Source organism: Oreochromis niloticus, unplaced genomic scaffold, assembly GCF_001858045.2.
Source record: "Oreochromis niloticus isolate F11D_XX unplaced genomic scaffold, O_niloticus_UMD_NMBU tig00001905_pilon, whole genome shotgun sequence".
NCBI classification, from domain to species: Eukaryota; Metazoa; Chordata; class Actinopteri; order Cichliformes; family Cichlidae; genus Oreochromis; species Oreochromis niloticus.
In genome coordinates, this window is record NW_020327502.1 from 1 (window position 1) to 144,179 (window position 144,179).

Genomic DNA, 144,179 nt, shown 5'->3' on the forward strand with positions numbered 1-144,179 from the left:
AGCCTCAGATACAGGAGGAACAATGCGTTTTCGTCCTGGTCGCGGAACACTGGACCAGCTCTAAATCCTCTGAAGGATACTTGAGGGCGCACGGGAGTTTGTCCAACCAGTCTACGTGTGTTTTGTCGACTTGGAGAAGGCATTCGACCGTGTCCCTCGGGGTGTCCTGTGGGAGGTGATACGGGAGTATGGGGTGTCTGGCCCATTGCTACAGGCCATTCGATCCCTATACAACCGTCGCAAGAGCTTGGTTTGCATTGCCGGCAATAAGTCGGACTCGTTCCCGGCGGGTGATGGGCTCCGCCAGGGCTGCCCTTTGTCACCGAATCTGGTCATAATTTTTATGGACAGGATTTCTAGGTGCAGCCAAATGGCAGAGGGCTTTCACATGGGTGGCCTCAGAATCTCATCTCTGCTTTTCGCGGATGCTGTGGTTCTGTTGGCTTCATCGGGTGATGGCCTCCAGCTCGCACTGGAACGGTTCACAGCCGAGTGTGAAGCAGCGGGAATGAGGATCAGCACCTCCAAATCTAAGGCCATGGTTCTCAGCCAGAAAAGGGTGGAGTGCCCACTTCGGGTCGGGGATGATTTCCTGCCCCAAGTGGAGGAGTTTAAGTATCTCGGGTCTTGTGACGTGAAGTGACGTGAGAAGGGAGCTGGAAATCGACAGACGGATTGGTGCTCTGGCCGCAGTGATGCAGATGCTGCACCGGTCCGTCATGGTGAAGAGAGAGCTGAGCGTAAAAGCGACGCTCTCAATTTACCAGTCGATCTATGTTCCTACCCTCACCTATGGCCACGAGCTGTGGGTAGTGACCGAAAGAACGAGATCACGGATACAAGCGGCGGAAATGAGCTTCCTCCGAAGCGTGCTGGCCTCTCCCTTAGAGATAGGGTGAGGATTCAGCCATCCGGGAGGGGCTCAGAGTAGAACCGCTGCTCCTCCACATCAAAAGGAGCCAGTTGAGGTGGTTCGGGCATCTGAGGTGGTTCAGGATCTGGCGCCTCCTGGGTGAGGTGTTCCAGGCATGTCCCACCGGGAGGAGGCCCCGGGGCAGACCCAGGACACGCTGGAGAGATTATATGTCTCGGCTAGCCTGGGAACGCCTTGGTGTTCCCCCAGATAAGCTAGAGGAGGCTTCTCTGCTTGTGCTGCTGCCCCCGCGACCTGGCCCCAGATAAAGCGGAAGAAGATGGATGGATGGATGGATGGATGGATGGATGGATGGAAATTATGTTAAGAGTTACATTTTAAGCCTTTGTTAATGGGTTAAATTAGATAAAACAAGCGGAATAACCGATTGGGGGAAAAGCACTGCAAATCCCAAAGATGTTGTGGTCAAAGCTCTTTGAAATAGTTTGTACGGCATAAAGAAAAAAAAAGGTATATTTCAGTATATTGTTACTGAGCCCAAACCGCCGTAGTCACTGGTAGTGTTACTGAAGGAGGAATTCTCCCTTAAAAAATAAAAAAAGTAAAGTGTTGTTCAACAGTTCGACATTGATAGAGTTACAGGTGTTTAATGGGTTTGTTTGTGTGTTTGAGAGTTCAGACCGAAAGGGATCGCACAATCGTGTGTGAGTGAGCTTGGTGTGTGGTGTGTGTGGTGGTGTGTGTGTGTGTGACTGCAGCTGTTCTTTGTGTTTTTGGTGATCGTTGCCTCAGGGGGAAAAGTTGTGTCTGGGTTCAACAGGTAGACTAACAGAGACTGAAGCTGTCAGGAGCCACACACACTATATTCTTTAAGTCAAAATCACATGTAAACATTTTTAATGACAGCTCAGCTTTAGCATCCTATTCATTCTGTGATTGCAGCCATTCCCCAACTCTCTGTTTATCTTTAAACCAAATCATCAGAACATGGAAATATAATCATCACATCAAAATGATGTGACTGGAAGAATGCAACAGTCTGTGCTCCACCTGCTCCTTTCTCCTCCACACCTCCAGGTGGAGAACATGGATGTATGAATCTCTACAGAGTTCTTTGAATATTATCTATCTTATTCGTTTTCAGTGAACAAAAATCCTCACAGAGCCAAAATAACCAGTTTGTATCCAACATAACTCAGCTGGACTCCGAATGCTCCGTATAACACCCACACATGATTCACTCAAAGCATTTAACAAACTTTATTGTGAAATGAAGCTTTTGGACATTTATTCTCTTATATTTGCTCTTCAGCTTGAGTCTCCAACAGTGGGAACATTTCCTGATTTAACTTTTCTTCTGTTTGCATCAAACTCAATGAGAATCAAAGTGTGAATCAGAGTCCTGATAATCAGATTCTATAGAAACATGGAGACTGTAGAGGATTTACACTCAATATGTTCATTTGTTCCCTTCAATCAGAATCAGAATAGAAATCAAGTGGTTCTTCCAATGAAATCAGGGATAGATTAATGTTACTGACAGGACAGATGATCAGAGGTGCAGAGTTTTTACCACCATCATTCAGACTGGGACTGAAGTATGGGTGGAGTTTGTGAGTGAAGGAGCAGCCAGTAAAGGAGTAGATCAGAGCTGCAGCACCTACATCATAAAAGGAGACCAGACCCTCCTCATAATCCACAAACACCCCCACCTTTTCAGGACCAGGATGAAGACAGAGATGGACTGAAGGACCAGCAAGAGCTTTGTACTCATTTCCTTTTCTCAGCCACACAGTCCAGAAACCATCCTGAGGTCTCAATCTGATTATTCCCTTCCTGTTGATTGACTCTGTAGCCACTCCTAAAGCCCACTCAGTCTTTCCTTTAACCTGAACCTCAAAGTAAAATCTGCCTGAAGAGAAACTCTGCTCTCCTAAAACCATAACACAGTCAGAAAATCTCTCTGGGTTGTTTGGAAGATTCTTCCTCACATCACTATGATACACTTGTTTTCCATCATCAGACAGGATGAGTTCAGGATGAGCTGTATCAGGATCCAGAGTCACATCCACCTCATACTGCTGGACCCTCTGCAGCTCAGCCTCAAACAGCTTCTTCTTCATGAGTTTCCAGACTGTCTCCTCCAGCTGAGCTACAGCTCTCACCACAGTCCCTCATATGATGGTGGACGGACTCTGACCTCTGTCCAGTCCTTGGTGGGTGGAGCAGCTTTCAGGGAGGAGAAGCTTTGGAGGAGGTGGAGGTGGTCTTCAGAGTGTGAGAGCTGCTCCACCTCAGAGCTTCTCTCCATCAGCTCAGAGATTTCCTGTTCCAGATCTTTGATGAGACCTTCAGCCTGTTTCTCTGTAGCTTCCTGTTTGTCTTCGATCTCCTTATGAGCTCCTTCAGGCGTCTCTCAACAGACTCCTTCAGAGCAGTGAAGACCTGAACACCTTCTGCTTTCTGTCTGTCTGCAGCATCTTTACTCATCTTCACCGACTCTTTGACCTCCTGAATCTTCAGTCGTCTCTTCTGGATCATCTGCTGAATCTCAGCCTCTGTCTTCTCCAGCTCTGCCTTCTTTCCTTCATATTCTTCTCTCAGAGGAACAAACTCGTGGTTCTTGTGCTCTAAAACAGAGCAGAGCATGCAGACACATGTCTGGTCGGTCTTACAGAACAGCTCCAGAAGTTTATCGTGCTTCGTACACATCCTGCCTTCCAGGTTCTCCACAGCATCAATCAGTTGATGTCTTTTCAGACGTTTCACTGTCAGATGAGGCTCCAGGTGAGTCTGACAGTAGGAGGTCTGACACACCAGGCAGGACTTCAGGGCCTTCAGTTTGGTTCCAGTGCAGAAGTCACAGGGAACTTCTCCTGGTTTGGCAGCTTGTTGCTCTGAGCTGCTGCTGCTGGCTTTCTGCTGAGCTTCACGTCTGAACTGAGCAACCACCTCAGAGATGAAGGTGTTGACCCTCAGCTGAGGTCTAGTGTTGAAAGTCTCTTTACACATGGGACACTGACACATCTGATTCATGTCCCAGTGCTGACTGATGCAGGTTTTGCAGAAGTTGTGTCCACATGATGTAGTGACTGGATCAGTGAACACATCCAGACAGATGCAGCACAGAAACTGATCTTCAGATCGCAGATTGCTGGCAGCAGACATGTCTGCACTCTGAGGGAGAAAGAAAAGAAACATTTTATTCAAAATTCACTTTAAATTTCATTTTAAAAAGAGAAGCAAGCATCAGTAGTCTGAGGAGCTTGGAAAGAAAAGTGTCAGGACTTCTTTAAGTTTCTTGAAGACGTTTCATCAGAGAAGCTTCTTCAGTTCTAAGAGTAACTGGTGGAGACCCAGCAACACACTCAGACACAAACTGGTTCATCCCAAACACAAACTGAACAACGTAGTGTCTGCTGTACAGTGCAGCGTCCAGATGAACAGAATCAACTTTTGGGGATGAACATAAATACAGTCGTTAAAATTGTCGTTGAAATTGTGTCTCGACTGTTTTACAGAAGGTCCAAGATTCATCCAGGTCATTTCTATATTTGAATAAATTGGTTTGTTGGATATATTCCATGAATTATTGTGAAGTAAACGTCCTCGACCTTCTTAGTGACTAAATACTTCTTATTGTAAGTCCATATCAAGGAGCCATTAATATTATAAAGTGACTGTTCCAATAGAACTGACATTGAGGAGTTGCAGGACAATGAATCATATACCTCAGAAATGTGTTATTAAATGTTTGATCCAGTATATTAATGGCATTTATGAGAACATGTTTATTCAGTGGTGTCTGTATATTTGGTCCATTTGTGCCATCATTAAAAACTGTCCTGTTTTCTCTCAGAGATACTGGAACATCACAGCTCCTCACAAACTCAGGATATGGAAGAAGATGACCTTTTCCAGTCACTCGCTGGATACATCATTCAATTATTCTGGATCCATTTCTCAGAAAAATTTATTTATTTTGTATTTCATATATTTGTTTGTCCAAATCGAAGATTTATGTTTGTAGAGAAGAAGCCAACATGATAAAGCCTGTGTGTGAAAATGAGATAAGTGAATTTTATTGAGATCAAAATCACATTTAAGGAGGAATTCTGTCCTCCAGTTTGTTTAAATAAGCTTTGGGATTAAACACCATCATCTATGTTTGTGTCTGATGACATGTTTGATCCAGTTCAGCTTGAATATTACAGCTGATGTATAGAACTCTAACATATTTAAACACTTGATTATCACGATGATTTAGTCCACATCTGTTTAAATAATGAGATTTATGTTTCCACACAAAGTTAGAACGTGAAGCATCGACTGTTTTCCGAATGATTTAGGAACATCTGTGACTCTTACAGGATACACAAAGGCTACGTTCACACTGCAGGTCTGAATGGCCAATTCCGATTTTTTGATTTTGATTTTTATGTCTGCTTGTTCACACGACAAATAAAATGTGACAGCAAATGTACTCTAGTGTGAACGCTCAAAGCGGCACGCATGAGCAAAAGCAGACATCACACACAACGCGCTCTGTTTAGACCCAGAGCAAACAGTATTGTTTGACTGTTTCAGACTTTACGTTTCCCAATTTTGCTTTAAGTTATAAAGTTATTTTGTTATTTACATATGGCCTAATAATTATCGTTATTGCTGTTTTAGAGAAGAGCGGTGCTTCAAAGGATAGTTGCAGATTTGTGTCAAAACCTGCAGATTATACAGTACAAATAAAATGTTCAAGTGAGATAATCCCTCCTTGTAAAATGTTTGAATGACTTTTTTAAGTACTGACCAAAATAAGATAAGATAAGATGAGATAAGATGAGATGAGATGAGATGAGATACCTTTATTAGTCCCACAAGTGGGAAATTTCATGTTAAGGCTGCTATTGCATGCAATGGCGGCGCCATCTTTCCCTCCGACCATACATACATTACACAAAAACATCACATGGGGAAGACACGTCAGAGAGGTATAACAATGGAAAAAGCACCACATGAGGAAAGATAAGGAGAAAAAAAATAACTCCCCCCAGACTGAGCTCCAATAGGGAGATCAGTTCATCAGGGATCAGGGAGATCACTGCTATTTAGGGCGATCGTGGCTCAAGAGTTGGCAGCTCGCCTTGTGATCGGTTGCCGGTTCGAGCCCCGGCTCAGACACTCTCGGTCGTTGTGTCCTTGGTCAAGACTCTTCACCTACTGGCAGCAGGCCTCTGTCAGTCTGTCCCAGGGCATGCAACCCATTATTATTTAAACAAACTGTTAACTGTATATTTCTGTACATTTACGTATTATTATTCATATTGCCACATTCATTGACCTTGTTTATAGGTAATTTCATTGTTTAATCACGATAAAATGTTCCTAATTTAATGTCTAAAAGCGTTTGGAAAAGGCAGAATCCCATGTAAAATTAGCGCAACAAACTCTATTTTCATTACTGAAAATAACTGTATTTTTATGAGAAAGTTATTTTCTGTTATTTTATGGTAGTATTTTGGCGCCCCAGCTGCCGGAATATTACTGTTTTTTTAGGATTTTTTTTTCCTATTTATAGATAATTTCATTGTTTAATCACATTAACATGTTCTTAATTTAATGTTTAAAATCACTTGAAAAGGCAAGATCCCATGTAAAATTAGCGCAACAAACTGTATTGTCATTACTGGAAGTAACCGTATTTTTATGAGGAAGTTATTTTCTGTTATTTTACGGTAGTATTTTGGCGCCCCAGCTGCCGGAATATTACCGTTTTTTAAGATGTTTTTTTAAACAGTGTACAGTGGATCTGTGGTTACATGAGCAGATTTCTATGGAAGCAATGTGACTGTGATGAGTCAGCATGAAGTGAACAGAGTGAAGATTTGTGTAGAAACAGGAAGTGTGATCAGCTGCACTCACCACTGTTGCTGAGAGAAACCTGATGGACTCCCCTGAATTTTCTTTTAGAAACAAACAGGGCTCGACTCCAGTTCTGCTGCTGCTCTCTCACACTTTCACTTCTGGAAAATGACACTGAACTTCTCATTTTTGCTCCGCCTCTTCCTGTCTCTTCCTTTACAGGATTTAGCCAGTCTGTACTCAGTGACTTTGTGCAGCGGGTGGGAGAAGTGAGGAGTGGTGTGTGGATTAAAATAAACACCTCCCTCTGCAATTGGATCTTGGACTTCCTAACTGACAGGCCCCAGTCTGTCTTTATAGGAAATAAAACCTCCAAAGTCGTCAGACTGAGTACAGGATTGCCGCAGGGCTGTGTGCTTAGCCCAGCCCTTAGTGGTGGGTCTCATCATCAACAACAATGAGTTTGAATATAGAGGGGAGGTACAACACCTGGTGGACTGGTGTCAGAATAACAACCTGTCTCTAAATGTTCAGAAGACTAAAGAGATGGTTGTTAACTTCAGGAAGACCTCAATGGCCCACACCCCACTGCACATCAACGGATCTGCTGTTGAGATGGTCAACAGTGTGAGTTCCTCGGTGTGCACATATCAGCTGACCTCTCCTGGAACCTGAACACCACCACCATCATGAAGAAAGCCCAACAACGTCTTGATGCATTCTCAATCATCCAGGAAAGTAAATCTCCAAAAGTTGAATCTGTTCATCTGGACGTAGCGTTTTGTGGGAGAAACGTTTCGTCACTCATCCAAGTGACTTCTTCAGTCTCAGCTGACTGCAGGTTTCCCCAACAACGTCTTCACTTTCTTAGGAAACTGAAGACGGCCAGTCTCCCTCCTCCTATCCTCACATCATTTTACCGGGGAACCATTGAGAGCGTCCTCTGTTGCTACATCACTATCTGGTACGGGAATTGCACCCTCGCTGAAAAGAAGTCTTTGCAGTGGATAGTGAGGACAGCAGAGAGGATCATTGGAAGCCCTCTCACATCCATCTCCCAACTCTATGACAGACACATCATCCGACGTGCGAACAGCATAGTGAAAGACACTTTCCAACCCTCACATGCACTGTTCTCCCTCCTTCCATCTGGCAGACGGTTTTGCAGCATTACAACTGTAACGACCAGACACTGCAGACACTGCAAGAGCTTCTTCCCCTAAGCAGTCAGTGCCCTCAACTCACTACCACAAAAGGACTGACATACACATGCACCTCTACAAACACCTTTCAGTACTCATCAAAAGACTCAAAAACAACAAGAACTTTCACAAATCCGCTTCAAACTGGTCCTGGGAACAATATGCTTATTTGCACACTCAGTCACATAGTTACTGAACACACATCCAAATTATATTATATTTGCACATTTTGCACGTCTTTGTCATGTCTCGTCAATAATATCCTGATAATAACTTGAAACTGGTATTCAATGTCTTTGTTTATCTTTCTTTATCGTACAGTTAATATTGCATAGTTACCATTATAGTATTGTATAGAATTGTATAGTTAGTAATTAGTACCTTTTTATTCCTTAATTTTTATCAAAACTTAGCATTTTACTTATTTGTAATTCCTAGTTTTATATCTCTTGGAGATATATCCTTTATATATTTATAAATGCACCATGGGGGGCTCAGGGTGAAACAGCATTTCGGTACACTGTTACTACTGTACTGAAAATAAAGCTCTTGAATCTTGAATCTTGATTCACACAGTAAACTTATTGACACAGCATCTTATTGAATGCAAAACACCTGATTGTTCTGTAAATAGTTTGAAATGGTTATTTAAAAAATCAAGGTAAAAGGTAAACGATTGCAAATAACTTTGTTATTTGTTTGCAAACTTTGTTAGCAAAACTTGTGCATAGGATTTTAAAACTGACAATTTATATTTGCATTTAAAGTTATGAAATATGATTCAATAAACATGTTTGTGGTTTTTACAGTAAAAAATAGAACTTTTTCTACTCTGATTTTATGTTTTTTGTCTGATTTTAGATCAATTGCGTTAATACGGTATGTGAAAATGAAAACATAACTGTAAATTTAGACACGTGAGGTTGTGCTGAAAAGGATGAAACCAAACATCATCATTAAGTAACGCAATAGTTACTTGTCAAGTAATTAATTACTTTTAGAATATTGTAACTCAGTTACTGACTCATTTACTTCTTCAAAAAAGTAACTAGTAACTATAATTAATTAATTTTCAAATTGATGATGAAAAATCAATTTGAAAATGATCTAAACCAATCACAGTGGGTGAGACAAAAGACTGTTGTAACTGAAAAGATACAGAGAGTCTCTCTGTGTGTGTGTGTGTGTGTGTGTGTGTGTGTGTGTGATGGTATAAAAGGGACGCTGCAATGCCCCAAGGTTAGAGCACTCATGACTGTAAACTTGTCCTGCATGCAGTAATAAAATAGCTTGACTGCAGGTCAGATGTGTTGGTTTTAGATGTGTCCTTGATCCAGCACAGCTGATTTAAATGGTTAAATTACCTCCTCAACATGTCTTGAAGTTCTCCAGAGGCCTGGTAATGAACTAATCATGCGATTCAGGTGTGTTGATCCAGGGTGAGATCTAAAACCTGCAGGCCCTTGAGGCCTGGAGTTGGACACCCCTGCCTTAAGGTGACATAGCAACAACCACGTGTGTCTTTGTTGTGTAATGAACAGCACTGAAGGACTCCTTTGAAAAGACCAGTTCCTCAAGGCTCTTAATACCATATTGTTTTCTTTTTTTTACATCATTAATAGAAAGACTGTTTTCACCCCCATTTTGTGAATCAAGCTGTCACAACAACCCATCGTTTGTTCACTACAAGACACAGCCCATATTTAAATCAGGGTGGGGAAACATGATCACACTTTCACCAAACAGCCCAGAGGACCAGGGCTGTATCGTCACTGATTCAATTCAGTTTGGACTCAGACATAAATGATTAGAGTTACAATATTTCTGACTAAGTACATATCCATACTTTATATGTATAAAAACAAAGCTGATACTGTGAGACTTCATCAGAGGTGTGAGCATCACAGTGTGGAATGCCAAGACTGCCATAATGAATTAATTAAATACACCATTAAATAATTAATTAAATGTGGCAATAATTAATTAAAATTGGAAATAATTTATTAAATAAATATTTTGACATATTGAATTAATTATTTATTTATTTCCACACTTAAATTAATTATTGCCACATTTAAATAATTATTTAATGGTGTATTTAATTCATTCATTTTGGCACACTTGAGTCCTTCAGATCTCACCATGAATTTATTTTATCTGTCAACCGCACCACAGCATACCACTCGCAAGCTAATGGGATGTGCGAGCGGTTTCACCGGTCACTCAAGGCCGGGCTCCGGGCTTCCTTAACAGGTGGCGACTGGGTTGACCGTCTTTCGTGGGTGTTGCTGGGATTACGTAGAGCGCTCAAAGAAGACCTTGGGGTTTCCCCGGCTGAACTGGTCCTTGGCCAGCCCCTCCGGGTCCCCGGGAAATTCTTACCTGAGAGCCCCCCCCCCGTGTTTCGATACCTCTGTGCTGCCTTTTGCCCCCCAAGACACTCATTTCCTGTTCCTGGCCCTGTGCACCACTGCCTGCCTGACACTTTTGTTCCGAGGTCGTTGGACTCTGCTCGTTTCATTTTTGTCAGGCACGATGCCCATAGGACTCCTATGGGCGGTGGGGTGGCTGTAGCTCAGGAGGTAGAGCAGGTCACCTACTGATCGGAAGGTTGGTGGTTCGATTCCTGGCTTCCCCTAGTCAAATATCCTTGGGCGAGATACTAACCCCAAATTGCTCTCTGATGCATCCATCGGAGTATGAATGTGTGTATCTTAGAAAGATGTGCTTGTGCGAATGGGTGAATGCACAAGTTGTGTAAAGCGCTTTGAGTGCTCAGATGAGTAGAAAAGCGCTATATAAGAACCAGTCCATTTACCATTACTCCACTGCGTCCACCATATGACGGGCCATACAGGGTTCTTAAACCGGGTGAAAAACATTTCATTTTGGACTTTGGTGGTTGGCAAGAAGTTGTCTCTGTTGACAGACTTAAGCCTGCACATGTTCTGCAAGATGATCAGGTGGTCCCGGCCCAGGCCACTTGCCGCGGCCGCCCACCTGCCACCGGGCTGATGGATTCTGTTTTTTCCCCCAGGAGCGCTCCATAACCAAGTTGTCTGCAGCTTTTTCTGACCGCCAGTGCCTATAGCCTCGCTCCCGGGCTGGGTTTCCCTCTGTCAGTTCCCCACCCCCCCGGTTCAGCCGTTCCGGCCGTTTGCTTAAACCCGAGTCCTGGACTAGTTCTGCTGGGTGTTCGGGGGGGGGGGTCATGTGTGGTGGACCACTAGAGGGCTCCAGTCACACCCAGTGTTGAGGAAGTGTGTTGCTGTGTTTTGTGGCGCGATGTGTTCAGTTGATGTTGGAGAGGAATAAAGAAGGAGTGAGAACTGAGAGCTCTGTGTCGTCCATGCTTACCTCCACAAGGGTAAACAACCCTGTACGCCACGATAACGTCAGCTCTCTGAGTTGACCCAGAGTTTCCCAGCTGGGTCACATAAAAGTGTCGGCAGCATCAAACTAATCTAACGGTCATCTACGAATAATTCACGGGTCATATCAATATTATTTTACAGAAAATCATCCTTATTACTGCCAACTATTCCAGAGATGTGAAAATCTACAGCATAAAGAGCACAAAAATATAGCAGTCTAACGCAACACTGTAACAGAGATGAACGCATCAGTTTGTCACAGATCAAAGTGGAATGAAAGTGACTGGTTGAACAGGTGTTCATAATCTGTGTTTTCTGCATTTTCATCAGCGTAAGAGACTCAGCAGCAGATTAGAATAACATGTATACATTTAATAAATCACCAAATGAATCCACGCAAGAAACGATCAAACCTGTTCTGACAATTTGAGTTTGTATTCCCTCAGCTGCAGACTCCCTGCTGGTTAAATGTTTGAGAGCGAAGATTAGATATAAAGCAAACGTCAAACATAGACTCAGTCTGCGTTCACATTTGAGGCCAGCGCGTATAGTGGCTGTGTCCTGTTTTAAGATGATATATGTAAAATTGTTGTCTGACTCGTGTTGATCCAGCAGCTCACAGTCCGTGGTTACCATGGTTACTGCATAAGCAGCTGTAATTTAAACAGCTGGCACAGCCAACACATTCTCACTCCCAACTCGTCAAATGTGTGACGCATGGTCAGGCTCCCTCTGCTTCACTTATCGACGCGCAGGGTACCCCCCTCGCGTTGAGAATTGACGTGCAGGGTCCTCTCATTGAATACTATAGCGCTCCCTAAACGTCGTTTATCGACGACAAGAGATTGCCGTGGAAGAGCTTGTTGTCCGTATATTTATATATTTCCGAAATCACATTGTAGTGACGTGTACTGAACACAATATGTTATATAATGTAAGCAACTACCTGAGAAACATCAGATACAGCAGATAAATTAATTATAGGCCATTACTTTTGTATCGTTTATTGCATTTATGGAGGGAGAGGTGTAAAAAGGATGTATTGTTCCGACAACAGTTAATCCTTAATATGTTTTATGTGTGTGTTTTTGTGGTTGTGGTGGTGGTGGTGGTGGGGGGGCGCCAGAGGGAGTGTTCGCCCGGGGCGCCAAACAGGCTAGGACCGCCACTGGCTTTGAGTAACCACATTTTTTACCATATTAAAAAAATATATCAATGATGTATTTTGATGGGCTGTAACCTCCCTCATTTACTTTTAGAATTTTATGAAAAGTTTTGCACTCAGTGGTGAGTGATGTAGTTAAAATCATTTGTGCGGGATTTTGTCAGTCACAGTTTTTCGAAGCTTTTGTCTCCACGCAGTGTTTTCACTTGTGGTAATTAAGCTAAAGTGGCTCAGTCCAGCAACATAACTGGTTTTCATTTTCATGCTGTCGGAGCCCCGTGACTTTAGTGCAGGCACAGCTCACATAGAGGGATGATGCGAGTTTCCAGTTATACTTGGTTGGTGTATCAGTAAGACCCATGCTCAGTCACGATGTTTATGTTTCTGTAGAACGATCTTCAAGACAAAGGTACATTCAGGAAATAATATAGTAATATGTGTTTAATCTGACATAAGTCTTTCATAATTTGTATGTTTAACAAGATTTATAACTGCAGAAGCCTTGAGGTGGATAGTTTATGCTCAAAAAGTATTCATGTATAATAAATTAACCTCTCTGTCATTTTAGTCAGTAAAACTGTTTGGTCGCCTTAGGGCATAAATGGATAATAGTAAGAATGCTCTGTATTTAACGTCAAATTAACACCCAATGGTGTTTGGATACAGAGATGATATTGTGTAGATTAAAAGGACGTCTTTTCAAATATAGGAAGATATATACATATATGCATACATATAAATACATAAATAGTGTTATTTCATGTCATGATCTATCACCAAATCGGTACAGAAAATAGGGTCTATCCCCATTTTAATCTAATAAAGAGTTTCATGGTTTTATAAGTGAACCTCACCTTTAAAAATTTTAGTATTACTTCAAATTTGTCTTTAACAATTTGTTTGTGTAAAATTTTTACTTCGGAGAGTGTGATTGTTATTAATGTTGTGTTCTTTTCAGTTGTTGGAAGATCCCTCAGCTTAAATTCAGCTGATCAGTATGTAGACTATGCATTTTAAATAAGTTGTGATGGATGATTGTATTAATTTAAACTACTAGTTTTGAAATTGAAGCAGAAGAAAATGACTAAGTTGACCCTACTTAATATAAGTTAACTCTGCCCATTTACATTTTATTCTAGGTTGAACGAGATAGAGCTCCATGTAATCACTGATGACCAAATCGAGAAGTTGTTTCTTCCATCAGGGATCCCACCAACAGTAGAGGAGCTGCAAAGTGTTGTGAAGGATACCTTTGGGATTTCAAACGACTTCAGTCTTCAGTATTTGACACCAAAATTTCAGGACTACTTCACTATTCACAGAAGTGACCAGATAAAAGACAAAGACACTGTGAAGGTTGTTGGCATCACCCTGGTCATCCTGCCAGTTTTCGACAGCCCCTCTGATCAACTGTCAGCTGACTATGACTCATCCTCCAATCCGGTTGTATCTAATGCAGACTCTGCTGCAACCACTTCTCAGGACACCATTATTAAAAAGGCAGAACTTGTTCCCCATTCCACAGTCAGCATAGGAAACTGAAATGCAACTGGAAAGAGCCACTGAGGATTATAAAAAGAATGTAAATCTTCTGCCCACCTCCAAAGTAAAGACTGACATTCTCGAGAAGTTGGCTGAAACTATATTTTCAATTATGGCCTAGTCTTCCTATTATATTATTATTATATTATATTATTATTCCAAGCACTAGTGAAAAATTTCAGTGCATACGATCTAAATTAATCAGAAAAATGTGATATTATAAATTTTGTATACGTTTTATATTCCACAATAAAAACAATAACTGTTTGAATGTTCTCTTTGTGAAATTGATTCATTTTACTCAGAAAAGAAATTAAATTAACTTGATTTTCTCTTACTATTCAGTCATTGTTTATAAAGTTTAATTGGAAAATGCTGCAGTGATGGTGGTGGAGCAGCATTAATGATGATGCTGTAGAACAACAGGAACATGGGGATGTCAGGCTGTTAGTGGGTTTAGTCATTCCTGCTGCACTGTTTGTTCTTCTTATTGAAGTGACCTGCTGAGAGCTCACACTGTTCTCTGTAGAAATGATGTCAGTCTGACTCGTCACATGTTTGGAGGCACGTTTGATGTTTGCTCTTCTGGAAACTCTCAGTATCAAATATGGAACATGCAAAGGAGACACGCTTCAGTCTGGACCTGTTTCTGTAGCAGCCACCATCATTCTACATGTTTGTACATCAGCTTATCAAATCCTGTCTACTGTCTTCATTTATTACTCTTCACCTGCTTCACTGTCACTGTGTGGGCGGAGCTGCCTGAGCCCTGCCCACACATACACACCTCCTCTCTGGAGCTACACTTCTGCTTCATCTCTGCCTCTTTTCTTCATCCTCCATCTCTCTTTTCTCTTCTTCAGTGTTCTGCAGCCACGGAGCCTCACAGCCATTAGCACGCCCATACCTGAGCAGCTAGCATTACCCAGCATGCCGTGCAGCAGTGTCAGTTTGTAAATGTGCAATAATTCCTGCTCCAAACTGTTTCTGTTTCACAGATTGCTGTGTGCCGTGACCTTTGACCTGCTAAAGTGAGTCAGCTGTGGATTATTCATTGTTGTGTCTGATACTTAGAACTGTGAGGAAGAAGCTACACAGTTAATCAGGGTCCCCCCTCTCTGAATTAGGAAAGGTTGGCAGGCCGCGTGTGGGCCTTGGGCCATACGATGAGTATCACTGTTTGAAATGTGAACATTGTTCTGCTACAGTCAATGGACTAAACCAGAGAAGAAGAAAACAGACTTTACCATGAAGATCCTCAGTGTGGATCAGTATAATATCAGCCTGATGTCTGCAGTTTAGTGTCAGCACAACTTTCACATCATATTCATCTCAGCACAACTAAAACATGCTGACTGACCTCAGAGTTTCAAGTCCACATCCTGGACTCTCCAGAGAACCACACAGATGCTTCACTCCTGGATCCTGCAGCTTGTTCCAGCTCAGGTCCAGCTCTCTCAGATGGGAGGAGTTGCACTTCAGTGCTGCTGCCAGATAATCACAGCTGATCTCTGACAAACCACAGCCCCACAATCTGTATAAAGAATGAAAGATGTAAGTTTATTACACAAACTGCTTGAAATCATTCAGTGTTTCATCATCTGTTCAGAGCTGAAGAAGGTTCAGAATGTAGAAGTTTAGAAAATGGAAACTCCAAACAGCTGAAGCCAACAGGAAGCAGCTTCAAACAAACACAACAAGAGAAAAAAAACTCTGAATGTTTCATATTAAAGTCGTACATTTATCATAAAAACATGAAAGAGACTTGAAAAAGTCGTGTTTTTCCTTCCAGGAACCACATGGCTTCACTTTTAAAGGTGAAGTGTGAAAGAAATGGACATATTTGAAGTCCAACACCTTTTTCCAGTCACATGATTAAAGCAGACAAACTACAAGCTCATTTTCATTCCAACAAGTCATCTTCTGACCTGGACTAACAACACTGGTCTCTATGTGCAGCTGGCTGTGAGACTCAGGGAGCGTCTACAAAGTGCAACACTGAAAGAACATCACACACAAATTTGCTTCAAGCACTTTCACACAAACATCTACTGTCATTATTTTCACCAAACTCTGTGGATTCTTTGTTGGAAATTCAAATGGGATTCAAATGGGATTCAAACGGTCAGACAAAAGAGGGTTATGAGGAAATATGATGAAATGTTGTGTATTAGCAGCAAGTTATTAAATCATTTTCCTCAGAAACCAAACAAAATGATTGACAAACATGTTTTTACAAATTCAGTGTTGGACTTTGATCAGCAGGATAACCTGATGTTTAAAGGCATTTTGGTCTTGCTGTAGGAGAGTCCCGTTATTACTCAGTATTTATGCATGGTGTTCTAAATTAGGCTCAAATATGTGACAGACATTTAATCCCATTTCAGTTTGGCCTCATCTTGGGCCAGATTATCCGACACACACTCTGACCACAGGTCACTACCTCTTCAAGCCAAACACAATAAAAACATGAGCATATATTTGTTTCCTGATAAAATGATGTGACAGGTAGAATAGAGTATAGTGGTGGTGTTACAGCCTTTCTCCCCTCTGCTGCCGAGGCTGTTAGTCTCTCCCAAACTCAGCTACAGGACTTCCACATGAATGAAAGCAGCAGAAGTGGCTTTACAAATGAAAGAGGAAGAGGAGAAGAAGAGGAGAGGGAGGCCACCCTGACCATCACTTCAGCTGAAAACATCACACTTCCATTAAAGTTGGTGAGAAAATGTTGAGCAGGATGAGCTGCTGGCTAATCTGGAGGCTGTAGCAGCAATCACCGATCAGCCACCGATCAGCCCAATTGTGACCAGCAGCTCACAATCGGAGGTGGCTGTAGCTCAGGTGGTAGAGCGGGTCACCTACTCACCAGAAGGTTGAAGGTCGATCCCAGGCTCCTCCAGTCTACATGCCAAATATCGTTGGGCAAGATACTAACCCCATGTTTACATACTGGTGGTGGTCAGAGATGACTGTGAACAGAATAGATGTAACAGTAGTTGTTGTACATGTACAGACCATAAATATGGAGTCAAGCTGTGTTTGATGCTGCTGGGCAGACTGACCACTGGGAACCTCTGAGCTCTGCTGGTCCACTCTGGAGGAACCATGAAGCATTAGATCAACACAGGATAAAGATCCAGCAGTTTCTGCTCAAATAACTTCATCTGACTCAAGTTTCTCAAGTTTTAAATTCTCAGATTCTGAAAATATGGGTAAGTTTATGGACTTTCTTTCAGTGGTGATGTCAGGGATGATTTTGAAGAAGCTCATTAAACTGAACCATCAGCAGATCACTGCTCCAAAACCAGAACATGATCCGAGGTCTCCCTCCACCACCAGAACACCAGCTTTACTAACGTGGTAGATCAGTGTAGTACAGATCAATAACTGATGAGTCATTTTATAAAAATCACTGAGTGCTTCACATCTGACCCTCTGATGTTTCTGTAGACATTTTGCATATTTAATGAATGTCTGAAAGTTTTACATTCGTTCTATGAATACAGTGGAAATATTGTGTTATAGTCTCCATGTTTTTACCAGCATCATAAATTCTTTTTTAGATTAGATTCTTTTTTCACAGCTGAAAAACAACAACATTTATTCTCTATTGAAATCTGCATCGTCCACTCCAAAGGTCACAATCTGAATGTAACATCTGGTTTTGTTCCCTGTGATTAACTCTGAGCATCAGTATGGTGGGATTTATCCACTACATCCACACCACTGTGGTTCAGTGTTGTCCTGATGGAGTAACAGCAGCCAGTATGATCCAGGCTTTAGCTGCTGGGTCTCTGTGTGACCTCTCAGACTGTTTAACAGATCAGACACAAAGAGAATCAGAGCAGCTCTTTAAAGAGAAACATGAACCCACTCAGGTCACACTTTCCCCACAGATATGAGCATCACTGTCCTCTAACAGCAAATGACCAAGTCTAACATTTGGATCTTTTCTCTTTCATTGTTTTCTCTTTAATGAATCTTTGTAACAATCTGAGGATGTTTCAGGTCAGATTTATCCAGGAAACACAAACATGTAAAGGAGTCATCACAGCTCTCTGACCTTGTTGGTCCAGGTTCAGCACTGAAGAGTGGAGGTTGACCTTTGGACCAGTCACTCCTCACAGACGGACAGCTGGACCCTGCAGACTCTGCTCTGTCCTCCTCTTCCTCCATCATCATTTTCAGTCAGTCTGAGAGGTAAACCACAAACACTCAGTCAGTTCACATTAACAGGAGTAACTGAGTTACAGTAGCTGTAACTCAATTACATAACATGATATAATCTGTTAATTTACACCGATGTGTTTTATATATGCATGTGTAAAGTGAGTGTGAGAGCCCTTGTCTGACACTGTGTCGGACACACAACCTGTCCAAAGGGGAGGGGTCTGGCTGCTTCCAAATACAGCACATTTCATTCATAATGTTGTCAATCCAAGCCCCTTATATATTAATTATTTTTCCTGGGTTGTGTGAAATCCCTGGGAAAAAAAAACCCTAAACAAACTGAATCTGTGCACTAAGATGTAGGTCTGGTTGTGTTGTGGTGATTCTCGGGTTAGGGGATGGGTGTTGACACTGGAATACAAAATAACACCAATGGAAGATGGACAAGAAGAGGTCAAAGGTCATCTGGTGCTCAGTTTAGAAAAAAGAGAAAAGAAGAAAATGTAAGCAGATTTGTCTTTGGATATTAGCAGGTATTATGCAGGGCTCTAGAGTGCGACCAATTTTCTTTTCTTTTTTTAAAAAATTGAACAGTTTTTATTCATTATCAAGAAAAGCATAAAAACATAACAAAGCAGACAAACAACACTTCCTATTTAACTGAGAACATCTTAATCGCAACCACTTATCAAACATACATTATGTAGGTATTATGCAGGGCTCTAGAGTGCGACCAATTTTCAATGGTACGACAAAAAATATCCTAGATCACACGGACGAATTACAATGGCTGTTTGTTAGCCAATGCATACTATCTATCTGTGTGTGTGTGTATATGCATGTGCGCACACACACACACACACAGATAGATAGTACACACACACACATGATATAGACTTATTACATGTAAAGCAAGATATTTCAAGCCTTTATTTTTTTATAATTTTGATGATTATTGCTTGCAGCAAATGAAATCCCAGTTTCAAAATCTCTAATGTAGCTAATGTACATATGGAGGATATCCCCAGGGCACCAAACAGGCTAGGACCGCCCCTATCTATGTACATGTCCCATGTTTAGTCAGTCATTGTCAGGAGTTGCAGTGTGGATGTTGGAGTGAATTGGTAACTGTTTGTCATTTTTATGCTTACCATCCATTTCTACATTGTTTAACTGTAGGATGAAAGGAATTCCACTGTCCCCCTCCCCAGATTCTCGAGGTTCTGGGTGAGAGGCTGTAGTCTTTTATTACAGACATCCTTGTGAAGGTCCTTTTGATGTAAGCTTCCTGCGTTTACGACCCTTTGGTCAGCAGGAGGTCTCAGACACACACACACACACACACATTCCTACTTACATATAGAAGTTCACACATATACATACAAAGCCTTGTCTTAGAACTATGTGGGCATTACTTCTTGTGTGAACTGTCTCTCAATAAAAGGGAGCAGGAGGAGGCCATCGTCGGGGTCATTCGTGATGAGCTAAGATACCAACGAGGCCTCCCTTGCGCAAGTAATCAATCAAACGCTGTTGCCTTGTTTTTCTTTCATGGGAATAAGTCCTGGATACAGCGGGGTCTGAGTTTAGACTCAACAGTGGATGAGGGAAGGAGGACCCAAACGCTGGACTCACAGGTAGGTGAAGGTTGGGGTTTATTGTAGACGGAGTGAACGAACAGAACAGAAGCAGGAAATGGCTGGCTGGCTGGAAAGGCTAATGACTGACTGACTGACTGACTGACTGACTGACGTAACTGACGTAACTGAACAGCGACAACCTAACAGCGACAATGACACGACAGTGAACTGGTAAAACTGAGGAACTTAAATACACAGACTGGATGATGACAACAATTGGCAAGAGGTGAGTACAAGGCTGAAGATAATGAAACAAGAAATGGAACATGTAGGAAATAAACAGTGAAGAACAGAAAACACTGAGTCAAGGCGACGGCGTGGGAGCTGGCGGTGACGGCGGAGCGGCAGCTGCAGGGCCAGCAGGTGTGGAAACTTCTGGCTGGAGGCAGGCGGGGCCAGCAGTTGCGGGAACCCCTGGCTCAGGAGCGGCCGGGCCAGCAGGTGCGGACGCCCCTGGCTGAGGAGCGAGACAGCTCACAGCTGGCTCTAAATGCTGTGGCGGCAGGTCAGGTAGCAGAACAGGATGATAAATGAGTGACTGGGCCAGAGACTAGATAGGAGATTGGGCAATGGGTGACTGAGTTACTGGAGACTGGACTACAGACTGAACTGACTGGACTACAGAAGACTGGACGACAGACTGGGCTGACTGGACAGGAGGAGACTGGGCTGACTGGACAGGAGGAGGCTGGGCTGACTGGACAAGAGAAGACTGGAAAGGAGGAGAGTGGAGAACAGGAGACTGAGCTACAGGGGACTGGAGGACAGGAGACTGAGCTACAGGGCACAGGACTGACTGAACTGGAAGCTGAACAGCAGGTGAGTGAACTTACTGGACTGGGGAGGCTAATGGATGAGCTAAAGACTGTGCTAGTGAAGGAGAGAAAGCTGCAGCTTGGGCTACCGCATCAGGTGCCTGAGCGGGGAAGAGCTCAGCTAGCCTAACCAGAGACAGAGCTAGGACGTGAAAGGCTGGATCAGCAGGTGGGTGAAGTGGTAGACTGATGGGTGAACAGGCTAGCTCTTCCCGGCCTCGAGGGCATGAGGGCACTGGCTGGAGAGCCTCAGCTGAGCCTCTAGGATGGTCAGGTTGGATTCTGGCTGCCCTCAGCCTGGGCGCTGGGACAGGCACAGGGGGTGGCTGGACACCAGTCACCCCCACCCGAGGAACATGAACGGGTGCAGGAGTGGACTGGGTCATAGCTGCCCTTGTCCTGGGAGCTGGCACAGGTGAGGGTGTTGGCTGGCTGATAGGGGTGGAAATAATAACTGGGCGAGTGATACTGACAGGTTTAGCAGGGATTATTCTGGCACCGAGTTAATGTGATCCGTGAAATGTAGTATGTCCTGAGATTTGATTTTCACCCAGGTGTCATCCTCATATCTGAACCAATGGCTTGGTGGTGTTCCAGGGTAGGATAGCAAAGCCCTGTTTTCCACTTCTTCCATGTACAAATTGGCCACGATGGGTGAAACTGGGGAGCCCATGGCACACCCATGTTTCTGCCTGTAGAACTGACCCTTGTATGTGAAGTAGGTGGAATGAAGACACAGTTCCAAAAGCAAACACACTTGGTCGATGCTGAGAGCGGTCCTGTTGCTGAGGTTGGTGTCATCCTGTAATCTCTTACGGACTACCTCCAACGCTTCCATGACTGGGATACAAGTGAAGAGAGATGTAACGTCGTACGAGACCATGGTTTCATCTGCCTCCATAATGACATCTCTCACCTTCTCAACAAAATCCAGGGTGTTCCTGATGTGGTGTTCAGAGCTGCCCACCAGCGGGTTGAGGATCGAAGCCAGAAACTTGGAGATGTTATAGGTGACCGAGTTGATCATGCAGACAATCGGTCTGAAAGGTGCACCCTGTTTATGTATTTTCGGTAAACCATACAGACTTGGTGTAGACTCCCCTGGGTGTAGCCTGTGGTATGAGGTCTGGTCAATAGCTTTGTCTTGTTCTAACTGCTTCAGACAGTCTATCACCCTCTTCCTGTAGCCACTTCCTGGGTCTCGTTTCAGGGGCTCATAAGTATTTTCATCACTGAGGAGTGACAAAATTTTCTCATGATAGTCTTTCTGGTTTAGCAATACTGTGCACCTACCCATATCTGCCGGAAGGATCAGGGAACTGACCTCCCAGCCCATTGTTCCTCAGTGGGCTGCTTTCAGTCATTATGCAAATGTACTGTTTATAAGGTTTGGGGAAACCTGCAGTCAGCTGAGACTGAAGAAGTCACTTGGATGAGTGACGAAACGTTTTTCCCACAAAACGCTACGTCCAGATGAACAGAATCAACTTTTGGAGATTTACTTTCCTGGATGATTGAGAATGCATCAAGACTTATGCATGTGCATGTGGCGATATTAATCCCAGGAGCCACATTCAGTTAAAAGTGTAAGAGCAAATGATCCGTCAATAAAGGATAATGTTGGATCAGTGTTTCAATATTTATATCTTTTATTAGATGTGCATGTGGTTTGGTTATTTGCTTTTTGGTGAAAGTACACTGAGAGAGGACTTTTTTATTAGCGATCTTAATAATATTTTTTTTTCATATTAATGTAATTTTTTATCTAATTGAATACAATCTATTTGTGTATGATTGTCAGTCGAAAGAGGGAGAGAGGAAAGAGGGGAATGTGAGGAGAAAGTACATGTTCAGGAAGAACCCTGTTAATAAACAGACAGGGAACAGTGACAGGCACAACAGAAACTGTTTAACTGCTTGAGAGAGTTGACCACCAAAAAGTGATAGACAGATTTGCCAACCTCAAGCTGAGGCGACATAGGTTAAAATAAAAGAAAAAAATCTGCAGAGCCATATTAGTAGTATCTGCAGTAAACATCTTTTCATACATTGCACCATAGGCACAATTTTTTTTATCAATATTTTGTACATTTGTATATTTCAAGGACTCTTCTGTTTTTGGAGTGTATTTTTATACATCTGTATTGTATTATTCATACACATTAAAAGTGAATCTCTGTCCAAAAAATGCACTCAGTTTACTTCTTACTCACTATGAGCATCATTTTCACCCAGTAATTAAGGTTAGGATATGTATTTTTTTTTATCCATTCTTCGTTTACAGCATTTAAATAACCTTTATCAGATTTGATGGTTTTGTTACAGACTTTTAAAAAAAAGTGTTTTGCTTTTCTTTCACAAATGTGGGGATTAAATTGTGTTAAAATGTACAAAACAATGATGTCATGTTTTGTGACGAGGACCCAGGCACAGAGAGACTTGATGAATTTAAGAATCTTATGATTTAATAAAGAAATTTGCAGACTTGCACAGAGATGGTAAAATTATGATGACTGATAACAGAGATGAAGACAACAGACGATGAGGACAGGGAGGAACAGGGGTTTAAATTCACCAAGGAGACAGTCATAGAGAACTCAGGACAACTGGAGACATTTAAGGATGCAGTGACTGACAGAGACGGGGAAGAAGTCTCATCGTGAGGAGTACAGTTTATCTTGCCTGGCTGGGCAGCTCTCTGGGTGCTCAGCACCCCCAAAGCTCTGATCCTAGAATCGCCCCTGGTATAAATGATGAGGATCTGCAGCTGTGCAGCGCTGACATCACTGAGTTATTTGGGAGAACAGCGAGAAACTCCCTCATGCAGCTCACTTAAAGTTCACACACAGATTCATTCATCAGAATCAGCTCAGGCTGAAAATCCTGCAGCAAACACAGCAGAGCGATCAGTGCTGCGTCAGTGGATCTTTACTGTCACAGTCAGTTTCACAACTCACCTCACCGACTGCACTTCAACTGTTCAGCCAGAGTCACAAACTCTTTATCCATGTGCAGCTGTATGAGATGAAAGTCTTTAAGGTGGACTGATTGTGTGTTCAAATACAAAACTAAGACAGAGACAGAATCAGGGAGCAGACATCAGACACAGATCATCGCTGCAGTTCTTCACTTTCTCAGACTCTGATCTTCATGTTGATGCTTTGATTCTCAGTGTTTACTCTCAATGAAAGCTTCACATGGATTCATGTCACCTTTAAACTAAACCAGGTGAACTTAGAAGCAGGACAGCAGCAGTTAATGAGCAAAGACTGCATTTATACTCAGACACATGTCAGGAGGAACAAACAGCAGGATCAGGTTTGATTCGCTCCCGGAAGAAAAGATCTGACTACACAAATTAAAGAATAACTCCTGACGTGTTGTGTTTGTGGAGCAGAGCTGTGAATATTAGAGGAGTAAATATTACAGAAATTATAAATATATACATACATATATGTATATATATTAGGGAACATGTACAAATGAGAAAAACCATTTAAAATATCTTGCTGCAAACAGTCAGTGAGTCAGAGTGATGGTGAAGAATTGCATTTGTGTAACTGTCACAGATAAAGTGGAAAAATCCACTCTGGGCAGAGGTCACAGAAAGAAAACTAAAAAAGTCCGTACATGGAACAGTAGCTTAGCAACATAACAGAGTCATGACTGTGATCACAGGAATGAGCTGTGCTGATGAAACTCCTTCCTGTACAGCAGGAAGATCAGTAGGAACAGATTTCCTCTCTGCACACAGTGAAATAACAGGACACAAAAAGGAAGGAAAGAAGGAAAAAGAAAAAGGTCCATCTCTGTCCTTTCAAACAAACAAGCATCAACTGTGTGCTCCAGCCAATCACAGGACAGACTGTGCTCTGAATAAAGCTGTCTCAGTCTGTACATATGTACACATTATGAATCCAGCACACAAACAATCCTGGATCTTCAAACAGAAAAAAGGCATTAGCACTTAGAAAAAGCCAAACAAATGGAAGCTGAGAGCTTTCAAATCTTCGGGGATCTTCAGGCTGGGAATTCCAGTCATGATGTGGAGCGCAAAGGCCGGATCAGCTTTAGTGACTAAACGAGTCTTTGGGAACACTAACAAGGCCACACCAGAAGGTCTGAGGCAGCGAGCGGCTCATGGAGTCAGCGTCTCTGATACAGGCAGGAGCCTGACCATGGAGGGCTTTAAAGATGGGTCTTTATTTGGATATCAATGAAAAATCCTCATCAATACAAAGCAGCAGACATCAGCAGCATCAAATGAATGCTGCAGTGTTTGATGTCAAAGATAAGATAAGATGACCTTTATTAGTCCCACAGATAGGAAATTTGTTTCGTTACAGCAAAAGTGCAAAGTTATGTACCAGAATTTAGAAAACACTGGAATGGAATAAAATAAAATACTATATACAATAGAATACAAATGCTATATACAACTGAGTAAGAAAATACAAAAGTACAACGTTAAGTCTAATTGTTGAATGTTGTCATTGTGTTTCTTAAATTTGTAAAGTCTTGGTTCAAACTATAGGATCAAGCAAGCAAGCAATTTATTTATATAGTACTTTCAGATCAGCCCCCAGCTGAACACAAAGTGCTGTACACTTGACATGCCAGAAATGATACATTGAACATGTTTAAAAAAAAATATATAAGAAAAAAAAAAAATTATATAAAAAAAAAAATAAAAATAAGATAATTATTAAAATGACATTTAAATTAATAAAATTAGCACAAATAGCAAAAACAATAATAAAATAGTATAAAAATGATGATGAGAATTACATTTAAAACAATAAAATCAGCACATTAGATTAAAACAATAAAATCAGGGTCAGACCGTGTCATAAGCCAAGGAGTAAAAATCAAGACATTCCTTTGTCTCTGACCATCTCTCCAGCCACTCTGTGCTGGGGGAGGTTTTATTGTACATACATCCTATCTGACAGATCTGTTTCTTGTGTTGTAAGCTTCCTGCTTTTATGACCCTTTTGGTGAGCAGAAGGTCACACACATGACACACACACACACGTTCTTGCACATGCATACAGGTGCTTACACATACACACACATAGTGCCTTGTCTTTGTAACCAAGGGGGGTTTTACGGAGGGAGGTGCTTGTGTTGCAACTGTCATGTCAATAAAAAGGCTATGAGGACAGCTGCTCTTTGAAGGATTTGGGCTAGAGACCAAGAGCTGGTTCTTTTCCAAAGCTTCCCTCATTAGCGAGTTAAGAAACCGGTTGAAGATGTTCTGTTATGTCTTGTGTTCTTCATGAGGAATAAGTCTCTAAACTAGTGGGGCCTGTGGAAACACAGACACAACATACAACTTTGTCAGAAAAAGAATTGCACATATAGCAGTCTTATTGCACATGTGTGGATGTGTGTGTTTGATCAGTTTAAGTCTTTGTTGTGGAGTCTGACAGCAGTGGGGAGGAAAGACCTGCGAAATCTCTCCGTCCCACACCGTGGGTGCCGCAGTCTCCCACTGAAGGAGCTGCTCAGTGCTGTCACAGTCTCATGCATGGGGTGGGAGATGTTGTCCAACAGGGATGACAGCTTAGCCACCATTCTCCTGTCACTCACCACCTCCACTGGGTCCAGAGGGCATCCTAGAACAGAGCTGGCCATCCGGATCAGCATGTGTAGTCTCTTCCTGTCTCTGGCAGAGATGTTGCCGCCCCAGCAGATCATACCTTAAAAGATGGCTGAGGCCACCACAGAGTCATAGAAGGTCTTCAGGAGTGGGCCCTCCACTCCAAACGACCTGAGTCTCCACAGCAGGTACAGCCTGCTCTGCCCTTTCCTGTAGAGGGCGTCTGAGTTATGAGTCCAGTCCAGTTTATTTGAAGACATACCATCTGTAGCACTGCCTCAGTTCTGGATGTTTCCACAGACTCCTCTGGGCTCTGTGCACCTAAAGAAAAGGTCAAAGGTCAGTAGCACATGTAGTTGGGACAGTTCTTCATTTACAAACAACAGTCGCACAAACTACACAATTATTTTCCTCCAATGACGACTTTTCACTTGCAGAAATGGTCCTGTGTGATTTGTAGGCTGTGATATAAAAAGTAGTTCCTAATGGCAGCGATTCACTCAGTAAACATGTGTTTCCTTCACCAACCTCACACACAGATCCAATAAGATCAGGAAGTGGGCAGTATAGTACAATATGTGTTATTTTGTACTGTGCTGCCCAAACTAAAGATCTGCTGAAGTGTTGGAAATGATTCAGATGTTTATTTTGGACGATACAGCAGAAGATCAGACATGAAAGTGGAGATAACACAGAAGACCTGCAGCAAAGGGTCAGAGGTCAGACTGGGCCACGTGATTCAACAATGAGCCAATGATCATCAAGTAGTGACTAAAGCAGAGCCCTGACGTTCTGACATTTATCACACAGTTAGAACAAATGTCTGCTGATGACTTCATCTCATGAAATGACTGATAGATGTCAATTCATTGATCAGCTGACCTGCTGATCTTCATCGTGCACAGAAACATTCAGCTTGTTTCAATCAGTAAATAACTCCCACTACTCTCAGTTTGAACTGTTCCCACTCAAAATGCTGTCAGAACAATGATCATTGTAGAACTTCACAAACATCACGTGTTGTTTTCCACATGTAAGATCAGCAAACATACAGAAACTTCCTGTTGCCACACACGGCCTCTAAAATCTCTTCCACGCTTTCTGTCTGAAGTCCACTCTCTGTGTCGGATCCACAGGAAACAACAAGATCTTCCTGTTCGTGTATAGAGTCCGTAAAAAGTCCTTAAAATAAACCGTCCATAAGTCCAGGGGGATGTGTGTGAAGAAAGGGAACAGTAAGTTCAAAGTGGCGTGGTGTGTTTTTGTTTTGTTGCAACTGGCCTACCACACTCTGCTGTGCAGCACAGAACAAAGTCAATCGGTCCTTCAATTGGCTCGCCATCGATTACAGGATCCGTTGCAATGCATCAAAAGGAAGATACAAAAGGAAACACACACACAAAAAAAAAAACCTGACCTGTCAACGACAGTGTCATAGAACATATTAAGTTCAACCTTGGTTTCGAGACCAAGGCCGGTGTTGAGACATCCAACTGTAACCTACACTACAGCTCTGCTGGCCTCTGTGTTCACCCTGCAGGAGACGTGGAGACCCGCCCTCACCTTCTGCAGCACTTAGACACAGTTGCAGTGAGGGAAGGTGAGTCATCCTTTAGCAGGACATCATTCAGGCTTTATTAGCATCACTGTGACTGTTATTGTGTTTGTAGGAGGTTTCCTCTGCTGGTCTCAGGCAGCAGCAGAAACATCAGCCTCCCTGTCAGTGGAGATCAGTTCTTATGTGCTGTTGGCCAAACTCAGCGCCTCCCCGACTGCTGAGGATCTGGGATATGCCTCTGGTATTATCACGTGGCTGACTGGGCAGCAGAACTATGACGGAGGCTTCTCCTCCACTCAGGTACGACACCACCCGAACAGCATGAAGCTCATCTTTGAGTTCATCTACAGTCTTGGACCAAATCAGGAGAAATAATCCTGAAGCTTTCATGTTGTTGCTTTTCTCTCAGATATGCAGACTTGTTTTAGCAGGCAGGGATGTTTTTATTCTTTATTTACAAGATGAAATTGACTTTGGTCTACTTTGTTTCTCTGAGATCATCTCTGTTAAACAGATTTAACCTGTTTAACCTTTATTTAACCAGGAAGTGAAGGTTAGAAACTCTTTGTGAGAGTGTGTTGAAGTGACACAGGCAGTTTGAACTTCATGTCAACATGAATCCATCCTGTAGGACACAGTGGAGGCTCTTCAGGCTCTCTGCTCCACTCTGGTGTTCAGTCCTGAAGGTTGGAGCACAGGGACAGTTCAGGCTCCAGCAGTCAGCTGACATTTGATCAGGGCAACAAACTGCTCCACCAGGAGGAGGCGCTGCAGGACGTGTCAGGAAAATCCAGGCTGGAGGTGAAGCTGCATGTGCTTCAGTGCAGCTCAGTGACAGCATCATGTGACCAGGTCCTGGTTGGTGTCAAACAGGCTTTCTTTGTTTCTTTGTACTTATAAAACGCTAAAGAAGCATTTTCACATGTAATCAATGTGTTTTCATAGACAACATTAGAGCTGACAGTAATAACTGCACACAGCACAATTCTGTTTGACACTAAATTAAAAATCACTAAAGTCACTTTGTGTCTACATGAGAATCAGAGAAACTTTCTTCATCCCAGAGGGAAACTGAGCTGTCGGAGCAGCAAACACACAACAAACATCAAGCACTGATAGACAATGAGAAACACAGATATTGATGATAAATATTAAGATAAAGAGATAAATATAGAGATATAAATATAAAAGTGTCACGGTGTAGAAAAGTGACAGCAGGCTGCACTGAGCTGTGATTGGTTCTGTTTGTTTCCCAGATTTGTGCACCTACAACATCCCAACACCTGCTGATGTCCTCACTCTCAGTGTGAAAGTCCACACAGAGGTGGAGCCCACAGGTCGATCTGCCAGACTGACTGTGGAAATACATCCCTGTAAGTATGTGACAGGTTAGAGGAGAGTCTGTACCAGCGTGGAGTCACTGTGGGTGATGAAGAGCATGTGTGCACACACTGTTCAATCACAGCTACAGTGGGAGGAGAAAACTACAAACATGGTGGTCCTGGATGTTCCCCACAGTGTGAGTCATTAGACAGACTCTACCAACACGTCATGTGACCACTGTGATGATGTCATCTCCTCACAGCTCAAACGTGGCCTCCTGGTGAGTCGTGTTGAACCAAAGGAAGATCCTGTTCTGGTGTCCTTAGAGGAGGTCAGAGAAGTCCACAGTGGGGACACCAGATGATGATCTTTGGTACAAACTGTGTCTGTGATTGTTTCTGTTTCGTCCAGTTATCAAAGGACACACCATCAACCACAGAGATCATCCAGGAGCTCCCAGTGGACGACCTGAAGCCAGCCGTGGTCCAGATCTATGACAACTACCAACCAGGTCCAAGTCTAACTAAGCTTTACTCCAACAGCTCACTGACACACTTCAGAGGATCCATCAGACTGAACAGTTCATACAAGCTGATGTTTCCATCAGTGACTCAGAGAAATGACACTTTCATAAATCTGGTTTTAGTCACTTTGAGTGTAAACAGGAAACAAACTGCATCATTTGTGCTTCTTGCACCAGGATCCTCCTCGTCTCTCCCACAGCAGGAAGTTCAGCTCTGCTCTCATGAAGCAGCAGGAAGAGGCTCAGAGTGAGGACTGAGTACAGGCTGATGGCACACTCAGCCTTTTGCCACTGCATGCACAGCTGTGAGTCATGTGACACTCGTGCACTCGTGTTGATCACACCTCTCATTGTAGATAAGTGAACTCTCCCAACGATCACACACAGTGGTGTGAAAAAGTCTTTCACTCAGTCATTTCTGACTGTGTTTATCACACAAATGTTCATGTTAGACAAAGATAACACAAGTAAATAAATGATGATGTCATTGATTAAGGCACAAAGGTGATCCCAACCTACCTGAGCTGTGTGCAAAAATAACTGCCCCTCTGCTTCAATCATGAATGAACTGTGATGAAGCACATTTGTTTCTAAAGCTGAGTTTGACAAACACACTCAGCCTGATTACTAGAAGACCTGTTGGATCAACAGACTCATCAACTTCTACAGAACCCGTGTGAGAAAGTGAACAGGCTGAAAGATGTCAAACAGCAACACATGATGCCACCATCTACACAATCAGCTGACAGAGTTACAGCTGTCAGTCTGCACAGGGTTCAAAGCCATTTCTAAGGCTTTGGGACTCTGTTGAACCACGCTGAGAGCCATTAGACACAAATGCTGAAAGTGGGGAACAGTGGGAACCTTCCCAGGAGCCAGTGGCACCAACATGACTCCAAGAGCACATCGACATCCAGGAGCTCACAAAGAGCCCAGAACAACATGAACGAGCTGCAGGCCTCAGTTAAGGTCATCATTGAACAATAAGAAAGAGAATCCATGGAGGAGTCCAAGGAGAAAACCACTGCAGACCAAGAAGAACACAAAGGATGGTCTCACACTGTCCAACAACATGTTGATGATCCCGTTTGGGAAAGACTCTGTGGACTGATGAGACAAAAGCTTTCTGACAGCTTTGAGTCCTGTTACATCTGAAACTAACACAGCATCAATGAAAAGGAGCCTCATAGCAACAGTCACATATGGTGGTGGTAGTGTGATGGTCCCATGTGATGCATCATGGCAGCAACAATACAACAACAAATACACACATGTGACAAATGTACAATAACAGATCATTAAGTGTCACGGCGCCGTGCGCATTAGTATATTTGACTTAAGCTTAATAATCAGAATAATGCTCTGATCTCTTCACATAAATGAATCATACCTTTCTACTAAAACTGTTTCTGTTGGTCTCCACCTTTTCCTGAACCAGACCCTGCAGGATCCACCTGAGAGTCCCAGTCCTGGACCCTGTTTGTAACCAGGAGGATCCCAGGCCTGATTATTGCTGATGTGTTATAAATATTCTTCTTTTATTCTCATTAAATAAATATGTGTATAAATATGTGGATTCATGTTTCAGTCCTGTTGATGCTTGTTTGTTTGAAAGGACACAGATGGACCTTGTTTCCTTCTTTCCTTCCTTTTTGTGTCCTCTGTGCTTCATCTGCTGCTCTTCACTCTGTTACTTTGGACTGATTTCACTCACACTTTGTTTCCATGGTTTCTGTGCGTCACGCTGACAGCACGTGAACAACACGACATGTTTGATCTCAAAGAAGGAGCAGCATCCTCTCTCCAACCTGTTTCTCCATCTTCTACAACACCTGATTCATTCCAGTTTCTCTGCTTTGATTCATGTCAACATGAAGCCTGAGCGTCTGTGATGAACACACTATCAGCATCACTGACATGTTTCATCATTTAAAAACACTTCCTGTCACTGTGGTGGTTACAGTGACATCATGCAGTTTGTGCTTTGACCTCCAGAGGGCGACAAATCAGCACAGACAGAGAGCTCCATTCAAACTTTGCTGCCATCAGTAATAATTCTTCAAATATAATAATCAGCGTTTGAGCAGTTATGATATCAGGGACAATCTAGACATGTGTGACAATACTGAACATGTCACATGACACACCTTAAACATCATGTGATCCACTCTCAGTCTGCACTTTCATTCATGACTCCAACAGGTGAAATGAGCTTTGAACAAACATTAGTTCAGTGCTAAAATATTCAAACGCTGCAGGAAGAAGAACAACAAAGTGATGACACATGTTTGTGTTTCAAACAGGAAAACCAGCAGAAATAAATCAACCAAGGAGTTCCTTGAAGATTTGTGAATTTCCAAGTTTCACCTGATTGCAACACAGACTTTTCGATTCTTCTGAGTGTCCTCAAACGCCTCTTCGGTGTTTCCGCCTTTCGTCTTTCCTGAACTTCGTGGAGTGGAGCTTGTTGTTGTTGGTGTGTGAAGAAACTGTGAGTTTGCTTTGTTTCCTCCTTTAACAGTTTGTCTTTAGGAACTTTACTGTTTGTTCAGCTCATGTTTGATTTCTTCACACAACAAACTGTGTTTGTATTTCCAGTCTCTCCATTAAAGTCAGTGTGTAATGTTTTCTAACGAGGCCATTTTCCGTTAGTGTGTGATCAGACTCTGGGAATCAGACTAAACACACTGTATGTGTCCTGAGCTCGGCGGGAGAGCCTCTGAGCTTTATTTGTGTTTATTAGCTGTGTTTATATTCACAGAAACAGCAGGAGACGGAGAGCGGACTTTGTAAATGAAAATTCTGTATAGGTGTGTGTTAGATGCAGATTCAACATGTCGGTCTTAAAAATACTGCGCTCCACTCCAACAGGAAGAAGTGTTACAAAACTGAAAAGTTATTGTAGTTCACTAAAACTGAACTCACAACTAAAACTAGATCTGAAGTTAAAACAGAAATAGAAGCTAAACACAAAAATTAAAGCTAAAGTATTGATAATAATCAATGAAATTATTTTTGATAATTAAACAATGTTTTATAGGAAATGTCCTGTTAATTATTTTTAGTTTGGCTAAAAAAAGAATAAAAATAAAAAATCTGCCACATTATTCTTTGATAGACATTTATTTAGATGTTGGATGTTAGTCACGGCTTTCACAGAGTTATCAGCCCAGTCTCTGACACAGACCCTGAATACATAATAATAAAAACTAAAATCTAGTCTTAAAGAAGCAAACAAAATCGGATTAAACTATAATATGAAGTATAACATCAGGACTCCTTGTTGGATTTGCTGTTATGCTTTGGTTCATTGTCATGTTGCAGTGTCAAGTTGCTCTTCAGCTTTATGTTTTTAACAGATGGTTTCACATGTTCTTCAATCACCCTTTGATACTGGCCAGGTCCTGCTGCAGCAAACCATCCCCAAACTATCATACTGCCACCTCCATGCTTCACAGTTGGTATGAGGTTCTTTTCTTGGAAGGCTGCATTTGGTTTACACCAAACATGTCTACTGCTCTGGTGTCCAAATAATTCAGTTTTAGACTCACCTGTCCAAAGAACTTTATTCCAGAAGTCGTGGTCTTTGTCTACGTTCGGTCTGACAAACTTCAGTCTGGCCTTAATGTTTCTCTCAGAGAGCAAAGGTTTCCTCCTTCCACACCTCCCATGTAAGTCAAACTTGTGTATTCTCTGTCTGATAGTATTCAATTCAATTCAATTTTATTTATATAGCGCCAAATCACAACAAAAGTCGCCTCAAGGCGCTTTATATTGTACAGTAGATAGCACAATAATAAATACAGAGAAAAACCCAACAATCATATGACCCCCTGTGAGCAAGCACTTTGGCGACAGTGGGAAGGAAAAACTCCCTTTTAACAGGAAGAAACCTCCGGCAGAACCAGGCTCAGGGAGGGGCGGGGCCATCTGCTGCGACCGGTTGGGGTGAAAGAAGGAAAACAGGATAAAGACATGCTGTGGAAGAGAGACAGAGATTAATAACAGATATGATTCGATGCAGAGAGGTCTATTAACACATAGTGAGTGAGAAAGGTGACTGGAAGGGAAAAACTCAATGCATCATGGGAATCCCCGGCAGCCTACATCTATTGCAGCATAACTAAGGGAGGATTCAGGGTCACCTGGTCCAGCCCTAACTATATGCTTTAGCAAAAAGGAAAGTTTTAAGCCTAATCTTCAAAGTAGAGATAGTGTCTGTCTCCCGAATCCAAACTGGAAGCTGGTTCCACAGAAGAGGGGCCTGAAAACTGAAGGCTCTCACTCCCATTCTACTTTTAAATACTCTAGGAACAACAAGTAAGCCTGCAGAGCGAGAGCGAAGTGCTCTAATAGGGTGATATGGTACTACAAGGTCATTAAGATAAGATGGGGCCTGATTATTTAAGACCTTGTATGTGAGGAGCAGGATTTTGAATTCAATTCTGGATTTAACAGGAAGCCAATGAAGGGAAGCCAAAACAGGAGAAATATGCTCTCTCTTTCTAGTCCCTGTCAGTACCCTTGCTGCAGCATTTTGGATCAGCTGAAGGCTTTTCAGTGAGTTTTTAGGACATCCTGATAATAAAGAATTACAGTAGTCCAGCCTGGAAGTAATAAATGCATGAACTAGTTTTTCAGCATCACTCTGAGACAGGATATTTCTAATTTTAGAGATGTTGCGCAAATGGAAGAAAGCAGTCTTACATATTTGTTTAATATGTGCATTGAAGGACATGTCCTGGTCAAAAATGACTCCAAGGTTCCTCACAGCATTACTGGAGGCCAAGGTAATGCCATCCAGAGTAAGAATCTGCTTAGATACCATATTTCTAAGATTTTCAGGGCCGAGTACAATAACCTCAGTTTTATCTGAATTAAGAAGCAGAAAGTTAGCGGCCATCCAGGTCTTTATGTCTTTAAGACATTCCTGCAGTTTAACTAATTGGTGTGTTATCTGGCTTCATGGATAGATAGAGCTGCGTGTCATCTGCATAGCAGTGAAAATTTATGCTATGTCTTCTAATGATGCTGCCTAAGGGAAGCATGTATAATGTAAATAGAATTGGTCCTAGCACTGAACCCTGTGGCACACCATAATTGACCTTAGTGTGTGAAGAGGACTCTCCATTTACTTGAACAAATTGGAGTCTATTAGATAGATATGATACAAACCACTGCAGTGCAGTACCTGTAATACCTACAGCATGTTCTAATCGCTCTAATAGGATATTATGGTCAACAGTATCGAACGCAGCACTGAGGTCTAGCAGGACAAGCACAGAGATGAGTCCACTGTCAGAGGCCATAAGAAGATCATTTGTAACCTTCACTAAAGCTGTTTCTGTGCTGTGATGAGCTCTGAAACCTGACTGAAACGCTTCAAATAAGCCATTCCTCTGCAGATGATCTGTTAGCTGTTTGACAACTACTCTTTCAAGGATTTTTGATATGAAAGGAAGGTTGGAGATTGGCCTATAATTAGCTAAGACAGCTGGGTCTAGAGATGGCTTTTTAAGTAAAGGTTTAACTACAGCCACCTTGAAGGCCTGTGGTACATAGCCGATTATTAGAGATAGGTTGATCATATTTAAGATCGAAGAATTAATTAATGGCAGGACTTCTTTGAGCAGTTTTGTAGGAATGGGGTCTAAAAGACACGTTGATGGTTTGGAGGAATTAATTATTGAAGTTAACTCAGAAAGATCAATTGGAGAAAAAGAGTCTAACTTAACATCGATGGTACTAAAAGTAGCTGTAGATAATATTACATCTGTGGGATGATTATTGGTAATATTTTCTCTAATGATAAAAATTTTATTTGTGAAGAAGTTCATGAAGTCATTACTAGTTAACGTTAAAGGGATTGTTGGCTCAGTAGAGCTCTGACTTTTTGTCAGCCTGGCTACAGTGCTGAAGAGAAACCTGGGGTTGTTCTTATTTTCTTCAATCAGTGACGAATAGTAAGATGTTCTGGCTTTGCGGAGGGCTTTCTTATAAAGCAGCAAACTATTTCTCCAGGCTAAAAGATGATCCTCTAAATTTGTGACACGCCATTTCCTCTCCAGCTTACGAGTTATCTGCTTTAGGCTACGTGTTTGAGAATTATACCACGGAGTCAGGTACTTCGGATTTGAGGCCTTAGTTTTCACAGGAGCTACAGTATCCAGAGTCGTACGTAGTGAGGAGGTAAAATTATTAACAAGATAATCGACCTCTGTTGGAGTAGCGTTCAGATAGCTGCTCTGCTCTATGTTGGTACAGGGCATTGAAGATGATAACAGTGGGTGGATTATATTCTTAAACTTAGTTACAGCACTTTCAGAAAGACATCTACTTTGATAAAGTCTACTCTCCGCTGCTGTGTAATCAATTATTGTAAATGTAAATGTTATCAGGAAATGATCAGACAGCAGAGGGTTTTCAGGAAACACTGTTAAATGTTCAGTTTCTATGCCATATGTTAAAACAAGATCTAGAGTGTGATTAAAGTGGTGGGTGGGTTCTTTTACATTTTGAGAGAAGCCAATTGAGTCTAATAACAGATTAAATGCGATGTTGAGGCTGTCATTTTTAGCATCTACATGGATGTTAAAATCACCCACAATAATTATTTTATCTGAGCTGAGCACTAAATCAGATAAAAAGTCTGAGAAATCAGAGAGAAGATAGTAGAGTCATGCATGTTCACATCGACAGTAGAGAGCCTGCTGTAGTTCCTGTGATGACATTTTAGGCTTTTGATGACTTCTTTGAGCATCTTGCAGTAGCTCTGGGGGTAAATATGCTTTGATGTCCAGACCGGGGTCATGGTGGCAGTTGTTTTGAATTTTCTCCACTTATAAACAATTTTCCGGATGGTGGAAGGGCTGATGTCAAATTCTTTTGAGAAAAGGTTTTTAAATCCCTTACCAGACTCATAAGGGACCACAATCGTCTTTCTGAGGGCATCCCACAGCTCTTTAGATCTCACTATGGAGCTCACTTCAACAGTCAGGAGCACAACAGACTCAATCTGAGGTTTAAATAGGGCTCCTTTAAAATGCTGGATAACAATGTACTGATCATGTGCACCTGACATGATACACCTGTGTGTGATTTTAACCATTTTAAGTAGGATGACACGTGGGGGGGTCCTAATTTATTCCTCACCAGAAATTGCATTCTTTTAAATTACGTTTCACATAAAGTTTTGAAAAGGCTTTTCTGATTTTTTTAATTGTTTAGTTATATTATTTGGATTCCTCAGTATGATTTAAATTGATATTAAATATCTATATGTCCAAATATATTTTACAATATACAGGCTTTCATAGGGTGTCCTAGTTTCCTCATGTGACTGTACTCCAGTGAGTAATTAAGTCATGTAAATGTTGGATCTACTTCAACAGGGAGTCATTATGACCACCAGTCTATGACACAGAGGTTGTTGCTTCTGTTATTCAGACTGACGTCTTTAGACCAAACAAAATGATTATATTACTGGAAACATTAACAGATAAACAGATATCAGTTATCAGGTATGTCTACAGGTGAAGTCAGATGTTGAGACAGAAGAAAGAATAAATAAATAAATTGTCATGAACTGTGTGTGGAGCAGGACTTTAACTCAAAAACATCCAGTTTTATTGTGTGAAGGAAAAATAAGTACAAAACTGACAAAGAAACACACAGCCATGAGGGAGGTCGCGATGCAGGACAGATGGAGACATATACATAAATCTGGGCAAATGGGGACAGCAACACAGCTGAAGGTGATCTACAAAACAGGCCAACAAATCTGAACAGGACGCACACCAGACAAGAAACTACCAAAGTAAAACAGGAAACACTAAGGCACAGACTAACTCACACAAGAGGTTGCCTTTGTGTGTAAGGAACTATCAGGGAAACCAGATGGATTAGAGAGATAATGGGAGGAGACAACGAGAGCGATGTGGACACGGACTCTTCAGCTTCCGGCGCCCCCCGTGTGCGGCAGCCTGTTACAGCAGCTCTGCTCATTCTGAGTTTATTTCTTTCTTATCTTTTTTCTTCTCGTAATTTTTATAACTAACGTATTAGTAATTAGACTCTGCAACCATGTTCTACCGTTTTGTGCTAGTTCTGGTTGTTTTTCTTAGTTTTTTTCTACTTTTTTCACCCGTGTCTGGGGACCCAGAGCAGGGATCCTTTGTTTACAGTAGGGATCAGCTGTTAGTGCTGCATCCAGCAGCGGTACTGCCGGCGGACAGACTCGACATTCCCAGTGAACTGAGGAAGAAAAGACGGGGGTGTCGTGCTGGGAAGGAGCGCCGTCGCCCGAGAAGGAGACGTTATCGACCATCTCTTCCTTCTGTAATTATTAGAAACGTACGATCTCTGCTCAATAAGATGGATGAGCTAACGTCGCTAACCTGGTCACAGAGGGAGTACCGGCAATGTAGCATCATGATGCTAACGGAGTCGTGGCTAACACCGCTAACTCCGGACACGAGCGTGACACTACCGGGATTCCAGATGCTGCGAGCGGACAGGACGAGAGAGAGCGGTAAGAGGAAAGGAGGGGGACTGACAGTGTTTGTGAATGACAGATGGTGTAACCCCGGGCACATCACTGTGAAAGAACAACTCTGCAGCAGAGACATTGAGCTGTTAGCCGTTAGCATGCGTCCGTACTACCTGCCCCGGGAATTCTCGCATGTTATCGCGATAACAGCGTATGCCCCCCCCTCGGCCAACGCGGATGCAGCCTGTGACACTCTCCACTCAGTGGTCAGCAGACTGCAAACGCAATCTCCGAGAGCCCTTCTCATAATATCAGACTTCAATCATGCCTCACTGGACTCCACACTGCCCACCTTCACCCAGTATGTGACCTGCCCAACCAGAGACAATAAAACACTGGACTTACTGTATGCCAATGCAGAAGAGGCATACAGTTCATCACCTCTCCCTCCCCTGGGCAGATCTGATCACAACCTGGTGCACCTTGTCCCTGTGTATGAGCCCTTAGTGCGCAGGGAGCCACCAGCCACCCGCACAGTGCAGAGATGGTCGGAGGAGAGCGAGGAGGCTCTTAAGGATTGTTTTGAGTCCACTGTGTGGGAGGTGATCTGTGACGACCACGGAGAGGACATCGACAGCCTTACTACATGCATTACTGACTATATTAATTTCTGTGTGGATAACACCGTACCTACCAGGACTGTACGGTGTTTCTCCAACAACAAACCTTGGATTACCCCAGAAATTAAAGCCGTCCTCAAGCAGAAGAGGAGGGCCTTCAAATCCAGAGACAAAGAGGAGTTGAAAAGGGTGCAGAGAGAACTGAGGGGACTGATAAGAAATGGGAAGGACAGCTACAGGCAGAAGATGGAGAACCAGCTTCAGCAAAATAACGTTGGTGAAGTCTGGAGAGGCCTCAGAACGATCTCAGGCCACAAACATCAGAACTCTCTGCCTGGGAGGGATGTGAGGTGGGCAAATGAACTGAATCATTTCTTCAACAGATTTGATTCAGCCATGAGGCAGTCTCCAACATCGGCTGCAGACTCACCCACCCCCACTGCTGCTGTTCCACCTCTGACACCTCAGACACTTCACACCTCCTCTATTCACCCTGCTCACTCCTCCCCACCCCCAACAACAGCATCCAATGCACACTCATCACAAGGCTCCAGTCTGTCTCTCTCAACCACCCAGGTTAGGAGGGAACTGAGGAGGATTAAAGCCAAGAAGGCAGCGGGTCCAGATGGCATCAGCTCGAGGGCCATCAGGTCCTGCGCGGACCAACTGTGTGGGGTGATGGAGCACCTCTTCAACCTAAGCCTGAGGCTGGGAAGAGTCCCACAGCTCTGGAAAACTTCCTGTGTTGTTCCAGTGCCAAAGACTTCACGCCCCAAGGACCTCAACAGCTACAGGCCGGTGGCTCTGACATCCCACCTGATAAAGACCCTGGAGCGGCTGGTCCTGGCTCAGCTTCGGCGCCTTGTGAGCTCATCACTGGACCCACTTCAGTTTGCCTACCAGCCTGGCATTGGAGCGGATGATGCCGTCATTCATCTCCTACATCGTTCCCTCGCTCACCTGGAGACCGCTGGGAGCACTGTGAGAATCATGTTCTTTGATTTCTCCAGTGCCTTTAACACTATTCTTCCCTCGGTCCTGAAGGACAAGTTGGAGAACTCTGGAGTGGACCATCACCTCACTACCTGGATTTTGGACTACCTCACCGACCGACCACAGTATGTGAGGACTCAGGGCTGTGTGTCGGACAGGGTCGTCTGCAGTACGGGGGCCCCACAGGGAACGGTTCTGGCTCCGTTCCTCTTCACCATCTACACTGCAGACTTCTCCCACAACTCCACCCAGTGCTTCCTGCAGAAGTTCTCTGATGACTCTGCAATAGTCGGCCTCATCACTGATGGGGACGACAAGGAGTACAGAGGACTGACTCAGGACTTTGTGGACTGGTGCCAGCTGAACTACCTCCAGATCAATGCCAGTAAAACCAAGGAGCTGGTGGTAGACTTCCGCAGGCACAAGCATCCTCCACTGCAACCACTGAACATCCAAGGTATGGACATCAAGGCTGTGGACAGCTACAGGTACCTTGGTGTTCATCTGAACAGCAAACTGGACTGGACTCATAACTCAGACGCCCTCTACAGGAAAGGGCAGAGCAGGCTGTACCTGCTGCGGAGACTCAGGTCGTTTGGAGTGGAGGGCCCACTCCTGAAGACCTTCTATGACTCTGTGGTGGCCTCAGCCATTTTTTATGGTGTGGTCTGCTGGGGTGGCAGCATCTCTGCTGGGGACAGGAAGGGACTGAACAGGCTGATCCGAAGGGCCAGCTCTGTTCTGGGAGGCCCTCTGGACCCAGTGGAGGTTGTGAGTGACAGGAGAATGGTGGCTAAGCTGTCATCCCTGATGGACAACATCTCCCACCCCATGCATGAGACTGTGACAGCACTGAGCAGCTCCTTCAGTGGGAGACTGCGGCACCCACGGTGTGGGACGGAGAGATTTCGCAGGTCTTTCCTCCCCACTGCTGTCAGACTCCACAACAAAGACTTTTGCAGCTGATCAAACACACAAACCCACACATGTGCAATAAGACTGCTATATGTGCAATTCTTCTTCTGACGAAGTTGTGTTTTTGTATTTTCCTACTCAGTTGTATATAGTATTTGTATTTCTATTTTATTCTATTGTATATATTATTCTATTCTATTTTATTCTATTGTACATAGTATTTTATTTTATTTTATTTTATTTTATTTTATTGTATTGCATTCCAGTGTTTTCTCATTTCTGCTACATAACTTTGCACTTTTGCTGTAACAAAACAAATTTCCCACCTGTGGGACTAATAAAGGCCATCTTATCTTATCTTAATGCAGACGAGAGACAGAGAGTGAGAAGAGAATGAAGCATTAGGAGAACATGGGGACAAAAAAGGGAAAGAACTCACAAGCACACACAGAGACACAAGGGGAACCAAAGAGGAATATTAGAAACTCAAATCAGACTAACCTAAAGACCGCTAATGTACCTAAATAAAAAAGTGGTTTAAAAATAAAAATACGAATGACCTGTACTCTAATATAGTGTATTTCTATATGTTAAAACCAAGTAACACTTACTGATTTCTGTTTGTACACAGACATGATGTAAGTGAAAAGTGCAGATACCAGTCTCAGTGTTTGACCTCAGCTGTCCCTCAGCGGTTCGTCACTCACTGATACATTGTAACATACAAAATATGTGTATTCTCATACCTATAACAGACCCATTTCTGTAACATATCTATATTATAGCTAAAGCACTTCTGGGTGGATGCAAACGGCATTTCGCTGCTTTGTACTTGTGACGTGTGCAATGACAATAAAGTTGAATTCTATTCTATTCTGTTCAGTTTGGCACAAAATTCAGCCCATATTATGTCTCCATCTAGTGGACTGATAGTAGAGCAGCTGATGGCAGCTTCCTCTGCCTCACACTGCTGTCTGACTGCATTCAGCTGACACTGAGATGAAGCAGGAAAGAAGCAGCTGATATTTGGACAGCACACATGATGGAAAGGAGGATTTCAGTTGATGTGCACATGAATGATTTGTGTTTCCTCTGCAGGTGAAGGTAGAAAGTGTGTGTGAGCTGATGTGAATTGAGCAGCATGGATCAGTGTGAGGACAGAGAGGAGGGAGTCCCTCCCTCTAAAAGCACTCTGTGTGGGGAACATGAGAGCCAGACCAAAGCTCAGAGGTGAGATGACCATCTATAACTGTCCATGACTCGTCTCCATGTCACAGCTCAGCACTCACATCACTGCTCCATCATTATTCACAGGAACCAACAAGGAACTAAACGCAAACATGAACCTGAACCCAGCTGTGTGTCCCTAAGGAGTGACCAGTCCAAGGGTCACATCATTAACTTTAAAGTCCAGCCTGTGTCTGCTGCAGAGAGGTGAGCTGTTAGTAACATGAACTCTTTGATGTCACTTTGCTGTCTGATTTAAATGAACTGTTTGATGGTCCAGATTAGAGATGCAGATTAGAGACCAGTTTCCTGGTCTCTAATCTGCATCTCAAAGGAAGTAACTGAGCATGTTCTATAAAACATGTCCAACATTTAAACTCCTGCTGCTCACAGTGGGACCATCAATAGGGCTTTGGAGTTGACGTCACGCCGCAGTGCATTGTGGGATCGCTGCACCATGTCAGAAGGCAACAAATCAAAACAAACACCCTGTGTTGGAAGCAGGACTGTCAGGACCATGCTTAAAATCAGCGCAAAAGACAAAGGGCTGTATCGCGACCGATTGCGCCCAGATGCAAAAAAAATAGCGTGCATCGGTAATGTGGACCTGTATGAAAAAAGGCAGTGGAGCGGAAACCCAGACAGCCTACCGCCGTTGTCCTATCCCGATATCGTCGCGTACCTTGTCTGTGGAGTCAGCGCATACACGGCGAATCATTTTCATAATTATAAATTCCTGGAGGCGCACATCTAATTCACAAACGGTTGGGTACAAGATTTGGCCATTTTTAAGTCTCCACGTTGTGAGTACGTTGACCATATGACCAAGATACAGCCAGAGGTTGCCAGCTGTGCGTTGCCATGTAAATAGTTTGCATTTCATGTGTATGTACTTGCTAAGTACATGTGAACAGATCTTGAATTAAAAAATAAACATACTTTTCTTTTCTGTTTCATATTTCATATGCTGGTTTGCCTGCAATAATGCCAAATAATAAGCTACTCTGTCAACATGACGTGGTTCTGCAGCATCACACATTAGGATGTTTTTGTCTAATTATCTATGACCTCAGTGCATTCAAAATAACGCTAAAAGCCTATTAAGAGAGATATGAATTTATTTAAACTCAGCTGAAAGAAAATGCCGTAACCAACCCAACAAAAAATTGGGGATGGCAGAGAACTCGATATCCGCTCATCTGACCGCTGCAATCCAAGCCTGATGTCTTCGTTTAGTAATATCGGATATACGAGATCCCTCCCGTTGCCTCCAGGAGGGGAGACGATGAAAAGAGAGCCCATTTTCCAGCTTCTTGCCTTCCCTATCGTGTGATCTAACGTTGCAACCGACAACACAGCATGTACAAACCATAGCTGACACTTCCATGTGCTTTGTTTGGCCTACTGTCATGGTGACATCACGCTCCAAAGCCCTATAGTCCTGCACAGTGTAAATGACTGTGTTTACCTCTGGGTGGCGCTCTGTTCTTACACTGCTAACACTAGTTTAGATTTTCCTTCAGCTCATGCTCAGCCAGCAAACAGGGGATGATAAAGGTATTTTAAGTTTCCATCAGCTTCCATGGCTCCAAATGGAAAAACTCATTTTTCTTCTCTGACAGGATCAATGAGAGACCTGCTGGACCTGAACCTGAACCCAGCTGTGTGTCCTTAAAGAGTGACCAGTCCAATGGTCACATTGTTCATTTTAAAGTCCAGCCTCTGTCGGCTGTAGAGAGGTGAGCTGTTAGTAACATGAACTCTTTGATGTCAGTTTGGTTTCTTCCACCTGTCCTCGTCCTCCTGCTCCACACCTCCACATTAGTGGTCCTGGGTGGTTGTCACAGAGGGACTCAGAGCTGTTTCTGAATGATGGTGCCAGTGTTTTAGCAGACTGCTTATTCTCAGCACCAGGCTCCAGAGTACAGAGCTGCTAACACTGGTTTTATTGACACTTTTAATCTGTGTGTGAAATCATTCCTTTTTTTCCCCTGAACCCACAGAGTCTATCCCAACTGCTTAGGAAGCCAAATCCTAACAGCTTTCATTCGGTCTTGTCTCAGACACTATGATGCAAATATATCAGTGTCTCTGACCATAAGTGTATTTAATGTCCAAAACAACCCGCGAGGAATAAACCAAGCCTACATGCACATGTACTTTTAATAATAATAATGGATAGCATTGATATAGCGCTTTTCGAGACCCTCAAAGTGCTTTACAATTCCACTATTCATTCACTCTCACATTCACCCACTGGTGGAGGCAGCTACAGTTGTAGCCACAGCTGCCCTGGGGCAGACTGACAGAAGCGAGGCTGCCATATCACCAATCCGTTCTCACTCCCGACGCGTAAAATACTGACGATTTGTCACGTCCCTTAACTTCTCATGCTGACGCTAAAGGTACCCTTCCACGTTTTTATGTGACGCTGTGGGTTGCCAATTCATTCCAATATGAAGCCGCTCGCGGCGATCAGAGACGCTTCGAGTAGAGGCTCCAGCCATCCATTTACTCCAATAATAACCCCGTCACGGCGAAACGTGACGCCGTGAAGCACAATCTAACTGGAGAACCGGGGACCCTCTCCGCGAACGGGTTTTTCTCCCTAATTTAATGCTTTCTTTTAATGACATCGTTAACATTTCTCAACAAAAACACATGAAAGTATCACTGATAATTCAACAATAAAATCGCTTCATGTTGTGGCCATCACACAGTGTTTTCCAAAGTGATTCATGATCTGAAAGTGCGCAGATTTAACGTACATAATCCTTTGTTAGGTTTATTATTTTCATTTCACACATAAAACACATTTATAGATTCATTCACCACTCCTGTTAGTTTTGGATGCGCTCGGCTCCAACCAATCAGACCAATTTACGCTAACGGCGCACTAATCCCGTAACTGCACACTACCCATAAGCCTCAACCGCCGTTGGTATGGAAATGAAGATAACAACAGCTTGGTGCTACCCGTTATTCCTTTATTTACTCTAAACTAATAACCAGCGATAATACGAAAATAAACTGGCCCAGTGTTTAATTATGTAATTACAAATTGCAAATTTTATTTTATTTTTTTTTTATTATTTTTTTTATTTTCAGTTGTTACAGATGGGACAGACATGACTGGGGGATAGGAAAGGGAGAAAGAAAGAGAGGAAAGAAAAGAAAAACAGAAGGGAAAAGGGACAGTGAGAAAGGGCACTTACAAAGACAAAGAGAAAGGAAAAAAAAAAATCTCCTGGATCACCTGTTGAGAGAAAAAGAAGAGAAGACAAGCAAAAACAACCAAACAAAAACAAAGCAACATACTAAACAACACCATCACGTTAATCTAGCTAAGTGTGAACAGCAGTAAATACTAAATATTGAAAGTTGTTGTGCAGCACGCAGGACAGACAGCGCACAGTGTGCTTTGAAGTAGCAGCTAAGAAAGGTGTAGTTTATGTCTACGAACAGTGAACACCCGTGTGCACACCTGTGTGGATCAACGCGCTTGTATACAAAAGGTTTCCCCATGTAACGGTCTGCTAGAGGGTGTGGAGGCCCATAGCCCCGTCCCCCAGGGCATGAAGCAGGCATGGAGGAGATCCAGGCTCCAGACATCCAGAGGCCCCAGAGTGCGAGAGCCCAAGGAGTACCACCGGAGGGGCATCCGTGCCACCTTCCTGGGAAGGGCTGAGGAGATCCCCAGACGAGGGGGTCACCCAGTAGCCACGGAGCAGAAGCCAGAGGGGCTGCACTGGCGTGCCCGCCGGCTCTGCCGGCAGCCAGCTGTGCCAGAGTGAACTGAGTTGCAGGCCCCTTTGCCCTGGAAGAGGCCTGACCGAGCGACAGGCACCAGGCCCCGCCAAGTAGCCACCGGGAGTGAGCTGGTGCATACCTGAGCGCAAATTTTATTTTTTAATTTTATTTTATTTTTTACAAATTGCAATATTTATCTACAGCGTGCCTTTAGCGACACGTCAACAGATCTTAAGCAAGGCGATTGGATGGTTTTTACTGCAATGCATCTTGGGAGTCGTAGTAAATGGATCTTTCAACTTACGGTCCTGCAGGAATTTTTCTACTCGACACGAGGCAGATCCTAGCTAAGTAAGTTGTGATAAACTGTGGGTAATTTGCATGTTCAGTGAAATATTATTTTCAGTGATATTAAACTGATATTAAACTTGAAATGTTTTCACAGAGCAGTCTGTGTACCAAGAGAACTACTTCTGCAAAAGTTTATTTAATTTTTTTTGTGACGTATTGTCATGTGTAAGACACTTGCTTGGCCACCCAGCTAATGTTAGTACTGCTCTATTTTAGCAATGTACCTTTTCTGTAATCAATTCAGTTTTTTTAACCCTATTCACGTAATTAACTCAATATTAACGACTTTAATCTCGTAATTGATTTTTTTTCTAAATATGGTGTAATAATGCCTCGTAATATAAGTTATTTCTTTGGTCACAAATTATTTTTGTAACCATTTCACCAAGACAGACCTGAAATAATCCCTACATGTTCCATTTTCATTTGCAGAAATTACAAAGTCAAAAACCAAACCATGCCCTTCCTGTCAGTCTCCAAACACCTGCAACAGGAAGACATGCAGTGGATGCCTGGGCAGCCTGAACGTAAAGGAGGGATTGAAAAAAAACACAAGAACAGTTTAAAAACAGTAACTGGGCTGCCTCTGTTAAAAAAAACAGAAATGCGAGCAGGGTGGTTAATTCAGCCCAGTTGTCAGTAAGTTTAAAAGTTCTGATCTAATAAGTGGTTGGTCTGCTAGACAATTCTTTATTAATCACAGTTGTCAATGTTTTCTTGTATATCATGAAGTAAGAAACTAACAAGACATGTATATACACATAAAATATTAATTTATAAAAGAGCATAAATAAAAAAGTTATTCACATCAGAATAACATCATCACACTAAAGACATCAAACTAGAAAAAACTATTTTTATTTAAGCTACTTCTGATTTTTAATTTAATCGGCTATTAACTGAGAGACAAAACATTTCAAGGTGGATTTTATCATTAATTTACAGGTTTGGTCACCATAAATACTTTTTAACTATCTACAACAATAAAACAACAAAGATGTGAAACTTAAAGGTTTGTTATACATCAATTTGCTTACATGAAAGACTGGCTGCATGTTTTTCTTTGTTGTTCTTGCAGGTTTCAAAACTACATGCCCTGGGCTTCCAGCCAATTCTGTTTCTTGGACAGTTTGACCGAAAGGGCCGTATAGTAGGGGACGTGATCACTCAGATCGAACCAGCGGAAGGTGCTGCACGTGACATCCTTATGAAGATGAGGAAGCTTTATGAACACCTTCTGAGAAGTAAGATATGCTTTGTCCATTATCTGTAACCAGGTGTCCTTATCAGGTAGCCTATCCTAGCTGTCTTTGGGTGATACTCATGGTACACCCTAGATAAGAAGGCAGGTCACCACGGGCTACACAGAGACAAACAAGATGGTGAGGATGAGGATAGTTAACAGTCACCAGCTATTCTATTATATTCTACTCTACTCTATTTTGTTCTATTCTATTCTATTATTCAGCCAAGGTTCAGACCAGTAACCTTCTTGCTGTGAGGTGACAGCTGCTCTACATGTCCTGTTGCTAACATGAAAATAGTGTTATATATGCCTTATTACCTCCCATGTGGCGTTCACATTACCAAAGCTAGCCATACTGAACCTCTGGTGTTACCCACCTGAACAATTTTGTATGTGTGTGTGTGTGTGTATAGTATGGTCTTTCACACTCATGTATATACAAATGTAATTTTAAAAATCTTCACGAAAACCAGACCTGATAATTCTCTTCAAGACTTTCCAGTATAACAAATGTTATATAATGTTACCAATATGAACACCAAGATTCTTAAATAACTTATATACTTCTTAAGAGGTTACCTGATTACCTCCCTGAGGTTGTTAAGGTGACCATTGTACAAATACTTTACTTCTTTATAGAGCTTATAGTTAGGGCTGGTTCAGGTCAGCCCTTAGTTATGCTGTCATAGGACCAGACTGCTGGGGGTTAGTCCCCCCCCCCCCCCTCTCTCTGTCTGTCTCTTTGGTTGAAGATGCAGTCACGTCTCCTTTTACTGAAAACTCTCCCCCTCTCCCTCACCACCATCTGTAAACATACATGTCTCAGTAATGCAGTTCATGCATGTTACTAACTAAACTTCTTCCCTGTAGTTTCTGTGCTCTCTCATCCAGCAGGTTCCGATGGCTCGTGGCTGCTGCTATGGTCCTGCTTGACATCTACTACATATATTATTACTCTCTGACTTGATTTGATTAATTTAGATTACAATGAAGGTGTATAAAGCATGACGTGAATATAGAAGATATTTCATCCTAAAAAATTGTCATATGTCACAACCTAAATTATCCTATTTTGTGTGTGTTTGTGTGTGGTTGTCATTGTTGTTTGTTATGTTTTTCCCCTGACAGTGGCAAAGTGTTGGATGACACATGGGAACCTGCGCAGTTTTACACACAGTAAACCAGATCCCTGTGTGCGATCGCACAGTTCAGTTTGTAGTTCAGCATAAAAGTTCAAAATAAAATATTTACTATACATTTCAGCCAGTGTCAGTCTCTGTTTCACTCTCTAATTGTGGCTTAAGTACCTAACACATTCATGAATCTGATCAATCAATAATATCTTCCCTGCACTCGATATCTCATAGTTTTACATATCAGCCAACATTGTGTACATCCTCATAAATATAGAAGTGACTTGCTTATTATAACATATTACAAGTTAAAGTAATACTGCACTGCACGTAAAGTAAGTAACACCTACTGTGTATGGGAGCCTAAAGCAAAGTTAACTGCACCAGTAGCAGCTTCAGAACATATTGTATATTATATGTTTCTACCTTTGGCAATATGTCATGTTTAGATGCAGTGACAATTGCACATTTGGAGTTGTGGTCATACGTGGTTTTTATATACAGGGTATTAGAAAAAAATTGACATTTTTTGCTATTTTTCTTGTTTGGTTGCACATTATTATTCTGTACATATTACTGTCAAGAGATTTATTCTAAATGACACTTCTTCAGCTGAGAGTCTAAGAGTGAAGAGACACAGAGACGCTGCAGCATTTACTTGTATACAAGGACGATCACAGAACGCTCACACCAGAGTGGGGGCCCTGTGATGCGCGCTCTGTTCTTGCACTTGTCTTTATTTATATACAAAAGTAATACAACAGTGAATACGTCTATTCATAGGTAGAGGAAAGTTAGTGTGTAGGGAGTGAAGATAAGAGTGGTTTAGGTGTATGTGTGTGTGTTGTGAGATTCAGAAGGACGCAGCCTCTCTTCTTGTTAGGGAGCGTCAGATAAGAGTGTCCAGCTCTTCCTCTTCCTGGCAGGAGTGAAATAATAACAGCTTATTCAGCTGTGAGAAAGAATTTATAAAACAGTCCTGTAGTGGACAACAGTCTAAGTCATCAAAAGGTCAACATACAGTATTCTATCATATGCAAACTTATATCATTAAAAGCTTATACTGACTACTAAGTACAATTTTCCACTGACAATTACATATGTAACATTATTGTTAATATTATTATTAGATATCAAAGATACAATTTGATTAAGGGTTTTCCTCTCATAATTTCAATAAAAATGCAATTACACACGTAAACAATAGGATCAAAATAAACTTTAAAATAGAGATAAAATAATCTGAATAGTAACAGTGATCTTGGATGATGATGGAGGTTTCAGTGGATTATTCTGTTTCAATCAATAGGTTTGTATCTATGACAATAATTTGATAAGTTTAACAGGTTGGTTTAGGCCTGGCAATACAGCAAATATTCACAAACTTTTGTTTTTGAAGAATGTTTATCTTTTTGGGGATGAAGCTATCTGGCAAAATGATACAACCGTTTTAACCTCATCTTTATGTCTATCATGTGGCTATGATACTAGATTTTGGTTTGATGCATATGCAGGTTACAGCTGGGGAATGGCAGTATGTTGTGGATTGATTTGGCATGTTCAACCACTGTTACACCAAACTCTCTCACTTATAACATGATAAAGGCCTCTTACTCAATGTCATGGATTTTCTATACTTTTGGGGACACAGGGCCAAAGTCTGAGGCAGTAAGTCAGCTCAAAGAAGGCAATGATTCTAAAATGGGAGTTTACTCATGGCATTGTATGTATCCAGGAATATGTGCCTGAGGATAGTTGTCATGAAATCAATATTAAATCAAAGTATTCCTTAATTACCACAGCTGACACGAGTTCTCCATAGCTGTCTGCTGTCTCAGGATCTGTCTCCAAAAAGGACCAGGGAGCGCTAACATATTATGTTCTAAACTGATGCAGAAAATGCACATTAAACATAATATAAACTTACTGAGTGAAGTAATGTCAAGAGGATTCCTTTAGCTCCTACTGGGTTGGTTCCTTGATCAATGCAATACAGAATCATTAATCTGGTTTTATGTGATTTCCTTAAAACATGTCAAAATGAGGCTCACTAGTCTGTATGACCTCCCTACAACACCTGGGCATGCTCCTGATGAAGTGGCAGATGCTCTCCTGATGGATCTCCTCCCAGACTCCAGGACTAAAGCATCTGCCCACTCCTGGACATTTTGTGGTGCAGTTGGTGGATGAGACATGATGTCCCAGATGTCCTCAATTGGATTCAGGTCTGGGGAACAGGCAGGCCAGTCCACAGCATCAATGCCTTTGTCTTGCAGGAACTGCTGACACACTCCAGCCACATGAGGTCTAGCATTGTCTTGCATTAGGAGGAACCCGGGGCCAACCGCACCAGCATATGGTCTCACAAGGGGCCTGAGGATCTCATCTCAGTACCTAATGGCTGTCAGGCTACCTCTGCCGAACACATGGAGGGCTGTGCAGCTCCCCAAAGAAATGCCACCCCACACCAAAACTGACCCACTGCCAAACCGTCAAGCTGGAGGATGTTGCAGGCAGCAGAAGGTTCTCCACGGCGTCTCCAGACTCTGTCAAAAGTGCTCAGTGTGAACCTGCTTTCATCTGTGAGGAGCACAGGGCGCCAGTGGCAAAGTTGCCAATCTTTGTGTTCTCTGGCAAATGCCAAACATCCTGCATGGTGTTGGGCTGTAAGCACAACCCCACCTATGGACGTCGGGCCCTCATGCCACCCTCATGGAGTCAGTTTCTGACCGTTTGAGCAGACGTGCACATTTGTGGCCTGCTGGAGGTCATTTTGCACGGCTCTGGCCTTTCTTTCCTACCCCGCAGTACCTTCCCTTACCATTCGTTTCTTACTCTTTTACTTCTTCTTTGATGACGGTTGTCTTTCTAGATAAGCAATTTCATTTGCTCTTGTGCGAGTCAGTGGCTCGGGTGCATTCTGGGACTGTCAGTTCACCAGTGTGCTGGCATGCTTCTTAACAAACACACCACTACAGCAAACATCTCAATTGTACTTGTTGATTTCTTCGACAAAACACTGAACAAAAAATTTACTTGTGAGTTTGCTGCCTGGTGCTTTTAAATTTTGTGATAATTTGAGCAGCCCAGAAAGCATCCCATGAATTAAATTAGGTTAGTCTATCTGAACATGTATACTAGTCATTAAATTAGATGGGAAAGAATGATTCAGGGTAAACAACCGCACCAAGGGAATTACATTTTTCTTCTCAAAATGTAAAAGGTCTGTTGAAAAATCACATTAAACAGAGATGTGATTAACTTTTTATTTTACCAAAAATAACATCAATGGTGACACAATCAGTCTTCATCAGAAGTGCTCAAATCACTCTCAGTGGCATCGTCTGGAATGTCCTCCTCCTCCTCCGAGTCCATTTCCAGGAGTGGTTGGTGGCTGAGGATTCTCTTGTACATGTCCTTTACTTTGAGCATTTCAGCTTTCAGTTCACTTTGTTTTTTTTAAACCAGGCTACGGAGTCCCTTCTGTGCATCCTCCGACATGCCAACAAAGGAGGCTGTAAAAAGAACAAAACAAAGAAATATGAGTAAAGTAAAAACAAACAAACAACAAAAACCTCACCTCATAAACACAAGGAATTAGGATCCTGTAATTAAACTTTTTTTTTTTTTTAAGGGAGAAGGCAGTGTTAGCTAGCAATCTAGATATAGGTAAAAGATCCAGTAAGACTTTAGCATCTGCTCTTATTTTCAATCGATTCATCAAATAATTAATAAATAAAAGATGTGCTTACAGTCTGAGCAGATTGTCCCCAACACCACAGATCGCATTCACAACACTGTCCAGTGATGCCGCATCTCCCTGCACAGGATCATCTCCTCCTCTCTCAGGCGCCTCACAGCCATCACCTTCTCAAAGATCTTTCTCTTTGTCTGGAGGTCAGCAGCAGCTACAGTTTAACAACATCAGATGGGAAAACATAGTAGCACGTTATGACTCAAGAACAAAACATTCAGCTACTGCTCAGATACTGGGAGTTTGTTTAAAAAGGATATTTATAAATCAAGAGCTTACGTTCACTTGTGCTCGGCCAGGGCCAAATATCGGTCTGGATGAGGGCATCACTGGATACGATTGACTTTGTTGGTTCAGCAAGCTTGTTGTAGTCGTCAACAGCAGCCGCCAAGCGTTTCTTCTCAACTAAGATGACCTTGCGAATTCTGTGTCGCCTCTTGTTGCTATCTGTAAATAATCATAAAAAATTCACACCTTCGCATAATGTATATATTTACATTTTAATCTACACTCATCAATTTGTTTGCTAGAACAAATCACATCCAGCTTAAACAAACCTGGATCTGATTTTATTCTGTTTACAAAGTAGCTGTACAAACTAAGTATCAAACGGTCCATTTCAAAGAAACTGGGACGTACCATTTTGTCTGTAAAGACTTTGTGTTCGCACTCTGATGATGACGACAAGCTCCTCTATTCGTGTCTGCAACGCTCCAAGGCTGCCATCAGTTTGATCAGTTTCTAAGTGAGAGGAATATTAATCAGAATACAGGATGAGTAACAGTCACCAAACTACAGTGGACTCTGTAATCACTGACTTGATGACATTCGTTATAAGACATCTGTAGCCTTCATGTGCTGCATTATCATTAGATAACAAGTATGTTGGTGTTCAGGTTTATAAAACCAACTAGTACGACATCATTTCAACCCAGTTCCAATACAATTTGATCAAACGCAACAACTCTGCCATCAATTCTGCTTTTACAAGGCTTATTTTTCATTGTTTGTTGACACTGTCAGAAAGATATTAATTCTACCTTAAGTTCTTTAATGAGGCCATGGTAGGTCCTATTGTTATACACGAGTGCGTTATATTGAGACTCACCTTCAGCCCATTTCTGCACATTGGCCACCCATTGCTGCAGTGTGTCGTCATCCACACCCAGCTCATTTTTGGTCGCATTCAGGCTCTCCACTTGTTCTCTAAGGATCCTTATGATCTAAGAATACATTAATAAATGTCATTCATATTGACATTAAAAGAGTACTGGTGTTTTTCCCCCATTACCACACACATTAAAATGGGTGTTGAAAAAAAAAAATCACCTTGAGATATCTCTGGCTCAAACTGCGGCCCAGTTGTTCCACTTTCCTTTTGTTCCACCCCAAAGCCAGGAGGGTCAGCATGTCTGTTCGCCCTGCATTTCAGTTAGTATACAAATAAGAATTAATGAGCAGGAGACTGAGTGGAATCTCAGACACGGACACATACCTGCTTTAGACATGTACTTCGTTGTGATGGCCGCCCTAGACAGGAAACTGTTTACTTGTTCCACCTCTTCTCCAACTGTTGAACCGGCCCCATCCTGAAACGCACCTCCCCATTGGATCTATAGAAAGGTCACAATACATGACTGCTGAATTCATTCAACCTTATAAGGAAATGTCTCAAATTAATCCAAAACTACAGGCTGCAGTATACCTTGCATTTCCAAGTGTGAGCCTTTGCATGCATGACAGAGAGAAAAGGACGCATTGACAAGAGGTTCCTCAGCTCAGGGCACTGCTGAGCCACCTTGGTTAAATAGGGGAAATATCTACAGGCCACATCGGAGCAAAGGAACGTAATATGTCCTGGGACGTTAGCTCCCAACTTCCTCTGGAGAAAAAGGGGGTAAGCAAAGATCTCCCCTCGAAACATGTTCAATGCAGCTAAGAGGACTCCGTGGCGACAAACAGCTATTTCCATGCTCTCTTCATCCAACTTCCCAGTGGACTTTTTAGTCGACTCCTTTGCTGCAGTCCAAGATGAAGATCCGCACAACCCTTTCCCCGGGACCTATACACTCAAAGATTTTAACATAAAAGACACGACGTGATTAAGCCCTATCAGGGACAAACTTTTTAAAACAAATGCATAACAATTAGCTGAATTAGCCTTAAGTCACACAAGACCTCATATCTCCCCAGGACAGCACTGATAACATAACATAAAAATCATGTTGTTGTTTTTTTAAAATACACATGGTGACAAAATTAAGTACACATTAAGATAAAGTAAAGTAAATAGTATTACCACAACACCAAGAGAAAAATAAAATAAATATCCACCCATCCATATATGTATATACACACACACACACACACACACCTATGTGTATATGGTTATGGCGTTAATGTCATTTTAACAACATTACCGCTGACTGCACTAATATATATGTGTATCTTACATGATTTGTGTGTCTCTGGATGTATTTCACAAACTCAGCTACTTCCTCATCTTTTTCAATGAAGACACCTTCAAAGTTCGCCTGCTCTGAAGTGCTGAACGAACACAGTGACAGTTGTTTGAAAAGAAACAGTAAAATACATTTTTTTACAAATCCATATTTGATTTATGTACACAATGCATAACGTACCTTGCATTAGATTGAAAGCGATAAACCTTGCGGTTTCCATCAACTGAGACGGCAAGCATGTCTGGAGTGCAGGCAGGGCAGCTAAAGCATGGCTCCTTGCACATCCTGTCCACCTCAAACTTTACAGCACTCCACTCCAAGAAACTTTTACTGAAGGCATCAGGTGATATTCGGCCAGTCTTTTACATAGAGGACATACAACAGAATATTCAAGGACAGTCATCATAAACATTGATTTGCACAATTTCCTTAAACTTGGCAAATTTAGAAACTCACCCTTCCAAAATGGGCTGTTCTTTCATCCAGCATTTTGACAAATGCCTTAAGTGACATCCGTGGTGCAGCCTTCTTAATGTCATGGAAAGACTGAAAGACAGCCATTGAAAACAGGGTGCAGAAATTTAAGGTGCCAGGCCAATATCCACTACCCAGGATGTCCTTAACTGAGGGGGACCACATTAGGCCACAGCTGGTGCAGCTCACCACTGGCAGTGCAAGGTTATAACGGCCTTTAGAAAGGATAAGGATAAATTCAGTCATGGTTCAAAGCATTCATTTTAAACATGTTGTGAAGATTTCATGTTGTTTTCAAATCGGTCTGGTAAATCCAAATGACCTTTGACAGGTGCCCACATATACTGCGGGCCGAGGGTAATTCAAACCAAGATAGCAATGCACAATTTGCAATAAAACCTGCAAACACATCTATTGTGTATGTAGTGTGTGACAAAAGGGCAACTTACCATTTATGGTTACAAGAGCCACAATTGCGCCGGGTGAAACCTCAACGTTACCTGCTGGGCAGTCACACACATGGTCTGGCCTTTGCACAGGCAACAGCCAAACTAACATTAAAACACACAATATATATAAAAAGAATTGGAAATTAACTGATACACAACAAATATACAATAACAGCACCCACTCATAGTACATAGCAAGAAATGCATAAGACTTAAAAACCGTACCTATTGGCTTGTGAAACTCTGATGAAGGCTGCAAAAACCCTCCTGTTACTGCCTCTCTGTTGTGCAGGACAAAGTGTGTGTGAACTGCAATATCACACTCAGCACAAAGGAATGGAAGAGGAAGGCAGTCCAGACACCTCACAACTACTTGTTTGCCACACTGACACACACGGTGTGACTGTGGATCCAGAGTAGCTAACATATTGTCTATAAGACAAGGCCTGGCCTCTTTCCACTTTTGCGAGGACACCATATTTCTGATCGCCCAGTGAGTAGCAGCTGACTCAGACGCCGTCTCACAAGTCATGGCTGCGTCCTCTTCTCCATCCTCCAACAACTGAAGGAGCTCCTGAGGAAGCACCTCAGTTCCATACACTAACAGAAAAAAAATAAAGAAACTCTTCCACAAAGTGAAAAACACTCTAGGCAGTATGTTTCTTAGGACTGCACAAAAGCCCTGCCAAACTCAACTATAACAACAAATATAAAAGTAAACTTTAAAAAAGGAATACCTTCTTTTATATATTGTGAAAGTGCCTTTTGGTGGGTTGACACTGGCAACATAACTAGGTTCTTCACGTGGACATTGATGCTGATCTGCGGAAAATGGGGGAAAAAAGAGATTGAAGAATATTTACTTACTGAAACATATATACACATATATAAAATGTATAAAAAAATATATCAAATAATATTACGTTTACTACGTACAATAAATTAGACAAGTGTGTCCCCTCTTTAAAAATTGTTTCCACTACATCACATTTACAAAAAAAAAAAGTTTACCTGCATTTATTGAGTCTTCGTCAGCAGCTTGAAGCTTGGCGCTCCGGTTAACGTTAGCAATTAAGGTTAGCATCATAGGTTTGTAATGAGCTAGCAGAACTATTAGCGCAAAAACTGCTTTACACACCATGTAAGGCTATTTTGCAACACACAAGTCCTTAAATGTTTATAATAGATTTAATGATCATCACAGGATTAAATGGCTAATGCTGCACTAGCCACGTGTAGTCGTTACCGTACTCTACCTAGCAAGCATGCTGACGGTAGCTGTAGCCATTTTTAAATGAATTAAATCGTTTCCGAGATCAGTCACCTCTGTTTGCTTGAAGCTTTTATGAAAAAAACCCCTTTGAAACACACATCAAGCTATTACTCCAAATATATGACTACTTTGTAGTCATATATTTTTTTACATACCTGCATTAGAATCAATCAATTCCGCCTCCTTTTCTTACTCTTATAACTGGGTCTCTCCGTTCTTCCATCATCCTTTGCTTACACAGGTTGCGTCTGATTGGTTGGAGCCGAGCGCATCCAAAACTAACAGGAATGGTATAAAACTATAAATGTGTTTTACGTGTGAAATAAAAATAATAACCCCAACCAAGGATTATGTACGTTAAATCTGCGTACTTTCAGATCGTGAATCACTTTAGAAAATAAAGCGATTTTATTGTTGAATTATCAGTGTTACTTTCATGTGTTTTTGTTGAGAAATGTTAACGATGTCATTAAAAGAAAGCATTAAATTAGGGAGAAAACCCTGTTCGCGGAGAGGGTTCCCGGTTGTCCAGTTAGATTGTACTTCAAGGCGTCACGTTTCGCCGTGAAGGGGGAGTAAATGGATGGCTGGAGCCTCTGCTCGAAGCGTCTCTTATCACCGCAAGCGGGTTCATATTGGAATGAATTGACAACCCACAGCGTCGCATAAAAACGTGGAAGGGTACCTTTAGCGTCAGCATGAGAAGTTAAGGGACATGACAAAACGTCAGTATTTTACGCGTCGGGAGTGAGAACAGGTTGCATATCATACCATCGGCCCCTCTGGCCAACATACTGTGAGCAATGTTTCACATACTTTAATCTTATAGATGATTAAAGCTGCAATGGATGGTTAAGTTAAATGTTTTTGTCTCATTTCTTTGCTTTCTTTTTATCTGCTTCCTGGATATGAGTCATTAGTAAATAATGATTGCTAAAAGACTTTGGCAAATCACAATAATCTGTCAATTTGTTCTTTGAGCGCAAGTTTCCTAAAATAGTATTTAGCAGTCTTTAGTTCTAAAGTTATATTTTGATCAGCAGAGCTCTGATAAGTTCAGATCCCCCTGACACCCACCCTGGATCTAAGACTTCAATCAATCTCACTCAGCACCCACATATCCCCCCACTGTGGCTGAGGACTGCATGTCCACAGGGCTCTCAGCCCCCTGCTGTATGCCCTGTACAACCTATGACTGCACACCAACCAATCAACCAATGTCATCGTCATGTATGCTGATGACACCACTGTGTTTGGGTCATCTGTGATGGAGATGAGACAGCGACAGGGACAAGGTGGAGAACGTGCGATATGACCAAAATGTCATATCCCGATATGAGACATCTATCGTCCCGACAACAACATAAATCACAAACATTTTCTGTAAACTCTGTGACTCTCGGACAAATCGACTTGCGTGAAGTGTTTCCAGCTGGGTGTCGTGTACCTGGAGTCGAGTGTTTTGACCGATGCATGAAACTATACATTTTTACACATAAGTTGTAACTTTTCTTTGTGAGTATTTATCACATGGCGTGCTGTGGGGAAAAGCCTGTTCTAACGTTTGAGTCTAAGGTTTGTTTGGAGCACCTGACGGCTCTTCTTGCTTCTCATCCATAAACTCTCTCCGCACTCTGCCACGTGATTCTTGTGTAGGTGGTAGCAGAGGTTTGTTGTGTTTGAGTCTGTGGTTGGGACCGGTTTGTTCCATAATTTGCAGAGTACAGTTTTCTGGTCAGTGTTAGACTTTTCATAACCAAACAGCGTCCGTGCTACAGAGCTAGACCCTTGTTTAGGAATAAGGTCCTCAATTTATTTGGACTGGTCCTTCTGTTTGTCATCATTTCAGTTTATTTTGAAAGATCTCAACAGGATCTTGAGCTTTATTTTGAAAGGTTTATGTAGAAAATAAACAAACGACAGATTTACCATCGTTGTTGCTAACGACAACGCGTAAAAACAGTCACCTGTCTGCCCGTAGTGTGTTTATTTTAAATATAAGAGGAAGTGAGAACTTGTGACCATCAAAATAATGAAAAAATAAACAGTTTATTTTGTGACACCACGAAATAAACAGTAGCGTATAATATAAAACGCTAGACGTTTACATGTCGTCATCCGATATATATCGTTATATCAAACAGCTGCAGGAGGCACAGACAGCTCCACTCCTCTCATGGCACCATCACCCTGGTATAAAAGGCCCAGCAGCAGCTGCCTTCCTTTGTGTCCTGAGCAAGAATAAACTGGACCAGGAGCTGCTGCTGGCTTTCTGCCCTCCTCAGTGGAGAGTGTGCTCTCCTGCTGCCTGGTGTTTGTATTCAGGGGCCACAACTGAGAACAGGAAGGCTGCACAGAGGGTCATTAACAACCCCAAATCATCATTGGCTTCCCTTTTCCACCACTGGAGGCCATCATCAGATCCTCCTGTCTCAGGTAAACCAGGGCCATCACAGCTGACCCCTTGCACTCCACCCACCACCTGTTTCACCTGCTGCCCTCTGGATAGCAACTTAGGTCAATCACTCGCTCTAGGGCTGCCCCAAACCATTATTTTGATAGTCGACTAGTCACCAATTATTTTTGCGATTAGTTGACTAATCAGATCATGCATCCATTAGACGTAAAACGTACAGCTTATTGCACCAGCCTGCATCTCCTCTTACATAACTATCATTAGCTTACAGCTGTAAGTGTTTAAGGTATGTGCTAACTAAAAATAAAGACAAGATGATAGTTTATTAGGTTTTAATGAATTTTGCAGATTGTTTCGGTGAAGTTTGATAAACTCAGCCGTCTGCTCCTTGCTATCTAAAATATAACGGGACACCGGAGTATATTCTCACGCATCTCACACTTCTGATAATCAGTTGTCTGCTTGACATTTATTCAGCTGTGTAAAAACTATAACTTTAATCTCAGCCAAACCGATTTACTCAGGAACAAATAAAATACTGAAAAAAGGCAAACAATAACATTTTAGGTTATATAAGTGACTTAGATATCATGTTTAATCTGAGTAGCGAAAGACCACAGAGATCTGAAAACGATATGCTGGGAGTTCGCTGTTCCCACCGGCTCTAGTGAGGCTTGAACCCCGACTAGCTATCAAGCTGGTGTCTGTGAAGGTTTTCAGTCATCCGGGTCATCGTAGTAGAGCTTAGAAAGAAAAGCGTCTGGACTTCTTTGAGTTGCTTGAAGACGTTTCACCTCTCATCTGAGAAGCTTCTTCAGTTCTAAGGGTCAATTGGTGGGGAGTCCCAGATTTAAACCCAGTGGGAGTTTCCCCCCCAAAGAGGGACAAAGGACCCCCTGATGATCCTCTACCTAATCACATGAGCCAAGGTGTGAAAGTGGGTGGGGGTCCTAATCAGCCAGGGTTTCGGGTGAGGTCATTGTGAAACCTGGCCCCACCCTATCATGTGATTTCCTGAGGTCAGATGGCCCAGGATGTGAGTGGGCGTTAAGGCGTCTGGGAAGGGATCTCAAAACTGGATTATAGATGGCAGACAGTTAGTTTCGTAAACCACCACCTCTGTTCAAAGATGGTCGCTCACAGTGGACGTAAATGGCTTCTTTCACTCCTCTTTCAAACCATCTGTCCTCTCTGTCCAAAATGTGAACGTTGGCATCCTCGAAAGAGTGACCTTTGTCCTTTAGATGCAGATGAACTGCTGAGTCTTGTCCTGTGGAGGTGGCTCTTCTATGTTGTGCCATGCGCTTGTGAAGTGGCTGTTTGGTCTCTCCGATGTAGAGGTCTGGGCATTCCTCACTGCACTGTACAGCATACACCACATTGTTAAGTTTGTGTTTAGGAGTTTTGTCTTTCGGGTGAACCAGTTTCTGTCTGAGTGTGTTGCTGGGTCTGAAGTACACTGGGATGTCATGCTTGGAGAAAACTCTCCTGAGTTTCTCTGATACACCGGCTACATAGGGGATGACAATGTTGTTGCATCTGTCTTTCTTATCCTCCCTCGCTGGTGTCTGATCTTCTTTTCTGTGCATCTTTGCTGACTTTATGAACGCCCAATTAGGATAACCGCATGTTTTAAGTGCTTCCTTTACATGTGTGTGTTCCTTCTTTTTCCCTTCAGGCTTAGAGGGAACATGTTCTGCCCGGTGGTGTAGGGTCCTGATAACCCCAAGTTTGTGTTCCAGAGGGTGATGGGAGTCAAAGAGGAGGTACTGGTCCGTGTGTGTGGGCTTCCGGTAAACTTCAATGTTGAGGTTGCCATTCTCTTCAATGTGCACAGCGCAGTCCAGGAATGGCAAACAGTTATCCTTTGTGTCTTCCCTGGTGAACTTGATGTTTTTATCCACGGCGTTAATGTGCGCAGTGAAGGATTCCACTTCTTGTCTTTTGATTTTCACCCAGGTGTCGTCTACATATCTGTACCAGTGGCTGGGTACTCTCCCTTTAAAAGAGCCAAGAGCCTTTCTCTCCACTTCCTCCATGTAAAGGTTGGCTACAATAGGTGACACGGGGGAGCCCATGGCACAGCCATGTTTTTGTCTGTAGAAACCTTCGTTGTATTTGAAATATGTAGTGGTAAGGCAGAGGTCTAACAGTGTGCAAATCTGGTCGGGTGTGAAATTGGTCCTGTCTTCCAAGGAGCTGTCTTCTTGTAGTCGTTTTCTGACAGTCTCCACTGCCTCCGTGGTGGGTATGCAAGTGAAGAGTGAGACTACATCAAAGGACACCATGGTTTCAGGGGTTCCTTTGTCCCTCTTAGATGCGCAACCTTGTCACCGATGTTTACAAGTAATCTGCCGTCGTATACTATAAGACTAGAGGATTTTGGAATGTAAACTAGTGCAAAAAATAAGTAAAAAACAAAAAAAGTGGATAGTCGGAGCGGAACGGTCAGGAAGGCGTCTGGACGTGGCCGCGCCATCTTGAAAGAGTGAAGCCACGTTAATAACAACGTGTACAACCATTGGAGATTTGTGCAGGACAGACGGAACAACTGACGGAAAAAGTGTGGACTTTATACCAGTTTTTAAATTGTGTTGATCGGCCACGTAAAACCAGAGTTATGATAAAAATATCTGCAATGTTTGGTTTTCTTCCTGAATACTATCGTTGTTTATATTTGTAGTAGCTTACATGTATTACATGTAGCTTGCCATCACCAGTGTGTGAATGTGTGCGTGAATGGGTGGATGACTGGATGTGTAAAGCGCTTTGGGGTCCTTAGGGACTAGTAAAAGCGCTATATAAATACAGGCCATTTACCGTTTAACATTTACTGTGGGAAGAAACGGTAAAAACAGCGTTTTATAAGGAAAATGCTCGAAAGCACTCTCTGCCTGTGAGCAAAGACGAAACCAAAAAAAAAACCCCACCCTTTCCTATTGGTGGAAAAATGTACCATGTCGACCAATCAAAAAATGGCATTTAGTTGTTAAGAAACGGGAGGAAGTTTTAAGAGTGTCGGTGGTGTTTTGAGATGTGGAAGTTTTGCGATCTTTAGTGCAAATCTTGTGTAGTTATGGTGTAGTGTAGTCAATAGGTTTGTTGTGTGTGTCAGAACAATGAGGCGACTGCTGAATGTCACCGGTGTTACAGGAGTGATACATCTCCTGTTGTCAGGCCTGCAGGTATCAGGCTGTTGTTCTCCTTTATCTCATAGTGGACAGAAATTATTTTTTGGAGTGGCACAAATAATTTGTGTGGCATCGAATTTGATGCAGAACAGCTGATTGTTCTGTAAATATTTTGAAATGTTTATTTAAAAAAAACGCCTTGGCTGCATTTTTAGGTAAACAGCTGCAAAAAACTTTGTTTGCAAAACTCAGTAACTTATTTGAAGGAGTAACTATATAATTAAATGCCCAACATTGGTCATTATATACTGTATTTCGCAGACAGAGAGTTACAGGACTCTCTCCCAGACCACAGACTCAGACTCATAATACAAGTCAGAGCTTTATTTAAAAATAAAAAAAAAGAAGTTGTGTTTTCAAAATTGGAGTTCAAGTTATTTTTACTTCCAGTATGTTAACATACTACACAGGTCATGAACAAGATTTTTTTAATTTTCATTGTAAGTGGGCTAAAGCAGTTAATTAAAAGTAGTCTAACATAAATGTAAATGCTGTAATTTGATTATTTTAATAAACCATGTAACTTGGATGGATTGGATGCTGGCGTGACCACAGTGCACACGGCTGCTGTTGCTCACAGTGGTCCAAGGTATCGCTCAGGGAGTTTGTGTGTTCGCTCAGACACATGAAAAATTAGAGGGAACATTGATTGTGTCCTTTCCTTAGTCTTTCCTACCTCTCCTCCTTCCTTGTAATTGTTGTGTGGTTTGACATTATGTTACGGACCCCAGCAATGTTGCCACAATAACAAAGATGAAATCCATGCAAATGCTGGTAAAGTTCAGGAGCGATGAAGACACAGTGCACTCGGTTTGTCTTCCAGATTGCATCTCAGTAGTGGGAAAAGTCCCCAAAGCAACTGGGGAACACCTGACTTGACATCAATAGTTCCACCTGTGATGTTGCTCCATTTTTCTGTCCTTCTGTACAGGCCATGTCACAAAATAATATATTACAGAAATTAGTCATGTTTCCAAAATAATTTGGAGTCCTCATGGTCACTGAAAATAACAAATAAACAAATTAAATGAATTAAATTAAATGTTTAAGATAAAGTTGGAGACACGTGGTTAGCCCACTGCATGACCCCCTGACTCTGACCGAATCAGTGGTGAGTTGATTGTAATAATAGAGTGTGAACAGCGATCTTCTCCTCTCCCTATGCCGGCCCCTCTCAACAGTTTCTGACCATGTTTCTGTTGCAGATATGCTAACAATGCTAATGCTAAAGGCTGCATAACTAATACTGGGACAAGAACTACATGTTGTGTTGTTCAACAATAAAGAAGCAGCAAAGACAAAGATGTTTGGACTTGTGCGTGTTCAATCCTGCAGCTGCAGCAGTCAGAAACCACATCTGTAATGTGACACCGAGTACAGTCTGACTGACAGCTGGGACACTTTTGTTTTAGCTGCTTAGAGTTTATGCTGGAGAAGAACCTGCTCACTTTGGGTATGTTTCTGGTTCTGCAGACAGTGCATCTGCTCATACTGGGACCCGTCTTCTTCATCAGGAGACTCCTCCTGTCCCCAGTGTGGAGAAAGATCCAGAAGCAGAGCTGGACTGCAGACAGCCAGTCAGAGCAGCTGTGTACAAAGTAAGACTGAACATCTGTCTGCTGATGGACTCATTTCTGAAAACTGGACTTCTTGTTGTTGTTCAGACATTAAAGAGTTTTCTTTCTGTTTTTCTTTCTTTCAGCAGATGTTGGTCTACAGGAGGTTTTAGATGAACATAAGATCAGTCTGAGGAGGAGATGTGAACGTGTGACTGAAGGAAGTGATGAAACAGGAAGTAGAACCCTCCTCAACAGGATCTACACTGAGCTCTACATCACAGAGGGACAGAGTGAAGAGGTTCATACCCAACATGAGGTGAGGCAGCTGGAGACAGCTTCCAAGATGGACGCCCTCCATGACACTCCAATCAGGTGCCAGGACATCTTTAAAGCCTTACCTGACCAACAGAGACCCATCAGAGTGGTTCTGACCAACGGCGTGGCTGGTGTTGGAAAAACCTTCTCAGTGCAGAAGTTCACTCTGGACTGGGCAGAGGGCTTGGAGAACCAACATGTCAGTGTGGTGGTTCTGCTTTCATTCAGGGAGCTGAACCTGATCAGAGATGAGCAGTACAGTCTTCTGGAGCTGCTCCATGTTTTCCATCCAACATTACAGAAGGTCACAGCAGAGAAGCTGGCTGTCTCTCAGCTTTTGTTCATCTTTGACGGCCTGGATGAAAGCAGACTTTCATTGGATTTCACCAACAGGAAGCTGCTGTCTGATGTCACACAGAAGTCATCAGTCAGCCAGCTGCTGACAAACCTCATCCAGGGGAATCTGCTTCCCTCGGCTCTCGTCTGGATAACTTCCCGACCTGCAGCAGCCAATCAGATCCCTCCTACATGTGTTGACAGGCTAACAGAAGTACGAGGCTTCACTGACGCCCAGAAGGAGGAGTACTTCAGGTGGAGATTCAGTGATGAAGAGCTGTCCAGCAGAATCATCTCACACATGAAGACATCCAGGAGCCTCCACATCATGTGTAGTATCCCAGTCTTCTGCTGGATCACTGCTACAGTTCTGGAGCACATGTTGACTACAGAGCAGAGAGGAGAGCTGCCCAAGACCCTGACTGACATGTACTCACACTTCCTGCTGGTTCAGACAAAGAGGAAGAAGAACAAGTACCATGAGGGACATGAGACGAGTCCACAGGAGCTGACGGAGGCTGACAGGGAAGTACTTCTGAAGCTGGGGAGGCTGGCGTTTGAACATCTGGAGAAAGGAAACATCATGTTCTACCAAGAAGACCTGGAGCAGTGTGGTCTGGATGTGACAGAGGCCTCGGTGTACTCAGGAGTTTGTACAGAGATCTTCAAAAGAGAGTGTGTGATCTTCCAGAAACCAGTCTACTGCTTTGTTCATCTGAGCATTCAGGAGTTTCTGGCTGCGGTCTACATGTTCCACTGTCACACCAACAGGAAGACAGAGATGCTGAGGAATTTCCTGGGAGATTTTTATGATTCTCTTTATCCTGGAAGGAATCCCGATAATAAACCATCTCTGGATGATTTCCATAACAGAGTCATGTATAAATCCCTCCAGAGTAAAAACGGCCACCTGGACCTGTTTGTTCGCTTCCTTCATGGCCTCTGTCTGGAGTCCAACCAGAGACTCTTAGGAGGTCTGCTGGGTCAGACAGAGAACAGTGCAGAGACCATCCAGAGAATCATCAACAACCTGAAGATGACTGTGAACAGCGATGACATCTCTCCTGACAGAAGCATCAACATCTTCCACTGTCTGATGGAGATGAACGACCTCTCAGTACATCAGGAGATCCAAGAGTTCCTGAAGTCAGAGAACAGATCAAAGAAGAAACTCTCTGAGATCCACTGCTCAGCTCTGGCCTTCATGCTGCAGATGTCAGAGGAGGTTCTGGATGAGTTGGACCTGCAGGAGTACAACACATCAGAGGGGGGACGGCAGAGACTGATTCCAGCTGTGAGGAACTGCAGAAAGGCTCGGTGAGTCTAGATTGGTTCATAAACATAATCAGCCAAATCAACTTGCATGTTTATATGCTGGTGTTTGCTTGAGCTTAAGCAAATGTATAAATGTTGTTGTGAAGGCTGAATCTTCTCTTTACTGCCACTCTGACATTCCCAACATCATTTCAGACAGAACTGTGTAGTTGATGGAACATTTCTAATCAGATCAGGATTCACCAAATGTCTCCAAATACTCACTGAGAGGAAACCTTGCAGCATGTCCTGCATAAGAAAGCAGATCCATGTCACACCCTGTTGTGGACATAGACGTTCCTACACCGTGGAAGTTTCTGTAGTGCTAATAGAGAGCACCAGACCCTCTGCCACTTTTTCTCTACTCGAGGATATTAAATGTCAACAGTGATCAAAATTCAATGAAAGCAAGTTTGATGCAAGAGAATCAATAAAGACAATCTGAATCAGCAGAGATGCAACAGGACCAACAAACTAATCATCAAGGCTGGAAGCATCATTGGTCAGAATCTGAAGGTGTTTGAGTCAGTGAGGGTCAGAGGTCACTGAACAAACTGCTAAATTGGTCATGTGATTCCAAAGCAGCGGCGTGTCCATCGACCCCAGAGGGTTAACTGGGTGAAAGGACACTCTCTCAATCTGAACACCATTATTTTATGAATTTCTTCATCCCTTCTATGTACAAACAGCAACAAGATGCAGCAACCCAGAGTCTCCATTACAACTTGGGCGAAAGTGCGGAGTTCAAACCGTATAACAGTTTTTAAATTGCGCAGATAGGCCACGTTAAACCAGAGTTATGATAAAAAATGCACACGACGTTTGTTTCGGAACAAAACAGAACAGTGGTGTTTACAGCAGGAAGGAACGGTATGAACTGCGTTTTCTACGGACAACGCTAGCAAACACTCCACTTGTGAGTGAAAAAAGAAAAAGAAAAAACACCCCTTCCCTATTGGTGGTAAAGTTTACCATGTCAGCCAATCAAAAAAATGATATGGCAACATGTGGCATTTGGTTGTTTAGGGAGAGGGGGCAGTTTTAGTAGTGACAACAGCGCGAGAAAACGAACGAGCAAAAGAAAGAAGGAAAGTTTTCATATGTGAGAGATTAGTGACGTTTATTGTGCTTGGAGGCTATAGTTAGTGTGCACTGTAGTCATTGTTTTGTTTTGTGTGTCAGTTCTACTAGTGAATGTCACATTTGCTCCAAAAAAACCACCAAAGGCAGATTGCAGTGTAAACACTGTCCCCACATGGATAACAGGAGTGATATATGCATTATTCGTTAAACATGTTTGTGGTTTTTACAGTAAAAAATATAACTTTTTTCTACTCTGATTTTAAATTTTTTGTTTGAATTTAGATCAATTGTGCTAATATAGTATGTCAAAATGAAAAAATAACTCCAATTTCAGATATTTGAGGTTGAGCTTAAAATAGTGATACTAAACAAGGCAAGATAAACAGTTTTTAAAGGTGAAATATAGAGGTAAAATCAAAAGTAGTCAAAAACAGCCAATTATACCCTGGACCCCAGAGGGTTAAGCGAAAGTCAACAGTCCGCAGCCTATGCAGGTGGCCTTGGAAGAATATGGACAAAAGAGTCAAACAGTCCTCTTTAGGGATGGGTATCGTTTAGGGTTTATCCGATACAGTGTTTGCTAGTTCACCTTACATGCATTAATTTAATAACTTGGTTAGCCTACTCAACGTAAATTACACACGAACAACATTAAGCTACTCACGCAGAGAAGAACAGCTGCTGCTGCCATCATCATCCGTCATCATTTCTCCTACACTGGCAGGGCTAGGTGCCAGGACTCTACTCTTCGGGTTTTTGGGGGATGTTGCTAACTCCGGGTCCGATAACAGGCAACCCACCCGCAGCACATGTGCACGGTGTGAGGTCTCGCAGCAAGCTATCAAATACTGTGCATTTCTCGGCTTAAAAAACCGCTATGCGTCGTCAGGTGTTTCATCAGATTCGAGGTGTTACCTCCTTTTCACAGTATCACCTTAAAGCACTTGTTGCAAGCTGCTGAGTTTGCATCTTTTGGTGTGAAGTACAGCCAGACTTTGACCGCTTCGCTTTGGGCATTTTTAATCTGTAGCTCTGCTCTAAAAGAACGTACGTACCTGGCCCCGCCTACTACGCTTACAAAGGTAAAATGATTGGCTAGAATCCAAAGTGTATGACATCTCAGGAAAAAAAGCACTGAAATAAAGCACCGAAATGTGCGCTGCTTTTCAGTCTGGTTACTACCGTTTATGTCAGAATACCGGTACCCATCCCTAGTCCTCTTATCAGGGAGAATTTTCTTGTTCCTGCCATCCTTGGCCTTCGAGCGTCCAGCTGGCGTCGGGCGGTGAGCCGTATGACATGAAGATGATTGTTATTGAGTTAGTACGAACAGACTGAATCAGAATTTTACAGTTGTTCTTAATGTCGATCACTGGTCACAAGGTGTATCAATTTCCTGTTGAAGAGCCATGAACCTTTCCATGATCTACAACAGTCTGAGTACTCACAGCCCTCCCCAGACCTTTAATCATAGCTGCTAGCCTTGTGGGGTTTGGAACAGGTGTAACCACTTTCTTCAATTTCCGATAAGCCAGCTCCGATCAGCAAGGACCCCGTTATCATGGTTCCAAATACGTAGATGTCTTCGATGTCCTCAATCGACAGTCCCGCCAGGAACATGACGCGCCACTTTTGCCACCCAACCATTGCGTATCCAGCAGGGAATGTCCCTCCAGGACATTCCAACTCTCCCAAATCCAGGCTTCTCGTCGAGAAGACAATGTCAAATGCATTTGGGGACCAGTTGATCAAATCCATAATTCTTCTTTAGGTTTTAGAGAACAGGACTAAGAGGCTCTTCTGGGGTTTAAAGATAGACACGACTAGACAGAAGACAAGAGATGCCAAGCAGGCAAGATACGATGAGGGAGATGGAGAAAAGAGAGCCAAGGAGAACGTTCCCCCACCCCTGCTTTAGATATAGCTATGCCAGACCCTTAGTAAAACAATGACCATAATCAAAGAGCCGATGTGTGTTTCTCCTTGTAATCTTGTAATTATCTCCGCTCTGACCTCAGACTAGAGTTTTCTGCTGTGAGCTGTGGACAGGAGGAAAATGGAAGCAGATGGGGAGAGTATGTCAGATTGTCTCAGGTGAAGCATTGACTGAGGGTCAACAATGAGCAGGCACTTATAAGGAGGACTGTAGTCCCTTTGTTTTATTCAGCTGGTTTGATGTTTTGAAATCCAACTGCCAAAGAGATTCATGAGATAAAAAAACAATCTGAAGCACAGATGAGAAAAACTGATTTTTTCAGATGATGACATCAATTTCTTTTGTCTTCATATACATTCAGTGTGTGTTTATAATGCAGATTTTCTGCTTGTATAATAACGCATTTTATATTTTCTGTAATCACAGACTGACTCAGTGTGGACTCTCAGAGAGTCACTGTGAAGTTGTGGCCTCAGCTCTGAAGTCCAACCCCTCCCATCTGACAGAGCTGGACATGAGTGAGAACAACCTGCAGGATTCAGTAGTGAAGCTTCTTTGTGCTGGACTGGAGAGTCCAAACTGTCGACTGGAGACTCTGAGGTGAGTTCACGTATGGAACGCCAGGACTGCCATAGTGAATTAATTAAATACACCATTAAATAATTAAATGTGACAATAATTAAATACAATTGGGAATAATTAATTAAATATTTTTGACACATTTAATTTATTGTTGATACATTTAATTAATGATTTATTTATTTCACATTTTAATTCATTATTGACACATTTAATTATTTAATGGTGTATTTAATTAATTCATTATGGAACCTTGACTCCTTCAGGTCTCACCATGAAATAACTTTATATGTCAACCTCACCCATCAAACTCAGGGGGCAGGGAGTCTTCATGATGAACATGCTGTTGCAAACTCTCCTCCTCTCGGTGGAAATGCGCTTTTTCTTTCCTCTTTGTATAAAAACATTTTAAAAGTCAGTTTAATCTCAAAATTCACTGTTAAATCCAAAACACACCAGTCTAACACATGTGCCAGTGAACCATTAAACTTCAGTAAAACTATGCAGTTCTGAAACGTAACTTTAACCTCAGCCAAACCGATTTGCTCACTTGTAAATAAAACAGCGAAGTAAACGTGACCCGACAGACAAAACCTGAGTGAATTAAGTCCAGCGTTTAACCACTGAGCGCTAAAACTCAGGTGAGGTTTCAAAGCTGTGCGGTGATTGGACATCAGCCGCTGATAAAGCTGGTTCGCTTATAAAGTGCTCTGTTGGGAAACAAGCTCCAGCAGCTCTGCGCTCGGGAAAAAAAACACTATATTTACTTATCTTGTGCAGAAAAATGTGTCGACATTGCGTTATATCGAGCACCGGCTGCCCAGTTAAACTTTGACTATCAGCAGGTGCCGTGGGCATGTTTCTTGAATTAGCAGCAGGTGTTAAACAGCTGACAGGTGAGGAGGAGGATGCATGCAGCTAAACTGAGTACCTGTTGAGCTGATCGCTGGTTTCGTGAGAAAAATATCAGCTCGTTCTTTATGTTACAGAAGCACAGAGCCACAAGACCAGGCGGAAAGAGACGATCATTCGGTGAAAATGAGAATCTGCGAATGCAACATGTGGAACACGGAGAGTGGAATATGTAAACCTCCCACCCCCTTCCCCTCCAAAAACACCCAAACAAACAAAAAACAGTTAAGCTGGAACACCGGGGCTGTGAGCTTGGTACACTCTGTCAGCTGACTGTTAGCAGAGCTAGTGACATCTCTGAAAACATCTGAGCACTTTTGCAAACATGCTCTATGTTGACAACCTGACCAGACATGTGAAGATAACGTCGCGACATTTGCTGTTAAAACACCAACTACAGAAAAACGGGGTATTTTAAAACTTTACACCACCATTGCTGCTTGTGATTTAGAATTCATTCTGGGATACCTGGCTGCCCCAAGTCCTCACAAGCAATCAATTATCTAGGATCGACCTGTCTTGAGTTACTTTGAACGGCAACCGATCAAATGCTAGAGAAGCTGCAGTGGCAGCGTTAACCCCGCCCACTTTGTTTGATCGGTGAGGCTGACAGATAAAATTATTTCAAGGCGAGGCATGAAGGAGACAATAGACCCTGTGCACGAGAAAATGCTAACTTCCTGGTTTGAGACCGGATGTGGGGTTGTACATTTCCGGTAGCTTTACTTTGCGGTCAATCGCTACTGCGAAGATATTCTCCAAAATCATGTCCAAAACTCAAAAACGGAAAGATCACGTTAAGTTACAAAGAGGAGAGGGTGGGAACACTCACCACTGTTGTGTCATAAAAAAATCTAATGATCAATTTTGACGTTTAGAGTTTAGATCGATCAGTTGTTTACATCACTCAACACACGCAGAACTGCATTACAGAATCAGAAGACACATCGTCCACATTCAGAAGCACATCTCTGTATAGTGACTGGTCTTATGATTTAAACAGGCAAATGTTGAGCATTCAAACTACAGGTGAGGGATAGTCAAACCAGATGTTTCCCGTTATGTTGATATCAGCTAGTCAAGTACACACCTACACAGCATGTTAACAAACCGTGAAAAAAGCCACACAAAAAATGAATGATTGCTGGTAAGAGTTTCTATACATTAGTATTTACGAAGGGTATGTTATGACTTATCTTCAAAATTACAGTGGTCCCTCGCTATAACACGGTTCACCTTTCACCTGCTGTTTCACAGATTTTTTTAGTGCAAGTTTGCATGCTTATTTTTTTATGTCACATTGTGTCCTGCGTCCTGATCGCTGCAGACGATCTCCTCCGTGCCGTCGCTGCATCGATCGCTAGCAGTGTCACTCTGAAGTGCAGTACTGTATGTCCACGATGTCCACCAAACGTTTTGCACCGTCAAAAAATAAAATTGGCTTCTTGATTTCATCTATCGCTGGTTATTTTTAGAACATAACACCTGCGATAAATGAGGGACAGCTGACAAATATAACATTTGAATCCCTTTTCTCTTTTACTCTGAGGTGCAGGGGAAAAATATCGACAAGTCGATGAACATCATTTACAGATATATTGGGTAAATGCCCAAGACATCTATAGAAATGTAAATCGCCACTTGATTCATTCATTTGGTTAACTTGTTTTGGACCGTAAACAAGGCGCAAATAGGACACTGGAAACAAAGCTCCCCACAGGAGTTTCCGCACCGGAAGTAGCAAATGCTAACGTGCACATAGTCAATAGTGTCATAATGAATTAAATGAATACATCATTAAATAATAAATTAAAACTGTCAATTATTTAAATGTGTTATTAATTAATTAAATGTGTCAATAATTAATTAATTAAATGTGTCGTAAATACTTACTTAATTAATTACTTCCAATTTTAATTCATTGTTGCCAGATTTAATTAATTATTTAATGGTGTATTTAGTTAATTCATTATGGCAGTCCTGGCGTTCCATAACGCGGTTCCGGTTCTACAGGGATTTAAAAATAGTTACGTAAAAATGAAGCTAATAAAATCAAAGCTAATAAAATGAAGTTAGGAGCTGTGATGATGTTCATGGTACGAGAAGCTGATATGGCTGCTACAGAGACAACCCACACAGCTGCTGTGGTGAGGTGTGTGTTAAACTAGAGGAACACAGAGCAGCCTAACTAGGGATGGGTATCGTTTGGGTTTTATCCGATACCAGTGCCAAACCGGCACTTTTGAAACCGTGCTGGTGCTCGAACCGGTGCTTAAACAATGGAGAAAACACAAACTTTGTCCAAAAACCTCTCATGTTCAGCTGTTTTTTTTTGTAAAAGGATAACAATGTTAGCCTTTTCTGCAGCTCTAGGGCATATATGGTATCACTCTTGGCTGGAAGCAGTGCTTAAACAATGGAAAAAACACAAACTTTGTCCAAAAACCTCTCATGTTTAACTGTTTAACACATCAAACTTATTGGTAATGTCACAAGAAAAACAATGGTGTGCTCGGTTTCAACGTAACTTTATTCAGCCGTTCTTCTCTGCGTGAGTAGTTTAATTTTGTTCGTGTGTAATTTACGTTGAGTAGGCTAACCACGTTATTAAATTAATGCATGTAAGGTGAACTAGCAAACACCATCGTAGTTTCATGCGGCTGTCTTCTTGTTTGATGGCAGATACTCCCATCACCCTGGCAAAAAGGCTAAAATGACCAAAGAAATAGTGGAAAGTCTTTTTCATGTTTTTTTGATAAATGTACGACTTTAATGTGAAACACTCAGAGTTTTTTCTCTTGTTGTGTTTGTTTGAAGCAGCTTCCTGTTGGCTTCAGCTGTTTGGATTTTTCATTCTAAACTTCTACATTCTGAACCTTCTTCAGCTCTGAACAGATGATGAAACACTGAATGATTTCAAGCACACACTTTGTCTAATAAATTTACATCTTTCATTTTTTATACAGATTGTTTGGCTGTGGTTTGTCAGAGATCAGCTGTGATTTTCTGGCAGCAGCGCTGAAGTCCAACCCCTCGTATCCTAGAGTTCTGGATCTGAGTGGAAACTACAACAACCTGCAGGACTCAGGACTGAAGCAGCTGTGTGTTCTTCTGGAGAATCCACGATGTCGATTTGAAACTCTGAGGTCAGTCACCATGTTTTAGTTGTGCTGAGATTAATATGATGTGAAAGTTGTGCTGACACTGTGGATTCGGTAGCCCCACAGACCCCTATACAGGAAGTCTTGTTCAGCTCTTTGTAGAACTTCTGATCCCTGATTCTCTGAGCCCGACTCAGTAGATAATGCAGAGTTCTGAGCTGATGTGGGTGAGGGGACTCAGGCAGCCTGACAGAGTTGATGTCCATGTCTTCCCTGCTTCTCCTGATACAAATAAACATGAGTATCCTTGCAGGTCAGATCTTATCAGTCACACCTGTTAGTGCAGCTCTCCTCTACAGGGAGTGCAGAATTATTAGGCAGTGTTGTGTTTTTAAAAGTAACCTAGTCAGTTTTCGAGATTTACAATGACTAACACAGAGCAGTGCTGATTTTCTAACACTGGAATATTTCTAACATTTTGAGTTATTTTCCAGTGTTCAGAAAATCAGCACTGCTCAGTTTTATTCATTGTAAATCTTGAAAACTGACTAGGTTACTTTTAAAAATACAACACTGTCAAAAGTGTTCATTTAACACTCAACAGTGTGGACACATATAGACACTCTGTAGTGTTAATTTAACACTGGAGATTTTGCTGTGTACCCACTGAGTCAAAGGCCAGTGAATATAATGTGTTTTCAATCTGGATTTAAAAACCAGCCAAGGCTCGCAAAATTTCAAAATCCCTGGTAGCCCTTCGGGCCGGCACTCTTCAGTTTTTGGTAGCCCAAAATAAATTTAAGTAGCCTGAATAAAAAAGAGAGCAATTTTTTTTATGTTTTGTTTCCTGTTTTGTTTCCGTTACAATATTCATGTATAATATTGTAACGGAAACAAAAATTAATCAAAAAATTGTTAAAATACAAATCACAACAACTGTATAAAAATTACAATCATCAACTCAAATACTTGGTTCTCATTGAACAGAAATTTCTATGAACTTGTAAGAACTGTGAACATGAATCAGTCTGTGTCAGATCCTGAATTTGAAATTTCCACTGAAGTCACTGGTAAGAGGTAAGTGGAACCAAGATCTGGGCCATTTGCTTTTTGAAGTTTGCAAAGACTGCTGAATTTTGCCAATGGTAGTTCACTCTTTGCAACATAGTACGCTGTTCTAAACAGATTTTTCAGGACTTCTTCTTGTGCTTGGTCTATTTTTAGTATGTTTTTTGCATTTGGTGTTTGTTCTGGGAAAGATACTGCAGACTGGGCAATAATGCATTTCTTGCATTTCTCATGGGTTCTGATGGGGTCTTTCTTAAAATTACTGGTCCCAGTAACAAAGGCGCTTGTCGACTCAATAATTGAATGAAACTCACAGCACACCTGGCAGAACATCATGTTATTTAGCTTGTCATATTCCAGCCACAGAAATTCTTTTGTCCATGAAACCAAAAAAAGCTTTTTTTTGCCTCATAGTCTGATTTGTCATAACTTTCCGTTTTGTGGTAGGCTTTTCTTTGGCTGTCACTTCTTCACCCTGACCTGTCTTATTTTGCTGAGCAGAACTAAAATACCGGCGTAAATCCTGCTGCTTTTACACACGCACTTGCATAACGGACAGCGATTCTCTGCACAATCAACCTCTCACATGTTTAAGCTTGCTGTGGGAGATTTCACTTGTCATGTCTGAATAGTAGCTAATGAGAGATAAGACGATGCCAGAGGAATTGGTGCGCAATTAATCGTCACTCACCAATCAGTACTGTCGCTCTCTACACACCATTCGCACGATCGCAAAGTGAAAGCAAAAAACAAGCGCAAATTCAAACGCGATTTCAATATGTCACATATTGACAGTGGCTCATCGAGAATGCTTGGTCTCCTCTCAGTTTCAGCCGTGATTTGGGGACTGAGAGTAACAGCTGCTCAGTTGACCGCAGCGAACGAGTGGGGACATAAGGCTTTAGCAAATTAGACAAATATGCAGGTGCCAGACCATTTAAGGGTTTAAAAACCAATAAAAGAACTTTAAAATGACAGACACGATCCGGCCATCGAACTGAGTGGACAAAGGCCTTGACAAAAAAGGTAGGCACAGGCCTGTTGATTTCTATCCGAAGTGTGCTGAATTGGACGATAAAATTAAATGTTTATTCAGTGAAATTGCCGTTAAAGGTCTGTTTTGATTGAGGTGAAATTTGCATGACAATTGAAAGTTGAAGTAATGGTAATGAAATTCTTGAGAATAAAGTAAAACTTTGAAGTAAAGACAAGCTTTGAAGTGAAACTTTGAAATAATGAGAAGTTTTGAAGTAAAGAGAAACTTTGGAGGAAAGAGAAGCTTTGAAGTAATGAGAACCTCTGAAGTAAGGATAATGAAACCTTGAGAAAAAGGCAGTACTGAGTTAAATGTAATATGGTATTTTATGGTAAAAGAGAAAAGAGACCAATGTGTCTTTAGGAAAAGACAGGATCATAGGTTATTGGTCAGTTTATGGTTGTCAACCCACGGGGTTGGAGAACCCCCTCCCTGTCTGAGACGTTAGAGAGGAGCTCCGGCGTTGGGCATACTGCAGGTGGCACCTGCCAAGAGTTGTGGGCTTGGTATTAAAAATAGCTAATGATCGACAGGATCATTTTGGGATACACTTATTTGTGAGTACAAAGAGTAATTTCGGACGTGGAAGTCCGACAGAAGAACACCTGGTGTTGGTGTTCAAGTGCCTCAGAATCTCAGAGAACCGAGTCACTTATGGTTTTGAGTTCCTTGGTTAATTGATTTGAAGGAAAAATCTATGAATATACTGTTAAGAAGACTTTCAGTATTGTAACATAAGTGAAGAATCAACTGTGTAGTTTTGGGAATAAAAGTGTGTTGACATTATCAGACCCGGCGTGGTCTGAAAAACAGACAAAGAAATACATCAGTGACGGTATTAATATATTTCTTTGAATATTGGTGGATCTACTGAGGTCCAGAAGAATAATCAATGCTTACTGTGTTGGTTTGAATGTTGATAAATGATCCAGGAAGAATTGCCCTGTGTCTGTGTGTGTGTGTGTTCTTCAGTGACAGTATGTGTGTATACAATGATTATGGCTGCTCCTGTAATAAAAATGTTCATATGTGATTATGATAACAATGATAATGTAATACAAGTTTTAACGTAATGCCAACAGCTTCAATAAATGCTTTGATGGGATGATGATTAATGCAATGGTAGCAGTAAAATATTTCCCTCATCTTGACACTTCGAATCAGGACAACAGTCAGCGAGAAACTCCGAAAACTCAGATAAAAACTCCTTGCTATATTTAGGAGGCCGATAAACACAGCAACAAAGGCGAGTGGCCCAGTTCAGACAAACAAAGTTCAAAGCTGGTGTGGCGTGTCCATGAGGATAGTTGCTTAAACTCAAAGTGTGCTTAAAAAACAACAGCTAACCCCCCACCAAGACAGAAGCTCTCGGAGTGCTAAAATAAGCACAGCCAAGAGTCATGGTGTACATAGATTAATACTCAGATTTACATCTTTATTGTTTCACAAAGGGTTAAAATTTGAATGTACACAGAGAGGTTGGTGGTGAGATGGGCACTGTAGATGTGTTCCAGCTCAGTGTTCATGGAAATAATCCGGAGAGCATGATTCCTTGATGAATGTCACATCTTCTTAAAGTTATCATCCACAGAGAAAACCTTGAAACTGTCGCTCTGAGATCTAGTCAACCAATCTGGTGTTTACATGACATTCACTGATCTTCAGCCCCACCTTATTATCTCTCTCTCTCTCTCTCTCTCTCTCTCTCGCTTTCACATCTGAATAATCGTGATTTCACACTTAAGTCAGTTAAGATTTCAGTAGCACGTTCACATTAGCATAATCCATTTTAATCCAAATACCTTTCTCTTTAAAATCTGTTTGTCAATCACAGTATATTCAGTATAATCCTCTTTTTCACTAGTCAGTAATTCAATGGTAACTTTATTGTCCCCAATGGGAAACTGATTTGCGGTATGTCCATACGGAGATATAAAATCAAACAAACACAACACATACACACAAAAATAAGCTCAGAGAAAACAACCTAAATTTTATCATCAAAAAAGTGCAGTGTGCAATGGGAACAACACCTATGGTTTAGTGTTATTAACCACTATAATACAGTAGGTACAAAAGACAAGCTATGTCTCTTTGTTTTCACTACAGGCAATTTATTACGACGACCTGATGGAAACAGTTGAAAATCATTAAAGAGAGGATGATCTGAACACAACAAGACAGAGGTTGCCTTCCTCCACACCTGCCTTTTATAAAAGTCCACAAGCTGGACCTGAGACCTCCCTGAAATCTGACCAGCCACTTTAACCAGGTTACTAAGTCTGGTCTTATTATTCAAAGACATATGACCAAACCAAGCAATGATACACAAGGTTAAAATAAATTCAATAAAACTAGAAATGGGCTGATATATCCTGTATCCACTAAAGCTCTCTTCTCTCTCTCTCTCTTTTTTTTTTAAGAAATCCATGTGTTTCTGAAATTATAATTATCATTAAATTTCAAATAAAATCTGCTCTGCTCATTACCTAACTGAGAGTCTGAACTAAAACCAGGGAGACTTATCCTATAACAGACACCGTGACAATGACCAGTCATGTGTTTAATGCCTGCCCAGGCAACCCTTAAGTTATTGCTACCCATCTCCGCCTCTACCTTATCCTTATTTTGGCTTTTTTTTTTAAATTTCTGATCTGATCTGGCCTGCTACAGATGTATACGCACGTTTTATGGAACCATAACATAGATCCTCAGTCTTACGGAAGTGTCTGGGTTCACATACTGATAAAAACTACCCAATGTTTTCTTCAAGTCACAGCATTTAAAGTCCCCAAGAACGATATTAGGGCCCTCTGGAGAGAGAGATTATAGTGAGTGGATAACGTTGAAGATGGTGTCAGTTGCATTCTTTGGAGTTGCTTTAAGATGGATGTAAACGATGGCGATGTTGATCTGCAGGAATTCTCTCCGCAGATAAAACGGTCTCCAAGACACAGAGAGGAGGTCGATGTGAGGCAGACACATCTTGTTGGGTCCAAACATTTGACCCAGCCATACGTATGATTCACTTGCAGGTAGCAATCACAAGCTGACTTCTGAGTAGCTCCACATTCCCGAGCCAAACGTATGGGAAACCCGAAGTTTAGTTCCAGAGAAGAATTAGGATCAGAATCCCTGAGCCAAGTCTCTGTGAATGCCATCAGACATGTATCCCAGTAGTCACATAAATGTGCGACATTCAAATGCAGTTCATCCAATTTACTCCTTGGAGACTGCACATAACCCAGGATTATTGATGGCAAAGGAATACGATTGTATCGTATTTGCTTTCTCAATCACTGACATAGACCTCTCTTCTTACCACGCTTCCTAGCTTTGACACACATTTGAAACACTGAAGGGTGAAAAGAATCCAGAGACAGGCCGTTCCACCGAAGATCCAGAAGAAACTCCTGTGAGTATGTACTTGTTTGTGAGTAGCAATGACTCCAAACAACTGTTAGGATTGTCAATAAAACCATGCGAAATAAAAACCCCATCTTCGTTAAAAAGAAAGTTCCACAAAGCACAAGCCAATGCTATAGGATTTGCTCAGGCTCAAAAATTAAAAAACACAACTCAAAAATGAAATAAACTACATTGTCTGACATTGACAGACAGAGACAACCTGCTGGTCGCCGCAAGAGCAGCCCTCTCCTAAGTCACACACTCAGAGATCAGAGTGTCCTGTGTGCGCTCTCATTGACTCACACTCACTCTCATATGGCTAAAGCCTGTTTCTACACAGGCTGACCTCAGGAAATCACATGGGGGCTAGATTTCACAATGTGCTCACCTGAAACCCTGGCTGATTGTGACCTACACCCATTTTCAGACCTTGGTTCGTGTGATTAGGTAGAGGATCATCAGGGGGATCATGACCCCCTTGGGTGGACATTCACCTAGGGCAGGGGTCGGCAACCCGCGGCTCCGGAGCCGCATGCGGCTCTTTAGTCCTTATAGTGCGGCTCCGCGTGGTTTGGGAAAATAAATTAGAAGTATTTCGCTGAAGTGTATTTTATTTATGTTAGTTCTTTTAAACTTGTAGTTCTAAATTGGAAGATTATTGTGATATTGAAATATAAATATAAAATTATATTCTATTATTTTTTCCTCGCTCAATATAAGCGTCACACTGGCGGAAGCCGGTATACCCGCCGAAACGCCGTGCATTTATCGAGACTTTCAACCCCAGGTAGGCCAATTATGGATCTTCGGATCCACATTATGTCAGCAGCTGTTCTCCACCGTGAACTATGTTAAATTCAAACACCGTTCACGCCTGACAGATGACAGCTTACAGTCCTGCGTAAACTGACTTCGTATAGCCCCGATTTGCGGACTGTGCGCAGAGGTTCAGGAGCAGAAGTCTCATTGTAAACAAATCACGGCAGACCCGACGATGTTTGCATGAACGCGCTTTTCAGCATCTCTTTATTGATCACTTTTAAAACATGGTTGCTGTACGCATACAGCCGGCTGTAGCTTCGCAGCTCACAGCCCGACACACACCACCAACAACAACAGCAGAGAGACCACAGACTTTAAGGTGGCGAGGCGTGATTGTGGGTGCCGCTCAGGTGCGTCCGCCTCCCCTGCAGCGGCGCTGCAGACCACGCCCCGCCGCACGCATTAACCAGGTAAAATACATATTTAGGCAGAATTTTGCAAATATCTATTTTCAGTTTTTCAGCAGCATAGAGCTTTTTTCCAATTATTTTTTAAAAGTCAGGTCAAGGCTCCAAAAGCCCAAAGGAGATATAAGGGAGGCGGCTGACAACTGTTTTTGTTTGCTACATGGATCATTTTAGTTCAGCTGGGTGTCTTTGCTTTTGTTATATTTCTTTAAGAGTTCAAAATGTGTTAATTACACAAATAAAATGTAATTTTCTCTGTAGCACTTCATGGATTTCATAAGCAGCACACCTTAGTTGTTCACACAAAGGTAAAAAACAATATATACAGTGTTATCTTCATTTTAGATGTCAAAAAGTATTTGCGGCTCCCAGTGTTTTCTTTTGCGTGGAAACCGGGTCCAAGTGGCTCTTTGGGTGTAAAAGGTTGCAGACCCCTGCCCTAGGGCTTAAATCTGAGACTCTCCACCATTTCAGCTCAGAATGGAAGCTTCTCAGATGAGAGGTGAAACGTCTTCAAGCAACTTAGAGACGTCCAGACGCTTTTCTTTCCAAGCTCCTTAGACTACGATGAGCTGGATGACAGAGAACCTTCACAGACACCTCATCAGAGGGACTCTCAGAGCTACCAGCCCTTTCCTACAATCACAAAGCTCTTCACTGAAATCAATGATATCAAAGCTGGAATCAAATGAGTCCAAGTCTTCTGCTGATTCAGCATCACATTCATCTTTTGTCTTTGTTCTGCATCCCCACCATGGGCATCATTCCTTTCCAAGCCAGCCTTGAGTGTCCTTTATTCAACTTATGCTCTACTTTACTTTTAGATCTGATTTTAGCTGCTTTATCTCTCTTTGAACAATTTTGTGTGCCTCAATCTTTTTCTTCTCTCCCTCATAACAAGACAGCTTCTTCTGACTGATAACATGTTTGAGTGATCAGGGCTACTTATTGGGGAAAATAGTTCCTGTTTTCAAAATAATCCCCGTTTTTCCTAGAAAGAAATGTAAGTAGAAATAGATGATCTAAGTGAGAATATGAGCCTTCTAAAAAGGCTCTTCTGAGGCTGCTGCTAGTGGTCAAAAGCCTCCAACAAAGCTCTGTAAGTACATATCTGATCATACATTCAGTTTTAAATATTTTTAAATTCTAGTTAACACAAATCGGGTGCAAACAATAAAAATAAAAAAAACTAAACATAAGAAGTCTTGATTGCTGACGTCTGAAAAATCTATAAAACTACTAAATGATCATCAGCACTCACTTTGTTCAATGCTGAATACATTGCAGCAGAAATTCTCCGCATTTCTGAAATATTTTCGGGTGTAACTGTTACCAAAGCGCCATCTAGACCTGGCCTGTGGTTGTTACCTAAGTGATAATGATCAATTCTTCTAAAACGAATACAAAATAAAGAAATTTGACACATTTTGTTGATGTCAAAAGCACACTGAACAATTCAGTGTTCTTTTACTGCTGTTCTCTCTTCACTTCGTCTCCTCTGATTCCGTCCAGTGCTCAGTTTCCTGATATATTGCTAAATATAATAGTATCTCATTACACTTCAACGTAAGTGTTTTATTTTTGTAATTGTTTATCTGTTATTTTTCAGACTGAGTCACTGTGACCTGTCAGAGAGAAGCTGTGAAGCTCTGTCCTCAGCTCTCAGCTCTCAGTCCTCTAATCTGAGAGAGCTGGACCTGAGTAACAATAACCTGCAGGATTCAGGATTGAAGCTTCTGTCTGAAGGACTGAAGAGTCTACACTGTACACTGGAAACTCTCAGGTGAGATCAAGCATTGTTTGGTTTTTTTCATCAACTGACAGAATTAACAAACTAATAATAAAGTAATCGTCTGATAAGAGGAGACATGGGGTGTTTTGAAGTGCAGTATTTTCTTATATTGAAAGGTTCTAAAACATGAAGTAGTTCCTGGGAACTAGCTGTTTGGTGGTTGTTGAGATGGTTTTGTGAGCTTTGAGATTCTGACATTTCTGTAGATACCACACATGTCTATATCTAAATAACAGATCTGTTGGTACATCACATTAAACCAGAAGTTCCTTCTCACCCGTCATACCGCAGACATTGGGATTCAACAGCTTAAATGTTTATTGCTTAATTACTTTGTATAGTATGATAAAAGTGTCATAAAAGACACCTCACATCCTGGCCACTCCCTGTTTGAACTATTGCCCTCAGGCAGACGGTACAGAGCAGTCAGTGTAAGGACTAATAGACTCAAACACAGCTTTTATCCAACTGCAATAACAAATCTGAATACTACAAAAAAATGTCCATCACGCCACTCTTGTGTTAACCTATGCGCGGTCTGAAGCATGTATGTGGGAATGTATGTGAATGTTTACTGATACGTCTTATTAGCATTTTAAGTATTCTGTTTATTTTATTGAATGAATTTTATTGTTTTATTTATATTTTGATATTGTTGGGGATGATGCAATGATCAGGGACCTTTCTTAATTTCGTTGTACCTGTGACAATTACAATCAAGATTCTGATTCTGATTCTGATTCTGAATGGCCATAAGGAGGTTTTTAACAGTAAGAAAATTTGTAAAACTTAAGAAAATACAGTTAAAAGTCCAAAACTTCTGGTTGTTTGTGGTACGTAGCGGATTAAAGGAGTTAAGAGCTATAAATTTTAATTATGAATGGCTTCATCGAGTCTCATTCAGGCCTGTGAGACTCATTCAGACACTGAGCCGTGGCTCTGTGCTACATGCACACATTAATGCATCTCTGCCATTCAAATGTACTTTACTTTGTTTTATGAAGTATTCAATACTAAACTGTACTTTTGGTCTTTTTAAAGTCAGCCATTTTTATTTAGTGTTTTCATAAAAGCCTTATTTTTATCCACTTAATGGTATAAGGAAGAACACACAAGCGAGGTTTAAGGTCTTGACAAGTTTGACACTTTCGTACTCCACAATGGAAAATGGGTGAAGATAAAAATGGGTATCACTTTAGTCAGCTCATAATTTGATCAGTTCTACTCTCAGTGTCTCCTATATATCTCCTATATAAATTCTGCACTCAGCTTTGTGGTCTCCAATATCACTGAAATGCAGCCAGATGCTGCTCATTTTGCGTTTTCACTCTTCCCTGACACGCTTGCATTTAAATACAGCTCCCAGTTTCTCTGTGTACCGGGTCTCTACCACTGCACTTGCTGTCTATGGAACATTTCCGTCTTCTTTCAAATAATGGTATGATCCCAGTCTGTCTCTTAAAGTGTTTGGCCACATGGTGTGCTCATCATAATAACATCTCGGCCGTCCTCACATTGATTATCAGCAACCTTGAAAATTAATCAATAATTGACATGAAATTATCTTAACAGCTGGATTTGACCCACGGGCCATATGTTTGACACCCCTGGTTTACACACTTTAGTATTCAATGTAATAGTGAGTTAGCACCCAGCTAACTCACTAGCAAACCAGCTAACTAGTAAACCAGCTAACTGCAGCCACAAGCTGTGACTGCATCTTTCTAACAAGAGCATCAGACACTCAGACTGGTTTTCTTTGTGGATGATGTTGTATTCTCACACTGATCCTTCATAGTGATGTTGCCATCCACCCACTGCTCCTGGGTTCACATCTTCATCATCATCTCCATCAGCCCTCACAATACTCCACCTTCATCAGCTCCATGTTCAGGAGCCTGGATGGACAGTAATTCTTTCCATGGGTTATGGTGATGGGCAGCTTTGTTCAGAGCATTAAGGCCCAGCCAAGATTACTGAGGTCAAAGAGTCACTGATGAAACCTGTGTGCTTATAGAAACTGAAACCAGATGAACCAGAATAGAAGGACATTAAAATGAAGTGTCAGCTACACAAAGTTATTCAGTTGTTGGTGTGAGTTATTTAAATGGAGGATGGAGTCAGACTTTAAGCTGCTGGACTCAGTCACTATATCCTGTTCCCCTCATAGAACCTGGATACACAGACTCACCTGTGACTCAGTGACACACAGTGTGGCTACACACACATTAGAAAGTGGATCAGTCACACTTGTGCAATCATTTGTAGTGCTGGGCAACCATGAACACTTTGAATCACCATTAATGGCTTTGTTACAGCAACATTCAATCATGAGTTCAGTGTGCAGAAACAAATCAGGTGCTTTATCAGCAGTGTTCCCTTTAACACAGTAGCAGTTCAAATATTTCTGTTAATCTGAGCTGAAACATGAATCTAATCAAATCAAATATCAAATCAAAGTTCTTTGCCTCTGCTATGACGTTAACATTTGATCTAGTTTGGTCCAAACAAAGTTCCCCTCAGAGTTCAGAGCCACCATCATATCATTATAACAAGCACCTTTGATCAACAGCAAGTGAACATTTATAAATGTGTGTTTTCAGAACAGGAACCAGCAGAACTATTTTTCTGTTATCAGGTAGCAGCACAAACACTCATCAGCTCATTTACTGTGCAGGACTTTGAGTGTGTGAAGTGTGTGTTTGTACTGGATTTCCTTTGGAGAATCTCAGTCAGAAACAAGACAAAGAAAAACACTTTCAGTCGTCCAGGTTGAGTTGACAACATGAACTGCATTTATCGTCCTCTGGCTTGACATTTTCTTCCTCCTCTGCACCGAGCCAGCTGCTAAGACACAAGCTCATTGACATTTTCTGATGATAAAGAAACTCTCTTCTTCTGTACAATATGAGCAACAACAGAGAACAACCTTTCACAGCCACAGATGTTGCAGCTGTGGCCAAGTACATGTGCTGCATGTTTGGAGCAGCACTCTAATGGACAGACCTCTGTACTGATGGTGGGCTCTGCTCTGTATCCACCACACTGTTCTCAGCTGAGTCTTCCTCCTGTTCACAATCACACTCTGATGAAGCAGCCAATAGGTCCAACTTTTTCTCTGGTGGCTCGGATGTTGTTGCTTCCACAGGTTTCCCTCCAACAACCCTCTGTTCCTTCAGTAAGTTCAGTAAGATCTGGGTAAACACTTGAGCTCCTTGAGTCTGGCTCCAGTGCAGCAGCAGTTTTCACAAATACAATGTTGGCAATTAGTTTGCGTGTCTCCAGGTCTGTTCTGAATGTAGACTTGAATTTGACCACGTAGGCGGGGTCATCATCTGAGCTCCCCATCACCCGAGAGAGATGACAAAACACAGGCAGAGTCACAGAGCATGAAACACTTTTCTCCTCCCAGAAGTTCAGTCACAGACCTGCAACAGAAACAAAAATCAAAGATTCAAATGAGAATGTCGAGCACTCATTTACTTATATACACAAACATGTCCTCTACATATTCATGCTGTATTTACACACACATACAGAGGCTGTTTGTCTCTCACACACAGACAGTGAGAAATACATCATGTTAAATATACCTGCAGGGTTCCAGCTGTGCACTTTGTCCCTGTTAGCTGTGATTGCCATGGCAACCTTGGTGTTGTGCACGATGCAGGGACGTGTTCAAAGGCAGACGTCTGGCAGCAGCATCATATTTGAAGCACTATCTGTAGTGAGTGTGCTGACTTCATTTCAAAAACTGCTGTGCAACATGAATCACATGTTCTGCACGTTTCAGTCAAATGCCTCTGTTTTTATTACAGTCAGAGCATGTGAAAGCAGCTCCTACTCTTCATTAATATCATGTACTGTAACTCCCAGGTAACCATGGTTACCCAGCCACGTCCAGTAGTCTCCAGAGAGACCAACAGCTGGTGCACGTTGTAACGCCGTGGCTTTCGTAGTCTCTCCTTTTTCTACAGCTCATGTATTCTTCTTGTGATGGTGCGTCTTGAGGCTCATACATGCCGTCATTTGTTGATCCTAAGAACGTTCCTCAGACCAACTTCTTCAACAACACTAATCGGCCTGCAGTTTGTAGCTACTCACTTCACTATGGCGTTTGTTAGCTTGTCTTTCTGTGGTTTATCTAGACTCCTCCCACAAGCTGATCCAACATATTCTGCCCAAGCCTCCCGCCACTGTTTGTTTGGGTGGTTTGTTTGCTGCCATCAACAGCGTGTAATGCATTTAAGTGATACAGACATGAAGTACTCCAGTGATAAAAAAAACTCAAATTTGCTTCCAAATAACTTTAGTTGTATCAACACTGCCCTCTGGAACAGTTTAAAATGAACATGTCCATGTCAAAGATCTGTACCTGTCTCCATGTTTCTGTCCCCACCCCTTTCTTTCTGTCAGAATCAGAATACTTTATAGATCCCTAGGGGAAATTATTTTTCGTTACAGTGCTCCATTATAGACAAACATTAACTAAGACAGACAATACACTAACTAAGAATAGCACAATATACATATACAGGCATATATATACATAAAAGTCGCTTATTAATAAATAGCTGAAAAAGAACATGTGCAAGAAGTGTGTAGCTGTTGCAGTAAACAGTGTGTTAAGTGGATGCGTTGTACAGGGAGATGGCCACAGGCAGGAATGATTTCCTGTGTCGTTCAGTGGTGCTTTTCGGCAATCTCAGTCTTTCACTGAACGTGCTCCTGTGACTGACCAGCATGTCATGGAGTGGGTGGGAGGTGTTATCCAACATTGTCTTTATCTTGGACAACATCCGCCTCTCCGACACCACCTTGAGGGAGTCCAGCTCCATCCCCACAACATTACTGGCCTTACGAATCAGTTTATCGAGTCTGTTGGCATCTGCGACCCTCAGTCTGCTCCCCCAGCATGCCACAGCATAGAGGATCGCACTGGCCACAACAGACTCGTAGAAAATCCTGAGCATTTTCTGGCAGATGTTGAAGGACCTCAGTCGCCTCAAAAAATAGAGACGACTCTGGCCCTTCCTGTGAAGTGCTGTGGTGTTTTTAGCCCAGTCCAGTTTATTGTCAATGTGTACTCCAAGGTATTTATAGTCCTCCACGATGTCAACACTGACCCCCTGGATTGAAACAGGGGTCAAGTGTTTCCTGGTCTTCCTGACGTCCACTATTAATTCCTTGGTCTTTGCCACGTTGAGCTGCAGATGATTCTGCTCACACCACGTGACAAAGGAGTCGACCACAGCCCGGTACTCTGTCTCATCATCCCTGCTGATGCATCCAACCACCGCTGAGTCATCAGAAAACTTCTGAAGATGGCAGGTCTCTGTGCAGTGGCTGAAGTCTGTGGTGTAGAGGGTGAAGAGGAAGGGGGAGAGGACAGTCCCCTGTGGTGCCCCTGTGTTGCTGATCACCTTGTCAGACACACCCTGTGGGAGACGTACATATTGTGGTCTTCCTGTCAGGTAATCAACAATCCAGGACACCAGAGAAGGATCCACCCGCATCACTGTTAACTTATCACCCAGGAGGGTCGGCCTGATGGTGTTCAATGCACTGGAAAAGTCAAAAAACATGACCCTCACAGTGCTCGCCGGCTGGTCCAGATGGGTGTAGACACGATCGAGCAGGTAGATGATGGCGTCCTCTGTTCCAAGATGAGGCTGATAAGCAAATTGAAGGGGATCCAGATGTGGTCTGACAATGGGTCGCAGCTGATCCAGGATGAGCCTTTCCATGGTCTTCATGATGTGGGATGTCAGTGCCATGGGCCTGTAATCCTGGGGGCCACTGGGACGTGGCGTCTTTGGTACAGGGACGAGGCATGATGTCTTCCACTGCACTGGTACCCTCTGCAGACTCAAACTCAGCATAAACAGTTTATGAAAGACTCCACACAACTGGGGGGCACAGGTCTTGAGGACGCGGGGACTCACTCCGTCTGGTCCAGCAGACTTGCCTGAGTGAAGTCTCCTCATTTGCATCTCAACCTGGTATTGAGTGAAGGTGATGGGTGGGGGAGGGGTGTCAGGAATCCCACAGGAGGCAACAGCGCCATGTGAAGAGAGAGGCTGGCACAGTGGTGTGGCTCTGGATTCCAGGCTGACCACAGGTGAGGTTGTGGGGGTGTGAGCAGACACTGTGATGTCGAATCTATTGAAAAACAGATTCAACTCGTTAGCTCTATTCTCACCTCCCTCAGCTCCCCTGCTGTTGGTTGGCCTGAATCCAGTGATGGTCTTCATGCCCCTCCACACCTCTCTCATGCTGTTCTGCTGGAGTTTCCACTCCAGCTTCCTCCTGTAATTGTCCTTAGCCTCTCTGATCTTGTCCTTTAGTAACACCTGGACCTTCCTCACCTCCTCTTTATTGCCCCCTCTGAAAGCCCTCTTCTTGTCGTTGAGGAGGGCTTTGATGTCCTTAGTCACCCACGGCTTGTTATTTGGGTAAGAATGAACAGTCTGAGCTGGAACAATGGAGTCGGTGCAGAAAGTTATGTAGTCTGTGATACACTCAGTAAGCCCATTGATGTCCTCAGCGTGAGGCTCACAGAGTGTCTCCCAGTTGGTCACCTCGAAACAGCCCTGTAGTTCCGCTAAGGCGTCCTCTGACCACCTCCTAACGCTCCTCGTGGTCACAGGTTCCCTCCTCACAATTGGCACATAGCGGGGGGTGAGGTGAATCAGGTTATGATCTGACCTACCAAGTGGGGGGAGGGAGGAGGAGCTGTATGCATCCTTGACATTAGCATACAGTAGGTCTAGAATTTTCTCTCCCCTGGTGGGACAGTCCACATATTGTCTGAATGTTGGTAGTGTATTTTCCAGTGATACATGGTTGAAGTCACCCAAGATCACAATAAAGGCACTCGGGTGCTGAGTCTGTAACCGGGCTATGGCAGAGTGGATAGTGTCACATGCAGCTGTGGGGTTAGCAGAGGGAGGAACATAAACAGCCACCAAGATGACGTGAGAGAATTCCCTGGGTAAATAATACGGCCTGAGTCCAACAGCACACAGTTCAATGTCCGGGCAACAAATCCTTTCTTTGATTGTTATGTTGGCAGGGTTACACCACCGGTTGTTAACTAAAACAACATGCCCACCTCCTTTCCGCTTACCGCTAGCGATGCTGTCCCTGTCCGCCCGAACAGTGTGGAAGCCTTCCACGGAAGCATTCTCGTCGGGAATGTCCTGGTGCATCCATGATTCAGTGAAACACATCAGGCTACACTCTCGGTATTCCCTCTGACTCCGTACCACTGCTGAGAGCTCATCAATTTTACTCGATAACGATCGCACATTTCCTATTACGATAGACGGCAGACACGGTTTATACCTCCTCCTTGCTTCGAGCCTCCGCTGTATGCACACTGTCCTGGGTCATGTGAGCGCTGCAGTAGTATTAGGCCCACCCTCAATGCTCTCATTGGTTGAGACGCATAATGACGCCCATTTCAAGCCAGCACTGATCAACATCCCATCCCTCCTGTGACCCGTGGCTTTTTATATTCAGAGCCAGTGAGCACTTTCACAATAATCATGATTTTAAAAACTGTGATTCAAAACTGTGATTAATCAATTAATGAGTTAACGTGATAATAACAGTTTAACTTGCCCTAATAATTAGACTTTGATGACAAACTGATGTGATCTCAGTGTTTCCTTTGTTGGACTGTGGGCGAGTGTCAGAAATGAATGTACTGAGTAACATGTAGTGTTTAACCCTTTAAAGCCGGTAGTGGACATGCTCCATTTTGCGTAACTATTTTTAAATCCGGGAGCACTGCAACCACTTAAGCTAGCGCAATAATTCTTTTTCCATATGAAACCGGAGGAGTTGTACTTACATCTTATTCCATTAGCTTGCCCTAGGTCACAGTTTCCTTCCACATATGGCTTTGCAAAAATTGCATAAAAAGCACTTGCAGCAACAAAAACATAATATTCCAGAAACATGCTTTTCCGATCCGATCAGCTGTTCATAACACTTCCTATGTCCATCAGCGCAAACTATCTCATGTCCGCCATGACCTGCCCTAAACCGGAAGTGATGTCATTTTGCGGAAATGTAGTTTTTTACCATCAGGGCCTTATGAGCCTATACTGGTGTTTTTACAAGTTATGTTTGACTTTATGACTTTCTGTGTCGTTTCTGGGATGCTTAGGATTCATATTGCACTGCTGGAAATAGTTTATTTTGATGCACATGCTGTTTTTTTGCAAATTTGCATTAGAATATTTATTTTCGTTTTTCCTGCAGCATATAAAAATTGGTGTATTTCAAAAATAAAACTATGAAGACACTTAAAATTAATTTCCTGTGGTGGGAAACTATTTTGTGCAACTTTTTTGTATTTACAGTTTTGAGGGATAAACCTCTTAAATTTCTCTAAGTAGAAATATATGTTAAAAAAAACAAAAACGATTTTCAATTTTTTTGTAGTTTATTGCACTTTTTTGCAATTTATGTAATTACTATGCACTTAATGCATACATATTATTAAAAATTTGGCTACAATGGTTGTATTGATGTATATCAACTTGAAATGCTCCCAAAAATGGCACTACAGCATGTAAAAATATAATATAAGCTCTGGCGGACTTCAGTTCCAGTTTTAGAGCTCTAAAGTGCAGCTATCATGTTAGGAATATGTTAGGAATAGAGTGTAAGGTCAAGTCTTTATTTTACCACTCGCTGCATTCTTGATGTTCATGAATTCAGCAGGTTCATGATTGTCAGCAGCATTAATCTCATATTTCCATCTAAAGTGTTGAATTTGACTGTTTGATGTTCTTTATGATCTCTGGCACCAGTTCATCTGTAGGCTGAACTCAGTCCATCCATTTAGTGAAATGATGTTTAAAGGTCTCCTTGTTCTGTGAGCGTGCAGAGATCCTGAAGCAGAAAGCCTGGGTTAACAGAGAAATGATCATCACTGTGATGATACTCATCATCTCTGACTGGGATTTGTGGTTTTGTCAAAGCAGCGAACACAAAGAAAGCCTGGCTATGTTGGACTGGGTGTGGAAGCAGCTCCCAGTTTGAGTTCAGGAGACAGACACCCTCTCTACTTTGAAGATCAGCTTCAAACTTCCCTTTTTGATAAAGCTTATAGTTCGAGCAGGATCAGGTGACCCTGAACCATCCCTTAGTTATGCTGCTATAGGCTCAGGCTGTTGGTGGACTTCCCATGATGCTCTGCTTTTTTCTCCACTCCCCTCTTTTCACTCCTGATGCTTTTATATGTCACTACTGCATGTCCTTAACTTTTGTCTTCTCTCTCCTTTGTTTGTGTTTTGTTCTTTTCTCTCTGAGCTCATCTCTTCTCTTTCCCCTCACCCTGCAACCTGTCATGGTAGATGCTGCTCCTGGAGCCTGTTTTCACTGGGAGGATCTTTGTGTCAAAGGGAGTTCTTCCTTCCCACCATCACCAAGTGGTGCTCACAGTGGATTGTCTAATGGTTGGGGCTTTCTCTCTAATATTGGAGGCTGTTACCTTACACTGTTAAACAGCTTGAGATGACTGTTGGTGTCTGTTGGGTATTGTCACTTCTAAATAAAGTTACATTGAATGGATGTAAATGGATAGATGTTATTGTGACAAAGAGAAAATGATTGTTGACAGATGGATTGTTGTTTTGTGTGTCTGTAGCCTGTCAGGCTGTCTGATCACAGACGAAGGCTGTACTTCTCTGGCCTCAGCTCTGAGCTCCAACCCCTCCCATCTGAGAGAGCTGGACCTGAGCTACAATCATCCAGGAGACTCAGGAATGAAGCTGCTGTCGGCTGGACTGAGGGATCCAGGCTGGAGACTGGACACTCTCAGGTATGGGGAGAATGTCTGATAGAGGAGGAAGAGCTGGAAACATTTCCTGTGTCATTCACTCACTTCCTGTTTGTTTCCTGCAGATGACATGAACAATCACACATGCAGGAATATTTTCAGGGACAGACACACTAGTCTAACTGGATAGTACATGGATATTTATGTAGGGGTCTCCAAGGAGTCTGTTTGCAGGAACATTTAGGTCACAGGTGTACCTGAGATAGATGCCAGTGTACCTAATAAAGTGTCAGTTAACATTTGGAAATGGAAGCTTAAATGATGACAAACTCTACATTCACAGCTGAATTCACAATAAATTTGATCTCGTGCATGGGATCAAAGAGCTCTGCTTGGTGCCTTTTGCTGTTGTAGTAGAATTTTCTGGTTCCAGTAGTAGCTCTGTGCTAGACAGACCATCACCTGCTTTTTCCACTGGTTACCAGTACGTTGTAGAACCCACTTCCAGATCTTGTTGTTTGTCTTTAAATCTCTGAATGGATTAGCTCCATCTTATCTCTCTTTAACAAAAATAATCCATGCAGAGCCCTCAGGTCTGCAGATAAGTAGCTTCTGACCAGAACTAGCTGTAAAAACAGAGATGAGCTTTATCGATCGCTGCAGCCAAACTCTGGAACAGTCTCCCTTCACATCAGTGTTGCGAAATCAGTTTTGCCCCGGTTCTTTTATTCGTCGAGGGATCCAGAGACGGCACCGGAACTCAGTAGTCATTTTTACAAAATCTTTATTCATCTTCATTTAAGCATGCACTTCTAGAAGGGAAGACGAGGCCAGTGTCCCTCTGAAACAATCTTCACCCCTTTGTTAGTCACAGCCAGCTTTATAGAGGCGACCCCATCATAAATCCCCCATGGTGTGCTGGAAACTCTGTATGTCTGTGTGTGTATGCACGAGCCTGTGAATGCCTATGTGTGCGCGTACCCATGTGTCTATGTGTGTGAGTGAATGTATGCACGTAGGTGTGGGTGCGTAACAGTTAAAGCACTATGTGTGTGTCTCTCCGTACGTGACTTCCTGGGGGTCATAAAAGTAACCTCACCCAAGCTACACCAAATTCCTTTAGTCCACATACAAAACAGAGTTAACATATTACAAATATTGAGACCACCACTCTGCATCCACTGGGCCATTGGCTTTTGTTGTCTTACATTTACAGATCAGGTGGAGAGTCTCCAGCAAACCTACTTTTAAGTTATGGCAATTATGAACTTTTATTAAAGGTACAAGCATCAGCATCAGCAACCCCCAACTGTAGCTTCCTGTCTCCTTTTATGACACCAGACCCCCAGTGTCCATAAATTCCTTTCCCTCTAAACAATTACACACTCTCAAGCCTACAGCTAAGCCAAACTGAAACACAGACCAATCCTTCGTCATTACTGTGATCTAAACAAATTTAACACATTACATTCTAATAATTATTTTCTTGTACTCACATATGAACACACAACTTAAGGTCATGAGAGAGGTCGTACCGATAAATAAATGTAGATTTCTTTGAATAAAACAGTGGAGCCGAGCTTTGAGCTCAGTGTGTAACAGTGTGTGTGTGAGAGCCATGTAATGTCCATGTGTGCATGCTGACTGCTCTGACCCCTCCTCCTTTCAGGGTGGAGCCTGCTGGAGTCCGATGGTTGAGACCAGGTCTGAGGAAGTGTAAGTGTGTTTTTAATGGGATTCATGAAAACAAAGCAGCACACATTCAACCATCTTCATCATGTCAGGAGTCATCATCAAAGTGTCAATCAATGAACAGATGATGGATCAATAACTGCAGCTGGATTGTGTTTGTTCTCTCCATCAGATTCCTGTCAACTCACAATCGACACAAACACAGTGAACACAAAGCTTCAACTGTCTGACAACAACAGGAAGGTGACACGTGTGAAGGAGGTTCAGTCATATCCTGATCATCCAGACAGATTTGATGGTTGGCCTCAGCTGCTGTGTAGAAATGGTCTGATTGGTCGCTGTTACTGGGAGGTTGAGTGGAGAGGAAGAGTTGATATATCAGTGAGTTACAGAAGAATCAGAAGGAAAGGAGACAGTAATGACTGTGGGTTTGGATGGAATGATCAGTCCTGGAGTCTGTACTGTTATAGTGGTGCTCCTCGTTATGTCAGGCACAATAAGAGACAAACATCCTCCTCCTCCTCCTCCTCCTCCTCCTCCTCCTCCTCTGTCTCTAACAGAGCAGCAGTGTATGTGGACTGTCCTGCTGGCACTCTGTCCTTCTACAGAGTCTCCTCTGACACTCTGATCCACCTCCACACCTTCAACACCACATTCACTCAAACTCTTTATCCTGGGTTTAATATCTATCGTGGTTCGTCAGTGCTCCTGTGCTGAGTGGAGTGTACAGAGTGTCTCCTGTTAGAGAAACACTCTGACTGTTGAACAGATAGTTCAGTCTGTACATGTCTGTCTCTTTCACTCACAAACACGTTTTCACATTCATGGATTCAATCAGTTGATGTTTGAAACTCTTCTAAATGATTCCTTGTAAACTTCTTCCTCTTCATCACAAACAAACAGGAAGTGATGTCACATGTGTTCCTGTCCACACAGCAGAATGAGTCTATTGCTGACAGTGATGTACAAACAGAGTGAGCATTTCTGAGGCCCAAAATAAACTGAGCAGTTCACTGAATGAACAATGGACTGTGAGCTCAGTTCCTTCATCATTAGTATGGATTATATATGTATATGTATTATATTAGTATCATATATATCAGGTGCTGCTGCTGCTGGTTTCAGTCATTGTGCAAATGTGCTGTTTGTAAGGTTGCAGATTTGGTGACTTCTTCGGTCTCAGCTGACTGCAGCTTTACAACAAAGGTTTGTATAGTTTTATGATTTAAATGAATTAAAAACTTCAGACTTTACCTCTGATTGTTATTTGAAGAGGCTCTTGTTGAGCTGTTGCCTTAAATGTTTCACTCTCTACTCTGAAGAAGTATGTGTCTGTGTAGTTTGTGGTTAAATTAGAAAACAGAGTGGTGCAGTCTCTCTGACTCAGGTTCCCAGTAATACTCATTGGATAGATGCTAACTGTTCCACTACAAACAAGATCACATTGTTTGGATATATGTCAAAGTATACATAATTTTTAATCCACACTCCAAAGATTTTTCTTCTGCTGTTAAATTTCCATTCGTCTTTGGGTCTGAAGCGACATGGGATTTGCAAACAAGATCCACTCAGTGCTTCCATCTTCTTTGGTGCAGTGATGAAGAGGTCTGCAGAGTCAGCATAACCATTTAAAGTACCTGTAAAGACAGTGTCATGATTAACAAACTGCTGTCCTTTCCAATTTCCTGGTATACCGATTACACTTCTAAATGCAAAACATGTAGCAGTGAGCGCATAAACTGTGGGAGCTGTTAGCGCTAGCAGTCCCAATTCAGGTACCAACAAAAAGTGTTAGAAGCCTAAACTTGATGAAATGACTGGCTTCAGGACCGAAATTTGTAAGTTAACATCGGACAAAACTTACAAATTCTCTCAAAAATGATTGCTCTGGACTGTAGACCACTATCAGTGGTAGAAGACAGGGGGTTAGACAATGTGCTACAGTCAGCATCAGCTGATCCAACTTTCCAACTGCCATGCCGAAAGACAATTTTGCATAAAATTCAACAGCTTTACGACTGTTAGCCTTGCTGCTAGAGGATGGAGTGATGCATTAGCATAACGAAATTTCTGCGGTACTTTGTGTGAGACATACGATAAGACAATTTCTTAACTTATTGTTACTGTTTCTTAGAAAAACTTTATACTTCACAGTTATTGTGTAGATTAATTGGCCAGGGATATTATTTTTATTTCTCAGTTTTCAACTGAAATGCAGTTTAAATGTTTGGGGGGTTTTTTCAAAAATTAAAAGAGTTTGAGTTTACAATATTTAGGACCATGTCTATTATTTGATTCTGTTACCCACTAAATCCTTTTAAATTTAAAAAAGTAATAAAAACATTTGCGCTTTGGGGCAAATTTTCTTGAGCAATTAATTATTTAATCAAGTGTTATTCAAAATTAATTCATTATAATCCCTCTAATTAATTAGATTAGGTTTTTAAGTTCCACCCCTAGTAATGAGTTAATTGGCAAATGAATCCAAAATTTTTTTTTTTTTTAATAACTGAACAATCAGCTCACCTGAAACAAAGAAAAAAATCAGTAAAATGCTGACTGTCACCATGTTCACACACAGGAACTCGTTCCTGAAATCACAACAAACAAACAAACAAATTAATCAACAAAAACTTAATGATTACGAGTTAGTGATTATTATTTACATTTGTAGAGCTGTGTGCTTTGACCATAGCTGAAATAATAAAAACTGAGTTTGAGTCTAAGATTAAAGCAAAATTTGATAAAATTACATGACGTGTCAGTCAGTTCACTGAAAGAAAAATAACTTAAAGTTTAGTTTATAAAGTTAATGAATAAAAGCTGTAAAATTTTCCTTACATATTAAGTACATGTGTTTTACTGTAAGATTAGGCTGTTTCTAAATAAGTATAAAGACAACATGTTCTTTAAGAAAGACAGTCAAATATAGTCAGTCAAAAATAATAAATATTTTTTTAATTTAGAAAGTTAAGAAATAAAAGCAGTAAAATATTTCCTTACCCCACATTACATCTGATGATTGCCTTATGAGTGAAACAAAGCAGCCTTCAGCAGAACTACTATAAACTGTAAAATACAAATTGTCATCTGAGGAAGGACATGTAGAGACACCCACTGACTGTAGCGCTGCATAATGAAGTCAGTTTTGTGCTACCAGCTTATTTCCTGTGAAAAAGTCAGATGTTACTGATAAAGACATTTTTAACTTTTGGTCTGTCGAAGCCTCTGATCTTAACCTTACAGAATTAATTTAATCATTCTCAGTCTGACTGTAAAACCTGTGCTAACACAAATCATGTTGATGGACTATGAAAGACAAAAGACTCTCTCTAAATATATACAGTGAAGAACATAAGCATAAGCATTTGAGCACCGTGCGATTTTGCAAGTTCTCCCACCTTAGGAGTCTGAAATTCACTTGTAGGTGCATTCCCTATGTGAGAGACAGTATTTAAAAAACAGTTCAGGAAATCACATTGTATCAAATCAAAATTAAATCAAAATTTATTTATATAGCACATATTAAAACAACAATGTTGACCATAGTGCTTCACAGTCAGTAAAAGCATGAGACAATTAAAACAAACAATAAAACAGGACAACAAACAATATGTAACAACACAACACGCTAGAACAGCCAACTAGTTAGAATCAAAAGCCAAAGTAAAAAGATAGGTTTTAAGATGTGATTTAAAAGACTGGATAGACTCAGCAGTACGAATATGAACAGGGAGGTTATTCCAGAATCTAGGTGCCACGGTTGCAAAGGCCCAGTCGTGCTAGGAGCCTGTGATTGGACGATCTAAGTGCTCTGTTGGGATTGTATAAGTGGAGTAGTTCAGAAAGATAGCTGGGTGCTAAATTATTCAGAATTCTAAAAGTGAACAAAAGAATTTTAAAATCTATGCGATATTTAACAGAGAGCCAATGTAATTTGGCTAAAATTGGAGTTATGCGTTCATAGATTCTTGTACCTGTTAAAAGACGCGCAGCTGCATTTTGAATTAACTGAAGCCGGTAAAGAGAAGAGTGTTGGAGGCCCGAGTAGAGGGAGTTACAGTAGTCCAATCTGTATGTGATAAATGCGTGAACAAGCTTTTCAAGGTCCTTTAAAGGAAGGAACGGCTTTGCTTTGGAAATCTGACGCAACTGGCAAAAGCTGTTTTTTACCACAGTGGAGAGCTGTTTCTCAAGTTTAAAAGAGAGCCATCCAGAAACACTCCGAGGTTTCTTACAGTGAGCGAGAGATGGCTAGCGAGAGGGCCAAGGGCATCAGCTAACTGGTCTAGCGGAGTGGGACTACCAAAGACTACGATTTCGGTCTTATATTCTCGTTCAGTGTAAGAAAATTATGTGATAACCAAATTTTAACTTCATGCAAACAGTTGAACAGAGGTTGCAAAGAAACAGTCACATCGAATTTCAAAGGTGAATAAATCTGGATGTCATCAGCATAACAGTGAAAGGAGATGTTATATTTTTTAAAAATTAATCCCAACGGCAACATGTACAAAGAGAAAAGAGCAGGACCGAGCATGGACCCTTGAGGCACACCACAATAAATAGGGGCAGAACGACCACTCTGAGAGGTAGGATTTAAACCAAGTTAAAACCGTACCTTTGAGACCAACAACATGTTCCAGTCTTGATAGAAGAAAGTTGTGGTTAACTACGTCAAAAGCAGCAGTCAAGTCAAGTAAAACTAAAACCATGGAATAGTATGGGCAGAAATCTGTGCCATCAGAAGCTGAATTTGAATAAGTTAAAGTTGAATTTGAATTGCTCAGATTGAATCTGAATTGTAACTTGAATAAATGCTTTTGAAAACTGAATTTGAATTAGTCTAATTTGAAATTGAATTTATGGTTTGAAAATGATCATCACTAAATTGAAATTGAATTTTATATATTGAAAATGAATTGATTTGCTTTGAAACTGCATTTTATCCTTTAAAAATTCAGCTCTCCAATAATTTCAGTTTCACTCTCACCATTAAGTTTCAGTTCTACAATTCAATTTCAGTTCCAAAATTCAGTTTTTTGGAACTTACATCCGGTTCCGGTTCAAGAGTGAACGAGCGCAGATTAACAGAACTACGTTTTACTAGCGGACTGAAAGTGTTACTGACGGGAATCTACAGCATCTTGAGCTGAATTAAGACTTCAGAAGTCATTCGTCATGTCGAATGACCAGCGGATAAACTCTCAGGTTGGTAATAAATGTATTACATGTATAAGAACAAGCGTCATGTTAACAAATGATAGCCGTACAGTAACGTTTATGCTTATTGTAGCTGTTAACTAAAAATGCTAATTTAGCCTAGTTTGCCCTGGATTCAGCTTTGACAAACAAATATGATCGACTGTTTCTAGTAGAATTCCAAAGTTGTCATCTTGTACCCTCTCAGAGCCCTGTATGCTTGCAGAGACCCCTACAGTAGGGAAACATGCAAAACGGTGTCCAAACCTTTGTATTTTAGCTTTATTTATGTGTTACACAGCATCCCAACTCTTTAGCTAAAAAAGAAAAAAGAAAAAGATTATTGGAGATTAATCACATATTTTAGAAAGCTGAGTTCACTTTCATTTCAACACACTGATCCGGTTCCCTGTGATGACCTACAAGGGAACATTTTCTGTAACATTTGTTCAACCACACACTCATTTTCTTCTGTACTTTTCTTCTGTTCTCAGTCTTGCACACTTACTTGCACACTCAGTACATAAAATGAGAGTTCATACTCTCTGGGCTATCACGTCTCTGTGTTACACCTGTTGACATGTTGATCTGTGAATAACACTAAACACTTAATCCTGCTTCTGTCTGCTGTCCCGCACTGAGTCTAAAGAAGGTCAGGGTCCCCGTTTGGAGAAGTCAGTTTCCTCATTATGACCACCTTCATTTTCTGCTCTTATGGCTGATTCTTGAAGAGCTGCACTCCGTGATCAAAAATCAAAAAGACCAAACAGTTCAAACACACTGTACAATCTAATATTGTGTTTAATTACTGCAGTTCCCTCTTATTTGGTCTCCCTAAAAGATCCCTTCATAAACTCCAACTTCTTCAAAATTCTGCAGCATAACTCGTACTCCGTAAAGAGCTCATATTACCCTAGTTCAGGGGTCGGCAACCTGCGGCACCGGAGCCGCGTGCGGCTCTTTAGTCCTTAAAGTGCAGCTCCGCGTGGTTTGGGCAAATAAATTAGAAGTATTTAGCGGAAGTGTATTTTATTTATGTTAGTTCTTTTAAACTCGTAGTTCTAAATTGGAAGATTATTGTGATATTGAAATATAAAAATAAAATTATATTCTATTATTTTTTCATCGCTCAAAATAAGAGTCACACTCACAGAAGCCGGTATACCCGCCGATACGCCGTGCATTTATCGAGACTTTCAACCCCAGGTAGGCCAATTATGGATCTTCGGATCCACATTATGTCAGCAGCTGTTCTCCACCGTGAACTAAGACAAACACCGTTCACGCCTGACAGATGACAGCTTACAGTCCTGCGTAAACTGACTTCGTATAGCCCCGATTTGTGGACTCTGTGCGCAGAGGTTCAAGAGCAGAAGTCCCATTGTAAACAAATCACGGCAGACCCGACGATGTTTCCATGAACACGCTTTTGAGCATCTCTTTATTGACCACTTTTCACACAAGGTTGCAGTACGCATACAGCCGGCTGTAGCTTTTCAGCTCACAGCCCGACATACACCACCAACAACACAACAGCACAGATAGCGCAGACGTAAAGGCAGCGAGGCGTGATTGCGGGTGTCGCTCAGGTGCGTCCGCCTCCCCTGCAGCGGCGCTGCAGACCACGCCCCGCCGCACGCATTAACCAGGTAAAATACATATTTAGGCAGAATTTTGCAAATATCTATTTTTCATCTTTCAGCAGCATAGTGCTTTTTTCCAATTATTTTTTAAGAGTCAGGTCAAGGCTCCAAAAGCCCAAAGGCAATATAAGGGTGGCGGCTGACACTTGTTTGCTACATGGATCATTTTAGTTCAGCTGGGTGTCTTTGCTTTTGTTATATTTCTTTAAGAGTTCAAAATGTGTTGATTACATAAACAAAATGTAATTTTCTCTGTAGCACTTCATGGATTTCATAAGCAGCACACCTTAGTTGTTCACACAAAGGTAAAAAACAATATATACAGTGTTATCTTCATTTTAGATGTCAAAAAGTATTTGCGGCTCCCAGTGTTTTCTTTTGCGTGGAAACCGGGTCCAAGTGGCTCTTTGGGTGTAAAAGGTTGCAGACCCCTGCCCTAGGGCTTAAATCTGAGACTCTCCACCATTTCAGCTCAGAATGGAAGCTTCTCAGATGAGAGGTGAAACGTCTTCAAGCAACTTAGAGACGTCCAGACGCTTTTCTTTCCAAGCTCCTTAGACTACGATGAGCTGGATGACAGAGAACCTTCACAGACACCTCATCAGAGGGACTCTCAGAGCTACCAGCCCTTTCCTACAATCACAAAGCTCTTCACTGAAATCAATGATATCAAAGCTGGAATCAAATGAGTCCAAGTCTTCTGCTGATTCAGCATCACATTCATCTTTTGTCTTTGTTCTGCATCCCCACCATGGGCATCATTCCTTTCCAAGCCAGCCTTGAGTGTCCTTTATTCAACTTATGCTCTACTTTACTTTTAGATCTGATTTTAGCTGCTTTATCTCTCTTTGAACAATTTTGTGTGCCTCAATCTTTTTCTTCTCTCCCTCATAACAAGACAGCTTCTTCTGACTGATAACATGTTTGAGTGATCAGGGCTACTTATTGGGGAAAATAGTTCCTGTTTTCAAAATAATCCCCGTTTTTCCTAGAAAGAAATGTAAGTAGAAATAGATGATCTAAGTGAGAATATGAGCCTTCTAAAAAGGCTCTTCTGAGGCTGCTGCTAGTGGTCAAAAGCCTCCAACAAAGCTCTGTAAGTACATATCTGATCATACATTCAGTTTTAAATATTTTTAAATTCTAGTTAACACAAATCGGGTGCAAACAATAAAAATAAAAAAAACTAAACATAAGAAGTCTTGATTGCTGACGTCTGAAAAATCTATAAAACTACTAAATGATCATCAGCACTCACTTTGTTCAATGCTGAATACATTGCAGCAGAAATTCTCCGCATTTCTGAAATATTTTCGGGTGTAACTGTTACCAAAGCGCCATCTAGACCTGGCCTGTGGTTGTTACCTAAGTGATAATGATCAATTCTTCTAAAACGAATACAAAATAAAGAAATTTGACACATTTTGTTGATGTCAAAAGCACACTGAACAATTCAGTGTTCTTTTACTGCTGTTCTCTCTTCACTTCGTCTCCTCTGATTCCGTCCAGTGCTCAGTTTCCTGATATATTGCTAAATATAATAGTATCTCATTACACTTCAACGTAAGTGTTTTATTTTTGTAATTGTTTATCTGTTATTTTTCAGACTGAGTCACTGTGACCTGTCAGAGAGAAGCTGTGAAGCTCTGTCCTCAGCTCTCAGTCCTCTAATCTGAGAGAGCTGGACCTGAGTAACAATAACCTGCAGGATTCAGGATTGAAGCTTCTGTCTGAAGGACTGAAGAGTCTACACTGTACACTGGAAACTCTCAGGTGAGATCAAGCATTGTTTGGTTTTTTTCATCAACTGACAGAATTAACAAACTAATAATAAAGTAATCGTCTGATAAGAGGAGACATGGGGTGTTTTGAAGTGCAGTATTTTCTTATATTGAAAGGTTCTAAAACATGAAGTAGTTCCTGGGAACTGCTTCCTGTTTTGTTATTGTCTCAGTAGAAACTTGATGGTGAAAATAGTGATGAGTTTGCAGAGGTGAATCCACAGCACACAACACAACAATGCTGTTGTGTGCTGAAAGCAGACTTCCCGCTGGTTCTGAGACTGCAGGTTTCATCACTGTCCAACCAAAATTCACTGAACCAGCAGTAAATGAAAGTCCAAAGCTACACTTCACGTTTGAAAAACAGTTGAACAGGAGGATCCGTACTTTGTGTTTACATCTTTTTGGTGGAACCTGTTTACTTCTCGTCTGTTCACTTGCTGTTTTAGCTGTTTGGTGGTTGTTGAGATGGTTTTGTGAGCTTTGAGATTCTGACATTTCTGTAGATACCACACATGTCTATATCTAAATAACAGATCTGTTGGTACATCACATTAAACCAGAAGTTCCTTCTCACCCGTCATACCGCAGACATTGGGATTCAACAGCTTAAATGTTTATTGCTTAATTACTTTGTATAGTATGATAAAAGTATATAATTAAATATTAAGTATATAATAAAATATAATTTAATTTTCTCTGTAGCACTTCATGGATTTCATAAGCAGCACACCTTAGTTGTTCACACAAAGCATAAAGATAAAAAACAATATATACAGTGTTATCTTCATTTTAGATGTCAAAAAGTATTTGCGGCTCCCAGTGTTTTCTTTTGCGTGGAAACCGGGTCCAAATGGCTCTTTGGGTGTAAAAGGTTGCAGACCCCTGCCCTAGTTCTTCAGCAGCTTCACTGGTTGTCCATAGAAGCCAGGATAAACTTTACAATCTTACTTCTCACGTACAAGGGTATCCATAAAACTGCTCCTTCCTATTTGTGTGACCTGCTTCATATTGCCACTGTTTCCCACCCTCTCAGATCCTCATCTGCTATTCATCTTACTGTTCCGTCCGCACGTCTTATCAGGGGAACAGAGCCTTCAGTTGCTGTCCTCCTCAGCTCTGGAACTCTCTTCCTCCAGCCATAAATAATATAGACTCATTCGCTTTAGTGCTGATTTTATCTGTTGTCAACTTTTGTTTTGCAATTTTAACTTATTGTATGCATTTTATGACTGGCAGGCAGGAATGATTTTGTGTGTCATTCAGCCTTTCTTTAGCAACATAAGCAAAATGATTTTACATTAAAAAAAATAATGGTAGTGATAAGTTTTATTTAATAAGTAATGATAAAATAATAATAATAATAATGAATAAAACTGAAAGATCAAACTGCAAAGACAACAAAACAGACTAACGCTTTATTCCTCTTAGCAGACTGTGATGCCTACATGTGTGTAACAGGGTCTGTCATTCAGCACAGAGACTTAAATACACGAGTACAAAACAAGCAAGCGCTCCTTCAAATCTGTGAGCGCACGGTAATAAAAACACTTGACATGTGAAAGATCATCAGTGTCTGAATCTTCACAGAAATGCAAAAATAAAAACGTAGAATAGAAAACAGCAGATTTTTAGTGACAGAAGTGCAGAAAATGCTGTTTTCATTTTGCTTCCAGCATCAGAAGAGTGTGACATGATGCACACGTGTAGAAACAGACACGTGTAGCTGTGCATGGACACATGATTCCATCTTTCTCATGCAAACACCTACAGAAGCTGTAAACAGGCAGAGAAGCTTTCCTGCACATGTTCTCAGCAGTGACGCTGCTCACAGCTGCTTCGTCCTCGTGGGTTTGGTGAGGCTGCAGGTCAGTAACCATGGTTACAGGTGACGCTCTGATGATCAAAGATGTCAGGTTATTGTTTCCATGCAGAATCAAGACTGAAGTCAAATAAATCCACTGTGTGTTTAGATAGTGTGTCAGTGTCGTTTCCATGGTAACACTGACTTATAAAAACAAAGGCGATCCATCAGTCCAGATCAATGATGTGAGCTCATTTAAGTGCACATGTATGTTTGTGTATTCACAGCATGAATGTCCACTGATGACTGCTGACATCTAGTGGACATTTGATGACATTACAACAACAGTTTGTGTGAAATAAATAAAATGCAGATAGAAAACATTAATTCACACAAGGAGAAGTCATGTGACTGTGACGACAGATGTCATTGGGTGGAAAGATCGGCGCCATCAGAACGCTGACTGACCTGCAGCCTGATGGCCTGTGGCAGGAAATAGTGCGTTCATCGTTCAGCTGTAACCTGATGGAGTCGTGTGTAAAATAAGGCAAAGATGGAGCAGAAGAAGAGCAGACGCTGAGCTCCCAGTGTTTCAAACATACACACCACTGTGTTTGTGCTGTTCCAACATACGCACAGTGGTGACAACAAAATAGTCTCGTCCAATAAATCTGATGGTCATTTTGTGTGACGTCTCCGAGAAGTTTGAACTCTTTCATACAAACATTAGTAAACGAGGCCACACAGGTGATGACTTCATGTTGCTCTCTAATCTGGAAACAGAAGAAGAGTCAGACGTGTGTGCAGCAGGGATACTGTCAGGATTCCTGGGTCATTGACCCAGCGTTTTCAGTTCATGTTCTGTTTTCACCACTCCTGCCATTTCCTGTTTCATTATGTTCAGCTGTGTATTCGCCTGTGTCCAATTATCGTCATCATCCAGTCTGTGTATTTAAGTTCCTCAGTTTTACCACTTCTCTGTCGTGTCACTGATGTTAAGGGGGCGATCGTGGCTCAAGAGTTGGGAGTTCGCCCTGTAATCGGAAGGTTGCCGGTTCGAGCCCCGGCTTGGACAGTCTCGGTCGTTGTGTCCTTGGGCAAGACACTTCACCCGTTGCCTAGTGGTCAGAGGGCCCGGTGGCGCCAGTGTTCGGCAGCCTCGCCTCTGTCAGTGTGCCCCAGGGTGGCTGTGGCTACTATGTAGCTTGCCATCACCAGTGTGTGAATGTGTGTGTGAATGGGTGGATGTCTGGATATGTAAAGCGCTTTGGGGTCCTTAGGGACTAGAAAGCGCTATATAAATACAGGCCATTTACCATTTTAAGGTGGATGTTGTCACTACTGTCCAGTCCTTGAGTTTGCCTTTCAGTCAGATCAGTCAGCCGTGCTTTCAGTTCAGTTAGTCAGCCATCTCCTGTTCTTGCCATTTGTCCCTCACAATAAACACCCTGAACCTTCACCGTGAGTCCTGCGTTTGAGTCCTCTACTCCACCTCCACTCAGCAAACCTGACAGAGACGAGCGCTGTCATGAAGTGTGATGCTTCCAGTCTGCAGTCAAACACCACCTTCAGCATGTTTCAGCCTTTTATCCACCATCACACCATGAAGCCGCTGTTAGGTTTTGTATTGTTGATTGTCATTTATGCTTAGAAATATCTACTCATATATGCTTAGAGTTTTATAATTAGTTGTAGATTAATAGAAGTTTGATCCTTAGTAGTCTGCAGACACACGTTGTGTGCATTCCAGAGCACTCTGGCTTTCACACCCACATTTGGGAGCATGGGAGAGGTCATACCTTGTCTTATTGTTTTATGGTAGGATAAACGTATCTATGTCTGTTTTAGGCTAAGTGCATTTTGTTTAGATGAACTGCTGGACTTCCAGGCCAGCAGGGTTAGGAAGTCATTTTATGGACACACACACACACACACAGGGTATTCTTTGTTCACATGTATACCTGGGTACGCTGTCATATGTTAATGACCCTGTGCATATTCATGTAACCACAATAAAATAGCAGTGTTACGGGGAAACGGACGAGAGCAACTGAGGTCAAGCGAAGGAACGGCGCCTGTCCAGTTCTCTCCCGTGCACGTGAAACATAAAGAATGTTGCCTACTCGTGTCTTGCTTGCTGTGTAATTACATTGCCTTCAACGTTCCAGCGAATAGGTTCAAGCTAGAAACCTATCATTAATTGGTCCTTCGACGCCAGATCCCTGGAGTCGGCATTCACCGAGGAGAGAACCCTGACGTCAGCGAAACGTGAGAATTTGTCATCGGGCCGGTGGATTAGCTGTCTGTTTTCTCTCTTTGATGAATGACGATCGGCGGGATCCGAGGCTGATATTACACCCTAAGCAAAGCCGAGTAAGTTTCAAGTCTTTGCCACTGTGGGCAAAGCACGTAACCACTGTGTGAGGTTGCGTTGCTGTCTCTTCTGAGCTGATGAGCAAGCTACACATTATCAGATCGGGACCTGGCTGAGAACTCATCAAAGAAAGGGGAAGAGAACTATGATAACTCGAGTATGTAGCGTATCCGTGAGTTCAGCTTCTTCTTTCAGATGCGCAGCAGTTTTCCTGCATCTTGACTCGTGTGTAGAGTGTTCATAGCATCAGCATCATGTTCTTGTTTATTTGTTTTGTTGGGTTGAAAAATAATTAAATAAACTTGTGATCATACTTATGGATCACCATGGCACATATCATCAGCCATATGATTTATTTATGCAGATGAAAAAATGAGTGTGAATGTGTCTGATGTCGCAGTGTGTGTGTGCACTGTGTAAAAGTAACTTTTAAGCCTCCAATTGTGAGAACGGTGATTCTGCAGGTCACTATGCAAAAAAAAAAAAGTGTAGAGTAAAGAAGAGACAAAATTTACATTGTAGATGAAAAAAAAAAATAATCATAGGAAAAAGGTTTTGTGTCTATCAGCCAAGAAACAACTACAGTCTAATTTCTGCTTTTAAGGAAGACGAGTTTACGAAAGACAGAGAGAGAGTTCTGTGTGTTCGTTAAGCAGTGATAATAATAATGAAAAATGTCTTAGTTTGTCACTTTCAGATGAAAAGCAGACCTGGATCGATTTTCCACATGCAGCGGTCGGAATAAAGTTATAGTTTAACACTTTTGGAAATGTTCAGGCCAAGTTTCTGGCTAAGTTATTTACAGCACCATGTGTACCTCAACCTCACAAGTGAGCTCTCACTCCTCCCTGAAGACAAGGAATGCAGTTCCAAAGAGCAATAACATGGCAGATAAAGAGACAGCAGCAAAGTCCTGAGCAAAGAGTCCCAGCAAGCAGCAGCAGTGTGGACAAACAGCATCGCAGAAGAAGAGCAAACCATCATCCTGACTGATTGATGAATGGCACTGTGTTTCCAACAAGCTGCAAAGTCACTGTGCTTGTGAAAAGAACTGAGGAGACTGTTGGGAGTTTGACATTTGCCACCTTTGGAGAAAATGGCAAGAAGAGACAGTGAAGAATACAGGACAAAGCTGAAGAAGAACTGCCGGCTATTGGACTGTTGAAGTGGGAGAGGACAACAGAGTGAGAGCAGTAGGTGAGAACACAGAGGAATGCTGTTGTTTAATGTGGGAAATCAAAATTTGGGTTAGCAAACCTGGGGAAAATAATACTGACTGCTTAAGTTGAAAATTGTGAAGGAATCTGAACCACTGCAAAAAGAAACATATACAAAATCATACACACAAGCAGAACATGCATTAACCCTACTAACACAAACACAAGAGAGCTCATGAAGATTAGGCAGCATCTTGAGCATGTGAGTCTGTTTATCATCTTGTCCAAGTCACCTTGTGTGATGAAAAGACCAGTGGACTCATAGCACGTTAGTTAAAATGATCAATTAATAGCAGAGAAGTGTGTAGGAAAGGCAGCTTTAAGAACATGCCCTGCTGGAGTTGCAGCTCCAGACACATTGATTAAACCTGCCTAATAACACAAACACACATGCAATGAAAATCAGCTTGTTATCTCTCATCAGTGCTAAAATAGTGTCAATTTAACAGACACCTGTTATCAAATGCTGAATTAATCCAATGCTGACAGTTAACTCTCTAGGTTGCAGGACAACAGTTTAACTTTTGTGGGAAAAAAGATTCTGGTTTGACCCACCAGTGATCAGACAATAAATTTAGTTGTTAATATAGTAAATTGGGAGATGCTTTCTGCCTGAATGATGCAGCACAAAATATTTTACTGTGTGAGGGAAATTCTATTTTTGTGATAATATTTTGAACATGCATTTCTGTTGTCCTGTCATCTTAGTGGGTTAATAGCTGATATGCAAATTAGTTGATGGTTCTTAGATTAATGAAAGGTGATTGAATTCTAGCACGAGTGAATGAGATGTGTTGGAGTTTGTTAGAGTGGAGACTCTAAAAACACTGAGTTTACTGTTGTGATGTGCAAGTGAATCCTGCACCCAGATACACAACTCTGAATACATAAGAACAAACGTTTTTTGTGAAATACCTGATGACGTCACATGTTTTATGATGACGGGGAAAACGGAAAACTAAATAAAATTTGTGGCCTAAATGAGTAAAAAGTACAGATTAAATTCATAGCTAATAAGACATTAGGCTTATGTTGTGTGTTGTGCGGCTGATGGTTGGCTTGAAGTTTATCTAGCTGATGATTTTTCTTTTGTTGTGAAGTTGAGCCTGCCAATTAGTATGATGGTTTGATAAATCATGCTAATGGTATGATTTACCCTCCTGAGATGAGGAGCGTGTGTCATGACTGAACGAGGCCTTTTTATTTTGATACTTTCACAGTGCACTGAAAGTTTTGTTTGATGACCTTGTTTGAAGCAGATCTGCATGATTAGAACAAAAGCGCTATACGACTCGTCGTCGAGAAAATTGTTGCAAGTGAGTTTCTCCACATTAAAATGGGCTCAGGAGAAAGTCACTTATCTGGGACAATTAGAAAATAAGTTCCTGTCCAAAAGTATTCAACAAGAAAATCCAGTCTAAATTCTTTCCTTTTTGAAATGACGTCATTTTGCTGAGTGTGGGAACTGAATGCGTCGATGGGTTCCACTTTTAGCAAAGAATGAATGAATGCATGAATGAGTGAATGACAAATGAGTAAGAGAAATAAAACTGACTGATTGACAACAGCTGACAAAAGCTGACAAGACTGACTGACTTAACACCATTGTGTGAAGTTAACCCCCACCTGACAAATGTGTGGATGCATCTCTGTGTGTGTCTCTATTGCAGGAGCAGAAGGAGACCACAGGAGGAAACTTGGGTCACATGACTATGTGAACTCTGCAAATTTAACCTTTTAGTTAAAAATTCTCTGTGTCTGTGAATTAACCATGGGTTTGTTATTCACTACCTTGTGTTGCTCACAGAGGTAACTGTGAGAAAGTGTGTATACACCTGCCCAGCACTAACATTTCTACAGCATTACAGTTCTTCATGTGATTTATACCAGGATAGCTGGTTGATGTTTTTTTTACTACAGGATTTCTGGGTTGTCTGAAGAAAACTGTGTTTGCAGGTTATGAGTGGTGATGCTGTTACACTGTGTTGTTGGGGAAATGTTAAAGGTTACTTTGACGATGTGAATAACATGTGAAACATTTCCTGTTTTGAAACTAGTGTCACTTCTTTCCACAGCCATGGATGGGTTTTTTTACAGCACCTCTGGACCCTGTCAATTTGTGCCTGACCTTCAGGATTATCCATGTGTGTTGCTAATGTTTGTTTTTTTTCTAAGTGTGCATGTAGAGCAGGGGTGCCCAATCCCAGTCCTCGAGAGCTACTGCCCTGCAGCTTTTAGATGCGTCTTTGTTACAGCACACCTGAATCAAATGAATGGCTTGTTATCAGGCCTTTGCCAGACTTGATGGCATGCCGAAGAGGTAATCCAACTACTTGATTCAGCTGTGTTGGAGTAGAGATGCATCTAAAAACTGCAGGACAGTAGCTCTCGAGGACTGGGATTGGGCACCCCTGATGTAGAGGATTCAGCAGAGATGGACAAGTAACATGGGCAAGCAAATACGAGATGCGATGTTTGTGGAATAGTTTAATATGGGGCTCATTAGCTGGCCACTACTGAGCTCCTAGTAGTAGCTAAGTGGAGTGACTTTGCTTAAGGGAAGTCACCGATTACATTAATGTTAACTGAGTACATGGGATGATCCATGTCTGAGGCAAATTATGCCAATAATTGCAGTTTACTGATTTGAGAAAACCTGCACATGATACTTGTCCTGTGGATGCTGAATGCTTTATTACTCTTATTATACAATTGTTTATAAGTGTGAAGGTTGATTTTATTTCCAGGTCTTGTGTATGCAAAGCACAATAACATTTTTTATTGCAGGGTTATAGGTCTGGGGTGGTGCTGCTCCAGAGGGGGAGACACCCTGATGTTGCCTGGGACATGATCTAGCTAACTTTTTTCTTTCGGACAGGAATCTAGGTTTGCTGAGTTGACTCATGGGAGTGTCCATGCGTCAAGAGGAGGGGTCCAGAATTACAGAGTTACATGAAACTATCTTTTTTATGTTTTCTAAACTACGTTTTTATGATTTTTGTGTGATTAACAGTTAATCAACGGCACACACACCGAGCCGACAGGCTAGCAGATGACTCCGGCAAGACCAGAGGTGGAGGTTTGTGCATTTATATTAACAATGCTTGGTGCATGAACTCCACTACTACTGAGAGTCACTGCTCACCTAATGCGGAGTTTTTAATGGTCAAATGCAGACCTTATTATCTCCCCAGAGAACTCACTTCGATCATACTCACTGCAGTGTATATCCCCCCCGACGCTAATGCTAGGTTGGCCATGAAAGAACTTTCTGCAGCCATTAACAAACACCAGAATAAACACCCCGAGGCTGCTTTTATTGTTGCTGGCGACTTCAACCACACCAACTTAAAGACAGTCCTCCCCAGATTCCACCAACATGTCTCCTGCCACACCAGAGGAGACAAGACTTTAGACCATGTTTATTCCAACTTGGCTGGAGCCTACAAAGCAACACCCCTCCCCCACATTGGACAATCGGACCATCTCTCAATGTTCCTCACACCTAGGTATTCACCACTCATCCAACGTGTGAAACCTGCTGTGAGGACAATTAAAGTGTGGCCAGAGGGGACAGACGCAGTGCTCCAGGACAGATTTAAAAACACAGACTGGAATATGTTCACCCACACAGACCTGGACCAGTACGCCTCATCTGTACTGGATTACATCTCCGAAACCACAGACAGTGTCACCACCCAGAAACGGATCACCATGTACCCCAACCAGAAGCCTTGGATGAACCGGGATGTTCGTCTCCTCCTGAAGGCCCGCAACACCGCCTTTAGGTCAGGAGATGCACACGCCTACAGTACAGCCAGGGCTAATCTAAAGAAGGGCATCAAAAAAGCCAAACACCATTACAAAAAGAAGGTAGAAGAACACTTCTCCAACTCCAACCCCCGACGCATGTGGCAAGGACTCCAGACCATTACAGACTACAGGACCACCAAACCCTCCCCCACATCCTCTGATGCCTCCTTCCTCAATGAGCTCAACAACTTTTATGCTCGTTTTGAGCGAGGGAACCCCACAGCCACAACCATAATAGACATGACGCCAGACCACCAACCTCTGACTCTCTCCCCCACCGATGTAGGAGCAGTGCTGAGCAGGATCAATGTCCACAAGGCTGCAGGTCCTGATGGTATCCCCGGACGTGTTCTCAGAGCGTGTTCTGGGGAGCTTGCAGGAGTGCTCACAGACATATTCAACCTGTCCTTGGCCCACGCTGTGGTACCGGCCTGCTTCAAATCCACCTCCATCGTCCCAATACCCAAAAACTCCAACCCATCTAGCCTCAATGACTACCGCCCAGTAGCCCTCACCCCCATCATCACTAAGTGCTTAGAGCAGCTGGTCTTAGCACACTTCAAATCCTGCCTCCCCCCCACCCTGGACCCCCACCAATTTGCATACCGCCAGAACAGGAGCACAGAGGATGCAGTCTCCATCGCACTGCACTCTGTCCTCTCACACCTGGACAACAACAACACCTACGCCAGAATGCTGTTTATAGACTTCAGTTCAGCATTCAACACAATCCACCCCTCACAACTCATCAGGAAACTGACAGACCTGGGCATCAGTTCCCTCATCTGCAAATGGTTACTGGACTTCCTGACCAACCGCCCCCAACATGTCCGACTGGATAACCGCTGCTCATCAACAATCACAATGAACACCGGTGTACCACAGGGCTGTGTGATGAGCCCTTTCCTCTACTCCCTCTTCACCCACGACTGCAGACCTGCTGATGGTTCCAACACCATCATTAAGTTTGCAGATGACACCACGGTGATTGGCCTCATCAGTGACAACGACGAGGCCGCCTACAGGGAGGAGGTGGATCGTCTGGCTGAGTGGTGCGACACAAACAACCTGCTGCTTAACACCGAGAAGACTAAGGAGCTCATCGTGGACTACAGGAGCAATGCTGACCCACATCCACCCATCCACATTAAGGGGACGGCTGTGGAGCGTGTGAGCAGCTTCAAGTTCCTGGGAGTCCACATCTCCGAGGATCTCACCTGGACGGCCAACTGCTCCAAGCTGGTCAAGAAGGCTCACCAGCGCCTCTTCTTCTTGAGGACTCTGAGGAAGAACCACCTGTCCTCAGACATCCTGGTGAACTTCTATCGCTGCACCATCGAGAGCATCCTGACCAACTGTATAACCGTCTGGTACGGGAACTGCTCTGCCTCGGACCGGAAGGCGTTGCAGAGGGTCGTGAAAACTGCCCAGCGCATCGCCGGAGCGCCACTTCCTGCCATAAAGGACATCCACAGGAAGCGGTGTCTGAAAAGGGCTGGGAAAATCATCAGAGACCCCAGTCACCCATCACATAGACTCTTCACCCTCCTGCCCTCTGGGAGGCGCTACAGGAGCCTCCGGACTAAGACCACCAGGTACCGGAACAGCTTCTTCCCCACAGCTGTCAGACTCCTGAACTCTGCCTCCTGACATCTGACCCACGTTAAACTCATGGACTGAACATACACACACCCACAACCACTAGCACTTTACCACTACTGTATAGTTCTGTGTAGATAATCATTCTGTACATACGATAATTTTTAATCCCACAACTGTTTATAACTTACTTAGTTCACATTTCTGTATAACTGTATATCTCAGATTTCTGTATAGTTTTTATTTCATATTTATATCCTGTTCATAGCCTGTACATAGCTTGTACTCACTACAGCCTGTACATACTTATAGTTATAGCATATTCATAACATACTTCACACTGTGTACATTATAACATACCATAATAGACCCATTTCTGTAATATACTTACACATCTCTATTATTGCTAATTTATATTGTAATATATCTGTATCACGACTAAAGCACTTTCTGGATGGATGCAAACTGCATTTCGTTGCCCTGTACCTGTGACATGTGCAATGACAATAAAGTTGAATTCTATTCTATTCTATTAAACCTATGCAAGTGGTGCATCCATGTTCAGATGAGGTTTTGATGGTCCATAGATGGAGTTCACTGAACTAAAGAATTTGGTTTGATGATGGTTTACATGCTTTCCAAGTAGAAGTTTTTCCTCCTAGCAAGGAAATACAGGTGCAGCAGTCCAGAGTATTGCTGAAAGGAATCTCCTGAGAAATCTTCAAAGGCCCAGTGAGAAGCAAACCCATTCCAGGCATAGCTGACAGTCCAGGCAGTGGTTGAGGTCAAAGGTCGAGCTGTTTGGGGCTCATCATGAGATCAGACTTTGGAGCCACAGCAAGGACCACGAAGCTGCGTTGGAATGAGAGCTGTGCCAAGGGGGCTTTCCAGAGGCCAACAGAGGAGATTGTGGACAACAGACGGGCACCTGAAGGATGAGGGGAGCGTGTCAAGCTCCATCGACAGCGCGGGGAGTCCAAGGATGGCATCATGATTCTGTGAGAAGCACAGGAACCAGAAGCGATGGTGGTGATGACAGCAGTTTCCTATGAACATCACCTAATGCTGTGTCACTATACTGTGCATACGACGGCACACTGCAGAATGCTGGGATCATAAACAGCAGTAAGATAACTGGATCCAATACCCTTTCCACAGAGGGTTTTTCCTGCAGAGGATGGACAATGGAGTAGTCATATGTATCCCCCACAGAACAGAGGCCTGAAGTGAGGTGATGGGGGTTGGCAGAGGCCATAAAACTAGAGTGCTGAAGAGGTCTGCAGCTTTCAAGATAGCTGAGACCATGTTGACAAACAACAAACTCAACTGGTATGTTTGAATGTCTATTCTACATACATTTGGACTCTGGTCCTATGGACAGTGATGGGAACAACTGGAAGAGACATTTATGACGCCCTGCAGAACTTAAACCACCCTGTAGAGAGACGTGTGATTTACATGTCTTGCGGAGAAGCACCACCAAGCTGGAGTGTTTTTGAAAATGTTAATTTCTCTTTTGACCATTAACAATTCATTTGTTTGCTTGTAGGATGCAGCTTACCATTGAATGAGATCAATGAGAACTTGGATAACTGCTAATATATTTGTCAAACTGTGTACGTTTACATATGCTGAGTATAAAAATGTTTGCATTGACACTGTCAGACGTGAGGTATTCATAACTGGGTACTTTTCTAGCATAATTGCCAAAAAGGGGGGAATGTTAGGTTTTGTATTGTTGATTGTCATTTATGCTTAGAAATATCTACTCATATATGCTTAGAGTTTTATAATTAGTTGTAGATTAATAGAGGTTTGATCCTTAGTAGTCTGTAGACCAGGGGTGCCCAATCCCAGTCCTCGAGAGCTACTGCCCTGCAGCTTTTAGATGCGTCTTTGTTACAGCACACCTGAATCAAATGAATGGCTTGTTATCAGGCCTTTGCCAGACTTGATGGCATGCCGAAGAGGTAATCCAACTACTTGATTCAGCTGTGTTGGAGTAGGGATGCATCTAAAAACTGCAGGACAGTAGCTCTCGAGGACTGGGATTGGGCACCCCTGCTGTAGACACACGTTGTGTGCATTCCAGAGCACTCTGGCTTTCATACCCACATCCTGGGAGCATGGGAGAGGTCGTACCTTGTCTTATTGTTTTATGGTAGGATAAACGTATCTATGTCTGTTTTAGGCTAAGTGCATTTTGTTTAGATGAACTGCTGGACTTCCAGGCCAGCAGGGTTAGGAAGTCATTTTATGGACACACACACACACACACACACACACACACACACACACACACACACACACACACACACACACACACAGGGTATTCTTTGTTCACATGTATACCTGGGTACGCTGTTATATGTTAATGACCCTATGCATATTCATGTAACCACAATAAAAGAGCAGTGTTACGGGGGAGCGGACGAGAGCAACTGAGGTCAAGCGAAGGAACGGTCCAGTTCTCTCCCGTGCACGTGAAACATTAAGAATGTTGCCTACTCGTGTCTTGCTTGCTGTGTAATTACATTGCCTTCGACGTTCCAGCGAATAGGTTCAAGCTAGAAACCTATCAGCCGCCTCCAGTCAGAGACGTTACTCTGAGCGCTTCGCCTCCTCGTGTCCTTGTCTCCTCCCTCCTCGTGTCTCAGGTGAAGCTGCACAGAAACCTGCTCAGCTCGTGTGATTCATCTGTGCAGAGCTTTAAACTCACACTCTCCTGTCACACAAGCTCAGTTAAATCAAGTTTTTGTCCTCATGTGAACAAAGTGAGTGTGTGTGCTGAAAGCAGCTGCTGTGTGTTTCCCTTCTTATTGCATACTAAAACACACACACTCTCTCTTTCAGCTCAGTTTAGTGTGTGCAGCCAAACATCACAGCAGACTGCCACAGAGTTCAGCTTCCTCATACTTTCACACGTCATAAGCCTTCACATCACTTCCTGTCCTCACAGGAAGCTAAACTCCGTCTCTCACAGCAAAGAACGGAGCGTTTGTCAGAGCCACACATATTCTTAAGGACAAAATCAGTGTTTCACAATAAAAGCTGTGTTAATACAAAACTGTCCAGCAGCTATTAGGAGGGCCTTTAATTTGAAATAGATGGAAAAGGAAGCAGAAAAGGTCAGCCAGCTTCAGCGGTCAGAGGTCTTGTGAATGAGGAAAAGCTGTTCATACTTTGGTTATTTTTTCTGTCTGAACTGGCAGGAAGTCCTCTGTGAGGAGCAGGAAGTCCTCTGTGAGAAGAAGGAAGTACCACTTTTGTTGTTTTTGGTGACTTTCAGAAATCTTCCAGCCGCTGTAAAATAAAGTGATGCTGGAAACATCGCTGTGGCAGATGGAGGGCTCAGCCGCCTCCAACCGAGTAAAGAGGTTCAGCAGCTCTGATGGTTCATTGGAGTCAGCACAGTGTGTGGAGACATCTAGTGGTGGTGGAGAGAAGTGCACTCAAAGCTCTGCTGCTGAATGTAGTTACTGTAAGGTCCCTGATGGAGCTCTGTGATTGGTGGATCGTCCAAACTAAACTCAGTGATAAAGTTTCCTCTGATAAACAATGAAAGAACCGATCAGCTGATCAGCATCGTGACACGAGCACTGGATCCAAATTTGAAGTTCTTTTCTCTGACCAATGAAATCTGACCTGGAATTTGGGGAAAGTCCTGGAAAGTTGTTTTCCTGCATTAAGGATTCTGCTCACAGCCTGGGTGACCTTTGACCTTAAGCTGAAGATTCAGCTCCACATTAATCATTAATAATAACTGACATATGAAAGTGTATCAGGGCCTGATGTGGCCCGCTGGCAGTATGTTGGACACACCTGCTTTAGCTGCTGAGTCACGGCTGAACGAGCACAAACAGCTCAGACTTGTTTCTCACTACTTTCTGTGGAGAAAGAAAGAAAACAAACCCACTCATGATCTTCAGAGTGTCCATTTGATTCTGTGTCACAGTGTGACTGTGGGGATGAAGGAGCTCTCAGGGCCTCCACAGCCTCCTGTTTCTAAAAGCAGCAGCTTCAATGACAGGAGGAGGAATAATTATTCAATTCAATTCAATTCAGTTTTATTTATATAGCGCCAAATCACAACAAAAGTCGCCTCAAGGCGCTTTATATTGTACAATAGATCGCACAATAATAAATACAGAGAAAACCCCAACAATCATATCATATGACCCCCTATGAGCAAGCACTTTGGCGACAGTGGGAAGGAAAAACTCCCTTTTAACAGGAAGAAACCTCCGGCAGAACCAGGCTCAGGGAGGGGCGGGGCCATCTGCTGCGACCGGTTGGGGTGAAGAAGGAAAACAGGATGAAAGACATGCTGTGGAAGAGAGACAGAAATTAATAACAGATATGATTCGATGCAGAGAGGTCTATTAACACATAGTGAGTGGCTGGAAAGGAAAAACTCAATGCATCATGGGAATCCCCGGCAGCCTACGTCTATTGCAGCATAACTAAGGGAGGATTCAGGGTCACCTGGTCCAGCCCTAACTATATGCTTTAGAAAAAAGGAAAGTTTTAAGCCTAATCTTGAAAGTAGAGATAGTGTCTGTCTCCTGAATCCAAACTGGAAGCTGGTTCCACAGAAGAGGGGCCTGAAAACTGAAGGCTCTCCCTCCCATTCTACTTTTAAATACTCTAGGAACAACAAGTAGGCCTGCAGAGCGAGAGCGAAGTGCTCTAATAGGGTGATATGGCACTACAAGGTCATTAAGATAAGATGGGGCCTGATTATTTAAGACCTTGTATGTGAGGAGCAGGATTTTGAATTCAATTCTGGATTTAACAGGAAGCCAATGAAGGGAAGCCAAAACAGGAGAAATATGTTCTCTCTTCCTAGTCCCTGTCAGTACTCTTGCTGCAGCATTTTGGATTAGCTGAAGACTTTTCAGGGAGTTTTTAGGACATCCTGATAATAAAGAATTACAGTAGTCCAGCCTGGAAGTAATGAAGGCATGAACTAGTTTTTCAGCATCACTCTGAGACAGGATATTTCTAATTTTAGAGATGTTGCGCAAATGGAAGAAAGCAGTCTTACATATTTGTTTAATATGTGCGTTAAAGGACATGTCCTGGTCAAAAATGACTCCAAGGTTCCTCACAGTGTTACTGGAGGCCAAGGTAATGCCATCCAGAGTAAGAATCTGGTTAGATACCATATTTCTAAGATTTTCAGGGCCGAGTACAATAACCTCAGTTTTATCTGAATTAAGAAGCAGAAAGTTAGCGGCCATCCAGGTCTTTATGTCTTTAAGACATTCCTGCAGTTTAACTAATTGGTGTGTGTTACCTGGCTTCATGGATAGATAGAGCTGCGTGTCATCTGCATAGCAGTGAAAATTTATGCTATGTCTTCTAATGATGCTGCCTAAGGGAAGCATGTATAATGTAAATAGAATTGGTCCTAGCACTGAACCCTGTGGAACACCATAATTGACCTTAGTGGGTGAAGAGGACTCTCCATTTACTTGAACAAATTGGAGTCTATTAGATAGATATGATACAAACCACTGCAGCGCAGTACCTGTAATACCTACAGCATGTTCTAATCGCTCTAATAGGATATTATGATCAACAGTATCAAACGCAGCACTGAGGTCTAGCAGGACAAGCACAGAGATGAGTCCACTGTCAGAGGCCATAAGAAGATCATTTGTAACCTTCACTAAAGCTGTTTCTGTGCTGTGATGAGCTCTGAAACCTGACTGAAACGCTTCAAATAAGCCATTCCTCTGCAGATAATCTGTTAGCTGTTTGACAACTACTCTTTCAAGGATTTTTGATATAAAAGGAAGGTTGGAGATTGGCCTGTAATTAGCTAAGACAGCTGGGTCTAGAGATGGCTTTTTAGTAAAGGTTTAACTACAGCCAACTTGAAGGCCTGTGGTACATAGCCGATTATTAGAGATAGGTTGATCATACTTAAGATCGAAGAATTAATTAATGGCAGGACTTCTTTGAGCAGTTTTGTAGGAATGGGGTCTAAAAGACACGTTGATGGTTTGGAGGAATTAATTATTGAAGTTAACTCAGAAAGATCAATTGGAGAAAAAGAGTCTAACTTAACATCAATGGTACTAAAAGTAGCTGTAGATAATATTACATCTGTGGGATGATTATTGGTAATTTTTTCTCTAATGATAAAAATTTTATTTGTGAAGAAGTTCATGAAGTCATTACTAGTTAATGTTAAAGGGATGGTTGGCTCAAAAGAGCTCTGACTTTTTGTCAGCCTGGCTACAGTGCTGAAGAGAAACCTGGGGTTGTTCTTATTTTCTTCAATCAGTGACGAATAGTAAGATGTTCTGGCTTTGCGGAGGGCTTTCTTATAAAGCAGCAAACTATTTCTCCAGGCTAAATGATGATCCTCTAAATTTGTGACACGCCATTTCCTCTCCAGCTTACGAGTTATCTGCTTTAGGCTACGTGTTTGAGAATTATACCACGGAGTCAGGTACTTCGGATTTGAGGCCTTAGTTTTCACAGGAGCTACAGTATCCAGAGTCGTACGTAGTGAGGAGGTAAAATTAATAACAAGATAATCGACCTCTGTTGGAGTAGCGTTCAGGTAGCTGCTCTGCTCTATGTTGGTACAGGGCATTGAAGATGATAACAGTGGGTGGATTATATTCTTAAACTTAGTTACAGCACTTTCAGAAAGACATCTACTTTGATAAAGTCTACTCTCCACTGCTGTGTAATCAATTATTGTAAATGTAAATGTTATCAGGAAATGATCAGACAGCAGAGGGTTTTCAGGAAACACTGTTACATGTTCAGTTTCTATGCCATATGTTAAAACAAGATCTAGAGTGTGATTAAAGTGGTGGGTGGGTTCTTTTACATTTTGAGAGAAGCCAATTGAGTCTAATAACAGATTAAATGCGATGTTGAGGCTGTCATTTTTAGCATCTACATGGATGTTAAAATCACCCACAATAATTATTTTATCTGAGCTGAGCACTAAATCAGATAAAAAGTCTGAGAAATCAGAGAGAAACTCTGTGTAAGGCCCAGGTGGACGATATATGATAACAAGTAAGACTGGTTTCTGAGTTTTACAGCTGGGGTGGACGAGGCTAAGCATCAGGCTTTCAAATGAATTAAAAGTCTGTCTTGGTCTTTCGTTAATTAATAGGCTGGTGTGAAAAATTGCTGCCACACCGCCCCCTCGGCCTGTGCTTCGAGGTTTCTGGTAGTTAGAATGACTCGGGGGTGTTGATTCATTTAAACTAACATACTCATCCTGCTGCAACCAGGTTTCTGTAAGGCAGAGTAAATCGATTTGTTGATCAATTATTAAGTCATGTACTAACAGAGACTTGGAGGAGAGAGACCTAATATTTAATAATCCACATTTCACTGTTTTACTCTTTGGTTCAGATGTGGATACTGTATTGTTCTTTCTTTGTGATTTTTTATGTTTAAGTTGTTTATTGCTGGGTTTTGGTTTGTTTTTTGTCTGTTTGGGAGCTGACACAGTCTCAATGGAGATGGGTTTTTGGGGGGGTAGCAGGAGGAGAGAAGCTGCAGAGAGGCGTGTAAGACTGCAACTCTGCTTCCTGGTCCCAACTCTGGATAGTCATATTTTGGGGAGTTTAATAAATTGGTCCATATTTCTAGAAATGAGAGCTGCTCCATCCAAAGTGGGATGGATGCCGTCTCTCCTAACAAGACCAGGTTTCCTCCAGAAGGTTTGCCAATTATCTATGAAGCCCACATCGTTTCTGGGACACCACTCAGACAGCCAGCAATTTAAGGAGAACATGCGGCTAAACATGTCACTCCTGGTCTGATTGGGGAGGGGACCAGAGAAAACTACAGAGTCCGACATTGTTATGTGTTTAGTTACAAACAACAAATTCTCTGATTTGATGCTGTTTCATTTTAATGCAGACAGAATATCAACAGCATCACAAAGGCTGCAGATAAAGTGTTTTCATGTCCCTGAGTGAGGAAAGTATTAGATGCTACAACACACACACACACTCCTGATCTCAGCTCATGTGTGGATGAAGCACAGCCGTGCACAGATTCACTTTCTTCTGCTCCACCCTCTCCACCACCACAGGACCAAAGAGCTAAACCACGCCCCCTCACCCCCATCACTGCTCTGCTCTTACAATAACACACTTATTGACTCAGGCTGTGGAAACTCTTTGCTCGTCACTCCTGCCTGGATTTTGCACTCAGCTCATAATCATCCATAGTTCATATTTTCTAATCTATATCTGTGGGCAGGTCTGGTCTGGAACAGGTGAGTGATCAGCAGGTGTGACCAGCCCACCTACTGACCAATCAGCTGTCATGAGGGTGTGTCAGAGCTGTGTGGGGAGAGCACAGTTGTTCACAGAGTCTTTGTTCCTCTGATGAGCATCAGTGTTGATTATGGAAGCTCAGACACAACTTTACTCTCTGATTCTTCCTCCATCAGCTGCTCTGTGAGCAGTAATATAGGATCCTGTCTCTGACAGACAGATGATGACCTTTGATGACCTTTGTGAACTCTGTTTTTAAGTTTACTCTGAGCATGAAACAGCATGAAAACTCAAATTTAAACATTCATTCAATGAAACACGATTCTTCCTCACATTCTCCTCGTCTTCATATTGATGCTACGCTCACTAAACATCATTGATACTTCACACACACCAGCTTTGTCTCAAATGTCCAACATAATAAATCCCTGTGTGATGTGTGATAAGCTTTAGCATCACTGTCACTGCTGTGGGCGGAGCTGAACTCTCAGAAGGAGACAAACTAGCGTAAAACTGCGAGTAGAAGAGAAACTGACTGAGACTGAATCCAAACATCTGGAGCTGATTTTACCTTCATCTGTTTAAACTGTAACACACCTGGATCCCTGTGATTTTATTATTACGGAGCCTCACGTGTGATATGTGAGGAGTTCAGCACACACCTGCTTCCTGCTCTCTGCTGACATCGTGACCCTGAGCAGTCGTGTAACTGTGCAGAAGGTCGAGCAGCTGCTTCCTGCTGCGTCTGAGATTTATTCAGGAGGAAGAGAAGATGTGTTTGTCTCTTCTTCTCTGGAGCCAACCACAGTCCAGCTGCAGCCCTGATACGCTGCCTTCAGCTGCAGATACTGAGTGTGTGTGAAGCTGCTGTGTGACTGTGTTTGTTGAGCCTGTAGTTTCACACTGTTGTTAGTGTAACTGTGCTGCTGCCTTAACTCGGCTACATTACAGGGCGTGGCCACGATCCTATAGGTCCAATGAAAACTCTGCAACACTAAATGTTTTTAAAGTGTCAGCCTCCTCTAGAGCAGGGCTGTCAAACATAAGGCCCGGGGACCAGAATCGGCCAAAGACTTCAGCCCATTGGACAGCTTTGGAAAACATGAAGCAGGGCATCAGTTTCTGTAACTTTAAATATATGAAGTAAGTCTTACAGGGCCCTGCGACAGACTGAAGAGCTGTCCAGGGGAAGCCCACCTCTCCCCCCGTGGTGACTGGGAGAGGCCGTCCTGTCCTGTAGAAACACTGAGACGTGCTGCTGAAGCTGATCCTTCATATCAACATGTCTCAGGAATCAACAGTGACTTAAACATCTTTGCACTGACACAAAGAGGAGCTTCACTCGTCCGGCCCACTGACCATCAACATGTGTGTAAAATCGGTGTGACGCTGCGCTCTACAGGAAGAGGACGACACTCCACACACAGAATCCAGAAACTAGAAAAGCTGAGGACAGAAACCCGAGAGGGCGCGAGCAGAACCAAGGCGTCACCGACAAAGAGCACGATCAGATATCTGCTGCACCGAGACGCCGAGCCAACAGCTGGATGTGAAGAACATGTGAGAAGATAGCGCGTCCCAGAGGCCGACGAGGGAACAAGATGTTCCCACAGGAGCTGAAACAAACACGTCTTAAACTTTACATCCTGTATATTTAACTTCAGCTGTGCTCTCAGACCCACCGTGGACCCAGCAGGACTGGGTTCAGATCTCTGGGTCACTTACATCACCTTCATGTCCCGGGTCCATGAGAGCTCTTCAACACCACCTGGTAAAGAACTCTATGGACCAGTGACTGTAGTACAGAACCATCACTGTGTGAGGACACAAACCAGTATGTTTGATGGTGAGGACAGGACCCAGTAAACTATCTAAATACTGCAGATTTAATGAGGCTGTGCTAAATGATGACGTCACTAAAGAGGAAGTACAGAAAGATTTAACTATGTGTCACATGATGATGTCACAGTCTCGCTGTCTACCCTGTGGGAGGGGCCTAAAGTAGGCATGAGGGGGGCATTACAGCCATTTCCTGCAGACTGAGAAAACAAAGCTGAAGCAGAGAAACTAGAGACAGAGCAGCAGCAGCCACACAGACAGGAGGCGTCTGCATCAGTAAGGACTCTTTGACATCCACGTCAAAGCAAACACACACTGGGACAACACATCAACAACAACAACATCATCACAGACAGAGCAGTTATTTAGGAGCTGTTATGGTTGTAAATTGTAGGTTTATTACTTAGAAAATGATTAATTTCAGATGATTAACATACAGGATAATTCTGCTTCTATTAATGTTATGAAGTTTGATTTCTCTGAGGTTTCATAAATACTTATCTCTGACTGTAATTTCTGCTAACTGAGGCACTTACTAGTCGTTATTGTTAGTTAGTGCTTTTGTCTGTTCTCAACGAAGGCGACGATTATTCAGACTTTCAGGAGGTTTTAGATGAAACTGAAAGGCCCACAGAACCAAACACGTCTCAGCTGTGATCACACCAGAAACAGACAAACACAAAGTGATCAAACACACACCAAAGCCTACACTGCCATCTAGTGACAGAAACTAGTACTGCTAGACAACCAGGCTGCTTTAAAGCAGGTGATGTTTAGGTTGGAAAATAAAAAATAAGTTGATAATAAACATTTGACAAAATCTTTTGGCAGCTAACATCTGGAAGTGAGCTGTTCTTTGGTGGTAATTAACAGTTTATTCTTGTTGGTAATTATGTAATGAAAGGTAGCAGTAAAAGTCACACACACACACACACACACACACTGACAACAACAACTACAGACACGTCTGTGACTGCGATGAACACCTGAGTGTGAGACGAGGACTGAATATGATACAGTAACAGTCAAATATGAATGTGTGTAACAGCATGATTATGTGTTATACATATATCAGAAATATGTGACATTTAACAGTCAAATCTCTCTGAACATGAAACCAGTGTTAAACCATTTCAGTCTGTCAGTGTTACTGAAACATCTCCAACAGCATCACTGACACAGACAGTTGGAGCAGTTACAGTCAAATCATTGATCAGTGTTTTTATAACATGAGCTGCTGTTGCTGCACTAGTGCTGCTGCTCTCTTTCTCTTATTGTAGGTCTTTAGCTAACAAGTGTCTTCATGTGACTGTTGTCTAATGTTCAAATGTAGATAACACCACCTGCACCACCCTGTTCCACAGCACAGCCCTCTCATGTAGGCTTGGCTGCAGCACATATTAGCAGCTGCAGTGACATCAGCTTTCTGTGCAGAACTAGACAGGAGATCCGCTCCATAGTGTCATCACATCTACAGACTGTTACATATTCTCACCTGGTAATAAGAAGCTGCTCACAGCTCCAAGATTAACAGACTGAAGGAAATACAAATGAAAGTTACAGGAAACTGAAATCTTGGAAACACAACATGAAACAGCAGGAAATATGTTCATGTTGCATAAAACATGTGTTGCATTACAGATATTTATATGATCCATATTTAAGGTGGATGGGCTCATCCAGCCACTCTCACACCATCATATCACCATCCTGGGTTAGTGTCTTGGTCTCAGGTCACAACATCAGCACAGTCTTGGCTTGGCTGAGGTAGCTGAGTGCTTCTTGTTGTCCCTGACAGCTGCAGGGACAGTGCCATCAGCCATGCAGCAGCACAATGACTGCTCACAGTCAGTGTGGCTCAGTCTGCTGTAAACATTGTCCTAAAGTGGTGGCAAAGTGGCTGCAAGCTGGCTGTACGTGCACTGTGTCCAGTACTCCCAGTACGTGCACCTGCAGATGATATCCACAAAGCTCTGAGTGTCACAGAGTGGGCCTGTGCTCAGCTCACTCTGCCCCATTGAATTCTACTTACACAGTTTTACAAGTGTGAGTAAAGTTATATATACAAGTTGGTGGCTGATAAGTTCTTGTAGTGACCCCTGACCCCGTGGTTCTTATTGGTTAATAGTAGCTTAGAGCATCTGCACCAATCATAAAGCACCAAGTTTGGAGCTCGTGGGTCTCTGCAAGTAAGTCCCTGTAATGTTGGCCAAGCCTGATATACTAGAAACATCTGTCATTACCAGCAGATGAAGCTGCCCTTAAAGCAGGATCTCACTTTAAACCTGACAAAAGAATTTGCTATTAGCATACTATGGTTATATGTCTCTCTCTCCTGTCCCTCACCTGTCTGCCTGGGCGGAGCTCAGCTGGGCTCCGCCCTTGGCCCACACACCTGCTGTGAATCTACCTGATGACCTGGACTCCTGGGCTATTTAAGCTGAGGCTCAGAAGGCTTCTTCGCTGGGTGGTGGACTTACTCTCGTCAGTACAGCCCCGATAAACCCCGTTTGTCCTGTGATTACTCTGTTTATGCTCACCGCAGTTCTCTTGTGCTCAGGTTCTCGCACTCGTCCGTGACCCCGATCTGTTTCCCTGGTGGCGTGGAGTGGAGTGAGAGTGAGTGTGCTGAAAACAAATACGAGAGGGGCGAGTGAGCGGAGCGAGTGTTGGACTTTGTCCCTTTTCCCCTGGACCATTGCACATCCTGCCCTGTACACGTGGGGTTTGTAAATAAATGTACGACTGCTGTTCTAGTTCAGCTGCTCTGCGCCTGCTGACAGCTGCAGTTATTATATGACATTTTATTATTGGATTATCCATCCATTCACCTCTACTGTTCTTGCATTACATCACATAGTCAGCATAAATGTGTTTTTAATGAATGATGAAAGTGGGATGAATTTAATGAGCCCTTGTTGAGAGAGGTGGGACAGAGAGAGACAGAAGTCCCCCCCTCACCTCTTATTGCCTCTGAGAGGAATAAAAAGCTTTTAACATTTAGGCTGTTGTGTTTACAATGATATGAAGTGCTATTAGTAAATCATCTTCATTCTGAATCAGAAGTTTAATGAATATGTTGAATGAGAATAATTGACATGATTTAAATGTGTAGATGTTGTGTGTGTAGACTCAGCTTTGAGAGATTAGTGTGTGTGTGGCTGCAGGAATGTTGGAAGATAAGAAATGTGCCAGAACTCCATCCTGATAAAAGACATTAAGAGTTAACAATAGAGTCATAATTCATATGTGATTGTGCTGATAGTTAATCCTGCTTAACTGACTGAAACTGTTTAGAATACAATCAGGTAGAAGTTTAACCAAAGCAACCAATAAGAAAATCTGATAATAACTCTGTAGGCCCCACACTGAGAGTCTGTGTGGAAAGGATGGAGGAGCCACTAATCTAACATTAACATGGAAATCAAATCAATTATACTGAATATATTTGTTTCTGGGAAGAAAGTTTTCCTGTGTGTTTGAATCAAAAAGACATTATGTGGATGTTGATGTGAAAATGAGCTGATGGTGAATCTAACTGAAGATGAACTGCATGGGTTGATGCTTCATAAAGTGAAGTATATTCATATGCAGCCAAATGTTCATAATGGAATTTTCTATGTTAAGAAGAAAAGAAGAAAATGAAATGAAGCGATTTTGAAGCTAAAAGTCAGACACAGAGAGGATGAACGTTTATGGTTAGTTGCTCGAGTTCTTGCGATGAGCAGAGACGTCATCTGAAGACTCGTCCCGTGAGTCCACAGTTTGACACAAATTCATAGAAACTCTATCAGGATAAGATAGAAGATCTTTATTGTCACTGTTACCAGAACAATGAGGAGTTTCTCTCCATTGGCAGCTTGTATCTGTTTACATTCAGATTCTCAGGATAATAGAAGAAGATAAATAAAGATAAGAACAAGTTTCAGAGGTACCTACACAGGGAATGTGTGTAATGCACAATAAATGAAGTAAACAAAAGGATCTGCACAAGTTCTATACAGAAACAAATCTATAGATATATCTGCAGGTACAGTGTAAAGAGGAGGATCAGGTCAGTATAAGGTGCTCTGTGATTGGTGGGATTGCTCATTGAGTAAGCGGTAGGAATGCTGGTTGCTGCTGTAAAAGAATACAGTTCTATAAATAGAGGCAGGAATTCTACTGTAATGAATACTGGTTAGAAATAAATATAGTGCAAGTGTCGATGAGTGTTAACAGCACAGTTAAGCTTCAATCAGGGTGGAGGTAGAAACTTCTACTGAGCCTGTTTGTCTTTGTTGGACCTGTAGAGTTTACCAGAGGGAAGGTGGGAAAGTGAGTGTCCAGGGTGGAGGGGTCCTTGATGATGATGCTGGCTTCTTGCTGAAGGCTGCCAGTATAGATGTCTCTGAGGGGGGTCAGTGAAGTGCCGATTGGCCGCTCTGCTGCCCTCACCACGCGCTGCAGTTTCCTCTTGTCCTCCACAGTGCAGCAGTTGAAGCAGAGGGTGCAGCAGGAGGTCAGAAGGCTCTCGATGGTGGAGCAGTAGAAATTAATTAGCAGGCTTTGGGGCTTGACATTGCTTCCTGAGGAAGTGCAGCCTTTGTTGTGCTTTCCCTACCTGGTGGGACATGTTTGTGGACCAGGTAAGGTCGGCCGAGATGTGGACTCCGAGGAACTTGAAGCTCTCCACCCTTTCTACCTCCTCCATCAATGTAGAGGGTGGAGTGCTCAGATCCTTTGTTCTGCTGAAGTCGATTATCATGTTCTTGGTCTTGGCTGTGTTCAGATGCAGGTTGTTGTGGTCACACCATTGCTTCAGATGCTGAACCTCCTCTCTGTAGCTGAATCATCGTTGTTGTCCATCAGTCCTATGATGGTGGTGTCATCAGCACATTTATAATGGTGTTACTGGTGTGGACTGGAGAACAGTCATGGGTGAAAAGTGAGTATAAGAGGGGACTGAGGACACACGTTCAGAGTGAGGGTGGAGGAGGTGTGGCTCCCATTCTGACGTTCTGGGGTGTGTTGCTCAGGAAGTCCAGTATCCAGCTGCACAGTGAGCTGCTGGGTCCTAAGTTGCTGAGTTTATGAACCAGTTTGTGGGCTTGAACTGTGTTGAAGGTAAAGTCCACAAACAGCATTCTCACGTACGTGTTTCCTACTGTCCAGATGTGTGAGGGTTGTGTGAAGAGCTGTAATCATGGCGTCCTCTGTCCACCTGTTTGCCTTCTACAGACTGTAGCAGTGAGAGGTTGAAGATGGTGGTGAAACCTCTGGTAGTTGGTCTCCACATGCTTTAAGCACTCCATCGGCTGCACCGTCAGCACCAGCTGCTTTCCTGGCATAGACTCAGTGTGGCTCTGACCTGATGCTGCTCCAGCTGGATGGGGGCGTCGTCCCTCTCTGTAACGCAGGATAGGTGTTGGTGTCACTGTTTTGTTGGTCAAAGCGAGCGAAGAACTGCTTCATGGTGTCAGGTGAGGTGATGTGTTTGTTTGTGTGCGATTGTCCTTGTAGCCAGTGAGTGTCTTGATCCCTGCCACATGTTTCTGGAGTGGTTTGTGTTAAAGTGTTCCTCGATTCGCTGTTTGAATCTGCGTTTGGATTCTTTGATGCCTTTAGATTAGACGCCTCTTTGCAGGTTTGTTGGTCTCCTGATCTGAAGGCGCTGCTCTCAGTAGAGCTGCACCTCACTGTTGAGCCATGGCTTCTGCTTTGGGAACACTTTGTCTTTGTTGTTGTTACACTCTCAGTGCAGATGTATGAGAGTACAGCAGATGTGTGGCCCTCCAAGTCTGTTCCTTCTGTGAATACACTCCAGACCATATTGTCCAAACAGTCCTGCAGGGCTGTGGTGGATCCACAGTCTAGTGTGGACTGTGTTACTTCTGGGTCTTAGAGACAAGGTTTGGATTTCTGAGGATGTTTCTGGGGGATCTAGTTTTGGTTAAATTATAGTTCTGCATTCTTCATCATCATTTCACTTATTTCTTGGTGTTCACATCTCATTTATTTCCCTTTCCTGATACAACTGTTAGTTCATGCTGGTTTAAATGAGTCCTAAACTTCATTGTATGTGACATTAAACATCTTAAATGTAACTTTCTGTAGCAAAGAAAGCTGCAGGAGCCCAGGTTTCATCTTCACACACATCAGGAGCAGCTGCTCCATCACAAACACCACAGAAGAAGAACAACACTGGATCAGATTTAATGTAACCGGCTGTTTTTATCTGGATTTATCTGACAGGGACAGAGTTCATGTTCATGGACATCAGGATAAAAACAGAAGATGGAAACCTGCCAGATTTGAGCTGCTCATGTGTCGTCCCTGGGCAGGTCACATGACTCTATCCAACACACAAAGACACACAGACACACAAGAAAAGCCAGAGAAACAAAGACAAATCCAAACAATCCATCATACTGAGTTAAAGTGATCACAGGTCTGCTTTGTTGGAGCCTTCAAAGTGTCACATGTGGACTTATTACTACCACTGAAGGCCACGCCCCTCTGGTCATGTGATCATGTGGTTTGTAGGAACGCTTCTCTTCCTCAGAGGATCCACCTGTGCTTCCTCTCCTCCACCTGTTACAGTGAGGGAACGTCCTCCATGATGGAGGAGCTGCTGGAAAGTGCTGAGAGTTTCCTCCAGAGTGAGACCTCTGTCACAGTTCAGAGGATCTACGGCAGCAGCGACCTTCATGGACACTAAAAGTCTCAAACACACAACATCACACTGACTCCACTCTGACATCACTGATCAATAATCAAACAGATCAAACTGATTGATCAGCCATCAGAGGAGTCGGATCAATGGAGCAGCTTCTGTTCCTGATGTTTGATCCTGGACCTGAAGCGTCCCTGCAGAGGAGACACGACAGCTTCACACAGAAACACAATAAAATAATAAGTGAAAGCAGAGAGAACCAAGTGAAAGTGAACAAACAGCTGTAACTGTGAGCAGCACGATTCTCCATCCATGATGTTTCCCTGGCTCCAGGCCACACAGCTGTATCTGTCTGTGGGGCGTTTAAGGGTCAGGCTGAACTGTCCGCTTTTCACACGCTCGTCTTTCTTTCACTCTGTGATGCTGCTCCTGTTTGTCAGGCTTCTCAGGACGGTGCCACCACTCCACCCGAGTGTCCTCAGGCAGCCGGACAGACTCCGCCCCCTCCTCCACCTGACACTCTGAGAGAACAGCAAACACAGCATGAGGTGTACAGACAGCAGCAGGTTTCAGACAGCTGTGACATCAAAGATCTAATCAAACTAATAATGAATCACTTTGTTTGTGCAGCAGCGTCAGGAAATGTTCAGGAGCTCGTCTCTTCCTTCCAGCTGCTCTGATGGATCAATAAACCTGTGATCATGTTGTAAAGTGAGTTTGTTTCTGCACTGTGTGAACTTGACACACACACTGAGTCAGTTTCTGGAGCATCCAGCACACAGTCTGACTGCAGCTCTGCTGGACCTGAGCGATCCCTCTGATCTTCTTCTTTCTAATCCTGTCCATCCTGCTCACCTCCAACCAAACTCTCAGCATCTTCAGCTCTGCACCTGCAGCTCCTCCTGTCTGTGTGCCACCGTCTCCATCACAGCAGGTCTCACTGCCATCTCCTCCTCTTCACTCTTACTGCTCTCCTCCTGTCATAAATCAGCCCTGACCTCCTCCTCATCTCTCCTTGTTTGTACTTTCTCTTCTCTGCAGACTCTCCTCCTCACTCTCACTACAGATCATAACTTTGTCTGCAAACATCAGAGTGTTCATCAGCACTGCAAACGGGCTCAGAGCCACCTCTTTGTGAGCCCACTGCCTGAGCCTGTGAGTATTTAGAAAGTAGAAGGACAGAAACTCCAGGTGTGGACGAGGCTCGTTGCATCAAAAACAGCTGCTGCTGTGATTCCTGCTGAAGGGGCTTCAAATAAGTGTCTGAATACTTCAGGAAATATGATGTTAAAGAAACAATCGTAAAATTGTGTTTCCAGTTTGTCATTATTAGAAACATTATCAGCCACAGGCTGAATGGATTCAGTGGAGTAAACTGATACTGGTCCCACCGTGACCTCTGACCTCTGACCTGCATCTACAGCACTGAGCCCTGACAGTGAGCAGCACTTGTTTCTTCAGCAGGATGTTTCCTCCCTGCTGCAGACGGTGCAGGTGGAGGTGTTTGTGTCTCCATCTGTGGGTATTTCAGGGTCAGACTGAGGTCTCCAGGTTACAGCAGCTTTCTCTTCATCTTCGTTGGGTCTCTGTAAAACTTGTGTGTCTCAGTTTGTTCCTGATGTGTTCCTGACTCGTTCTTTGGTAACTAGTCTGCAGCGTCCTGTAAAGTGCTGCAGACATGTTGGATGAAGAAGAACAGACAGACTGAGCCTCCACAGTCGGCCATGTCTCACACGCTTCCTTTCTTTGGGCCTCAGCATCAGCAACGTGTCTGCGGAGGATGTAGCTTTGAGTGACCACAACTGCGTCTTTGTTGACCTTCACTTGAGGACGTGCCATTGGATAAATGAGTCTATTTGAAACTTCAGAAACAAAACTCAGATCAGAAAATGGGAGAAATTCAAAGTTTTGTTTGACACAATCAGCTGTTGCGTCTCGAGCTGCCTCACCTATAAATGTGTCTCTAAAGCAGACAGCAACAAAAGTCTGATTTTCTGTAGACCAAAGAAATCAATGACAAACCCCCCCAGAGCGTTCTTGTTGTGCAGCTCACTGCTGCTCTACTTTTACACCTGTGACATTTGATGAGAATCAGCCGTCTGCAGCTCCCTCAGAGATTCTCCCCACAAAGCTTTTTGCCTTGTAAACCTTTTTAATGCTTTTCTTCAGACTGGAGTGTTCCAGCTTTTTCAAACATGCCGTTGTGGAAGCAAAGCTCAGCAAACCCAGCTTAGATCCAACATTACATCAACATTATAGATCAGTTTCTCTTTCAGGTCAAAGCTTGTTGAGAAGCCGCTTGCTGCCCACCTCACAGCCTGCTTGAAGAAACACCACATCTGTGACCGTTTCCACTCTGGTTTTGGTCAAATGCATCCACTGACACTGCACTACTAACACTAAGCAGTTATATTGTGATGTCAGCAGATGGTGGAACAGTCCTGGTCTTGTTGGAGCTCTCCTGCTCTGAACATCTGAAGCTCTCCACCACATGACTGAGCACAACTCAGGGAGGAACATTTACTGAAGCTGCTGCAACATTTCCTGTCAGCACATGATTGTGTGACAGTCAAGGAGCCACCAGAGGACACCTGCTAACAGGGCTGGGTATCCTCACTCATTTCTACAATCCATTCACTTTGAATCGCTGAAGTTTGCCTCAGACAGTCAGAAATATTATCATTCATTTCCATATTTTTATATCTATAAAAGAAAGCTGACACTGTGAGACTTCATCAGAGGTGTGAGCATCACAGCAGAGGCCTTTGTGTCAAAGTCACTGAGGATAAAACAGAAGAACATGAAGCAGATTTTCCTGGCCTGGCTTTTTATAGCAGATGACCTTAAAAATATTCTGCAGTAGAACAAAAACACATGTGAACATGACCTGATGAAGTGAAGCAAAGTTACAGAGGTTTGATTACAGACACAGCTGAGAGTTTTGCAGTTTTGCATCATTTTACAAAGTTTGTTCAGTTTTGAGCAGCAGAAATGAGACTAAATGGTAAATGGCCTGTATTTATATAGTGCTTTAATCGTCCCTAAGGACCCCAAAGCGCTTTACATATCCAGTCATCCACCCATTCACACACTGGTGATGGCAAGCTACATTGTAGCCACAGCCACCCTGGGGCGCACTGACAGAAAAAAACAACAACAAACCCAGCGGCCGACAGCGCTGTCAACAACGGTAGACTGGTGGGTAACAACAAGCCAGTTTGCAGAACCAGGAGAACCAGGAGAACCAGCAGAACCAGGAGAGCCAGGAGAGCCAGGAGAACCAGCAGAACCAGGAGAGCCAGGACAGCCAGGAGAACCAGCAGAACCAGGAGAGCCAGGAGAGCCAGGAGAACCAGCAGAACCAGGAGAGCCAGGAGAACCAGGAGAACCAGGAGAACCAGCAGAGCTGTGGCCCAGGATGGAAATGGTTCTGTAGAGAAACACAAATTGTCAGGTGACCTTTGACTGAATGTAATGAATTAAAGAATCTGCTCAGATTTAAAATGGTGAAGCAAGCATGCTTATTGTGACAATATTAAAAGTTCAGTTTGAGTGATTGTGATCGTCTACAGCAGGGTTTTGGTTTGATGTTGACCTTTGACCTGCAGTGGGACATCTCTCAGTCTAAATGATGTGACGGAGCAGGTGTAGGTGGCGCTGTCAGACAGGTGGAGGTTGGTCAGGTTCAGGCTGAGGTCTCCAGTTTCCAGAGCGTCAGTCTTCATGGATGTTCGGCCGCTGTAACGCTGCTTTGGATCTTTCAGTTCGTCTCCTTGAAGCTGGTGGACGGTTGGAGGACTGAGGGTGGAGCGACTCCACCCCACTGTGGGGCTGTCCAGTTCAAAAGTGGGAAACTCACAGGGCAGCAGGACAAACAGCTCTCCCTCATACAGCTCCACAGCCGAGGCATGCTGGGAAACTGAGGACACAGACAGAGTCCATGTGTCACTCTGAGATCAAACGTGGACACAGCTTCAGTTACACAATATCAAATATCTACATATAGAAATAAAATCACTGTGCAGGTCAAATAAATAAATACAATAAAGAAAGAAATCAGACGTGGTATAAGTGAAAAGTCTGAGTTCAGCTCGTCGGCTCACAGAAACACTGACTTCCTGTTATTAATGAGGCGGCTGTGGGAACAGGTAGGAGGCTCCTGATTGGTTCATAAGGTGTGAATAAATGTGTCATGTAGCAGGAAGCAAAGCCACATCAGGCCTTAGAAGGAATTCATGAAAGTGTGAAGTCTGTCTGCAGTGCAGTGGAGTGATCTCCTCCCTATGAATGAAGTTAGAAGTCTGGAAGTTTAGGAAGCAGCTGCACGTCAGGAAGCACAAATGTGATGAGGAGAAGGCGTGGAGCGCTGTGTCAGGCTCTGCTGTGGAAACCAGTGAACTTTTGCATGTTTTGAACTGGAAGAAGAAGCAGGATGTGAACTTTGTAGGTCAAAACAAAGCTCAGGGTCAAATTTGATCCAGTACTCGTGTCACCATCAGTGTTGGGCAAGTTACTTTGAAAAAGTAATTCATTATAGTTACTAGTTACTTCTTCAAAAAAGTAACTGAGTTAGTAACTCAGTTACAATATTTTTTTTTTTTTCTGTCCCATTTGGTTCTTAAGCCGTCAGAATTGTTGTCTGAAGACCAACAAGGATACCAAATGGATTTATTCTGCCAAATGGATCATCATGGCATTGCCGTATTGGTCCATTTGATCAAACTTTGTTGTTATTATTTATTTTATTTTCAGTTGTTACAGATGGGACAGACATGACTGGGGGATAGGAAAGGGAGAAAGAAAGAGAGGAAGGAAAAGAAAAACAGAAGGGAAGAGGGACAGTGAGAAAGGGCACTTACAAAGACAAAGAGAAAAAAAAAAAAATCTCCTGGATCACCTGTTGAGAGAAAAAGAAGAGAAGACAAGCAAAAAAAAAAAAACCAAACAAAAACAAAGCAACATACTAAACACAACACCATCACGTTAATCTAGCTAAGTGTGAACAGCAGTAAATACTAAATATTGAAAGTTGTTGTGCAGCACGCAGGACCGACAGCGCACAATGTGCTTGGCAATAGCAGCTAAGAAAGGTGTAGTTTATGTCTACGAACAGTGAACACCCGTGTGCACACCTGTGTGGATCAGCGCGCTTGTTTTCAAAAGGTTTCCCCATGTAACGGTCTGCTAGAGGGTGTGGAGGCCCATAGCCCCGTCCCCCAGGGCATGAAGCAGGCATGGAGGAGATCCAGGCTCCAGACATCCAGAGGCCCCAGAGTGCGAAAGCCCAAGGAGGACCACCGGAGGGGCATCCGTGCCACTCTCCTGGGAAGGGCTGAGGAGATCCCCAGACGAGGGGTCACCCAGTAGCCACGGAGCAGAAGCCAGAGGGGGCTGCACCGGTGTGCCAGAGTGAATCGAGCTGCAGGCCCCGAGGCCGGAGGCCCGAGGGCCCCCTTTGCCCCGGAAGAGGCCTGACCGAGCGACAGTTACAATATTCTAAAAGTAATTGATTACTTGAAAAGTAACTATTATGTTTAACCCTCTGGGGTCCAGGGTAGAATTGGCCATTTGTAACTACTTTTGATGTTTCCTCCACATTTTACCTTTAAAAACTATTTACTTTGTCTTGTTTGGTATCATCCTTTTCAGCACAACCTCACGTGTCTGAATTTACAGTTATGTTTTCATTTTGACAAACTGTATTAACACAATTGATCTAAAATCAGACAGAAAACATAAAATCAGAGTAGAAAAAGTTATATTTTTACTGTAACAACCACAAACATGTTTATTGAATCATATTTCATAACTTTAAATGCAAATATTATAATAATATTATATGTTGATATCAAATCCTTTTGCAGCACATGGATAAATCTCTATAAATCTTTCAGTCTGATCAGAATGGGCACAGTGTTGTTATTGCAGCACTCCCTGATGTTTGAAAAGCTAAATGTCCATTTTAAAGTGCTCGTGTGTAGGATTGTGTTTCCTTCCTTTGTGCAGTTCTTACAGTAAACATGTTTGAATGTTTCCTGTTCCCCTGATGCTTCTTCCTGTTGGATAAAGTTGGTTTGAATAACATGTTCTTATAGGTTTCAATGAACTTCAAACTGGGATCCACTTACAAAACTGTCTCATTTTATTGGAACGATCCACATTTGCATCCATTCACGGTACATTTGACATCTGAACACGTTTGTACACATGATGAAAGGACAGATGGTGTTTGTGTGTCCTTCTTAAACTTAGTGTGAATGTTTCATCATGTAGAACTACTTAGAACAAAGTCTTTGGGAACATTTGGAGAACACGTTTAGGAAAGTAACATCCTGGTAGAACATTTTCTTAAAGCAAAGCAGAGCTGCAACATGACTGTGAGGATTCACAATAATAAAGTCACAATACTTTATTATTATGAAGACTAAAGTGCACCTTAATGCTGCCAATGAATACACATGTTCTTTGTGAAAGCATGAGCACAGCTGACATGCACCACACTGACCCCACTCGCCCCATTTCTTCATCCACTTCTTGCTCTTGTGCTTGAAATGAGACGCAGACGCAGCAAAAGTCAGAGGCTCTAAAATCCACAAAAAGGGGGCTTGTTAGATCAGGATATTGATGTGATCCATAGAAAACATGGATAATACACCACTTTATTTGAAGACATCTGTAGCACTGCCTCAGTTCTGGATGTTTCCACAGACTCCTCTGTGCACCTAAAGAAAAGGTCAAAGGTCAGCAGCACATGTAGTTGGGACAATTCTTCATTTACAAACAACAGTCGCACAAACTACACAATTATTTTCCTCCAATTAGGACTTTTCACTTGCAGAAATGGTCCTGTGTGATTTCTAGGCTGTGATATAAAAACTAGTTCCTAATGGCAGCGATTCACTCAGTAAACATGTGTTTCCTTCACCAACCTCACACACAGATCCAATAAGATCAGGAAGTGGGCAGTATAGTACAATATGTGTTATTTTGTACTGTGCTGCCCAAACTAAAGATCTGCTGAAGTGTTGGAAATGATTCAGATGTTTATTTTGGACGATACAGCAGAAGATCAGACATGAAACTGGTGGAGATCCCAAACCAGTTGATAGTGCTGATTATTCCAAATAAAGCTGTTTTCCATTTGAGATGAAATGACTTTCTGTCCTGATATATAATAAAGATGTTAGTTGTTTTTGAGCCCCTGTATTAAAAGTAGATCCAGTTTAAAGGCAGCTTGAGTTTGATGTCTTTATGTCAAAGCTGCTCATGATGTTGAGCTGCTGATGGTATAAAAACAGGTAAAAATCTGCCTCAATATAAAAGCATGTAGTCCAGACTTAAATGGAGCCTATTGTTAGCTGAGGTCCACACACAGTGTTTGACAGTGTAAACTGTGTGAAAGGGCTGCTGGTGGAGCTCACTAGGATGAGCAGGTGACCATGTGCCACGAGGTGGAGAGCAGCTGGCCTGGCTTTGATTCTGACCACGCCCCCTTTCTCTCTCCCTCTGCTTTGCTGTCACTTATCTTCACTGCTCTGTCCAATAAAGCTGAAAAAGGCCCCAAATCAAAGAAATCTGCTGCAGCCTCTGAAATGTCTTCTGTTTCCTTCCCGACGGCTTTTTCACCGTCAGCCCATCAGACAGTCCAGCAGCATTTATGATGATGTCATGATGTTGAAGAGACTGCTATGGTGGCCTCCCATGACCCCCAGCCTCATCTACACTGAGATGCAGACATTTGAAAAGCAGACAACTGAATAATAGTCCAACACAACAGTCTGTGTACAGACACACACTGAGCTTTCATAGAGTCAAAGGAGTCAATCAAACACAGCTAGTTGAGTCATTTCTTGTGTGAGTCTAAAGTGAATCTAGTATTTGAAAGTCCACTTCCTGTATTTGTTGTTGAAGACTTCTTCAGCTTCTTCTCAAGGACATCAGCTGCTTGTTTGGCAGCAGAGGCAGTTAAGAAGCTTCCTGAAAAACACTGAACAGTGAGTTCACTGTGGCATATGACAAATTCAGCTTTCTATGTGCAAATGTGTCTGTGTCAACCTTTCAAATGCTGTTGAATCCAAAACATCAGCGGCTCCTTGGCTGCTCACTTCATGCACTTCTGTCTTTGTGACAGTCCAATGACATCACAGCTGTTTCCACCCCCAGTGTCTCAGGACTGGACACCTTTAAACATGTGGAGGATCAAACAGCCGTCCAGCTAAACATACATGAAACTATCAAAGCTGACAATCATTCCAATAACATCTAATGGTGCATATATATAGACACAGGACTACAAGGAAATGGCTCTCAGCATCTGGCTGTGGGAACAAATGATCCCTGTTTGTCTTCAAATTGTGTGCATGTTTTAGACGTGTGTCACATGTAGAAACACAACAATGACACAAAGATGTGTTTGACACAACTGTGCAGCTGTAAGTTGTTTCTAATGATTCATTGAAGCTCTTCTAACATTCTGGAGACAATCAGTCCATGAATCTGTTCAACACCACAACAATTTGACTTCAATGTGAACGTTTGCCATTAAATAACCTTCTTCATCCAGCTGACAGCATCCTTCATTCTATGATATGAACAGTTCCTCCTGTTGATGACAAACCTCTGACATGATCTGCTTGAGGAGCTTTTTCATGTGAAGCTCTCTGAGCTCAGGGCTAAGTTGCTGTGTTTCATCTTTAAGAGCTGCTGCCTCCTCGCCGTTCTTCTTCTCCTAATGACACCATTTCTGCTTCAGATCTTTCACTGGGCCTAAAACAGATGAAGAGTAGATCTACTGCTGTTCACTGTTTGTGTCAATATGGAGAAATATGAAAGACAAACACAGCACATACAGAGAAATGTAGACAGAATGTGCAGCCAGTGCAGTAAATGGTCTAAATATCAGCTCTTTAGAAAATGATCCTGATGAACATGAAACTAACATCCAATGAGAAACACAGCTTCCTTGTTTCATGTCCAATAACAATAAATGAAGAGCTAATAAAGAGCTATTCTATTGTAAAATGCTGAGATGATTATTAGACAGAACCCAGCGGCTCACCAAAAGCCTGCATTGAAAATCTATATGAAAGTAATCTATGCTCATATATGGCAAAATCCTTTAAGTGTCACTGTGTTTTTCATCTGTGCTCTTGTTGGTTGGACAAGTTTGTAAATGACAAAGAGCTCAGTGGACTTTGCATCCATCACATCCTGTTAGATGTTTGTTTTTCCTTCACAGCTTTGTGATGAAGGCTAAAGAACAGAGATATGAACTATTGCCAATATGAATCCTGATGCATGACGTGGGCACAGACCCACCAAAGCAACACTCAGCTCACCTCATTCCAGGCGCTTGTCTGCTGGAGACCATGAGCCTTGTTAGTCACACATTAGCACCGTGGTAGGAAACAGCCTCCATCATTTCATTAGATCTGAATTTGGACTGTTTCCCTCTGGATGAGAACCAAGTCTGTCAAATCTATTGATCCAACACAAACTATCAAACACATTGGCTCACAGTCAGACTGGCTTTGTATGGATGGTGTAACAGGGGCTGGGAAAGGATGCTGAAAGCTGAATATAATACAGAACAATAACAGGACATATAATCATGTAGAAACATGATCTTCAACAGGCACACTTCTATTATTCATGATCACAAAGAACTTGTGCAGCCCTGATATCAGCCCTAATATATGAGTGTGTTTGCCCAAAGATTGAAACAGCATCAACATGACAGCTGTAAGAAATCTTCTCTCAGCCTTGTTTGGCAGAAGATCCCTGCAACAAAGATTGTAGCTGAAAGATGACGTGTGTAAAGTTTGTCTTTGGGAGGGTTGAGGCTGTTTTTAGACCTTTGATAGTTTCAATCCAGTTCTGAAAGACAGAAATAAAAACAACATCATTAAGATCAGATCATGGAGCTGTTTCCTGCCTTGTTTCTAGCTTCACATTACAAGACTTTACTACAATAAAGATGCTAACATGTATCTGTAGCAACAACATCACTGAATCTAGAACAACTGGAGCCAAACCAGTGGCTCTGCTGGGATCACTGGTGAGCCAACACTTCCTTGTTGATGCAGATTTCAGGGCTTCCTGTTGCTCCTCCGTTATAACTGTTCTCTCTTCTCAACACATGATGACACAAAGGAATCAGCAGTGACGAAGATGATGCTGAAGCACACATTTCACACATATAACAGAGCAGTGCAGTTACACACACCTCTGCTTGACATTAGGCCTCAAACAAAGACACAAAACACTAACTTGACTCTAAATAGAAGAAACTGGCAGCTTTTTCTGTTCTGTGCTTATTTATATTTGACACACATGCTTCTCTTTGTGCAAACACACATCGCACTATAAGGGTAACCTAGCACACAATGATTGGACAGCACAGTGATGATGCTGGGAGATCCTATACGAAGCAACACAGAAACACTGAGAACTTTAAACATTGATTATATTGAGATAAGCAGCCGACCCAGTCTAGATAAAGGCGAGCAGCTGGGACCGCTGCTGCACCAAAAACAGGTTTCAGTGTTTCCATGTGTGTGTGTGTGTGATGTCTTTACTTATACTGGTCAATAGACTTTAGTCAACACATGATTGAAAGGTGTTACACATGAAATAAAAACAGTGTTTCATCTTTATTCCTCTGAAGCAGCTGCATTATAACCAATCTGCTCCTTTGTGGCCTTTAAAACAGCTGAGGACTTGCTTCCTTCCACCTGTCCATACAGGACATCACGCTGTCTTTTCTCTTTAAATGCAGCTTCAGGTCCTTCCACGTGCTGCTCTGTATTTGTGCAGTTTGTAGTGTGTCCTGGGAAACGTAGCACACATGGTGTTCTTCTGCTGTTTCCTTCTTTCACTGAGTGTGAAACACTGACGCTGTGCTGTTGTTCACAGAGGGGAGCTGATTCTAGCTGCAGCTGGACTCTGTCATCTAACTGAATGTGTTGGTGCTGATCACGGGGCTCTGAGGGGGGAGCAGCAGGAGGACTCTGGATACTGACGTCAGTGTATCTGTGGAAGCTCACACAGCGTGTCTCTGTCATTCAATATTGTGCTATATATTGTATCTATGCAAAGATGAACAGACTGTGTGTTCACTGGTCTCTGTGCTGCTGACTGCTTTGCTGCAGCTCTGATGTCATCATCACTCCCTCCTCCACCCTCAGCAGTCCCAGCATGCTGCTGTGGTGCACCCCACCCTCACTCTACACCTGAGCCATAGACCACACCCTCCACCTTAATATACACCACAGTTTTCTCTGCTATGGAAATGAGATCAGGAGGAAATCATCATTATTATTATTTAATAAATGCTCACATTAATGTGGGCTTATTTGTTTCATATTAGAAACATTAGTCGAGTGTTTTTAGTATAAAATGGTGAAAGTCCCTCTTTTTGCTCCTCCCCTCACCTGTGGATGGACGGTGCTGTTACCGTGGTGACAGCTGTGATGTGTTTCAGTCCTGCCTGGTTATCACTGCAGGAATCTTTCACATTTATTACAGGTAATAACTCTGATTTTTCTGTGTATTATGAACTAAATGTATCCTGATACACACAGAGATGGATGAGCAGAGGTCACATGATGAAAGAACAAACATGGAGTCTTTGATTTATTTAGATATTTATTGATGAATGCAAACAAACCCTGACACTGAACCATCGTCCAGCTTTCACAGAACAAACCTGATCACATGACCTGCTGACCCAAACAGTGAAAAGCTCCATGGCAACAACAACAAACAGCCTCACATATGTTAACAGAGGCTGTTAGAAGCACAGAGTCTTTACAGTCTTTCTCCTGTTTGTACACAGATCTCTGCACATCTTCATCACAGTTACTCACAGACGTGCAGAGTGTGTGGATATCAAAGCTAAGTTTCCACCATGTTTGTAGTCTGTACTGGGACTCATGGAGCATCTCTCTATGAGCACTCAGTGCTTTAAACAGTGAGTCCCAGTTTAACCAGCAGCCTTCACACCACACATCACACAGACATGGAAACTTCAAACCCTCAGACTGAAGACACCATCAGAAATAAATAGATTGTGATGAAGATGAAGAACTGGACCAGTTTGCTGTGGTTTCTTCTGTTCCTGTCAGAAATAAGAGTCTGGCAGCTCTTTGCTCTCCTTCCACATGTTTAAGGAGGAAGTGAAGAAGAGTGAGTGAGTCGTCTTCCTCTGTGGGCCCAACATCAGGCAGCAGCCACGTATGTTTAAAAACCCAGCACACTGGTTAGAACTGCATTCAAAACTATTGAGCCAATATTTTCAGCTTATATGGCTGAAACATTTTCACGTGATCAGCTTCCAACAATGAGTGACACAGTAAGAGCATGTGGAGAGTTTGGAAACATCCCATTAAGAAAGAGAAATAAAACATTTGGATTCATTTTAATGAGCTCAGACTTGTTGAAAATGCAGAGGAGCTGGTTGTGAACTGAGCTTCAGAGAAACACAACGTACTAGAGGTGCAATGGATCAAAATTCTCACGGTTCGGGTCAGATCACGTTTTTTTCATTATGGATCGGATCAATTTTCGTATTAGCAGAAAAAAAAGAAGACAAAAATTTAACTTGCCATTTACTTATTTAAGTACTTTTTGCCTATTAAAAAACATTCAACTCAAGACTCATTCCATGCAATTATATAAAAACAAATTAAGATGCAATATAGGGTAGTACAGGACTTTCTATCTGCCACTCCGCTGTGATATAATGAGCAGTCATGGTCATGTAGCCTTCCGTTGAACTGGAGTAGATGCTCCAATAGCCCGGTCGGATTGGGCAGCAAAGGGCTGCTTAAACTCCGCAAACTCCTCATCTCCTCCACTTGGACTGCTAGCGCTGATCTCTTGACAGACTGACCACGCACACCATACACCTACTTTTTTCTTCTTTTTCGAATCTTCGGATCATGTGTGTGCTGAACCGTGGAGTGTGATCGGTTAGGATTACGGATCAACTGTGATCAGTTGCACCACTACAACATACTGATATTCACTGTGAAGCTTTGAGTGGAAAAAGACAGGAAAACAACATGTTGTTCCTGGAATAATGGGAGCTTCCATCTTTAAAGGACTGAAAAGGAAGAATGAATGAATGAATCATTTAGAAGAGTTTCAAACATCAACTGATTGAATCCATGAATCTGAAAACGTGTTTGTGAGTGAAAGAGACAGACATGTACAGACTGAACTATCTGTTCAACAGTCAGAGTGTTTCTCTAACAGGAGACACTCTTTACACTCAGCACAGGGACACTGAGGAACCAGGATTAACATAAAATCCAGGATAAAGAGTTTCAGTGAATGTGGTGTTGAAGGTGTGGAGGTGGATCAGAGAGTCAGAGGAGACTCTGTAGAAGGACAGAGTGCCAGCAGGACAGTCCACATACACTGCTGCTCTGTTAGAGACAGAGGAGGAGGAGGAGGAGGAGGAGGAGGAGGAGGAGGCGGGGAAGAGTGTTTCTATGTAATTGTGCCTGACAAAATCAGGACCATCATCAGCACAGATCAGATTCCAAGAATGATCATTCCGTCCAAACACACACTCATATCTCCCTCCTTTCCTTCTGATTCTTCTGTAACTCACTGATATATCAACCTTTCCTCTCCACTCAACTTCCCAGTAACAGCGACCAGTCAGACCATTTCTACACAGCAGCTGAGGCTTAACATCAAATCTTTCTGGATGATCAGGATATGACTGAACCTCCTTCACATGTGTCACCTTCCTGTTGTTTTCAGACAGTTGGAGGTTTGTGTGTACTGTGATCGTGTCGATTGTGAGTTGACAGGAATCTGATGGAAAGAACAAACACAATCCAGCTGCAGTTATTGATCCATCATCTGTTCATTGATTGACACTTTGATGATGACTCCTGACATGATGAAGATGGTTGAATGTGTGCTGCTTTGTTTTCATGAATCCCATTAAAAACACACTTACACTTCCTCAGACCTGGTGTCAACCATCGGACTCCAGCAGGCTCCACCCTGAAAGGAGGAGGGGTCAGAGCAGTCAGCATGCACACATGGACATTACATGGCTCTCATACACACACTGTTACACACTGATAAAGGAACAGTCGAACAGTTTAACAAATACATTACAATCCAATACACTGCAAAGACCTTTGACCTCTGTGTGAGTGCAGTGTTGTTTTCATGTGTTTTAATGCTACCTGTTCATTGACATCACTGTCAGTCACCTGTCAGTGTTCTTCTCTCCTCAAAATTCATTTACTTCCAGTCTGAGTTATTGCGCATTACTGACAACTCAGTGAAGACAAACTGGGAATTTTGTCTTCACAATATTTATTCTATTCTATCAAATTTTCTGTTGTCGGTTTGAAATTATATTTAAATTAGGTGGGCTTTTCTTAAAATACCTATCTCTTTAGGCCTAAACTGACAG

At 42.4% G+C, this 144,179-nt stretch overlaps 2 protein-coding genes, 3 long non-coding RNA genes and 2 pseudogenes across 6 annotated transcripts in view; 3 read left to right on the forward strand and 4 right to left on the reverse strand.

Moving 5' to 3' along the window:
• Positions 1-2,236: 2,236 nt before the first annotated feature.
• On the reverse strand, positions 2,237-6,886 carry LOC102082662 (zinc finger protein RFP-like; annotated as a pseudogene).
• A 17,795-nt stretch (positions 6,887-24,681) lies between these two features.
• On the forward strand, positions 24,682-28,646 carry LOC109200197 (murinoglobulin-2-like; annotated as a pseudogene).
• A 12,647-nt stretch (positions 28,647-41,293) lies between these two features.
• Positions 41,294-91,752, forward strand: LOC102082989 (NLR family CARD domain-containing protein 3; the record flags this gene model as incomplete). Its single annotated transcript, XM_025904481.1, has 10 exons — positions 41,294-41,298; positions 41,834-41,890; positions 41,975-42,094; positions 43,510-43,626; positions 63,860-63,984; positions 64,089-65,913; positions 69,356-69,529; positions 73,387-73,566; positions 81,872-82,045; positions 91,719-91,752. Coding segments are annotated over exons 1-10 (2,811 nt in total), but the record flags the coding sequence as incomplete, so codon positions are not given.
• LOC109200199 (uncharacterized) lies at positions 52,466-53,026 on the reverse strand. Its single transcript, XR_002060395.2, has 2 exons — positions 52,761-53,026; positions 52,466-52,568 (listed from the first exon to the last, which is right to left on the reverse strand). It is a non-coding gene; the product is annotated as an uncharacterized LOC109200199 (long non-coding RNA).
• LOC109200200 (uncharacterized) lies at positions 55,122-56,465 on the reverse strand. Its single transcript, XR_003217637.1, has 4 exons — positions 56,244-56,465; positions 55,732-56,106; positions 55,507-55,586; positions 55,122-55,272 (listed from the first exon to the last, which is right to left on the reverse strand). It is a non-coding gene; the product is annotated as an uncharacterized LOC109200200 (long non-coding RNA).
• Positions 91,753-125,086: 33,334 nt separating the features above from the next.
• On the forward strand, positions 125,087-129,510 carry LOC109200196 (uncharacterized). 2 transcript variants are annotated; one of them, XR_002060392.2, is made up of 3 exons: positions 125,087-125,565; positions 125,642-125,820; positions 129,316-129,510. It is a non-coding gene; the product is annotated as an uncharacterized LOC109200196 (long non-coding RNA). The 2 variants fall into 2 exon arrangements; XR_003217638.1 differs by having other exon boundaries at positions 125,091-125,820.
• Positions 129,511-130,099: 589 nt separating this feature from the next.
• LOC109200198 (NLR family CARD domain-containing protein 3) overlaps positions 130,100-144,179 on the reverse strand; it is a 76,236-nt gene continuing 62,156 nt past the window's right edge. Inside the window, exons 6-9 of the mRNA XM_019355695.2 lie at positions 143,712-143,758; positions 143,033-143,563; positions 133,332-133,655; positions 130,100-130,257 (exon numbers count right to left, since the gene is read on the reverse strand). Of these exons, the coding sequence (XP_019211240.2) occupies positions 130,100-130,257; positions 133,332-133,655; positions 143,033-143,563; positions 143,712-143,758 (1,060 nt within the window). The remainder of the gene's footprint in view (positions 130,258-133,331; positions 133,656-143,032; positions 143,564-143,711; positions 143,759-144,179) is intronic.